The sequence below is a fragment of the Marmota flaviventris genome, chromosome 14, assembly GCF_047511675.1.
Source record: "Marmota flaviventris isolate mMarFla1 chromosome 14, mMarFla1.hap1, whole genome shotgun sequence".
Classification (NCBI taxonomy): domain Eukaryota; kingdom Metazoa; phylum Chordata; class Mammalia; order Rodentia; family Sciuridae; genus Marmota; species Marmota flaviventris.
In genome coordinates, this window is record NC_092511.1 from 84,839,120 (window position 1) to 84,950,943 (window position 111,824).

At 44.6% G+C, this 111,824-nt stretch overlaps 2 protein-coding genes and 2 long non-coding RNA genes across 5 annotated transcripts; 3 read left to right on the forward strand and 1 right to left on the reverse strand.

The window, feature by feature from the left end:
• Positions 1 to 401: 401 nt before the first annotated feature.
• On the forward strand, positions 402 to 50,287 carry Bub1 (BUB1 mitotic checkpoint serine/threonine kinase). Its single transcript, XM_027952068.2, has 25 exons — positions 402 to 484; positions 3,994 to 4,053; positions 4,157 to 4,295; positions 5,555 to 5,751; positions 6,651 to 6,694; positions 7,294 to 7,394; positions 8,051 to 8,103; positions 8,194 to 8,378; positions 9,568 to 9,719; positions 18,700 to 18,932; positions 20,311 to 20,369; positions 21,621 to 21,749; positions 21,843 to 21,953; positions 22,708 to 22,804; positions 23,709 to 23,790; positions 27,443 to 27,617; positions 28,699 to 28,786; positions 31,424 to 31,662; positions 32,604 to 32,747; positions 41,586 to 41,701; positions 41,955 to 42,116; positions 42,292 to 42,449; positions 42,545 to 42,719; positions 48,281 to 48,387; positions 50,011 to 50,287. Exons 1-25 carry the CDS (start codon positions 459 to 461, stop codon positions 50,204 to 50,206), a joined length of 3,228 nt encoding a protein of 1,075 aa, XP_027807869.1. The 5' UTR covers positions 402 to 458; the 3' UTR covers positions 50,207 to 50,287.
• A 7,493-nt stretch (positions 50,288 to 57,780) lies between these two features.
• Positions 57,781 to 69,608, forward strand: LOC139701336 (uncharacterized). Its single transcript, XM_071601263.1, has 9 exons — positions 57,781 to 57,842; positions 59,212 to 59,420; positions 59,657 to 59,862; positions 60,963 to 61,077; positions 62,445 to 62,560; positions 62,727 to 62,957; positions 63,430 to 63,544; positions 66,089 to 66,205; positions 69,236 to 69,608. Exons 1-9 carry the CDS (start codon positions 57,781 to 57,783, stop codon positions 69,439 to 69,441), a joined length of 1,377 nt encoding a protein of 458 aa, XP_071457364.1. The 3' UTR covers positions 69,442 to 69,608.
• An 8,869-nt stretch (positions 69,609 to 78,477) lies between these two features.
• LOC114105529 (uncharacterized) lies at positions 78,478 to 82,329 on the forward strand. Of its 2 annotated transcripts, none has more exons than XR_003585020.3 (3): positions 78,478 to 78,570; positions 78,789 to 78,953; positions 81,965 to 82,329. It is a non-coding gene; the product is annotated as an uncharacterized lncRNA (long non-coding RNA). The 2 variants fall into 2 exon arrangements; XR_003585021.3 differs by having other exon boundaries at positions 81,979 to 82,329.
• On the reverse strand, positions 80,974 to 89,314 carry LOC114105530 (uncharacterized). Its single transcript, XR_003585022.1, has 3 exons — positions 89,184 to 89,314; positions 82,578 to 82,708; positions 80,974 to 81,352 (listed from the first exon to the last, which is right to left on the reverse strand). It is a non-coding gene; the product is annotated as an uncharacterized lncRNA (long non-coding RNA).
• Between the last annotated feature and the right edge of the window lie 22,510 nt (positions 89,315 to 111,824).

Consider the following 111,824-nt stretch of genomic DNA (forward strand, 5'->3'; position numbering starts at 1 on the left):
CGTGACATTACGTAAACCAGTTCCAACTTTCCAACTTGGAGAGGTAGAAAGAAAGAAGAGAGAGAGAGAGAGAGAGAGAGAGAGAGAGAGAGAGAGAGGGAGGGAGGGAGGGAGGGAGGGAGGGAGGGAGGGAGAGAGGGAGAGAGAGAAAGAGAGAAAGAAAGAAAGAAATCCCTACAGGGGAGCCACACCGGCTTCCCCTGGCCGCCCAGCGGCCGCACACTCTCTTCTCGCCTCAGCCGGCCGGAAGTGGGAAGGGGCCACCAGCGCGCAAGGGGCGGGACTTGGTCTTCCGGCAACGGCCTCGGCGATTGGCCAGACCGTCTGCTGCCACAGCCAATGGCCAGGCGCCTTGCCAACGCTCGGCACCGCGACTGTGGCTGCGCGGGAGATTCAAATCGGCGGTGCTACTAGCTTTCGTTGTCTGTGGTCCTGCAGCCGGCCTGCGTCCTCTCGCCATGGATAACCCGGAAAATGTCTTTCAGTGAGTGTCCGGCTAGTGGGGTGTGGGCGCCGCGAGCGCATGATCCCCGACTCTGGGCCCCTGAGGGGGCTGGGACAGTTAGGGCTCTGGCCCTCCGCCCCTGGGCCCTTGGCACCGACCTGCCTGCGTTCCTGGTCTGGGCCCCCCCTCGCCTCAAGGCTGCGGGCCACTTCCGAGTCACCGAGTAGAGGGTGGTCCCACTGAGACCCTGGCGACTCGAGATCTGCGGCCACGCCGACCGTTTAGGGGCATTGCGGCAGCTTGGGAGGCCCTCGAAGGTCTTGCTGTTCCTTAAGGAAACCCATCCGTGGGCATGGGGCGCCGCTGTGGGAGGAGAGTGTCCAGTCCATCAAGACCCCCCCTTGCGTGTCTTAAGTCTCCCATTTAAAAGTTATACTACAGAGGGAGAGAATTTACAATAGCTCTCTTACTCATAATCCTACTGCTCTTTTAGTACACAGCACTTAAATGAAAAAAGTGCCTTGCTTATTGTCGACTCATCTATTCACATAGCCTGTGTGACTTGCCCAGCCTGTGATTAAAAAAACATTTGAAACGGTTAAATCATATGTGGCAGAAGTAAAACGGGTTAGTTTTACCAGATATTTGGGGATCACAAGAGAGGTTGTCAATATACTCAAAACAAAAATCCTTTAAGACTTTTTCTTTGGAAGTCCTATCCCTCTACCCCATTTTTAAAGGGAAATCTGTATTTCAGCCCTTATCTTGACTTTCTAAAGACTAATTTGCTCTAATGAACGGGTTGATTTATTATTAGTGTATTTAAGCCATTTTCCTGGAGAATGTGGTTGGTGTGAACATGAATTACTTTGGGCAAAGGTTATGTTTATTACACATTTTGGAGGAAAAGTTCTGGCATTATAGGGATTTGTTCCTCTGTTATGAGGCATGAGAAAGATTCAAATTTATAAGTAATCATTTTTAAGGTTTAAAAATAGATAATATATTTGTATGGTTTTAGAAAGATTTGGAAAGTATTCACTGACAATTCCTGTACCTGTCTACTCTCACCCTATCATATGTATCCTTTGTTTATTTATTTATTAGTTTTTTTTTCAAGTGATTCTTCTTAGACATAGAAATACTTAACGTTATTAAAGTGTATGTATATGTATGTATATGTATGTGTCTGTGTGTGTACATTTCCTGCCTTCATTTCACATGAAATGTAGCAGAGCAACTCCATTCTTTTTTTGTCTAAGATATCCTTGGAGATTTCTATCAATACACAGCACTCTTTTTTTTTTTTCATTTTTTTAGACAACTGTTTAATATTTCATATACCATAATTGATCCAAAGATCCTCAATGACAGACACTTGGGTTGTTGACAATATCTTGCTGTTACAAACAGTGTTGTAGTTAAAAAAAAATGTACATAATGGCAATGGTATTTTGCATATACCCAGATGTATCAGTTTTCTAGATTCCTGAAAGTGTTTTTCCTGGATGAAGAGCAAATCCATCTGGGATATTGGTAAGATACCTACAAGCAAGATTTGAGTGTGCCTGCTTCCATTGCTTACCTGTATACTTTTGTTGTGTTTAAAATTTTTTTTTGCAAAATCTATTGATTAAGTTGTATCTTATTGACAGTGAATTTCTCTTATGAGAGAGGTTTAACATCTTTTCAAATTTAAGAGCCATTTGTATTTCTTTGTGAAATGCTTTTTTATTCCTTTGCTCAATTCACAAATTGGGTTTATAACTTTGCTTCTCAATTTCTAGAAGTCCTTTTGTTTTTCCAGTTTATCATTTCTCTTTTGACTTGGAAAGTTTTAAAAAATTTCGTTTATTTGACATGTAGAAGCATTTCATTACTATATAGTTGAACTTTTCTGGCTTTTCCTATCATGGCTTCTGGATTTTTAGTCTTAAGACACAATGATTTCATTTGTCTGTGGAGGTGATAGCTAGAATAAAGTATAGTTTAAGATTCTCTACTTTCTGAGGATCCTTAATTGAGTGTGTGGAATAAATTGACAATAAATAGATTAATAAGAGAAAAGGTATACAGATTTTATCCTGTGCAAGACCCTGGGAGCATCAAAATAAAAAACAGAAGGGAAATGAGGAGTTAAGGTGGACTTAGAGAAAATCGATCTGTTTACCTTGCTAATATGAATTGATGCAAGTTTTTCTTAGAATAGTTTTTCAGAGCCATTTCTGTCTGCAGTTCTCTGACTATCCATCTTGAAATATGCCAAAGAAGTATTTTGAGGTGGGTGTTCTTGTCTCTTACCAAAGTATTGCTTTAAAATCCCTTTTTCAAAAAAAACTAATGATTTCTCAGATAGCAAACCTAGGAGTCCTTCTCATCTTGACTCATACCCAGAACACAGTCCCATCAGGAAGCCCTTTCCTTGCCCGAAGAGAGGTGCCAGACTCCCCACATGTAGTCCAACTCACCACCAGTCACTGGGGTGTTTCAGTAGCTTCCTATCCGATTCTCACTTTGTTCCCATCCCTACCATCTTCACAAGGAGAAAGGAAGACTTTTAAAATGCAAATTAGAACTTCCCCCGCTTATCACACTAAAGCCACACTGGCTCACTTTCTGTTCCTGGAAGAGGCTGGCTCCTGAAGTTCTCTCAGCCTTGACCATTTTCTCCCAAGATAGCTCTGTGGCTTTCTGGTGGTATCCCGTCAGTGCCCTCAGAGGCAGGCCTTCCCTGACCACCCTACCTGAAAATAGTAACTCTTACCCCTTCTATTTGGTTTGTTTTTTCTTCTTGGTACTTAATGTAACCTGACACTATTTAATTTCTTTTTGCTTGTTTGCCCCACTAGCACCTGAACTGCCACAAGAGTTTTGCTTTGCTTGGTTGATTTTTTTTTTTTTTTTTAAGATGTGTTTGGGTATTTGGAAGTCAGGGAAACAGTTCTATGGGAATTCTAGTGACTGATTCATGGAAACTGCCAATCACCTTTTCTTCCTCAGGAACTTTGTGTTACATTGGGGCCCAGGAAATGAACTCTATCTGGAGTGTCCAGTTGTGGAATCTTGTTTATCCACCTGCTGGCAAGCCCTTATTGGATCTTATTCTAACTCAGTCTCCGCTGTGCTCCTGGAAAGCAAGAGAAGGGATCTGAGCAGGGCCTACTTATATCCCACTGTTAGGAGAGGGGCAGCAAGTTTCCAGGCACTGACCCTCAGGGTGGTTAGCAACCCTGGGGACCAGGGACGGAAGCAGGAGACTCTGGGATAGAGCTAGGGATGAACTTTCCTCTGGAAAAATACTGTTTTGAGTTTTTTGACCACCTCTGAGAGCTCTTTTAAATTTTATATAGCTTTTAGGTTGGTATTTAAGGTTTCTATTTTAAGGTATATAAATCACATATATAATATATTATATAATATAATACAATATATAGATATATGATAAATATATAATAAACATAATATATGATTTAAATCATATATAATTAAATATTTTGCTCTTATAAATTATCCATAATATTTCATGTGCATTCTTTTCTTTGTTCTAGAATGTTTGAAGCCCATATGCAGAGCTACAAAGGAAATGACCCACTTGGTGAATGGGAAAGGTTAGCATTTGGATTTGAGGGGTAGGGGCATTGTTTTTGTTTTTTCCTTTAAACCAACTATATGTTGTACTATGGAAAATTAACATTATCCATATTTTTCTAGCTATATGCAGTGGGTAGAAGAGAATTTTCCTGATAATAAAGACTACTTGATAATGCTACTAGAACATTTAATGAAGGAATTTTTATTTAAGAAGAGATACCACAATGACCCAAGATTCATCAATTATTGTTTAAAATTTGTGAGTATACTTTCATATCGATAATCAAATCTGTAATCATGTTGAACTTTTGTTTTTTGACCTATATTTTAAGATCTTTTAAACTGCCTTTTATTTTAATTCCTTGTTTCCATTCATAAATTTTTAAAGGTTGGATTACTAGAGATGTGTATAGCCTTGGCTCTGTATAGTGGAATCATTGATTCAGTTTTTAAATTCTCCTTTATTTCAAGTTTGCACATGTTCCAACATGGAATAGAAACCAAAAAGTAAAAGAGGGTTTGTTGGGTAGGAAACGTGATGAGCAGGAAACTCCTAGGTGCCAGGGGAGCTCCAGGGAGTAAACAGTGGGGAGCATTCTGGCTCTCAGAAACTACACTTAGTACTAAGGGGAGAATGAAGGCTCAGGCCTGAAGATTGCATCTCTTCGACCTGGAAGTCAAAGGCTTGGAGATATAAAAAATCACGAGTGGAGTGGATAAGGCAAACATGAATTCGTTCACTGAATTACAGAGTACTTGTTGGAGGCCCCTATGGACCTTGAGCAAGCTCAGAGCAAGACACAAGTAATACTTCATGTGATGAGTTTTTATAGACTTACTGTCTAAGGAAATAGTTTGGGTAATTTTGGGGATATTGAATGTCAAGGAAAGGAATGATCCTAACTTAGGCTTGTGACCAGAGAACCATACACACCTTCGCCTACATAGTATATCCTCAAGCCTCCACAAGTACAGAAAGGTGGAGGGCCAGCTAGATTCTGGGCTGACCCAGATTAGCAGTTCTGTGTTTTATTTTTTTTGTTTTTAAATTTATTTTGGTATTTATATATTTTTAAAATTTTTAGTTGACACATAATAATTGTTCACATTTATGGGATACAGTATCCATCACCTCATATATTTATCATTTCTTTGTGTTGGGAACATTCATTCATAAATGCCAATTTGGCTCTGTCTCCTGCATGCACCCCTCTATTTTGAAATATTATTTGCCAACCATAATTACCCTACTATGCTCTAAAACATTAGAAATTATTCTTCTTATCCAACTGCACCCCTGTAGCTCTTAACATCTTTTTTTTAAAATATTTATTTTTTAGTTATTGGTGGACACAATGTCTTTATTTTACTTTATGTAGTGCTGAGGATGGAGCCCAGGGCCTCACACATGCTAGGCAAGCGCTCTACCTCTGAGTCACAGCCCCAGCCCAGCTCTTAACATCTTTCCTCCACCCTTGCCTCATTGTTCTTCTGTGCTTTTCTTCTGGGTTCCTGTAGGCTGAATACAACAGTGACCCACATCAGTTTTTTGAGTTTCTGTACAACCAGGGGATTGGAATCCAGTCATCTCCTCTGTACATTTCCTGGGCAGGGCATCTGGAAGCCCAAGGGGAGCTGCAGCAGGCCAGTGCTGTGTTTCGGAGAGGAATTCAAAACCAGGCTGAACCTCAAGAGCTCTTGCAACAGCAGTACAGGTAGCTTCTAAGTACAGCTCCTCCTGGCATTTCCTACTTGGAGAGGAAATGTTTGCTTTTACATTTATTGTTATCTATTTTATGGGGAAATCTTGTGGAAAATTTGGTCACTACAGAGTAAAGAAAAGAAACTGCTCAGAAATGTTACCGTTACCTACTTTCCATAATTATTACATTTGATCATGTTTTTTCTGTGCTGAGGACTTTTATAGGAGATTCGAAATAGCTAAATAGTTTATCCCAATTATTACTATAAGTTCTCCAAAAGATTATTTCTTACAGAATCTTAGTAGATAATCTCACCTATGAAATTAAAAGTAATTCTTCAGTATCACCTAATATTCAGTCTTTCCCCATCATGTAAAATGGTTTTGCTACCATTAGTTTGTTTGAATTAAGAGCAAAACAAGGTTTAGCATTTGGTTGTGGATCTCTTCTCTTTTTAGTATGCACTCTTGCTTGCATTACCCACCAATGTCAGGCTTAGGAATTGCATGTAATTCCACAGAGTTGATGTGTAAAATTGCTGTGAAGTGACCCGTTTGAGATGTCCTCACAGAGCATGGGCAGTAATGGATCTAGATACCTTTTGAATAAGTGGTCTAAGCTTTGTACTTTCACTTCTTTCTCCCAAATATTAATATTCATTTTGTTCCAAATTGGTAAAATAACCAAAGTAGGAGTCCAAACACTCTATTATAACATTTACAGACTTGAGGAATTTTTTTAATATATGTACATCAGATATGAAAATATTCCTAGCATTTTGTCTGACTATATTACTTCAACCTTGGTCTTTATTAACATATAGTAAGCTGTTACCTTTAATTTCTACTTTAATACAGTATATATTAGACTGTAAACTTAAAATCTATACCGATGCCTTTTCTATCATTTAGGTTATTTCAGACACGTCTCACTGAAACCCATTTGCCAGCTCAAGGTAAAATAATACTTTCTGTAGTGTCAGATTGTTGGTAATTTAGTTGCTAATTTTTGCTGATTTCTTTTCCCTTTAAAAAGCAAATCCTTCTAGTATTTAATGAAAACCAAACTATACTGTCTCAGGTAATGGGGAAGACACTTTGGTAATAATGCACTTTAAAGGAGACAAATCTACTTGATGATTTCACTCTATTTTGGGGATTTAAAAAACAAAATCAAAAAGAGATACTCTGAACTCCATCTGTTCTGAATTGAATCAAGTGTATTTGATGGCAACTTTAGGAAACATGGCAGGGCTTTATTTCCCTTAGAAATAAATACCACATTTCAGCAATTTTCATTGACTATCCTATCCTGATTAAATAACCAGTTTTACAGTTATTTGGGGTACTTCTTGAACATTTTGATTTGGTCCAAAATTGTCTCTAAAATACTTACTTACAAAATATTTTAGTTCCATTTTCTGAGGCAGTGTGATTGAATTGATTTATTTCTTGTGCTGCTTACTGAAAGATCAAGGGGATGTATTGTGTGATAATTTTGGTTACTATGATTTTTCTCTTATTTCTCCTTATTTTATCCTGTTTTCCCTTATAGCTAGGACCTCGGAACCTCTGCATAATGCTTCAATTTTAAACCAAATGGTACCATCAAAATCAAGTCAAGGAAAGGACTCAGCCTCCATCTCTAAGAATCAGGTAATGGTGACTATTGTAGGTTGTACAGAAACTAGGAGTGGTATTGAACCGTCCTCCTGGCTCCTTTCTGTATCCACCTTGGCATCTCTTTTCTTTAACCTTGTCTCCTGTGACTTAACATCCATGTCAGCTGCCTGTTCCCATGTCAGCTTTCTGGGCCCGTGGCCATCTAACCTAAATTTATACTCAACTCACAAATATAACTTGTTATGGGACCTAAGGGCCCTCTCCATACAACCTCCTGTTCACTTCCTCCCCAGCAGTTTTTCTCCTACCAAGACCCTCTTCCTCCTTGTTCTGCTTTCCTCTTTCATAGGCCCAGGATCCCTACCTTGATTCATACCCAACTGGAGCCAGTTTAAAAACCCAGAGCTTCAGCTATTGGCATCCACAACCTCAGTAATACCAGAAGAAATTTTTAATGGATTTTTTTTTTTAAAGGTTTATGGGCTCTTTTTGTTGCAAAAATTATACTACCAATGATGATGCAAACTAAAGCTTTAGCTATTAATTGAAATTTTACCAAGAACATGTAGAAATCTACTGGAGATTAAGAAGCCTTTCTACTCATATATTGTCATATTGATTTATGAGGTAATTTGTGTGAAGTTTTCTTTTCAGTAAATAAATGCTTCTGTTTGTTTTCTGTATTTTAGGGTTCAGAAGTGTCTGGAACAATACCTTCAGCTTGTGATAAAGAGTCAAATATGCAAGTACAATCATTGCATAGTTCTATTACTTAGTTTCCTTCCAGAATTATTTCCATACACTGTTGTAAGTGATGTGTTTTCCCCTGTAGGGAACAAAGGGTGATCATGATTTCTAAATCAGAGTACCCTGTGCCCTCGTCTTCAGCAGCCAGAGCTGATGTTCAACAGGTCGTTATGTATTGGAAGGAAAAGCTTATTCATGGAGAATCAGAATTTTCCTTTGAAGAACTGAGAGCCCAGAAATACAATCAACGGAGGAAGCATGAACAATGGGGTATTTGGTCTTATAGTCTTATATTTTGAGTTGTTTTTATGTCAATTAAAATAATGAGTAATTACATTTTTGGTCAAATAATTGACTATGCTGAAAGACTTTAAAAAATGTCTCCAGCTCGTCCTGTCAGAAGCCTAGCAGTCTCTGTTAAACACCAGCGTAGCAGCTATGTTTGTTCAAGACTTGTGTTCACGTATTGACAGCCGAGCCCATGGCTGAACCAGCCCTGAGCTAGATATTCATGCCAGTATCACCTTAGCCTTAGTGAAATAGTATTTTAAATGTTTTCAATATTATCTGTATGGAGTTGAACTTCTGTATATAGTTATTCTAAAGCTGTAAGTCATTTGTACTGTGAAAGGAACTGAAGTTCAGAAGAGATTTTCCAAGTTCTGCACCTACTACAAACAAAACATACTGAAGGAGACCCCTGATCAAAGTGTTGTCTTAGGGGTTAGGGTTAGGGTTAGTCATAGAGACTGCAGAGTAGACTGAGATTTGCTCCCTACAGGGAACAGGGTGTGCCTTAACACCAGCATTTGCACTTGGCTCTTGCTATAACCATGTGGAAGATGGAGCCTTGCTCCACTCGGGACTTTTATACTGTCTATAGTGTTGGACCATATGCACTCCGTGAGCCTTTTTTTTTTTTTTGCTCATTATTTTTCATATTTGGTCAACAACAAAAAGTCAGTCAGTATTCTTGGAGGATCCATTTTGAGTTATGCCTGGATAATTTTTTCCTTCACATGCCACAGCCTGAAAGTGTCCAGCCAGAGTCTACTTTGTCTCATGAGCCAGTTTTAGGCTGTGTGACTGACAGCATGCTTGATGCCCCAACTCTTTTATTTTTACTTCCTAGAGAATCATATCTTTTTTAAAAACTGAAATGATCAGTTATTTTCAAATGATTAGCACAATCCCAATTGTTTTATGAGAAGCATTTAATAAGATACTGTGCTATTACCAAATAGACTTGATCATCATAAATTTTTGCAACTTATACTCTGAATTTAATAGTTACTGTGCTAAGGGCATATAAAGATTGTAAATATGGAAAAGACTGAAAAATGTTCCCATCTTAAAATAGAACTTGCCATCTTAAAATTGGACTTTTTATCCATTTGTTGTGTATTCCTCTGATAAACTGAATTTAAACTTTGCATATAAACCTTTCTTTTTCCTTAAGTAAATGAAGACAGACATTATATGAAAAAGAAAGAAGCAAATGCTTTTGAAGAGCAGCTATTAAAGCAGAAAATGGATGAGCTTCATAAGAAGTTGCATCAAGTGGTGGAGCTGTCCCAGGAGGACCTGCCCAGTGTCCAGGAAAAGCCTAAGGTATAGACACGCTCTGACCTGGGCGTCCTGTGCCCAGCGGTGGGGATTGTTGGCTCTCTAGGCCCTGTTTCAGAGTTAATTCTAGCTAGTAACTTTCCAAAATTTAAAATTGTGTGATTCAGAAAGACATTCAAATGAAGAATGAGCAAAGGAATTTAGAGAATAGAGGGCTGATGTTTCATGTGTGTGTGTGTCCATGCTTATGTATTCACACATTAGCACTTAGCATCCTTTTTCTGGCTTTCATACAATGACTATAGACTTCCAATCATTTGTCATCTAGACATATTTATGTTTGCCATTGTCTTGTGTGGGAAGAAAAAATAGGGATGAATATTACAGCCACATATTTTCTTGAAATTATTTATGAATGGGAGAGATTGGGAATAATTTAAGCTATATTATGTTTGCTTAATCTTCCACATTGTATATGTCTGTCTATGACATAGGATACTTTAAAGGTAAAGCTTATTTAAATGCATGTTTTTAAAATGATAGAAAATTCATGACTGCAATGATTTTTTTTTAATATTGAATGAAAGGTGTGTGTAATATATATATACAAAATCTATGCCAGAACATTCACTAGATATAAGTATGTATACCCAACTATGGGGAGCCACTCTGAATGATTTGTACCTTCCATCCTAGAGCCGAGAGGCTTTGACCAGTCACTACATCTTATAGTGACCTGGACATTGCCCCGGTCCAGGAAGTTGAGGACGTGCCTTCAGATGTAGGTGTGTTGCTCCATGGCCCCTGGGTTGAATTACACTCACCTGTCCCTTGTAACCCTGCCCCTTCTGGCCTTTTTTGGATGGAACTTTCTAAGAATAAGGGTCCCCCCAATAAAAGCCTACTTCCGAATGTGCTTGCTCTCTCTCGCCAGCCTCTCGTGACTTTCTCTTGCTCACCCATTTGGGGAGCCTGAGGCCGAGGGCAGAAAAGTCGTCCTGAAGCTTGTTTAAAGGTAAAGCGTGTGTCTGTGTTTTATTTGATGTCCCTGGAAATTCACACAAGTGACCTTAATTTCAGCTGCCCACACGGGTCGGGGGAAGACTCAAACATACATGAATATCCACGAATGTTCTTATTCAGTGCTAATTGCTGAAGTTTATCTTTTTTCCAGATATATGCTATGCATGAACACACATAAATATGAACACAATTGAATTTTCCATATAAATAAGACTTATTTTCTGCTTTTTCTACAAACACATCTTATAGATCTTTCAATATCACTGCACAGAGACCCAGTTTACCCGCTGCAGCATGGTCTTCTGTCATACTTACAGCAGGGCAGGTACCAACATCATACAGAGACTGTTACAAACATGATACAAGATTGTTTCTCTAGAAAAGATGGAAGTACAACTGTTGCCTTTGAAGTTTGTGCACCTAAAATACTGTCCTCTAAAAAAATTTCATTTTACCTCATATCAATAGTATATAAAATTACTTGTTTCTCACATACATTTTGATAATGTTAGTTATCCTAAGTATTTTCAACTGTTTCTTTAATTACAGGTGGTACTGGACATTTTTAATTGATTTAGTGGCTTTTTGTCTTCTTTTTTCTTTAAATTGACCATAAAACCAGGTGTGGTGGTACACATCTAAAATCCCAGTGATTCCAGAGACAGAGACAGGAGGATCACAAGTTCAAGGCTGATCTCAGCAACTTAGGGAGACTCTGTCTCAAAATAAAAAGGGCCGGGGGTATGACTCAGTGGTTAAGCACCCATGGGTTCAATCCCTGGTACCAATCAAATAAATTGACTTTGATGGATTTGTCTATTTTTCTATTGGGTTTTTTCATTTTTAATGTTTATTTCAATTTTTATATAACTTGTGTTTTCCCTTGATAGATGTAAGCAGTTGTTAAAATAATTGTCTCATTGTTTTGTTTTTATGTATTTTCTTGCTACTTATCCCCCAATTCTGAAGAAACTTAAAATATTCATCAATCACATCCAATATATCAGATGCACTCCCATTCCCTTTTCTTGGCCAGATGTCTCCCAGAGCCTCTGAGGAGTGGTTCTTCCTGCTTCTCTCTGGTGGTATATCCCTGATTCACATGCCATTGCTTTTCCTTAAGGTCCCCATTTTAAAGGTATACAATCTCATAACTTTTTTAAAAAGCATGTGTGAGGGGTTAAGTTTTTGAGATCTCTTGCTTTTTTAATGGTGTCTTTGTTCTACCCTCACACTGGTTGATGATTTGACTAGAACTGTTCTAAAAGGAAATCATTTTCCCTCACGTCATTTTGGATTTTATGCAGTACTAGAGATTGAACCCAGGGTTACTTTACCACTGAGCTATATTCTCAGCGCATTTTCTGTTGGTTTGCTTTTGATCTTGGAACAGGGTCTGTTAAGTTGTCCAGGCTGGCCTTGACCTGGCAATCCTCTTGCCTCAGCCTCCCTTAGAGTTTTCAGAGGCATTGCCCGTTGCCTTTTGGCTTCTACCATTGGTATTGGAAAGTCCTGGATCATTCTGACTCTCGGTTTTACAAATGTAATCCCTGTTGTTCTTGGGAAACGTGTTGTAACAAAACAAATGTGATGCGCAGCTCTGTCCCTCCATCATACTCAGTACCCTAAGGGTCTGGTCCTCCAGGTCCTTTTATGGGATTTTCCTCTGTAGAGGTGGCATGAAGATGTACTTTCCAAAATGAATTGCCAGTTGTCCATAAATCATTTATTGACCAGCTCGGCCCCTTTATTCAAAATGTCTTTATCACATACTAAGTTTTTATATTACAAAATCCATTTCTAATATTTGTTTTAGTCACTATCTCTCTTCTTTATACATACATATATATATATATATATATATATATTTTACTCTTTTATTGATTTTATTTTTTTAAATACATGACTGTGGAATGCATTACAATTCTTATTACACATAGAGTACAATTTTTCTTGTCTTTGTATATAGAGTATGTTCACGCCAATTCATGCCTTTATATATGTACCTTTTTTTGCATTACAGTTCTTATTACACATATATACCACAGTTTTTCATATCTGTTCATATATATAAAGTATGTTGACACCCAATTCGTGTCTTCATACATGTACCTTGGATAATGATGTCCATCATATTCCACTGCCCTTGCTAATCCCTTGCCCACTCCCTTTCTCCAATCCCCATAAAAACAAATGAGGAGGCTGACTTATAGTGGGGTAGGGAGGGGGAGCATGGGAGGATTAGGTGAATTCTGGATAGAGAAGAGGAGTGAGAGTATATCTCTTCTTTATCTTTCCATATTGTATATATGCTATAGCTTTCCTATTTTGCTCTCTGGTAGAGAAAGTCTCTGATTATTCTTTTTAAAATATTTTCTTCAGAACTGAATATTGGTCAAGCATCTCTGAAATCTGGAAAGCTCCCAAATCTGAAACTTTTTCAGTGTCATGTTCTATTCTCAGAAAGTTGTGGATATGAGAGCTTTTCAGATTGCAAATCTTTGAATAAGGGATGCATGCTTAACTAGTCTATGAAAATATTCCCAAAATCTGAAAAATTTTGAAACCTGACACATTTCTAATTCCAAGCATTTTATATAAGCAATATGTAAGTAAACCTGTATTACATTTATTTTTTTCTGTTCTTTTATTTATTTATTTTTTATTTTTATTTTTTATTATTAGTTGTTCAAAACATTACATAGTTCTTGACATATCATATTTCATACATTTGATTCAATTGGGTTATGAACTCCCATTTTTACCCCGTATACAGATTGCAGAATCTCATCTGTGACACATCCACGTTTTTACATATTGCCATACTAGTGTCTGTTGTATTCTGCTGCCTTTCCTATTCTCTACTATCCCCCCTCCCCTCCCCTCCCCTCCCATCTTCTCTCTCTACCCCATCTACTGTCATTCATTTCTCTCTCTCGTTTTTTTTTTTACCCTTTCCCCTCACTTCCTCTTATATGTAATTTTGTATAACAATGAAGGTCTCCTTCCATTTCCATGCAATTTCCCTTCTCTCTCCCTTTCCCTCCTACCTCTCGTCCCTGTTTAATGTTAATCTTCTTCTTATGCTTTTCCTCCCTGCTCTGTTCTTAGTTGCTCTCCTTATATCAAAGAAGACATTTGGCATTTGTTTTTTAGGGATTGGCTAGCCTCACTTAGCATAATCTTCTCTAATGCCATCCATTTCCCTGCAAATGCCATGATTTTATCATTTTTTAGTGCAGAGTAATACTCCATTGTGTATAAATGCCACATTTTTTTAATCCATTCATCTATTGAAGGGCATCTAGGTTGGTTCCACAGTCTAGCTATTGTGAATTGTGCTGCTATGAACATCAATGTAGCAGTATCCCTATAATACGCTCTTTTAACGTCTTTAGGGAATAGTCCGAGCAGGGCAATAGCTGGGTCAAATGGTGGTTCCATTCCCAGCTTTCCAAGGAATGTCCATACTGCTTTCCAAATTGGCCACACCAATTTGCAGTCCCACCAGCAATGTACAAGTGTACCCTTTTCCCCACATCCTCGCCAGCACTTGTTGTTTGACTTCATAATGGCTGCCAATCTTACTGGAGTGAGATGGTATCTTAGGGTGGTTTTGATTTGCATTTCTCTGACTGCTAGAGATGGTGAGCATTTTTTCATGTACTTGTTGATTGATTGTATGTCCTCCTCTGAGAAGTGTCTGTTTAGGTCCTTGGCCCATTTGTTGATTGGGTTATTTGTTTTCTTATTGTTTAATTTTTTTTTTTTTTTTAAGAGAGAGAGAGAGAGAGAATTTTTGATATTTATTTATTTATTAGTTCTCAGCGGACACAACATCTTTGTTTGTATGTGGTGCTGAGGATCGAACCCGGGCCACACACATGCCAGGCGAGCGTGCTACCACTTGAGCCACATCCCCAGCCCCTATTGTTTAATTTTTTGAGTTCTTAGTATACTCTGGTTATTAGGGCTCTATCTGAAGTGTGAAGAGTAAAAATTTGTTCCCAGGATGTAGGCTCCCTATTTACCTCTCTTATTGTTTCTCTTGCTGAGAAAAAACTTTTTAGTTTGAGTAAGTCCCATTTGTTGATTCTTGTTTTTAACTCTTCTGCTATGGGTGTCCTATTAAGGAATTTGGAGCCTGACCCCACAATATGTAGATTGGAGCCAACTTTTTCTTCTATCAGACACAGAGTCTCTGATTTGATATCAAGCTCCTTGATCCCTTTTGAGTTAACTTTTGTGCATGGTGAGAGAAAGGGATTCAGTTTCATTTTGTTGCATATGGATTTCCAGTTTTCCCAACACCGTTTGTTGAAGATGCTATCCTTCCTCCATTGCATGCTTTTAGCCCCTTTGTCAAATATAAGATAGTTGTAATTTTGTAGATTGGTCTCTGTGTCCTCTATTCTGTACCATTGGTCCACCCGCCTGTTTTGGTACCAGTACCATGCTGTTTTTGTTACTATTGCTCTGTAGTATAGTTTGAAGTCTGGTATCGCTATACCGCCTGATTCACTCTTCCTGCTTGGAATTGCTTTTGCTATTCTGGGTCTTTTATTTTTTCATATGAATATCATGATTGCTTTATCTATTTCTACAAGAAATGCCATTGGGATTTTGATTGGCATTGCATTAAACCTATAGAGAACTTTTGGTAATATCGCCATTTTGATGATGTTAGTTCTGCTTATTCATGAACAGGGTATATTTTTCCATCTTCTAAGATCTTCTTCTATTTCTTTCTTTAGGGTTCTGTAGTTTTCATTGTATAAATCTTTCACCTCTTTTGTTAGGTTGATTCCCAAGTATTTTATTTTTTTTGAGGATATTGTGAATGGGGTGGTTGCCCTCATTTCCATTTCAGAAGATTTGTCACTGATATACAGGAATACCTTTGATTTATGTGTGTTGATTTTATATCCTGCCACTTTGCTGAATTCATTTATTAGCTCTAGTAGTTTCTTTGTAGATCCTTTTGGATCTGCTAGGTATAGAATCATGTTGTCCACAAATAGTGATAATTTAAGTTCTTCTTTTCCTATTTTTATGCCTTTAATTTCTTTTGTCTGTCTAATTGCTCTGGCCAGTGTTTCGAGAACTATGTTGAACAGAAGTGGTGAGAGAGGGCATCCCTGTCTTGTTCCAGATTTTAGAGGGAATGCCTTCAATTTTTCTCTGTTCAGAATGATGCTAGCCTGAGGCTTAGCATAGATAGCTTTTACAATATTGAGGTATGTTCCTGTTATCCCTAGTTTTTCTAGTGTTTTGAACATAAAGGGATGCTGTACTTTATCGAATGCTTTTTCTGCATCTATCGAGATGATCATATGGTTCTTATCTTTAAGTCTATTGATGTGGTGAAAAACATTTATTGATTTCCGTATATTGAACCAGCCTTGCATCCCAGGGATGAATCCTACTTGATCATGATGCACGATCTTTTTGATATGTTTCTGTGTCCGATTTGCCATAATTTTATTGAGGATTTTTGCATCTAGGTTCATTAGAGATATTGGTCTGTAGTTTTCTTTCTTTGAAGTGTCTTTATCTAGTTTAGGAATCAGGGTGATGTTTGCCTCATAGAATGAATTTGGAAGTTCTTCCTCTTTTTCTATTTCCTGAAATAGCTTGAAAATTATTGGTATTAGTTCTTCTTTAAAGGTTTTGTAAAACTCTGCTGTATACCCATCCGGTCCTGGGCTTTTCTTAGTTGGTAGTCTTTTGATGGCTTCTTCTGTTTCCTCACTTGATATTGGTCTGTTTAGGTTGTGTATATCCCCCGGACTCAATCTGGGCAGATCATATGACTTAAGAAATATATCGATGCCTTCACTGTGTTCTATTTTATTGGAGTATAAGGATTAAAAATAATTTCCAATTATCTTCTTTATTTCTGTACTGTCTGTTGTGATATTGCCTTTTTCATCCCGTATGCTAGTAATTTGAGTTCTCTCTCTTCTTCTCTTCGTTAGCATGGCTAAGGGTCTGTCGATCTTATTTATTTTTTCAAAGAACCAACTTTTAGTTTTGTCAATTTTTTCAATTGTTTCTTTTGTTTCAATTTCATTGATTTCAGCTCTGATTTTAATTATTTCTTGCCTTCTACTACTTTTGCTATTGTTTTGCTCTGCTTTTTCTAGGGTTTTGAGATGAAGTGCGAGATCATTTATTTGTTGGTTTTTTCTTTTTTTAAGGAATGAACTCCAAGCAATGAATTTTCCTCTTAGAACTGCTTTCATTGTGTCCCATGGATTCCAATATGTTGTATCTGTTGGGATAGGGGGAGTAAGAAGGAGAAAAACAAATAACAAGGAAAGAAAGAGAAAAAAGAGAGCGGGAAAAAGAAAATAAGAGAAAAAAGAAAAGAAATAAAAGGGGGGGAGGGAGGTGGGGCATATGCAATTCCTCCATATTATATTATTCTAGTGATTCAGTCGTTAAAGACCTTTTTCATGCACAATTCTTGGTTTCACATATGTTGAGGTTGCAAGGACCAGAGGGGGAAGGGTAGAGGAGACTGGATGAATGGATGAAAAGAGAGAGAGAAGAGAAAAAAATAAAGCAAAAAAAATGTCTCTCAGAACTCTGTTTTGTTTTCTTCCAGTTGGTGGCATTGTCAATTCCTAGCTTGAGTCTGGGTTCAGGGTGGTGGTGGTAGTCAGTGTGAGAGGACTTGAGCTTCCACCTGTGGCCTCTCTACTCTTATTCTCTGAGATGTAAACCAGGTGCCTGATCCGCTGCAGAACCCAACTGGTAGCCACGCCCACCGGTTGATGGGTTTTAAGGGATGGTGGGATTTTCCAAGATGAGTTCCATCAGTTTTTCTCATAAGGTGTTTGATGAGGTGGGGGTGTTGGGGAGACCTTATGTTTGTCCAGAGCTCGGTCAGGTGACCGCAGGGGCAGGCGGCTGGGCCCCTCCTCCAGTTGGGGTGGTCTGTCTACTGCGCCTGGGGGCGGTTGTGCCCCCTCTCCGGGCCGCGTGGTCTGCCTACTGTGCAGGCGGCGGCTGGGCCCCTCCTCCAGTTGGGGTGGTCTGCCTACTGCACAGGCGGGCGGGTGGGCCCCTACTCCATTTAGGGTGGTCTGTCTACCGGCGCAGGCGGGCGGCTGTGCCCCCTCTCTGGGCCGCGTGGTCTGCTTACCGTGCAGGCGGGAGGCTGGACCCCTCCTCCAGTTGGGGTGGTCTGTCTACTGTGCAGGCCGCCGCTAGGCCCCTTTTCCAGGTCGCGGGGTCTGCCTACCCCAGGCGGCGGCTAGGCCCCTCCTCTAGTTGAGGTGGTCTGTCTGCCTACCGTCAGGCGGGAGGCTGGGCTCCTCCTCCAGTTGGGGTGTACAATTATTTTTGATCTGTACTAATTTAGTAGGTAGGAAAATGGTGTAGGTCGTTTTAAGTTATATTCTTTGATAACTAGTGATATTGTTTAAAACAATATTCTAGACATTTGATGTTTTTCCTAACAATTTGTAAAATTACTTTTCGGGCAAGGAATTAACCCTTCTGTCTTTTAACTTGGTAACGTTAGTTCTAGTCTATGTACTTGTGAGTAGAAAAACAAAGACCTTTAGTCTAATCCTTCCCACCATGAACCCTGTTTCTGAGGCAGTTCATATACACATGTCCTATTCAGGAAGACGACGCTGCCTATCAAGGGTAGTTTAACAGAACACCATTGTGAGCTTTTGGTAACATTGATTTATTGGTTTTTTTCCCTCAGTTTAATAAAGAGAAACAAGACACTTCTTAAATACTGATATGACTGCTGAGGCTGGTTATTTTTCAATGGTTAGAAGTGTGAGTGGCAGTCACAGCCGGGGTTGGAAGCAACAAAGCATTCGTTATGTTTTAGAGTGGTCTTTTTTCGTTACTGTTGAAAACTTCCAGGTGTTTTAAAGCACCTGGAAGGATAAGGGTCACGTGCTTTGAAAGCTCTAATACATGATAATAACATTCTGGTCTTTGTGGTTTATTTTTGTTTCTTTTTTTGGCATAAAAGGTGGATTCAGCATGTGTGGGGCTAGGCACAGGTGCTCAGTGGGAACTTGGTGCTCGATGTCTTCCGTCACTCAATCAGCAAACCCCAAAGAACTTGGGCGAGAAGCCCAGAGAGGTGCCTCCTGTTGTTCCTCCTGCGGCAGATGCTGTTCCTCCTGCTTTGGTGTCCCCAGCAGTGTGCCAGAGCATAGCTCCTCCTACTCCTTTGACAGCCCAGCCAGTGACAGAGTCCAGGTAAGTCAAAGCCAGTCCTGGAGATGAGAGTGGTGTAAATGGCATCTGTCAGCTTCTTTTTTATGACCTGCAGTATCAAGAGCATTATGTAAGAGATGGGGTATCTCTATTAAAAAATGTTTTTCTTGCAGTACTGGAAATTGAACCTGAGGGTGCTTTATCGCTGAGCAACATCCTCATCTCTTTTTTGCTTTTGTTGTTCCTGAGAGTATGTACTAAGCTCTGAGGCTGGCCTCAAACTTGGGCTTCTCTTGGCTCAGCCTCTTGAGTAGCTGAGATTACAGGTGTGTGCCACCATACCCAGCTAAAATGATTTACATCAATATGTTGTTGAAAAAAATTATCAAAACATTGAGCCCCAAACTTTCAAACATGTATATTTTATATCTCTTTAGAGGGATCTATCCCTCTTCTAGATTTTAGATTTGTCTTCATACTTTTCTTCTGAATTATAAATTAAAATTTCCTGAAACTCAATTCGCTCTGTATTTGAAGAATAAACACCTATAGTTGGAATTGCCTTTTGCCTCCTGGCTGTGGCCAAGGCCTGCAGGGGTCATTACTCCAGGCAGTGGCTGGCATGCCCTCATACTCCTTTTGTCCTCCCACGGAGCAGTATGGGATCGATGTTTGTGACTCCGTGTCACAAGCCACCTCCACACTATTGTGAAAGTTTTTTCCCCAATTTTGAGAGTTTTCTGGGTTTCAGATATTAGAATTAATGTCACATCACTTGTGTTTGTTTTTATCTTCAGTCACTTTGACTGTCTTGTAACTTGTGATTTGATACAATATTGTTTAATTAAAAGTGTTTTGTGCTTTTTACTTCACATTTTAATGACATTCCTTAAGGGAATCCAAGGCAGTATGAGGCGAGGCCCCTGCCCCAAGTGGTTTTCATAGCTTTATTATCTTTGTTGGTAGCTATTGTTTTAAAATCTGGATGTTAGCCTGTGGCTGTGGGCTCATCAGAAAGGTATTTGCTCAGCTGAAGCACATCGGTGCCTCCACCTTGTTGGGCATCAGTGCCCAGTCAGCCCCTTTTGCTGTACAGCAAATGAGCCCATTGGAAGTAGGAAGCCATTGTCCTGTCCTGCCACAGGGAGGGCTGGTTGTTGTGGTGCCGAGACACAGAAGTGACACAACATACTAGTGTTCCATGCCTGGCCTTTATCTGTAAGAGTGTTTTCCTCAAAAAGAACTGAAGAGAAAAAACATTTCATTCATTTACACCGTGGATCTAAGCAGCTCCATCTGTGTTTCAGCAACAGGCTGTGATTGTTGACCAGCTTCTTTTACTATTATTTCTTGAGAGTTAATGAGAAACTCTCTTGTAAGGCATGTTGATTCTTGTGTGTCTCAGGGTTTTCTCTTCCAGATGTGTGAGTCAGAGTGCTCATGGATTCCAGCCACAGAGTGGAGCAGAAACCAAAGAAGGTGAGCTTCATGGGGGTCTCTTCATCCTGGCCTGCTGGGGCACTCCTTGGGCTGTACTGGGGCTATAGGACAGGAAGCCTTCTGACCTTACTAAACATAAGCATTAGCAATCCTCTTCTTAGAAGCCAGGGGTTATTTCAGCCCCAGACTATTGAAAACAATGGTATTAATTGTAAATATCTTATCAGTTCAGAGTTCCTTGAAAGATTAATTTATGCAAGTTTTTCTATTAACTTTCTTAGTACATTAATCTAAAATGAGTCATGTTAGTTGGGTCGAGTGAGAAAGGTGATTCAAAGTTTAACTATGAATACTGTTCTCCTGTCTGGCACCACACTGGAAGTGTGTGCATAGTTTATTAAATTACCTGGGACAGTGTGGGTGTTCACTTCCCCCTGCAGGTGGCTGTGGCATTCTTTCCATTGACTATTAATGAGGGTGGGGCCCTCTGAAACAGCTGGAGACTCATTCTATTCAACTGAGACTTGGTGAGTGCCTGCTGGATGCTGGGCACCAACCATTCTACATCGTTAGAGATGTAATCTTGACAAAACAATGAAAAACCCCCAGGAATGAAAGGGCTAATATTGAAGTAAGGGGTTAGATTTCAGAGAAGGTGAACAGGGAAGATGCTGGTGAGGGTGATGCCTGCATAGAGGAATAGGGAGGGAGCTACCCATACAGCCACCTCGGAGAACCAGTTTTCAAGCAGAGGAACTGCAGATGCAGAGCCCCCAGGCAGGACTATCCCTGGTGTTCTAAGCACAGTAAAGAGGCCAGAGCTTCAGGGCGAGCAGGGCAAAGAGGAATACACTGAAACCTGAGCAAGCAGGGCCCAGGCTGTGCGGGCCTTGTACACTACTGGCTCAAGCTGAGTGGGATGGAAAGTGGTCTAGGACTGACACTGGGGGGGGGGGGGGGGGGTTTTACACTCTGACCACAAGCAGATAGTACTTGAGACATGGTGGAGCTCAGGATGCTACCTGTGACAAAACTCTAACTGGTTTGATCTCAAGCCAAACACCCGGTGTCTTTGAGCCTTCGCTTTATTTTGTGTGAAACTATGATTCTTGCCTCACCTACTTCATGTATTCTTACAAAGATAAGTATGCGGGTCTGGAGTGATGATTATGGACAATTACAGTTACCACGGTAACCTGGTCTAATTGTAGTAAGTTATTGCAGTTGTGTGCCTTCTAACATGTTTTAAATGACCTGATGACCATGCACTTGGTCCTGTTCCTTTGCCAGTGTTTGAAACGCACAAGGTGGCCAGTGCAAGTTCTTTCCATGCGACTCCAAACACGTCACTGGGAGTGGTTCAGGCAACACCCTCCAGAGCCCAGCCCTCGCCCACGGTGCACACCAAGGAAGCACTGGGTAAAGCCTTTTGTTTGAATGTGTAGCACCTTAAACTATAAAAAATTTAAACTCTTTTGCAATCTGTTGATGGATATTCTTTCTGGTTTTTAGGTTTCATCATGAATATGTTCCAGGCTCCTACACTTCCTGATGTTTCTGATGACAAAGATGAATGGCCATCTCTAGACCAAAATGAAGATGCATTTGAAGCCCAGTTTCAAAGTAATAATTTATTTGAAAGCTAATTGGTGCATAGTACTGTGGGTGGAGCCCAGGCATTGTCAGGGATTACTTAAGATGTGGCCCTGCCTTGGTCATCACAGAAAGTGCATGAAATAGAAGTGTGGCAGAGTTGGACAAGGTTTCAATGCGTGTGGTAGAGTTGGGGTTTGCTGTTTGTTGGGTTGGTTAGGTGGATTGGGTTACTATAACAGTGATAACTAAAGGAGGATAAAATCCCCATGGGGAGGTACATCAGGAAGAGCTGAATAGTCCAGGAGTGATTTGAGGCCTTCTTGGTAGAAAAGTGGCCAGGTTGTGGTTGGAGGCCAGCAACTAGCCCTCTTACCTAGGGCCAGGGGATTCATGCTGGGAGCCAGAGATTGTAATAAAGATCAGTAGGATCCCTTTGGAGTTGGGAGAAGAAATTTTTCTTAAAGCAAATGAAAACTAAAACCACTGAGAGCTTTTATTGAATGACTCAGGTGATAATAGAAGTGTCATAGGAGACTGATGAGCTGTGTTCTTGATGTGTGGCAGTAATTTGGGACCTGAGGCTGCCCAGTGATCATAGTTAAATCACTTCATCCCACTACAAAGTGACTTGCCTTACTACCTAGTATTTAAAAACTGATGCCAGTTCTTTTCTATAAGCTTCTCCCCTCTACCTCCCACTTCATTTGTAGTTGAAGTTTTAGCGTAAAGGGCCATGTTTTTCCTAGAACAGTCATGAAATACTTTTTTTATTCTCTTGCAGAAAATGCAAATTCTTCTGGGGCTTGGGGAGTCAATAAAGTTGTCGCTTTGACATCTGCTTTTCCTATTTTTGAAGATGGAAACAAAGAAAATTATGGGTAAAGAAACATCAAGTTAATATATCACTGGGGGGACACATGTCATAGTGCCACAGGATGCCTGGAGGTGCCTGCAGGACTCAAGATGGTGAGGCAGTGGGGAGGGAATTTGGGCTGTCGGCCAGGATGGTCTGGTTCTGGCCCAGCTCTGCAATGACAAGCCTTTCCACCAACAGCTGGGAGCTTGTTGCCAGTGTTCTGCAGAGCCACAGTGCTGTGCATGAGTTCCAGGAGGGCAGAGCTCCAAGTTAAAGCACAGTAGAAAAAGGAAAGCATTAGAAGTTGCAAAGAACAGGATTTTCTGGTTTGAAATTGTTTCAGAATGTAGAGGAATCAGTGCAGGTGTCCGTACTGTGCTGTTTACATTTGCAGGATTGATAAGTGGGAAAGGAGGCGGCTTACACTGGGTAACGCTGCAGAGAGAATGTTTTAAGGCAGAGGCACATGATACTAGAGAGTGGAGTTAATAGTTTAAACTATGGAAAAAGAGATATCTGGGTGAATTACAAGTATCTTGGTATGGAGGAAGTTCACACCGAGGCAGAATGGAGAAAGCATGACCAGCATGCAGAGAGAAGTTCCCTATCTCAGCCAGGCATTGGGAAAAGAGCTAAGGTGTTGCAAGGCATCAAGGTATTTTATTGGCCATGCTCCTAATTGTTCTTTTGTTCCTAAAAAAAATTGAAACAATTTAAAAACTGTAACAAAAATTGCATTTTCTACCCTCTCTTTGGTAACTGTTAGTCAACTTGTATTTACATAGTCAATTCACTTTTTCTGGAAGTGCAAAAGTAAGAAACCCCTTACTAAATGAGGGGAGAATCTTTCTAACATTAGATCAAGTGGTAGCATTTATTTCATCACCATATTTTACTGTTTTTAATTTTATAAATCTTTTCCTTAGGTTACCACAGCCTAAAAATAAGCCCACAGGAGCCAGGACCTTTGGAGAACGCTCTAGCAGCAGACTTCCTTCAAAACCAAATGTAAGCCAATCTCTACTTTATCTGAAACAGATCTGCCAACCGCTCCGCTTAATTTTACCAAGTAATTATGGTATGATGTATATAAAACCAAAATATATTGTACGAAGTAGCATATTGTTATTCTACTTGTTAGAATACTTGTTATTGTTCTAATATTGCTAGAATATTGTTCGACAATTATTTGAATACCTGTGATGTGCCAGATATCTAATATGTATAGGAAATAAAAATGTATTTGATATGATCCTTGCCCTCAAAGAGCCTTCCCTCTAGTAAGAACAAGCCACCTGGGGATATTTGTTTTTCCTAGACGGAGGAAGTGAGGCCTACAGTGGAATATCAGTGAGAAACCCAGCAAATCTGAATCCAGCTGAGATGGACCATCTTCAGCACAGCTCAGCAGGCACCCTTCACTGCCCAGTAGCCCACCACATTCCACTACAGTGGCCTTTGTGTCTGTCCTCATTGACTTCCACCCTGGCCCTAAGTGTACCCCACAGTGTGCTCGATCCCCAGCCCCTGCCTGACCCCGTGGCAGTGAGGCACCATTGAGAGCCACTGGCTCACCAAGCACCTCACTAAGACACCGAGCCCTGGCTCCTATTTGTAGTCCCTTGGGGGATTGTTTGGATGAACTATTGCCTGGCTCCCTAATCCCTCTGATGATCTATTGAGCTTAAAATTTTCACAAATAATGAAGTGAATTGCAGACATAGTGCCATCACTTTAAAGGTACATTTTGCTGAACTATTCAACAATATGTACTTTTACCAAACCCACAATGCATTTTCCACATATCCTGATGCTAAACATAAGCCAGTACTTTATCTTGTATCACCTGAAGAAGCAATCTGCCAGTTTCGCCTCCATTGGAAGAGATAGTGGATTTTATGAAGACAATGCAGAAGATATAAAAATTATGTGTGAGAACCAAACCCACATAAGTACAGTTATCTCACACTAGATAAAGGCACCATAAGCATACATTGAAGAAAAGATAGCCTCTTAACAAATGGTGCTGGGAAAACTGGAAATTCATCTATAGCAGAATGAAATTGAACTCATATCGACTAGAAGAAAATGTAGGCCCAACTCTTCATCATGTTCACTTAGGAACCAACTAAAATGCATGAAGCAAAATCAAGAATCAATAAATGAGATGGTGCCAAACTAAGAAGTTTAGCAAAGGAAATAATTGAAAACATGGAGAGAGGGAGAATTTTCTCCCCTACAGAATGAGAGTAAATCTTCTTCACCTGCCACTGAAGTAGAGCATTTCTCCAGCATATGCAAAGAAAACCCAAAAAACATAACACCAAAAAATGAAATAACCCAATCAGTAAATGGTTAAAGGAACAGAACAGGCACTTCACTGAAGAAGAAATACGAAAGGTCAAATCATATATGGAAAAATGATCAACATCTGTAGCAATTAGAGAAATGCAAATTAAAGTGAGATTCCATCTCACTTTAGTCAGAATAGCAATTATCAAGAATACAAGTAACAGTAAATGTTGACAAGGATGTGAGGGAAAAGGTCTACATACATTCCTTATGGGACTGCAAATTGGTGCAACCACTCTGGAAAGCAATGTGGAGATCCCTTAGAAAACTTTGAATTAAACTACCATTTGGCCCAGTTATCCCATTCCTCAGTTTATACCCAAAGGACTTAAAAACAGTACTACAGTGACACAGCCACATCAGTTCACAATAGCTAAGCTATGGAACCAACCTAAGTGCCCTTCAACGGGTGAATGGATAAAAAAATGTGGTATATTTACACAATGGAACATTACTCAGATATAAAGAAGAATGAAATTATGGCATTTGCTGGTAAATGGATGGGACTGGAAACTATCATTTTAAGTGAAATAAGCCGATCCCAAAAACCAAGGCCAAATATTCTCTCTGATATGTGGATGTTAATACACAATAAAGGTGGGGGGTGGGGGCAAACAGAAGTTCATTGGATTAGACAAAGGAATGAAGGGAAGGGATGGAAATAGGGAAGACAACAGAATGAATCCGACATAACTTTTCTATGTTCATATATGAATACACAACCAGTATAACTCCACGTCATGTACAACCACAGGAATGGAATCCTACGTTATACACCATGTATGTATAATATGTCAAAATACGGTCTACTGTCGTGTATCTAAACAAATTAAAAAAATAAAAACCATGGGTGGCATTGTAAGGGCAACCAAAGAGGGTCATGAGCTATGGACCTGACTCAGCAATTTGTCTTTCCCTATAGACTCTAAAAAATTTGATCTGTAATTCTGTTCTTGGAGAAGTGCCTGATTCTAGGGGCTGGGGCAAGAAAAATACAAGATAAGTCTGGAGCATATTGTGCTAGAAAATTAAGGAAGAATTTTGGGTTTTGTTTTTTTCTATAAGAAAACCAAGAAAGATGTGGCATATCAAAAGAATATAGATGCCAACCTGAATGAGCCAATGGCTGAACCTAGAAAAATTTGAACAATAAGTAGAATAAAGTAATATTGAATTATAACCCAAGAAATAAAACAGATATTGATATAAATAAAAGGGAGCAAAAGATAATTCTTTCTTAGAGAAGAATTCCAAGTGATGTGGAAGGCATCATTAGAGTCCCAATAAAATAAATGCTATAGGCAAGATCCACTAAGGAACAGACATTGGTGAGTAAAACTTCAGGAAGAAACAGGTACTTCTGGAGCCTCCAAATATCTCACCACTGTTGATTCTGCGGTGGTTTAACATTTGTCCACAAATGCTTTAATGACATCCTAGAAGGTAGAGTTTAATTTACCTCCCTTGAGTGTGGGCAAGACATTTTTCCCATTCTCTAACAAATAGAGACTGGGAAAAATGGTTTCCCATGAGGAAACCTCACAGATGCCTTCTCAGTCATTGGGTTTAACCTCACCAGGAACAAGCCACATGGCTAGCTAGCATGCATCCCCACTGTGTAATGAGAAGGCCCTTTACCCCAAGTTTTCCCCAAAACCTATAATTCTAGTCTATGTGTGAGAAAACGAGCCCAAATTAGGGGGACATTCTGCACAGTTCCTGACTAGTGTTCACAAATTTCAGTGCAAGGAAAGAGTAGGAAGGACTGATAGATGGTCATAGACTAGAGGAGACAAAGTCAACAGGACAGTGGCACACACATGCCATCCTGGACTGGATCCGGGACAGCTAATGGATATTGGAGGGGACTTGTGAAATCCGGATAAGGACTGATAGCTACAAGTGGTGTTTAACTTTTTGAAATGTGCCAGGATCTAGAAGAAATCGACTTTGGTGGGAGCTTAATGAAGGTTATATGAGACTGTGCTACCTTTGTAATCTTTCTATAAACCTGGAATTTTTTTTTTCAAATTTAAAGAAAAATGTAGAATTAAAATAAAAAATGTGACCCTTGTGTTGTGGTTCCACTGAGATGTATTAAAGATGAGGGGTAAAATGTTTTTTGGAGACAAAATCTCGCTGTGGTGCTCAGGCTGGTCTCAAACTTCACGTGATCCTCTCATTTCAGCCTCCTGAGTGGCAGGGATACGTTCTGTACCACTGCACCCAGCTTGAAGTCTTAATGTCTTAAATTTCATAGACAAAACAAGAAGATTGCGATTATTTTTCAGCTCCTCCTTTGTTGTAGGAAGTGCCTCATTCTGAAGAGTTTTTGGATGATTCAACCGTCTGGGGTATTCGCTGCAACAGAACCCTGGCACCCAGTCCTAAGAGCACAGGGGACTTCACCTCTGCTGCCCAGCTTGCATCTACCCCCTTCCACAAGCTTCCAGCAGACGCAGTGAACAATCTGGAAGATAAAGGTATGCGACATACTTTTTCAGTGTCTGTCTTCTACAAACTCAGTTCGTTAGTATTATAGTGTTCTTGAAAATTCTAAGGGGGACGTTCGAAAACCATAAAGGGCTTGGAATCCATTAATTGTTTTTTTCTTTGGCATACTCTCTTCATAAAGTCCACATATTTTGAAAATTTAATAACAGATCATAGGTAGAAAGGGGGGAAACTTATAGAAGCATATAAAGGCAAATATACAAAGTCCAAACCATTTGTACAGGAGTATGATTATGTTTTTCAAAAGTCAAGAGGGGAGCACTACAGATAATTATTTGAATACTAAAAATACTAAACATGGTTTTTAATTGAATGAATAAAAAAATAGCCAATTTTGGTCCTTGATACATTTCTATAAATTTTTATTATTTCAGACATGCAGCCAAGGATACATTACACTTAAAATAATTTTGTTTTTTAGTGTTTTGCTTCAAGGGAATAATGACAAAACTCACAAATAGTCTTTTATTTCTACTGCATCCCAAATATAGCACCCTATATAAAAGAGATTTATATATCTGAATTGAACCCTGATATGTGGCATTACATTGAGCACAGATAATTATTAGTTTTTTATTACCAACCTACAGTATACATACTATGAGATCTGGGACTTCGGTACCATTTCAGTGACTACCAATTTACCAGCCAAACTCTGTCACTGCTGGTACTTCTTAAAAGCAATAATGAAATAACTGCCAAGGAATTTCACTTCACTAATCTCCTGAACCTGGCTGTGACCTGTCACCCATGCCAGTGACCAGCTGTGTGGTCATCCTGTCTGAAGTGGACTTGCTGCTGCTCTCTGGACTCTTTGTTCTTGAAGGATCATTATAGATCACATGTCAAAACTGAAGTGCTCCGCTGTACGAGAAGGTTGAGTGATCTTGATTTTCCGCATCTTATCGCACTTTGCCATGGAACACTATTTTGAAATTATAATGAAAGTCATCATATAAAGGAATTCTAGAATTGTAACCATGTCAAATGGTATGCGCGTGCATACACATGCATGTAATGTTTGTGTCTCTCGTTTTTTGTGTATTTCAGAAAACATGATAGCAACGCAGTGCACCCATGTGCCGTTGAGTTCTTGTGTTGAGAATGTGGTGGAGCCCTTGAGAGACAGAAAGTTCAGGTAACTTGCAGTTGTGCCCTTCTCTGCATTTCCACTTGAGCTTTCCTTTTCCAGATGTAAGAGAATGCCTAATCCCATCCTAAACAACTCATAAAGTGCTTATCGATTGGCAGCTTTTAGTCAGAAGGTCCTCTAAGCCCAGTAATGAGTCCCCCACTTGGTATCAGGACAGTGAGAGAAGCAGCTAGGGTGACAGAGTCTGCAATTGACTTGTACTCATTTGGGGATTAGAACTGGAAAGCCTTTTACCAAAAAGAGACCCTGCCATGTGAAGACTGTTGCAGAACTGAGCAAACACAGAATTGCTTTTCATACCCAGTAAAATTGAGAAAATCGATGACTTCCTTTTAAGAGAAGAGAGGGTACTTAAGCCTCCTAAGGAATAAGCAGTAAAGGCAGACTTGGCACCGTAAACCCCACCATGTCTGCGCAGGCTATAAACCTCAGAGATCCTAACCAAGGCTGCCACCTTCTGGGTAACTATTTTATTCTAGACACAGTACTTAACGCTTTTCCTGGACTCTGTCTTTCAGTTAGTCCTTATAATAACTGAGTTGTGGGGACTATTCTTTCTTTTTCCATTATAGATAAGGAAATTGGGTCTCAGATAAATTATTGATCTAAAGTCATAAGGCTTCAAATGTCTAGAATTGGAGTGTGGCTCTGTATTTGTCTGAGTGCTGACCCCTTCTTCTCACTGCCTCTTATCAGAAACCCACAAGGCACAAGTTCAATTAAAAAGCAAAAATCTATTGAATTTGCATTAATTTTATTATTGATGTTAATCACTTTCTATATGTTTATGTTCATTTATTTTTTTTCTTAAGTAATTTCTGTTCACATCTTTTATCCAATCATTTGTTTATTTGGGTCACAGTTGAATGAGGTTTTTGATAACAAGAGCCATCCGGAGTGGCTAAGCCCAGCCAGACCTTTGACTCACAATAATGCCATAAGCCATCCTTGATGTAAGATTAACTTAGAAATACATAGGGCAGAAATCCTAGTTGCTGGCTGGGTGCATCCTACCCAAGGAACTGTTGTCTTTGGCCCCGTGTGACAGTTCAGTTGCAAGGAAGCAAGGCTCACATGAACCAAGTGCAGGAGCCTCGCTTAAGAGCCTTATGCAACGCCTCTATCAAGTCCCAGGGTGCCCACGAGAAAATCTACTGGGCACAATTTCAATTAAAAACCAAAATTTATTGAATTTGCATTATTTTATTATTGGTGAGTTAACCATTTTCTACATGCTTATGCTACCATTTTTTTTCTGAAAAATGAATAACTGAAACTATGGGTTCCTAGCAGGTATTTGTAATTCTACTCCAGATACAGTTAACCTGTGAGGGTTATTTTTAACCATAACCAGTGGTGACAGAGTAAGTTTTTAGGGGAAAAGAGCTAGCAGTTAACAGACCCAGATTCTTATGGACAAGAGAGAAAGATTTTGTTGATCATTTATGCATTGACAGTAATTTGTATACCCATGTTACTAGTAGTGGTAGTATAAGGTATGGAAACAATTTTTCAATGTACAGGTAAGGTACCCCTAGTGTCTGTTTGAGAAGCCAAATATGTGGCCAGTACTATTTGAACTATCATGGTCTTGGGAAACTAGGGAACACTAAGAAATTGTCGTAGGTGAGAAAGGGACATATTTATTTGTGATATATATGTATAGATGTAAGGGTTAAATGTGGGTGTAGAGATATACACGATTGATTCTCATTGTTCCTTGTAGTGAATACTGGACACTTGTCCAGGGGAAATACAGGCTTATCCTGTGTGCCTCTGTTGCCATGTTTGTTTAAAGTCACTTTATTTAACACATATTACTCATGACTTACGTTGCACTCGTGCCTGGATGAGGCTTACCTGTTTTCTCTGTAAGGCATCTCAGAGCCTTCTTATGCTTAGGAACAATAGACACACTTCAGCAAAACACCTGAAATCCCAACAAAAAGCACAGAAATGCAAAAACCATGGCATTGGACTCCAAGCAGGGCAGTGAGGAGCATAAGCTGTAGGCTTCACCTTGCTCCACCTGGCCTGGGAATATGCACCCAGATTTTTCATTTCTCTAAAGTCTGCAAATGACTGAAAATTATATGAATGTTGATCTGGATGTTTAAGTAAATTTTAACACATAGGTGCATTCACAAATATGAAACCCATGAATAGGAATCAGCTGTGTATGCATGTATATACACACACCATATGTATGGAAATGTGTAGGATTTTGTTAGATTGTGGTTGACATTTTTTTGTTGTCTGAATGTTATAAAAGAAGTCATTTTTAGAAAGAAGTTAGATATCCAGTCTTGATCATAGCAGTGCTGCTGAGATACCCTTTCTCCTGACATTCCCTGCTAAATAATACCAAGCGTATCACCACTCCCATTTATCTAGTATATCATCATGTCTTTGATTTTTATTTCTATTAATATTGGACTAGCTTTGTATTTGCCTATAGTTGTGTAAGAAAATGATTTAATCAACTCAGGCTGTGCAGCAATTTTGAAGTGACATTCCTAGAATGAAAAGGAAACTCTGTTGCAGAACTTTTGTGTGATCAAGTCCAATAGGCTTCTAATAATAGGGTGTTTTTATTTTCTCTGTAATTTTCTCCACATCCAGTCCAATTCAAGAGAAGAGCCCAGAAGGCACATGCCCCAGAGACCTCTCTTTGGCATCCTTGCACCATCCCAGCTGGCCTGCCCCGGTTGCTGCACTCACCCAGGAAGCTGTACGGGGCCTTGAAGCTTGTAAACTCACAGACACTGACCGAGCCGTTGTGGAGGACCCGTCTGATGCCAGTGCCAGGCCCCAAGAAGACCTGATGCAGACGGGTCCCCATGGGGATGTCAGTGCTCCAGGTGTGCACAGAGGCTCAGGCTTAGTCATGCCATTAGGACTACAGCATAGGAAGAGCTGTTCTGTGGGAGAACTCAGAGGGGGACTGGTGTGCCACTGAGTAGAACCTACAGTCAGACACTTCTCACTGTACTGAAGTGCAGTCCAGCAGGAATGTACTTGAAGGGCAAATCAATCCATTTTAATTTTAGATTTCAAGTTAAGTACTGTTGGAAGAGGGAATTGGAATTCAAGGGCCTACTGTGTGCCAGGCATTTAATCTAATGCTGTTTTCCCCACTTTACAGAAAAGTCAACAGAGGGTCAAGATTAAAGAGATCCCTCCTACCACCCCTTGTCACCCAGACAGTCTCACCTACTGGTAGAGAATATGGACCAGAGATGGAGTGGCTAGGGGACAAGGCTAGGTTCTACCCTAGCAGTCCTTTCATAATTGCCACTAATAAGAATACGTCATTATTCTAAGTTGGAGAGAAACCTTCGTCTTCCCTTTAGAAATTGTTTTCTATCTTGGACCAAAGTACAACTCATATGTGTAAATTGTGTTTTGTGGGTGTAAGTGGGAAAGCAGTTAAAGACCGTGTATCTGTCTGAGCACATTTGAGGTCACTAACCCCATCTGTGCCTTAAATGTGCAGCCATAACTGCTAAAGGCAGGACCTAGCATTTTAGGTGAGCGGAGTGAGATGCAGCTGATGTCCCTTTGTCACCCTGAATGTTGATTTAAACTTTCAAATCCAAAATGGCAGACGGTCAACTGCACAACTCCCAGTTCTGACTTTTGGAAACAATTCTCTATTGCTTGAATCAATGCTCTATAAAGGATGAGACTTTTGAAAGCTTAATTAATGAATGAATGTCTCCACTAGCTTTATCTAAAATTTATTTAGTAAAATCTTTGAATACTGAACTCATGTTTCTTTTCTTGTTCCTATTCCTTTAAGACTTCACTATTGAAAATCCGTGGGATGATAAGTTGATTCTCAAACTTCTATCTGGGCTTCCTAAACCAGTGAGTTCCTATACAAATACTTTTGAGTGGCAGTGTAAACTTCCGGCCATCAAGCCCAAGACTGAATTTCAATTGGGTAAGAACTCTGTGGGTGATATAGCTTTGAAACGTTGATGGTGATTCATGTGTATGTGAGATTCTCCTCCTGTCCCCCAGCCCCAGTAAAGAGTTACAGCTACAGTATTGAGAAATCTTGTTAATCCATGGCTATGGGACCATGAGTGCTGTTGGACTAAAACACATTTAACTCAGAGATCTCTAAAAGTAAAAATGCACGGGCTTAGGCTGGGGCAGCTCAGCAGCAGAGCACTAACCTGGCATGTGTGAGGCTGCGCGTTTGATCTCCAGAACTGCAAAATTTTAAAAATGCAGTTAGACTATTTAAGAATTTCTTGCAGATTTTATAGTCAAAAACAGGCATTGATAACAAAATGAGGATTTTTTTTTTATTTGCCATTCTGACCACTTTTCAATATACTGAGGCACTAAGGACGTTGATAACAAGCACATGTGCAACTGTCACCACCATCTTATTATAAGTTTTTATCATCCAAATGGAAACTTGGTTATTTTTTTTTTTTTTAGTACTGGTGCTTGAACCCAGGACCTCACACATGCTAAGCAAGGACTCTACTACTGAGCTACATCCTTGGCCTTTTTTATTTTATCTTGAGACAACGTCTCCCTACATTGCTCAATCCAGTGTCAAACTTGTGATCCCCCTGCCTCAGCCTCCTAAGTAGCTGGGATTACAACACGCACCACCACACCTGGCAGAATGAGGAAACTAATTCTGTATGGACAGTGTGTGTTACATGTTTCTTAAGAAGAGGGATAGTATTATATACTCATATTTGATAATATTTCTGGAAAACTCTTGAAGAATACTCAAAACTAAAATGGTTGGCTTAGTGGGAGTGGGAAAGTGGGTGGGTGTGGATAACGCGAGAGCAAGGCTTTTCACACATAGAGCCGCCATAGGCCTTCAGAACAATTGAGGGGCCATCAGAGTTCCCCATGCCCACCTCCCTGCCCCTCAACCAGATCCTCTGTTAGCGTCTTGTATAAGTGTGCCTGCTGTTTGTGATAGTGATAAGCCAGTACCGGTACGTGGCCAAAGTCCACGATTTCCTTCGAGGTTCCCTGTACTGTGCGTTCTGGGGTTTGGAACGCTTGGCAGACCTCCTCGCTGCAGGGCACTTCAGAATACTTGGCCTGCCTTGAGTCTCCTGTGCTTCCCCCTTCTCCCCTTCCTCTGCACCCCAGAAGCCCTGGCAGACACTGACTGGGCCCTTTATTCCACAGTTGTCCTTTTCTAGAATGTCATGTGTTTGAAATTATAGTTTGTAGCCCATCAGGCCATTTCCTGTCACTTAGCGACAGAATTTAAGGGTCCTCTCTGCCTTTTCATGGCTTGCTAGCTTTTTTTGAATCACTGAATAGTCCCCACCGTCTGGATGGCCCTGTACCACTCAGCTCATTTACCCATTTACCTACTAAAGGCCACCTTGTTGCTTCCAACTTTTGGCAATTACGAATAAAGTTGCTTTAAACATTGTATGCAGGTTTTTCTATGGACGTATTTTTAACCCATTCAAGTAAATACCAAGGAGTGTGATTGTTGGATTGCGAGGCATGAATATACACTCATCCCTCAGGTCTGCACAGGCTAGCTCTAGGAACCCAATGGGTGCCAAAGTCCATGATGCTCAAGTTTCTCATATAAAATGGGTAGCCTTGCATATAACTTAATATATACTTTAAATAATTTTGAGGTTACTTACAATACTTTGTACAGAGTAAGTAGTTGATATGCTCTATTATTTAAGGAATAATGATTTTAAAATATCTGTACATATTCAATTTATAGTTGGTTAAGTTTATAGATTTGGGGGCTAGGGATGTGGCTCAAGTGGTAGCATGCTCACCTGGCATACCTGTGGCCCGGGTTCGATCCTCAGCACCACATACAAACAAAGATGTTGTGTCCGCCGAAAACTAAAAAATAAATATTAAAAAAATTTCTCTCTCACACACACACAATCTCTCTTAAAAAAAAAAAAAAAGTTTATAGATTTGGATCCTCAGATACAGAGGGCTGAGTGTTTGCTTATATGAGAAAGTGCCAAGCTCTGCTAGTGTGGCCATACCATCTGCGTCTTTATCAGCAGTGAGCAAGAACTCCCTGCTACACCCTCACAGCTTTTGCTGTTGTTTTTACCCTTCTGGTAGGTGTGCAATAGTGTCTCACTATTTCAGGGTGACAACAGTGATGTTCAACAGTGAGAGTGAACATTTTTTCATGTGTTTACTTGCTGTCTGCATACTTTTAATGAGCTATGTGTTCAGATCTTTTGCCCATTTTTAATTGTCATATTGTTAAATATCAAGAATTTCTCAAATAGTTTAGATAGCAGTTCTTTATTAGATACTTGTTTTGCAAAGATTTTCTCCCAGTCTGGTTTGTCTTTCTATTTTTTTTTAAATTGTGTCTTTTAAAGCACAGAAGTTTTAATATTAATGGAGTCCAGTTTATCCGTTTTTTTTCCCCCCACAGGTCATGCTTTTGGTGTTACATCTAAAAACTCATTGCACCAGTGGAAACTTGTCTTCTGTATTCTTTTCTAGAAGTTTTATAGTTTTATGTTTTCCGTTTCGGCCTATGATCCATTTTGAGTTAACCTTTGTGCAAGGTATAAGGTGTGTGTCTAGGTTCATTGTCACTTGTGCATGTCTGGATGCTTGGCACCACTTACTGAAGACACTGTTTCTCCACGAGTCATGTTTGATCCTTTGCCCAAGAGCAGTTCTAAGTCTGTGTGGTTCTGTTCTGGACCCCACTCTTTTCCATGGGTTTGCTTGTCTCTTGCCAGCACCACAGGGTTATGGTCAGTCTCAGAGTGGGATGAAGTCAGCCCTTTACTTCCTTCTTCCATCTCAATATTGTGTTGACTTTCTGGGTCTTTTGCCTTTCCATATAAACTTTAGAATCAGTTTGTTGATGTTCACAAAATAACTTCTAGATTTTTATTGAGATTGCATTTAGTCAAGTTGGGAAGAGATGACATCTTGACAAAATTGAGTCTTATCCCTGTTCGTGGAAATCTCTCCAATTAAATCTCCTTTGATTCTTTCATCAGAGTTTAGGTTTTCTTATATAGATCTGGTACATAATATATATTATTACCTAAGTATTCTTTGTTTTTTAATTTCTCATTCTAATTTGTGTATTTCAGGAACATAGGGAAGTAATTGTATTTTATATATCTGCTTTGTGTCCTATAAGCTTTCTGTATCCACTAATAGTTCCAGGAGATTTTGTTACTGTTGATTCTTTAGACAGTCCTGTCATCTATAAAGAAAGATAGTTTTATTTCTTCCTTTTCCAATCTGTATACTTATTTTTTTTAAATGTCTTATTGCTGGGCTGGGGATGTGGCTCAAGTGGTAGCGTGCTCACCTGGCATGCGTGCGGCCTGGGTTCTATCCTCAGCACCACATACAAACAAGGATATTGTGTCTGCCGAAAAACTTTAAAAAATAAATAAATAAATAAATATTAAAAATTCTCTCTGTCTCTCATTCTCACACTTTCTTTAAAAAAATAAAATAAAATAAATAAATGTCTTATTGCACTAGGTGGGAATTCTAGTACAATGCTGAATAGAAATGATAAGAGACAAGCATCCTCACCTCATTCCTGACCTTGGGGCTGAATCTGTGTAGTGTATCACCATCAGGTCTGATGCTGGCTATAGGTTTTGTACATGTTCTTTATCAAGTTGAAGTTTCTCTGTTGCTAGTTTGCTCAGAATTATTATGAACGGATGTTGAATTTTATCAAATGTTTTTCCTGCATATGTTAATATGATCATGTGATTATTCTTAGCCTGTTGGTATGATGGTTCAGGTTAACTGATTTTTAGATGTTGAACTATCCTTGTATTTCTTGGATAAATCCCACTCGATCATTGCTATGGTTTGAATGTCCCCTTCAGATGTCATGTTTAAATTTAATTGCCATTGTCACAGTTTAAGAGGTGGGATCTTTAAGAGTTGATTAAGCCATGAAGGCATACCCTTACGATTGAACTGAGGCCGTTGTTGCTGGGTGGGTTAGTTGTAATGGGGGTTCTGGCAGGCCATCTCCCGCCTCACCCTCACCATGTGATGTCTCCCACCATCTTAGGATGGACCATGAAGATCCTCACCAGCTCTAGCCCCTCAATCTTGGACTTGTCAGCTTTTGGAACTATAAGCCACATAAATCTCTTTTCTTTATAATTTATCCAGTTCATAATATTCTGTTATAGCAGCAGAAATCAGACTAAGACAGTCGTGGTATATAACTCACTGTATACATTGTTGGATTTTACTTGCTAATGTTTTGTTAAGATTTTTACATTCATGAGAAGTATTTGTCTATAGTGTTTCTTATAATATCTCCATCTGGTTTTGGTAACCTGGAAATGCTGACCTCATAGAATGAGTTAGGAAGTATACTCTACCACTATTTTCTCGTAGAGATTATAGAGAATTTCTATAATTTCTTCCTTACAGATTTGATAGAATCTGTCAGTGAGTGCATCTGAACCTGGTGCTTTCAGCTTTAGAAGGTTATTAGTTATTAATGCAATTTCCTTAATAGATGCAGGACTATTCCAATTATCTAGTTCTCTTTATGAGCTTTGATAGATTTTGTCTTTCAAGGAATTGGTTCATTTCATCTAGGTTTTTCTCATTTGTGAACATTATGTTCTGAATACTCTTTTATTATGTCTTTAGCGTCCATGAGCCTTTCATTTCTCATTATTAATCTTCTCAAAAACACAACTTTTGGGATTTGCTTATTTTTCTCTATTGATTTCTTTCATAATATTTTCTTTTGTTTATATTTAATTAGTTCTTTTTTCTAAGTTCCTAAGGTAGAACCTTAAATCATTAATTTTATATCTTTTCTTTTTGTTATTTTTATTCTTACTTTTTTGTAAACAATTCTTTTTTAAAATGTGTTATTTTTAGTTATATACTCTTTCTTCTTTTCTAAGTCCTTTATGAGACTTCTTCAATCCATGTGTTATTCAGAAGTGTGTTTAATCTCCCAAGATGTAGGGGCTTTCCAGCTGTCTGCGTTAATGGATCCCCAGTTTAATTCCACTGTGGTCTGAGGGCAGACATTATATGATTTCTATTCTTTTAAATTTGTGAGGGTGTATATTACAGCACAGAATGTGGTCTGTCTTGGTGAATGTTCCAAGTCGTGTGAGAATATCATATACTCTGTAAATGTCATTCAGATCCAATTTGCTGGTTTTCTGTTTAATGGTCCATTTCTTTTTTTTTTTAATATTTATTTTTTAGTTTTAGGTGGACACAATATATTTATTTTTTTATTTTTATGTGGTGCTGAGGATCGAACCCAGTGCCTCACGCATGCCAGGTGAGCCCTCTACCAGTTGAGCCACATCCCTAGCCCCTTAATGGTCCATTTCTGATGGAAGGATATAGGAGTCTCCAAGTGTAATAGTGAAGTCACCCATTTTACTTGCATTTCTATCAATGCATGCCTCATATATTTTCACATTCTTTCATGAGATGTATACACAGCATGTCCTGTTGGAGAATTAACCCCTTTTTCATTCTGTAATGCCCCCTTTTATGCCTGTTAATTTTCCTTGCTCTGAAATCTGCTGTATGGAATTAATATAGCTATTTCTGTTTTCTTGAGATAACTGTTAGCATCCTATATCTTATTAACTGTTAATCTGCATTTGTCGTTATACTTTCAGTGTGTGTGTTATCATTGGTGTTCTGAGTGATTATTGATATAGCTGAACTCGTGTCTCATATTTGTTAGTTTTCTAGTCATTACACTTGTTCTTTGTGGTTTTTTTTTTCCCACTCTCTGCCTTCTTTGGCTTTGAGTTATTTCATATTCTGTTGCGTCTCCTCTCTCAGCATATCAATAATATATCTTTTTCACATTTGTAAGTGGATTCTGTAGAGTGTGCAGTATATATACACTCAGAGCCAGTCCAAGTCCACTTTCCGATAGCACCTCACCCCCTCACAGCAGGGCCCACACCATGCAGCAGGGGTGTCATTCCCTCCCTCCTGCCCACCTCTTCTGTCATTGCTGCCGTTGGTTTCACTTATCCACTGGTATGCCACCGCTAGGTGGACACTATTGTTTTGAACAAATGGGTTTTTGTTAGATAATTTAGAATAAGAAACATCAAATATTTTACTTAACACTCTTTGAGTCTAAGTTTCTGGCCTATATTATCTTCCTTCTCTCTGAAGAACAGTGCACGTTTACCAGTGACAGATTCCCTCCATTTTTGTGTAAGAAAGTCTTTATCCTTCACTTTTGAAGGACAGCTTCATGAAGTAGAGCATTCTAGCTGGTGGTTTTTCTCTTTCAACCCTTTAAATGTTGTACTGCACACTCTTGCTTGTGTGGTTTCTAAGGAGAAATCTGACGTACTTATCCTTGTTCTTCCGGAAGTAAGCTCTTTTTATAGCTATTTCTATTTTGTAGCATTTTTCAAAATTTTGTCTTTGATTTTCTGCATTTTCTTTGTGATGAGCCTAGGTGTAGGTTTTTCTATCTGTCCTGCCTGGTATTCTCTGAGATTCCAAGATCTGTGGTTTGGTGTTGGTCTTGAATTTTTGAAAACTCACACTTTTTTTTCTTTTCTTTTTACATTTCAGTTTTCCTGATAATGTGTCCTGGAGCTCACTGATTCTTTCCCTGGCCGTGTACAGTCTACTAAAAGACAATCTTGGTTTCTGTCACCAAGTGGGTTTTTTATTTCTAGCATTTTTTTTTTTTTTTTTCGCTTCTTTCTGCTTATATGACCTATTTGTTCTTGTAAATTGTCTCCTTTTTCTGTTAGAATCCTTAACACATTGATAACAATTTTAAAAACTATCCTGGTCTGATAATGCTGAAATCTCTGCCTCCTCAAGCTGTGTTTTGTCTTTTAATATGCCTTGTAAATTTTGTTGCCGGCCAGACCTGATGTACTGTGTAAATGGAACTGAGATAGTTAGGCTTTGGTGTAACCTTTATCTGGCTAGAAGTTAAGCTGTGTTGTCTTCCCTGTTGCCTTTAAGGTTCCCTAGAGACTTTCTACTAGGGATTAAACTCAGGGGCATTTTATCACTGAGCACATCCCAGTCCTTTTTATTTTTTATTTTGAGACAGGGTCTCACTAAGTTGCCTCCTTAGTCGCTGAGATTACAGGCGTGCACCAAACACCCGAGAGTCATCTTCTTAGATAATCTGAGGAGTACTGTCCTTCCCATTGCTAATTCCAGCGTGGTGTCTGCTGTGTCTTCCTCTCCATCTTCCACTCCATCTCCCCACTTTGGGTGCAGCAGTTTTCCCCCTGATCTCAGTTTTTTAATAGTCCAAGAAGAGCTATTGAATTTCAGTTGTTCAGTTACTTTCTTGCCATAAAAGTGGAGTGACAGCTTTCAAGCTGCTTATGTGCTAGACTGGAAATCACAGATCTTTTTTTTTTTTTTTTTTTTTTAATATATATTTGATTTTGAATGGGAGGATTATTTTTAGAATTTTTAAGAATCAAATGCAACATCACCATGATCTTTTTCTCCAAAATCAATAACCCCAGTGTAACCACAAGGAAAATATAAACAAACCCAATTTGAAGGACATCTGACTAGTACTCTTTGGAACTATCAAGGTCAATTAAAAAAAAAAGAAAAGTCTGAGACATGTCACAGGCTAGGAGTAGCTATGGAGATAGAATGACTAAATATAATGTATCCTGAAACACAGAAAAACTAGTGAGTCTGCAAGTGTGGATTTCAGTCAGCAGCAGCACTCCTCGGTTGGTTCCTTGTCTGTGACATAAGAGCCATGTGGGCTACGTGCAGGGGAATGCAGAAACTCCGCTTTCTTGGCCACTTTTCTATCAATCAAAAACTATCTAAAATTAAAAGTTGAACTAAGTATTTTAAATTGTCTATTACAAATGTTGCTATAGTTTTACTTTGCCCTTTTTATTTTAATTATTTTGTTTTGTTTTAATAAAGTTTTATTTTTCCAAATGCACAGTTGCTTGGACCTGCTAGTGCATCTGCACAGCAACAGGGGCATCTCCATCTTGGTATTTCTGGTGTAAATTACTTGAGCTCTGTGCTTTGACACCAGTTTGAAAAGTCCTTTACTGAGGAGCTCCTGAAGGGCTGCCCTGGCCAAGGAACCGCAAGTCCTTATCCCTCGAAGACCCCAGCTGTGCTTAGAAGCTCGTAGTTGGGAACTTCCTTATAGAGTTTGTCATAAGTAGCTTTGTCAGACAAGACTAGATGTTGAGCTTGCCCTGATCTTTGCCTTCGGACCACTTCTTCTTTTCAGCGTTGCCCCAGATTTGTTCACTGGGCCCTTGCCTTTCTTGGCCGACCTTCCAGCATCTTTCTTCTTCTTGTCACCCTTGAGCAGCATTGCAAAGCCTGGAGAGCAGCAGCAGCTATTGGAGCCTCGTCAAGATGTCTTTTTTATTTTTATCCTATTGTAAAACGTGTTTATTTCAAAAAGCTTTATGTATCACTTCAGGGAGGATTTCTCCTGTCATCTGCCTGCAAGATGGGCAGCACAGGTACTGCTCATTTTAAAATGCGAGAACCTTGATGGGGAGGCACTGAGTGCCCAAACCCACGCACCTTAGTGACCCCTGCAGGCTACCATGAACTTGGTAAGGGGGCTCTTGTTGCAGGTATTTACTTCCTTTCATCTAAGCCTGTAAAACATTTCCCAAGCAACTGTGGACATTTTTATTTATGAAAGCAATTCAAGTACAAAGAAAATTTTACAAATTCTTCATTTGGATAAAGTCCTTAATATTTTGAGCCCATTTGTCATTTTGACACATTTATCTCTTCCCAGGTTCTTCACTGGTCTATGTCAATCACCTTGTTGGAGAAGGGGCCTTCGCCCAAGTCTATGAAGCTACCCAGGGAGATGTGAATGAGACCAAAAATAAACAGAAATGTGTCTTAAAGGTAAATGGTGCAAATACATGTTTGAACTGTAGAGAAATGATTTTTAGAACTTCAAGTTTGTCAGCCTCTTTTTTTTTTAAGACAGTGATGTTTTTATTGAGCAATTAAGAAATAAAACAATACTATGAGGATCTGGAATTGCTTTCTGCAGAACAAATCATAATGTCATTGCTTTCTCATGTCCCTTATTAGGATTCTATTTTCCAGAATGTGACTCTGGATATAAATAACACATACCTGATTTTGCTTGTAGGTCCAGAAGCCTGCCAACCTCTGGGAATTCTACATTGGTACCCAGCTGATGGAGAGACTAAAGCCAGCTGTGCGCCACATGTTTATCAAATTCTATTCTGCCCACTTATTCCAGAATGGGAGCATCTTGGTAGGAGATCTCTACAGCTATGGGACACTATTAGTAAGTGTTCTGTTTTTATAATATGGATATGAATTTAAGTGCATTTCTGGTTTGTGCCTTACCCATATATTTTCTGGTTAGAGCTTTAGTTGGGGTGCTAAACAGGGGCAAAGTCCTTGACTTGAAATTTCATTAATCCTCATCCAACTCAGGATACCATTTGCATTGTTTCTAGAATGCCATTAACCTCTACAAAAATACCCCCGAAAAAGTGATGCCCCAGGCTCTCGTCATCTCTTTCGCTATCAGGATGCTCTACATGATTGAACATGTCCACAGCTGTGAGATCATTCATGGAGACATTAAGCCAGACAATTTCATACTGGGAAACAGGCAAGTGTGGACCTCTGAACAGGGTTCTTTCCTGAACATCTAGCAGCCCTTTGTCATTTGTGCTCATTTCCTGCCCTGAATTGTATTTAATCTAGGTTTTTGGAACAGAACGATGAAGATGGCGATTTGTCTACTGGTTTGGCACTTATTGACCTGGGTCAGAGTATAGATATGAAACTTTTTCCAAAAGGAACTGCCTTTACAGCAAAATGTGAAACATCTGGCTTCCAGTGTACTGAGATGCTCAGTAACAAACCATGGAACTACCAGGTACGGACCCTAAAGTAAGAGGTTTGGAAAATTTTCCTCTGTTGTACCTACCAGATTTTCAAAATGAATTTGGAATCTCGTTAGTTTGAACTGGTCTCTTGGACACAGTTGAAGAAGAGATGGGGGCCAGGAATGTGGCTTAGAAGTAGAGCACTTGCCCAGTAAGCATGAGGTCCTGGGTTGACTCTGTAGCACTCAAAGAGAGAGAAGGTAGTAAAGGAGAGATGGGACTTAAGGCTCAGGGGAAGGGAGGGATGAAATTTTGTTCCTGAAGAGTACACTTTTCTTATTATTCACAAGAAGGAAAGCAGATATGTTCTGAGTTTGACCCTAGGAAAGGTATTTAATGATCTGTGAACCCTTCAGAACGAAAGTCTGCCACATGAAGCCAGCTTGGATTGGGAGATAAAAACAGAGCAAATGGTTTTCTTTATGGCCATGGTTAATAGAGAGACACACCCCACTGCCCCCAGGGGAATCAGCCGCAAGTCTTGCAAGTGGGCAGGTGGTTCTGACAGTGAGAGTGGCACAGAAACTCAGGTGCAGGACCTGATTCAAACAGTGTTAGAAATGGATCATTATTATCCTAAAAGGCTTCAGAAATTTCACCAAATTAGAATACAGATGACAAATATAAAGAATACTTAATAGGATAAATGTAAAGTTTTGAACCTGGATTAATAAAACCAGATGCCTGGTTACCAAGTGAGGACTGTGGCTTCCAGAAGCCCGTGATAGAGGGGAAAGGTCGGGAGTCAGGTCTAGTATATCAGACCACATGCTGTTCTGGCATCTCCTGGGGTGCAGGGGAAGGGGAGCACCATCCAAAGGTCTTACAGTATATTCAGAGAGTAGCCACGGACTCCCCATGGAAGGATTAGCACTTTTCTTTCCTTGATATGTCTTTATCTGGTTTTGGTATGAGTGTGATACTGGCTTTATAGAATGAATTTGGAAACGTTCTGTCCCTTTCTGTTTCATAGAATAATTTGAGGAGCATTGGCATTAGTTCTTTCAAGGTCTGGTAGAATTGAGCTGAGAATCTGTCTGGTCCTGGACTTTTGTTTGTTGAAAGACTTTATTACTGCTCTTTATCATCACAAGTTATTGGCAGGTCTAGGTTTTCTATATCCTCTTGATTCAGTTTTAGCAGATCATATTTGTCTAGAAATGTATCCATTTCTTCTAGGTTTTACAATTTATTGGAGGAGAAGTTTTCAAAATAGTCCCTAATGATCCACTGGATTTCTTGACATGTGTGGTGATTTCTCTTTTTTTATCTTTAATTTTGTGAATTTGTGTCCTCTCTCTTTTTTCTTTTGGTTCATTTGGCTAAGGGCTTATCAATCTTGTTTATCTTTTCAAAGAACCAAATTTTTGTTTCATGGATCCTTTCTAAATTTTTTTTTTTTTTAATTCTCAAGTTAATTGATTTGGCTCTGATTTTATTTGTTTTCTCCTACACGTTTTGGAATTGGTTCATTCTTATTTTTCAAGGGCTTTAAGATATATCATTAGGCTGGTTTTAAATTTTCCTCTTAAAACTGCCTTCATAGTATTCCACAGGTTGTTGTTTTATCACTATTCTTATTTAAGAATTTTTAAATTTTTTTTTTTTTTTTCTAAGAGATGCTTTGTGACCTAAAATATGATCTACTTTGGAGGAGGTTCCATGAACCATGGTCAAAAATATTCATCTGATGTTGGACAAAATACTCTATAGATCTCTGTTCAGTCCATTTGATTTATAGTATCTTTCAGGTCCTAAGAGTCTATACTGAGTCTATGTCTGGATGACCCATCTAATGGTGAGAGAATGTGTTGAGATCACCCAGTGTTACTGTACTGGGGTCTTACTAAGGCTTTGAGTAGTATCTCTTTTATGTAATTAGTTGCACCCAATTTGGAGCATAAATATTTGTTACTGTTATATCTTCTTGCTGAATTGTCCCTTTAACAATATGAACCTTCTTTGTCTCTTCTGATTAATTTTGGTTTGAAGTCTGCTTTGTTAGATATAGAGTAGCTACTCCTATTTATTTTCAGGCTCCATGCACATGGTATATCAATTTTGTTGTTTACTTTCAGCCTGTCTTTGCCTATAAGGTGTGTCTCTTCCAAACAACATATAATTGAGTCTTGCTTTTTAATCCATTCTGCCAGCTATGTCTTTTAATTGAAGAGTTAAGACCATTTACATTCAATATTATTATAAAGAGATGTTTATTAATTCCTGCCATTTTGATTTATTTATAATGTTTAATTTGATCCTGTTTCTCATTTGCTTAGCTACCCTTCCAATGAGATTTGTTTAATTGTGAGCTCTGGGGTTTGGTTATTCTGTGGAGTATTTGTATTACCGGTTTAGTAGTATTGAATTCTTCTAGTTTCTGCTTATCTTGGAAGGTTTTTATTTCTCTTTCAATTTTGAGGGATAGTATTGCTGGTTCTAACAATCTTGTTGACATTTAATTTCTTTCCGAACTTAGTCCACATCATTCCAAGACCTTATGGCTTTTAGAGTTTGTTAAAAAATTAGAAGTGATTCTGATTGGCTTACCTCTAAATATGACCTGATTTTTTTTTTCTTGAGACTTTTACAATTTTATCCTTGTTCTCTGTGTTAGTCATTTTAATTATATTATGGCATGGATAGGTTCTTTTTCAGTCATGTCTATTTGGGTTCTGAATGCCTCCTATATCTGGATGTCTATCTCATTCTCAAGGTTTGGAAATTTTTCTAATATAATAATTTCCCTGAAAAGATTATCCATCCTATTAGCCGGATTCTCACAACCGTCTTCAATTCCAGTGATTCTTAAATTTGGTCTCTTAATGTTGTCTATTCTGAATGTGAGTATGTATTTTCTTTAATACTATCTGAATGTTTAAGACTAGCCACTTTGTCTTCCAGCTCTAAGAGTCTATCCTTAGAATTTTCTACTCTGTTAGAGAGATTTTTAGCTGGACAGTTTATTTGATTTATTATGTATTTATTTCTAAGATTTCTGTTTAATTCTTTTTTATTATCTCTCTTTGTTGAATTTCTCATTCATATCCTGTACTAATTTCCTTAATTCATTCTGTTTTTTCTGTGTTCTCTTGGAAGTCATTGGTCATTTTTATAACCATTCTTTTGAATTCTTTATCTGATATTTCATCCACTTCAGTACCTTTGGAGTAAGTCGCTGGTGAATTATGAACTTTAGGATGTATCATGTTATGTTGTTTTTTCATTTTTCTTGTATTCCTGAGTTGGGTTTTTTACATCTGTTGGGGTGGATTTCTCTGCTACTCTTACATATAGGCCTTTTTAGGGCTCAGTCTTTACTTGCCAAAGTGTCCTCAAGTTATCTAGACTGAGACACCCTTGTAGATGTGGTATCCACAGACTCTGTGTTAATTCTCTTTTTTGGTATAGCAGTGGATATCTGTAGTGGGACATGAAGGACCACCCCTGGCCATTTCTATTCGGAGCCTGATCATTAGTTTGAGTTTTTATTTCTTCTGTTCTTTGTGTTAAAGTATAGCTGATGTTCGTCATGTGCATGGAGCAAGGTGTGCTGTCTTGTCGCCAAATTGAGTTCAGCAGCAGAATCTTGTAGTGCCTTGTAGATTCCCAGCATCTCTCAGAATAGGGTAAAACAAACAATAGTAACAACTGATGCAAACAACAGACAGCATTAAAGTAGATATCTGTTTCTGTTAAAATAAATATCTACTATGACATTTAATGTCAATTACCACAAAAAACAATGGTGTGGTCTATTGCCAAACAAATAAGTAGCCATGAACTATATCTGGCAATAAAACAAACAACAGGTGCCAATTATGCCATCCACAGCAGTAATCATTACAACAGCATTAATGGTGGGAAAGGAGTTATATAAACCAATTAGTGCTAAATTTGGTAAAATACAGTTAATTAAGAGAAAAGAAAACATGATAGGAAGGTCAAAGTGTTTATAATTCAAAAAAGTGAACACAGAAAGAAGAAGAGATGTAGCAGGTGATGGTTTTAAGGAAGGAAGAGAAAGAAAACAAGAGAATTTGACTGTCGGCAGAAGAGAGAAAGAAACCAATGAAAAGGAAACAAAACCAAAATATACGAACCCCAAGCCCTAATCCTCAAAAGGCAAGGAAAAATAACATTAAAAACATGCTGAAAATGAGAAGAAAACAGAAAGAAAGAAATATGTGTGTATGTCCATGAACCAATCAGCACATCAAGAACTCTCTCACACTCCCCAAAAAGAGAAAAGATTCTTAATTTAAAAAAAGAAGAAGAAGAAGAAGGAATCATCTCCACTGAGGTGATCAAAATAGTCAACAAAAATGTGTGGTCACTGCTGTGCCCACCCGTGTTTGTTTCTTCTTGGGCTATGACACAGAGGGCCAGCAGCTCCTGGGATTGTTAACTCCTTACACCTTTGGTGTTGCTCCTGAGCGGCTGGTTGGAGTGGCCTAGACTAAAGCTGGCTGAAGCCGTTCTCAGCTCCCTTCTCCCCAGCGGGAGGTAGGGTGCTGTCACCTGGAGTCTGTCTGCACAGGCCCGGTACTCTAGGGGTGCTACCGCAGAGTTCTATGAGGGGCCCAGTGGATTAGATCTAATAGGGCCTTGGGGACTTTGTTTGGTAGTGTTTGCTAATGCATGGCAGTTGCCCAGCTCTGTCAAGGGATCTGAATCTCAGGAGCCTCACAAAAATTCTACTCTTGAGGAAGGGGAGCCACCCCTCCTCCACACACACACCCCACATACACACCCACACACACACACACATTCTCTCTCTCTCTCTCTCTCTCTCTCTCTCTCTCTCTCTCTCTCTCTCGCCCGTGAACACGACTGCCCAGGCTTAATCCCTCGGCGTCTTCACATACACCCTTTCCGAGTCCCGACCCTCCTCAGCTGGTCATGTGAGCACCAGACACACAGAGAAGATGAGTTCGGCTCTCCTTCGCTTTTCTGATGTGGATCCCCCTGGGTACATTCCTGGTGTCCATTTCCCTCATGTTCTGCTAGGAAGACCCTAGATGGGCGCTCACCTGAGAGCGTGGCAGTGTTGGCGCTGCTCTCCCTGTTCAGCAGCAGGAACTGCAGCTGGAGGCTCAAGGCTCCCCGCCTCAGCTCCCCGTGGCTGTTTGAGAAACAGAGAGCACTTTCCATCACCTCCACATCAGCTCAGTGCAGGCTGCTTTTCTGATCTCAGGTTTTCTCACAGCACACCTCCCTGTTGTATTTCTCTGTGTTCTCCCTCCATCTGGTGAACCACCACCACTGCTGCAACCAGCTCAGCTCCAGTGCTGTCTCTCTGTTCAGTGTACCTGAATTTTTGAGTCTCTTAGTCACTAGGACTGTCTGGCATTGAATTTTAGTGAAATACCTCTTGCTCACCTCACTGAGAAGCAGCATTCCTGCTTCTTGAATCCCCAGCCACCAGAAATCAACTTCCAGAATTCTTCAAAGATAAACTCCTGTGACTTAGCTTGCTGCTTATGTTAGCACATGGTGATGGGATCACGTGTGCATCGCCATGAGTCATGGAATCTCGCTTTCTTGCCAGGTGGATTACTTTGGAGTGGCAGCCACCGTGTACTGCATGCTTCTGGGGACCTACATGAGGGTGAAGAACGAGGGAGGAGTCTGGAAGCCTGAAGGTCTTTTCAGAAGGTAGGTGTCGGCATCGGGCTACAGCGGGAAGAGAATAACTAGGGTAGTAACAGGTTCCATCTGGCAGAAGGGGATCCCTTAGGCAGTGTGGGCACAGCACAAGGCTGGCCCTGGGCAGGGAGTGGTCACAGGGCTTCCCACTTAGCCAGTAGTCCACAGAACCCCTGGGAGCTCCTGGGTGGTGACAGGCATCCCGCCCAGGCAGGTGTCCCAGAGCCTCAGGGCTGTGCTTGCTTGTTTTCTTGTGTGTGGAGATGCAAATAATACTCATCCTGCCTTCCTCAGATCTTTCCTGTAAGAAGCCAAGGAAATACGTAGGAAGTATTTGTTACATGCTTGTTCCTTGCCCAGTTACACTTTCTTCTCTTAACTTTTTTGATATATATTTAAAACATACAGAAAAGTGAACTCATCCTCTGTGCGCAGCCAAATGGAATCTTATGTGCATATATACCTTCTGGGAATAATTTCAACTGCGATTCCCCTGGCCTTCCCTACGCAGTTCCAAAACAGAAAAAGAAAATTGGCAGTAATTTTATAAAATGCCTGTGCCATACATAGTGAAGCTTAGGTTCAGTCCCTGGAGAAAACTTGGTAACTGCTATGTCTTATTCTGCATAATGAGGCATTATATCTGACAAGTGCTTTATGCTTCCTCTTGCTCATAATGGAAGAACCAGATGGTCATCCAGAAGGTCTCCACCTCTGGCCGCTAGTGTAAAGGAAAGCCTAAAGCCAGCCCTCTGCATGGCCCTGCTGCCATTTTTCTGTGCTCTGTAGCTCCTATAGTTGACTTTAACCACTAGAGTAGCCGGAGCTCTTCAGTCAGCTCTCTCCTGAGCAGGGCGGCCTGTCCACCTAGTCCTGGCACATGTGCAGTTGGGCTCCTTAGAACTATGTGTCCAGATCACAAGATGCTGACAGTATGGTAGACACAGGAGCCAAAAGCAAATGGATCTTTTTTTTTAATGAGGAAAGGTAGCACTATGTTACCCAGACCACCCTCTAACTCATGATCCTCTTGCTTTAGGCTTCCCAGCCCCTGGGATTCCATGCACACACAACACCCAGCACAGATAGATTTCCTTTAAAAAATAAAATAGATTTTTTTTCACTGAAGAGTTATTGCTAAGACTGCTTATCTTAAATCCTTTTTTGGGAGCCAGGTGTGTTAGAGTCTGTAAACAAGTCTGGATGGTGCCTGGCAAAATGCCAGAGGGAGTGGTTTGTGAAGTAACACCAGGGAGCCATTAAGTGTGGAGATTCCTTATTGGTTGACTGATGTATCTAGTTTATGCTAATTAGATAAGCTGTGTGGAATGTATAAATACTGCTCCTGTCCTGCAATAAACGGCTCCCACTCCTGCTGTATCAAGGTACACAAGTTGCTCGTCACACCACCCCCCCCCCCCGCCCCCGTTAGTTTGCTGCAGCCGGACTGCGGCACAGGTGTGTTGAGACAATTAATTGGAACTTTAATTTCTCTAATGTGGGATAGATTGGATGTGTCCACTCCTGATGGCCAAGTGCTATTAGGTGAGAGTTCTGTTTCACCACCCACCTGCGGCAGTCAGGGTCAGAGCAGGCTGCTTTCCATCCGTGGCCGGTTCTTTCTCTCTGCAGGCTTCCTCATCTGGACGTGTGGGATGAGTTTTTTCACACCATGTTGAATATCCCAGACTGCCATCACCTTCCACCTTTGGATTTGCTAAGGCAAAAGCTGAAGAGTCTGTTTCAACAGCACTATTCCAACAAAATCAAGACCCTGCGAAACAGGCTCATTGTGCTGCTCTTGGAATATAAGCGTTTGAGAAAATAAAATTAACTGTGGACACTTTCCCAGAAATCATTTTGTAAATACTATTCTCTTTCTTTGAACCTTGATGTTCTTCCAGATGTATTGTTGATATAAATGTTTGTTAAAAATAAAGTTCACGAAATACATCCATGTGACTTAATTTTTATTAAATTTTCCAGCAGAATAGAAAAAGTGGCAAGCCCTATGGGGCAGACCTGCCGGCCCTCTTGGCAGACAAACATTCATGTCCTTTATGGTGCATTTTTGTTTGCTATCTATGAATTATGCATTCTAATCCTATTATTTCAAAGTACCATCAATGGAAAAAATCTCAGATCTTGAAAAGAATTCTCATGAGCTGTATAGACCACTGGACCAACTTAGCCTTTCCTGGCCAGGACCTGGGAGGGCCTGTAACCCCCCTGGGCTTCCTCCACCCTCCCTTTGTGTTCTTAGCACCATGAAAAACAAATCTGAAGCGACACCATCCAGGAGCACAGGGGAATTGCTTCCTCCCACCCCTCTCAGCTCCCATGACCCCGACTCCGGAGGCAACCATGGCCCATTTTTTGTATGTGTGAATCTCTAAAATTGGTTCTATAAACTGCATTTTTTAAACAGAACTAGCATCATTTTGCTTTCTTTCACTTAATATCCGATCAGGAATGTAACTATAGAATGGCCTCATACTTTTTAGTGGCTGTGTGATATTTGATTGTGGCATATCTGTAGTATGCATTCCTAGAAGCAAAATTGCTGGGTCAAAGGTGAGTGCACTTAAAATTTTGAATCTGTGTCTGCTGGTAGCCCCCCAGGGTTTTCCCCAGACTGTGAATGTCCTTTTCCCACCTTCCCTGACAGCATAGATGGGGCTCTGGCCTTTGCCAGTTGGCAGGTGAGAGACCATACCTGCTGGCACTCTCCTTGGCATTTCTCTGATGGGTAGACCAAGTGCATGTACATGTGTTATAGCACGTGTGTGCTCTTCTGTGTTCTCTGTCTTCCACCCACTTTGCGCTCCGCTTGTTCGTTTATCTGAGTCCTTTGTATATGAGGCACACATATTTGTCCCAATGTGTCATCTCTCTGGACTAGTAAATATTTCTCCTGCTGTGAAGAATTTTTTAAAAAGTTTTGCTTTATACTCAGACTCATAGTCTTAAATGGCTTTTGACTTTGTCTTAAATGTTGTACTCAACTGAAAAACACAAAAATGTTCCTTTTTTTTTTTTTTTAATTAGTACTAATTTGAGCATTTGGGACTAAACTTTTCTGGTTACTATTTAAGTCATATCATTTTCCCCCTATTTTTTCCAATTGGTAATTTGAATATATGAAGCCTACTGATTTCTATAAACAGGATTTTCAATTAATTCTTTTGAAGTTTTCAAATAATCATCCTTATGAAAACAATTCTTATTTTATATTGTTCTAATTTTTGTTTGTGGTTTTCCTTGTCATTGATGATACCTTGAGAAAGAGGTTACTGGTGACACACAACATCCTTGTCCCCTGTTCTAGGGGCAGCTTTTCCAGTGCATATCCATTCACTTCATGATACTGGCTTGAGGTAAGATGCTTTTGAGGTGCTGAGTATCTATCTGTTCTTTTTGTAAGCAAATATGAAGTATATCATTACTTTACAGTTTTCTTGCCCATTTCCATCTTTATTGGCCCAGCTATACCTCATTCCCCTGCAGGAACGGGTTGTTATTTATTGAACCAATCTCCAATTTAGAGACACTTAGTTGGTTTCACAGTTTTTTACTACAAAACAATGAGTGTGAGTGCCACTATATCTGTAGGATAAATTGCTAGGTTAGGGACCCCAAAATGCCATTATATTTTGAAAATAAAGATTGTAACCTACATGACCAGTTACACACATACACATACCAAACTTGGAAACTGAAAATGACCCAGAGTCAGACCTCAGCAGGGAAACCAATACCAAACTTCCTCTTGAAGTGTCTAAACAACTGAGCATCCGTAAAGCCAGATTGACAGGATTTTGTTCCTTTTGAAAATGGCTGTTTTCAAAGGAAACCAAGACTGAACAGGCTAAGAGTGCAGTTCTGTCAGCTAGAAACTGCACGTGTTCATCTGTGGGAGGCAGCTGCAGGGGCCTTAGGCCCTGGATGGGGAGGACCACATGGCTTCAGCTTCCAGGCCCCGGTTGGCATGGCCAGTGTCATTGCCAGCCCATATTCTATTCCTGGCTCTTTAACTTGGATCACACTCAGAAACAGCCCCATGTGACACCAACAGCGTGTCTGCTGTTGCCTGTCTGGTCTGTGATCTAATCCAAGGGCTTCCTTTAAATTAAACTTCTCAATCTGATTTCCTAGCAACGGCTTGTCCCCAGGGTGGGACAAATCTCAACAGAGCTAGTCATTTTAATCATTTCAGTTAGTAGGTATTGTTTTGCTTTTTGTACATATGCCTGGTACAACAACAAAAAAAAACCTTCCTTTAGTTGTAATCAGTGGTCTGGATTTCATGTAGCTAATCAGCACCAGGAAAGAAGCCCTGAGTCCAGAGGGCACCTGAGAGGAAAGTGACAGGTCCATGCAGGGAGGGCACAGAGTTCTGGCTCACTCCATTGCAGGTATCCCAGCAGGACAGAGCTGGCTGGGGCGCGTTCACCTGAGTCTCGACCCCAGCTCCTCCTGAGGGTGCAAACCTTGGCTGGACCCAGCTCCTGGTCCAGAGTGAGACCTTTCTCAGGCCCAGGCATTTCCTAGTCATTCTTGAGCAGCTGCTCCACATTCGAGTTCCAGCTAAGAAACTAGACTCTTTACTCAGAGGATACAGAGACTCCTGCTTGAGTACCTTCCCGGCTGGCTTTAATCTGATCTAAGGCAATGGTCAACATTCATTCTCCCCAAAGAAAAGCCCAAGGGTGGCCTGTGACTCTCGAAAGTAGAGCTGCTGGATAGCCAGGCAAGGTTACACGACACGGCACACCTGGAAAGCCTCCGTGCAACCTTCTCTGTGCTGATCCAAGGAGCCGGCGTCCTTGGTCCTCCCGTCCTTCAAGTCCGTGCATCTCTCCCATTTGTTTCATTCTGGAATGTTCAGACTAACCCATCTCTGGGTTAGTTAGGCTATGGCAGGCTAAGCTGCTGTAACACAGGGAGCCCTGTGGGGACACTCACTTGATGAGGAGGATGACCACCACGACATGGAACAGGATGCAGTACAATTTCACCACCTGATGGGTCACCAGGGCAAAGCCACCTGCAATGAGCAGGCAGCTAAGGAAGCAGCGCTCGGAAACTGCAGATGCCCGAGCTCAGGGTGCCCTCCTGCACCCCAAGGTCACTAAGCAGGACACGCCGCCCCGGGGGCAGGCGCCCAGACCACCAGCTCCCCAGAAAGGCGATCGTGCCACTGGTTCACCACCGTGAGCTCCTCCAGCAGCATGGAGGAAGCGGCCAGATCACTGAAGCTGTTCTTGCAGTGCCTGTCCCAGCCAATGCCACCCCTTCAAGGGCGGGTCGCCACACAACAGTGCATCAGTGAAACTTGAGTCAAAGGACCGGATTCTGTCACAGAACAGTTCCATCCTGATGACAGCAAACGCATAGTAGACCACCTAGGGTGGGAGGCGCTGGACACCAGGGGGCGCCCAAAGTCGCAGAAGCAAGGGGCATGGAGCGCTAGACGCACCCAAGGTCCCACAGAAGGGCAGCGGTGTTCCCAAGGATGGTGGCCTCTCCAGCTCAGAGCCACGCAGCTTAGGGGAGTGAGTGGGAAGGGATCGCTGCTCGGCCGGTCCGCCAGAGAAGCCTGGGTAGTTGGTGGAGAGATTAAGGCACAGCCAGGTGGACCCCCCTGGACCTCCCAGGACATTTACCTAGTGAAGGAGAATTGAAGTTGGATCTTTACCTGTTCTTTACGCCAAAATTAACTGCAAAGGTACTAAAACAAACAAAAACCCATAAAGGTAACAAGGCAGAAAGTTGGGCAGGAAAAGGGCTTCCTAAGCATGATGTGAAACCTAGAAACTATAAAAAGATCAACAAGTCTGACTATATAATAAATTTAAACTTGTGTATAGCCGCACACCCCCCCCCCCAAAAAAAAAAAAGACTGGGGAGAGGGGAAAGTGACAGATAAGGAAAAGTCATTGTCTTATGCATACATTAACACAGACCTGTCTCCTTAATAGGCCAAAGAGTCCTACAAATCATATCAAAAGTAAAAGTACCAGCTGGGCATGCAGGCACACGACTAAAATCCCAGCAGCTCAGGAGGCTGAGGCAGGAGGATTCCAAGTGTAAAGCCACTCTCAGCAACTTAGTGAGGCCTGAGCAACTTAGCAAGACCCTGTCTCAAAATAAAATATGAAAAGGCTGAGGATGTGGCTCCATTATTAAGCACCCCTGGGATCTCTGGTACCAAAAACAATAACGCTAATAATAAAAGTGAAGGTAATAGAGAAATAGAACCACGGATGTTACTGGAAATATGCATAAATGGCCAAAATCACATGGAAAAGATGCTCAGCCTCATGAGCAACTAAAGCAATGCATGTCAAAATAGCATGGTGCTATTTTCTCATCTATCAGATCTAGGGAGAATGGAAACAGTGAATAAATCCATCTGTGAGCAGAGAAACAGATACATCACACATGTCATTTGGAATCCATACGAGAGCATGTTTGTGAGAGCAAGTTGTCACTATCAATCCAAATCATGAACCCATTTACCTTTGCTCACCTCTACGAGAGCACCCAACACTCACACTCGTGTGAGGACACAAAGATGCATGCCCAAGGATGGCCTTACCACAAGGTCTGTGAAGGTGAAAGGCAAGCCCACCCACTGGTCAGTGGTGTTCTAGAGTCTTCTATTTTGGGGACACGTCTCTGTCTCTCTCTCTCTCTCTCCTATATTTTTTTTTTTTTTTTTTTTTTGGTACTAGGGATTGAACCCAGGGGCACTTAACCACTGAGCATCTTAGAGACTGTCCTTTATGGAGCCTAATGATCCTCATTGTGGAATGAGGCCAGAGTCCTAACTGTGGTTAGTGTGAGGACACCGTGGGTTCAGCAGAGGGAAAGAAGGACAAGGGAAACTCAGAAGTCCCTTCTTGGCCCCTGGAGTTAGAGGACTTACCCCTTTGCACCTGGGATCAGGAGACCTCATTTCCTTGAGGACACGCACACTCAGGGGTAGGTCTTGAGTGGGGGTCCTTACTGGGGTCCAGAGCTGTTGTTAGCCACCAGGAATGACAGTGCTCTCCATGCTCAGTGGAGCCATTTTGCCAGGAAAGAGAGCCCATGGTCACGCCTTGTCCAAAGCATCCCACGCCAGGGGATCCCATCCCTAGCACTCCTGTCCTGAAAGGAAGCCCCTCAGAGGCAAGGTGGGTCCAACCACCTCCCATGTGTTCTCTCATCACTGTGTTCCAGCAGTCACCCCAGTTAACAGTCCTGATGGGACTGGATGTGGCTCAGAATGTCACCCTCATGAGCTCTACCCTGCTCCAGCTGCAGTTCTGCAGTGGGAGAAACACAAAACCTCAAAACACATGAACATGAATGAAAAGAGCAAGAGCCAGAGCCCAAACAGGCCAGGTGTGGCAAGGACAGCTGGAGTGGCTAGGTTGGGACTCAGAATTATGTCAGTGGGGTGGCATTGCTGCTGGCACCAGCATGATAACAGAGAGCCAGCCCTGCTCATTTTGGGGAGCAGTGTGTTGGGGAAGGCAGCAGAAATTGAGAGGCAGGATTGAGTTTGGCCCTAGGAGGAGGTTGGGTAAAAGGCCAGTGTGGGTTGGAGGGCCTGGGCAGATAGAGAGAGGCCAGGGCACACCCCAAAGCCTGGAGACTGCACTTGATGTCCAGGGTTGTGAGACACCACCTCCCCTCTTACTCACAACTGAGAGCAAGAGGCATTGATCAGTTCAGTTTGTGTGCGGCTGCATCCAAGGTGGCTCGGCTAGGCACCTCTGTTTCCTTGACTCAGGAGGCTGGGAGTCCAGGCTCCACTGAGGCTCGGCTGGGAGGATCAGAGTCTGAGTTTATGCCTGTTTTCCTGGTAATATCCATGTTGGCTGAGCCTCAGTGTTTTTGTAATGAGAGGATGGGTGACTGTCATGTCTTTATCACAGGACACACTTGCTAAATGGATTTGTTTGCTCTGAGGAGGAAAGAGAGAGAGGGAAGTGGTGCTGGAGACAGGGATGCAGACAGGGGTCATGGACTTGGCATAACTCAGTCTTGGAGATGATATCCCATCACCTATACCCACTTCAATTCCCATGAATCCAGAGGCTGAGCCCCCTTGAGGTGAGGGGTGAACTGGTTCTGGGCAGCAGGATGCTGTGGTACCTCGGAGTCTCTGTGAGACCCCAACACTCGAGGCACTTGGGCCCTTTGGAATTCTTAGGAGAAGCCTTGGGAAGTTGTAGGGCAGAGGGGAGCAGCCTCTGCATCTCAGTCACCTCCAACTTGCCATGGTGCAGAGTGGGAACTGCAGCCAGGATAGGACGGACATTGGCCACGTCCCTGTGTGGGACACAGGCCTGATTGAGTTGGGGTGCATTCTTTGTCTCTCCCCTTCTTGTGATTGTCCCATCTCTACGTTTGTGCTTTAGCCACCTGTGAGTCCCATCTCTGGTTTCAGAGAGAATAGAGGCTGTTATGGGCCAATAGACACAATAACCCCTAGAGATTAGATGCTACCCTGCTTTCCAGAAAAGACTGGGCACACCATGAGTTGCACAATGATGGGACCAGGGTCCAAAAGCTGCTGAGAGGGAAGGACTGGTTGTGAATGCATTTTTGAAGGCTCCAAGCTGGAACTCTAGTGGCACCAAGCAGGGCAGACGCTGGTGGGGGTATTTGGGTAGTTGTTGGTGAACACATGCGCACCATATATGGGTAGGCATGGAGGAGAAATCAGCAGCCCATAGGGCTTTTGAAAGTGGTCTTATGTGAAAAGAGGCTCAGGTATGGGCACAGGAAATGACATCATCGCCTTGACAACGGATCAAACAGAACATGGAACCCTGGTATCCAGGCACCCACTTCACTGACCAAGCCATCCGAGCTCATTTGGTTGGAGACACTGAAGTGAGAAGGATGTTCTCCTGTGGTTGCAAACAATGCCGAACCTCAGGCTCCCAGGAATCTCAGGGGGGCCCACTAGCCCTTTTGTGGATACACTGGGTGAGGCTTCATCTTAGACGCCAGAGCCTCTGGCGATTGTCGCAGAGGAGCTCAAGAGTAACAGTGAGTAGCACAGGGCAGGGGAGCCCAGCAGGCCCTCTAGTCTGATCCCTGATGAATGGCCCAGGACTCCTATTCTGACTGCGTGTGTGTGTGTGTGTGTGTGTGTGTGTGTTTGTACTGGTGGGAACTGTCCCATTGTGCTTTGACTCTAGTGTATTGGCACAAGGCATTTTTCTGTTTGTCACCATTTTCATTTTGAACCCACCATTCTTGGTCCCAACCCAGGGTGAAAATGATCAGAACACGGAGGAGCCCTTCAGGGTACAGAGCCTTGAATCTTACAGGCAGGACCAGCTTAGGAATGAGCTCCTGCCTGACATTTGTGGGAGGAACCTACATTTCCGCAGCAACATGGGGTTAATCTCCTGGGATTTCATCCCCACCCAGCAGGTGCTGGATCTCTTGTTCCCAACGTAAGCACCAGACCACCAAGCCCAAGTGTGTAGCCCCCTCATGCCTGGGTCTTGGGGCTGCCATGTACCTCTCAGGGACCCAAAGGTTTGTGATACCTAGTGAGATAGAGGACCACGCTCATAGTGGAATGTCAGCCCCGAGTGGGATGAGTCCTGGAGGTGCCTGCCACAGCCTTGCAAGGGGAGTGAACTTCCCTCTCAGGCAGAGAAACCATTCTGACTCCAGCTGATCCACAGAGGTCCGTGGAGCAGTCCCCACACACTGGGCACCACAGCTCAAAGGTATGCGCTGAGCTCATTCCCAGGTGGACTCAGTGAGGCCAGGTGGTCTTTCTGGTGTGATGTTGGCTTCGTGAAGAAAGTAGATCTGTGCCAGAGGCGTCTCAAAACTCGGGCCTTGGGCAAAGCACTTTTGGGTTAATAAAGACATGTTAGTTTCCATAGTGGGCCAGAGCTTCCTAGCTGGGACATAGCTGGACGGGGGCTTTGGAGATGGCAGCTCCCACAACCAGAGAGATATGTGGGAATCAGCAATTTGGGCTCATTTACTGATGAACAAGGAGAAAGCACCCACTGTATGAAGACACGTTTCCAGTCACATTTCATAATTCAGTGAAAAATGGGGTGCAAATGACTGCCATTGTGTCCCTTTTCATGGGGGTCAGCCTGAAACCGCAGGTGCCATGAGTACATATCCTACATGTGACAGCATCCCTGACTCCATGAGGCATAACTGCACGTTGTCCTCTTCAGTGAACATGGTGGACCCTGGACCAACTTCAACATGGAATGGGCTTGGGGTCAAGAGGGTGGGCCCCTGTTTCCAGAAGAGGAACCTGCAAGGTGATTTTACTTGGGAAGGTTGAGTAAAGACTGTTCTCCCCAATTCTGTTTCCTGCATGCGGTGTAAGCTGTGGGGCTTCAACAGTAGGAGGGGTAAGGCAGGGAGTTGTAGGTAGTCATGGTCCTCTGGGGAAGGCCCTGGGGCGATGGATCCCCCCACACTACACCTCCCAGTCCTCCCCCAGGGCCACAGAGATGTGCTCTGCACTCATGGGAAAAGAGAGGTCCATTGCTGCCCAGGGGGACTCAGTGAGAGCTCACAGAGAATGAGGTAGCATTGCAGCCCACGCCAGGGGGGAGGTGTCTCTGGAGCCCTGAGAAGAGTGGGCAGGAGGACAGACACTCCTGGAAGGTGCATTCCAGGTTGGAGAGCACGTAGCCTGTACAGCCACTGTGACTTGTCTGGGGTGGACTGGTGTGTTCAGAACCAGGGAAGGTTCAGGAGTGTAGCGACAGAGGTTTGCTCTGGAGGCCGTGGCGAAGGCAAGGCCAGGGTTTTGCTGACTCCCCTCCTGCCTCCCCACAGTGCCTCACCTTCCTTCCCGGGGACCTGGGTGGACTTCTACACCGAGGCTTCCCATCAGCCTCCAGGCTCTCTGAGTCTGCAGCTGCTGCTGCAATCCATGTGGCTCATTCTGGGTGGCTTGAACCTGGAGCAACAAGCACACCACCTGCTGGCCCAGACTGAAGATGGCAAATCAAGCCAGGCAGAGCCTGAGAGCCAGGCGGACTGGGGTGAGTACCTAAGGGTATATGAGGAAAGGTCCGACTGTTGTCCCACTGCGGGGAGTCTGTATGCCTGGTGTTGGGCTGGAAATGAGGATAAGCCTTTGTCCACTCAGGAAGTGACCCCAGTCTGCAAAGAGGTCCTGTGTGGGCTAAGGGCCTGAGTTCTTCCTGGCAGCAGGGGTATTGTCTGTCTGTGCGAAGGTCAGGGCAAGGCAGTCATGTTGGCATCTTTTCTCCTCTAGCTACAAGCTCAGTTCCTGTCACGGCTCCTAAGCCAACCCCAGAGCCAGAGCCTTCTCCCTGGGAAGGGGCAGAGCCAGAGTCCAGGACATCAGGGGTCTCCACTAGGAACTCCTCACGGCCCCAGTACAACAAGCGGGTGGGAGGCAGCTGCCTCATTCACGTCTACCTGGAAAACGAAAGGACAACAAAGTATAAGAGCATCCTGGTGAGTCTTCCAGCAGGGGAGCCTCCTGGGAGCCCACACTGGGGAAGACCGAGTCCACAGCAAACACCTTGGACTAGGCCTGTCTTCTTGAATTGGAGCTTCTGAAAGGTCAGGAAGGAGAGCAGAAAATGAGGAAGAGAGAGTTCGGTGTTAAGAGCTTGACCTGAGAGGCGGGGAGCAGCAGCATGCCAGGTCTGGGTGGGAGTGGGCCTGCGTGTTTTGGGGTGTGCAGGCCAGAAGTGCAGGAGCGAGTGCTGGGTTTAGTGGAGGTCAGACAAATATCGAGGGTACAGGCCGTCCTCTACTGACCTTGGTATTGAGGAGGAGTATATTGAACAGTGGAGGTTGAAGCAGAGGAGTTGGCAGTCATTTTCTTGTGTGTGGGAGGGGATATGTTGCTGGTTGAAGGGAAGGGAGCCATTGTGGGATGATTAGGGTGGGTAGGTGTGGGTCACAGACAACTGGGGGCCTTGGAGGGGTCCATTAGTGTCCTAGTTTGCATGTATGTGAATAGAGAGTTAGCGGCTCTCTCTGCAGAATTTTCCTGGGTGTGGAGTATCCATCATGAGACTCTGGTGTCCAGCTGCAGGGGAGCCATGTTGAACCACCTCACCTTCTGGGTCCATACCTCCTGACACCCCAGCAAGCACTGACACTCTTGAGGCCAGCAGCTTCCATGCCTATCATTAAAGAGTCCTGAGTGTGTGTTGTGCCCTGACTGTCAGGACCAAAGCACCTAGGGATTGTTCCTGATCTGCACACAAATGCTGCCGCATCCCAGACCAGAGCAGGGATATGGAAGCTCACTGGACCATACCTCCCATCTTGACGGGACTAGAGTGTGTCTGTGCAAAGCCTGTTTGGTCCTTGTTCCCTTCTCCCTGTAGGGCATAGCAGGTTCAAGCAAACTCTTGTACCAAGATTGGGCTAGAAGCACATAGGAAGACCCCACATGATCACATGAAGGCCTCAGGTAGCAGGGTAACAAGATGGTGCCCTTGTGTTGAGAGCTCACTTGTCTCTGATTGTCCTTGAGCACTGTCCTCTGGGTAGCTACTCCCCAATTCCCTCTCTGATGCGCTTTCTCCAACCCTGCTCAGGTGACCTGCCAGGACAGGGTTCCAGTCATTATCCGCAGGGCCCTAGATGCACACTTGCTCCAGCAGGAGGATCCAGAAAACTTTGAGCTTCTGCAAATTGTCTCAAACCATCAGAGTAAGTGGAACAATCAGAGGGTAGGGAGCAGTGAGTCACAGTGGGCTCAGGATAGCTGGGAGCCAAAACACAGTGTGCGTTGGCCCAATGCCCAGGAAGAGTATGGTGGGACTTGTGCGCGAAACAAAGTGTAATGATGGGGCATAAGTCTGCAGGTTCTTCATGTTCCCCAGGGGCTGTGGACCTGCCTACCATGTGTTCTTTCCTTGGTCTGAGGAGGCATTGCAAAGTTATTATCCATGAGGGGCCAAGAAGAGAGGCTCCTTTGTCTTGTGTCAAAGAAGACAGACAACCACAGGGTGCCTACTTTGGCAGCCTTTCCTGACTGAGATGAGTACATGAGAAAAGCAGTTCAATGAAGAATCATTTCTGGCTTCCAATCTTTCTATTCATTGCAAACTGAGTCCACTTAGGACCAGAGGCCATTTCTAGAGAGAAGTGTGTGGTAGAATAGAACACTTCACAGCTTGTAAACTCTTCTTGGAAAGAGAGAGAGAGAGAGAGAGAGAGAGAGAGAGAGAGAGAGAGAGAGAGAGAGAGAGAGAAAGAAGAAGAAGAAGGAGGAGGAGGAGGAGGAGGAGGAGGAGGAGGAGGAGGAGAAGGAGGGAGAGGAAGAAGAGGAGGAAGAGGAGGAGGAGAAGGAGGAATAGAAAAATGAAATGAAAATGAGTTGAAGGAGGAGACAATGAACAAGAAGGTCAAGATGACTATAAGAAGAAGCATGAGGAGAAAATGAAGAAGGACAAGAACAAGAAGGAGAAACACAAGCCAAACAACTAATATCACAATAAATCGATTAAAAATGTGAATGAGAATTATACTGATGAGGAGGAAATGCAGAAGTGGGGAACTCAAGAGAAACATATTTCTCTGTATGGCACAGCCCTGCTGTGGACATCCTCCACCCACGCCCAACACACCTCCAATCCATACCCCTCAAATTAGCATAGCCCTGTATGAGTGGATGAATCCACTGGCAAGGTGGAGGCACCCACCTTCAAGTGCTTTTCCCCAAACCCACCTGTGATCATTGCTGCAGTGGGGAGAAAACCTTCAACACATGAGTCTTTGGGGGCCAATCCAGATGCAAAGTCTAGCTGTTTCTCTTTAGCAGGTTAACGTGAACTGAGAGGTTCTGGGGTGCAAGGGGCTATTTCCTTGAAAGGTGTTCCTGTAGTGGACCTCCTGTGCACAGAGGGTCCTCAGGGAGGAATCAGTGGGGAGTCTTTGGTGGAACAGTAGCTGGATTTCCAGGCTCTCAGGTCTGTGTGTGAGACCTGAGCTGGCAGAGGCTCTCAGTTGTGGGGGATGTTGGGTAGTGTCTTCCTTGAGTGTCACCTACCATGCCTCTGCCCCTGCCTCTCCAGAGCTGAGGATCCCTGCTGATGGGAAAGTATATTATGCCCTGGACGGCAGAGTGGATTATAACTTTCTTCTTCGGGAAACAGCTGCCAGCAAGTGGTTCAAGGTCAAGCCAAAGGAGGTAAACAGCCACCTTCTTCAGTCTTTACTCCTGGTGCCACTCCACATCCTCCAAGGTGACAAGAATCTCAGGTTCTGGATGGATGTTGTAGAACGCCCATAGAGCCAACTGCCAGGCTGTGTGGGGTTCAGTTGGTAGGCTTTGCTGATGTTGTCATCCCCCACAGTTCTTGGAGCCTTCTATGGCAGTGGCATCCAGGATCCCAGCAGCTGTGAGCAGCAGCTCTGCAGTGGCTGCAGGACCATTGCCCCAGGCCACCCAAAGCAATGAGTGCTGCATGAGAAAAGTCACCAGTAGCAGCTCCTCACTGCTTCACTCCAGCGAGCAGGTGGAAGACAGCCGCTTGGTTCACGTCCTCCTAGAGGGACAGAGCCCGAGGGAGACAAAGCGCATCCTGGTAAGCCCGACAGCAGGGCTGCCTCCTGGGTGTCCACACAGTGGAAGGCAGGAGACACAGCCAACCCCGGGGCAGTCAGGACCAAAATTTTCAGTGTATCTCCCTCTTGCACCCACAAAGGCAGCCTGCATCCTAGAGCACACTTGGCACGCAGGTCCCTGGCCCATTGCTCTCATCTCAGTGAGATGAGAGTGTGTCTGTGCATAGGCAGTTTGGTCCTTTGACCTGAGTGGAATGTGACTCCCCAGGGGGAGGGGAGATGGCAGGTACAGGCGGACATTTGTACCAAGATTGTTCGAGTAGCACGTTGCAAGAACCCAGAGGGTATATGGAGGCCACACTCAGGTAGCAGGATAACAAGATTGTGCCCTTGTATATATAGCTGAGATTTCTCCTGAATGTTTGACCAGAATCTTCTGGGTAGCTCCTCTAAAACCCATTCTCTGATGACATTTGTCCCACCCTGATCCAGGTGACCTGTCAGGAGAGGGTGACGAGCCTCATCCGCAGGGCCTTGGACCAAAATTTGTTGCAGCATGAGGATGTGGACAACTTTGAGCTGCTGAGAATGATGTCTCTGCATGAGAGTAAGTAGGACAATCAGACAGTGGGGAGAAATGATCCACAGTGGGCTCAGGGTAACTCACAGCCAAGAGAAAGTGGGCCTTGGCCCCCAAATAGCCAGAGTGTGGTGGGCCTGGTGCAGGAAAGCAACTGCAATGATGGGCGTGTCCAATGTGGAGGTGCTCAATGAGGCCCCAGGGGGCTGCTGGACCTCCCTAAATGTGTTCTCCCCTGGACCTGGTCTGGCAATGCAAAGCTAATATCGATGAGGGGCAAGGAAGAGAGAGGCTCAATTGATCATCAGTTTGGTTTATGGCTCACTGATAAGGATGCCTTCAAATGAAGAGGAGGAGAACATGGGTCCTGATTGGATCAGCATTGCTATGGACGGAAGCAGCACAGGTCCCAATCCATAGCCAGGATATGAGAAGTCCTGCCTACTCACAAGAATGTCAGGATTGCAGCAACTGGGAACAGAACTCAGTGAAGAGGAAGTCAAGGCCAGGGGACACCTGTTTGGGTTCTTTTTGGAACAATTCCAAGTCCTCTGTGCCTGGGTTACCATCTCCTGAAGATATCAGAATGGCCAGGTTATTATTCCTTCCAGCAACTAAGAAGGGCATCTGAAGAACATAGGCCACAATGCTGAGCTGTCCACAATGCAGTGCTCTTTCCTTTCTTGTGAGCCAGACACTCCTAGCCTCCACCATCCCAGCCTGTCCACAATAGAACCCACCATCTGTCGGGCATGTAAGTGAGTTTTCTCATTTTCAAACACCACCTCATTTGGGTTGGCTCTGTCTTACACATGAGGAAGACTGAGGTGCAAGGAGCTAGCAAGGGGGCAGTGTCTGTGAATCTCAGGGACTTGGGAGGCTGTGCAGGAGGATGGGGATTTCCTAACAGCCTCAGAAACTTAGGGAGACCCTGTACCCAAGTCAAAAGGCCTGGGAATGGTCTCAGTGCTTAAGTGCCTCTGGTTTTATCCCTGGTACAAAAATAAGCCAGTCAATAAGGAATTACCCAACTGAGATTCTACGAAGGTGATTTCAGAAACACACTTTCAACCCAAGCATCAGTTGAGAGCAGCTCCAGACCAGGGGAGGTTTGTGTGTAACAGACATCAAAAGTGAGGACTACCGGGGGCCTGGAACCCACTAGGTGTGATGGCATCTATGCCTTATGGCAGGAGGGTGGCAGTGATGCTGGCCCTCTCCTAGATCTTGAAAACCTTGTTTTCATTGGGGAAGCTTTTTGGAGGTGGAATCTATTTTAGCAATCCTGGTCCAGATGAGGTGTTGACTACCACAGGTAGAAGCCTATCCAGAATGTGGTGTCTGTTATTCAGTCTTTCCTGACTGTGACAATGACAAAGAAAGGAAGTCACTTTTCTTTGGTCTTGGTTTCACTCCCGACCATTGATTGAGAACTGATTTCATCTTGGGGTTCTGAACCGAGGCTGCATCTGGGCAGAAGAGTGTGATAGATTTGAACTCCTCAGAGGACGCCCAACCATTGCCAGAGAAAGAAGGAGGAGGAGGAGGAGGAGAAAGAGGACATTCCTGAATGGGGAGAAGATCACACATTGAAGAGCAGGAGGAAGAAGAAGAAAAGGAAGGAGGTGAAACAGAAGGAAGGGTGGAGGGAGATACACAAGAAAAAGAACAAGAAGGAATCATGTAAGAACAAGAAAAAGACCCAGAAAGAACTACAAGAAGATGCAGGACAGAAAGAAGAGCCAGAAGTAGAACAAGAACCAGAATACAAGCACCAAGCAGACAGCTCATGATGAGAAACAATGGGAAGGAGAGCGAACCTAGAAAACTATAGAGTTCTCCAGGGATCACCCTGCTGAAGTCCTCCCATGTCCATGCCCAACACACCTCTGATGGATACCACCTCCCCTCCGCGTATTCATCCATAAGTGGATTCATCCAAGGATTCCCTGAATGCCCATGTCTGAGCATGGCTGCACTGTGGAGAAAGGCTTAAGCACAGGAGCCTTTGCCAATCCTGATACAAAGCCTAGCAGTGTCTCTTTGGCAGATCTGACCTGCACTGAAAAGTTCCGGGGCCCAAGGTGCTGTTTCCATTGTCAGGTGCTCTTTTGGTTTAGAATCCTGTACATCATCTTCTCCAGGGAAGAATCATTGAGGGAGTCTTTGGTGGCACTGTAGCTGGATTGGAGGGCTCTCAATTCTGGTGCAGGCCCGCCCTGGTGGAGACTCTCAGGGGTTGGTGGTGTTTTGTGGTATAATCCTTGAGTGCCACCTAACAATTCTCTCCACTTCTCTCTGCAGAAATCAAGGTCCCTGACCACTCACTCATGTATCTGTCCATGAATCCGCGAATAAAATATCATTTCATCGTGAAGAAACGCCCCCAGGTCAAGGGAAAGGAGGTAAACTCCTACCTTATTCAAGCTGTACTTGTGCTGCCATTCCACTTCCACCTGGGGAAATAAGAAGCTTCATGACCTAGACATATGTGCTAGAAGCCCATAGAGCCAACTGACAGGCTGGGTGGCTTTCTGTTTCTGAGCTTAGCTGATGTTCCATCCCCCACAGTTCTCAGAATCAACCTGCAAGTCCTCCAGGCCGCTTTCCCACAAGCTGGTGGGAGACACCTGCTTAATTCGTGTCCACTTAGAAACACAAAGTCCAAAGATGGCCAAGACTGTCCTGGTAAGCCTGGGAGCAGGGGTGTCCCCTGGTGCTTACACCTGGGTGGGGAACAGACACTGGCCCAAGACCATGGACTACTCATGCCCTCTTGAATTTGGAGCTTCTGGATGATCAGGAGGATAGATGGGAATCAAGAAGGGAGAGGTCAGTGTGAAGGGCCGGAGCTGAGATGAGGGAGAGCAGCAGCTTGTCCACCGCCACGTCTGAGGGAGTCTGTGTCGGGTGGAAGCATGCAGTCTGGAAGGGCAGGGGCAGGTATGGGTGACAGATGAGAATAGGACAGGACCTAGGTTGCAGGTTCCCCTGTATGGGATGCTGGCGTCCATGGAGGAGGACAGCAGTATGAGGTTCTGCATGTTCCTTGAACAAGGAGCTGAGAGGGTCTGTCTGCAGAGTCGATATGGATGTAGAGCAAGCACACTAAATGTCCAGGTAACCTGCAGGACAGGAGCCCTTTCCAATGACCACCCTTGCCGGATGAGGTGTCCTCCTACACCCCAGCCAGCACTGAGCCTCTGGAGGCCAGGAGCTCTCGTGGCTATCTTTCAGCACTCCTGTGTGTGGTCATGTTCCTGGGTCAATTTTGGGCCCTGGCAATCCAGACCAAAGCCTCTAGGTTTTGTGCCAGGGCAACCCCAAATGCCGCCTGCATCCTCAGGCAGACCTGGGATCTTGGAGGCCACTGTCCCATTCCTCCCAACTTGTGGGATGAGATTCCATGTGTATACAGGTAGTGGGGTCCTTTCACCTCGAGTGGAGTGTGGCTCCACAAAGAGCAATGGCAGGCCCAGGCAGTCCTATGTACAAGGATTGGCAAGTAGCTTATGGGAAGAGCCCACGCGATGAGCAGGAGGCCAGCCTCAGGTAGTAGGGTCATGGATGTTGCCTTTGTATTTAGAGTTGAGGTGCCTCCATAATGCCTCTGCCCACTGTTCTTGAGTAGTCACTTCAAGGCCCATTTCCTGAAGGCCTGTCTCCCATGCTGCTCCAGGTGACCTGCCATGATAGGGCTCCTGTCGTCATCCGCAGGGCCCTCGAGCTACACTTGCTTACTCAGGAGAAGCCGGAGGAATATGAGCTGGGCCAAATCATCTCTCACTGTCAGAGTAAGTGGGACAATCAGATGGCAGGGAGCAAGGGTCAGGATGTGGACTCAGATCAACTCTTAGCACCAAAGAGTAGTCTCTGACCCCCAAGAACACTCCAACATGGTGTGTTGGGGCTCGTGCATAAAGCCAACTTCACTTCTGCAGGTGTAAGGTCTCGAGGTTCTATGGTATACCCCAGTGGCTATTGCGGCCCCCCACCAGGTGCCCTCCTCTGGACATGAACAGGCATCCAAAGCTGACATCATTGAGGAGTGAGGAGGAAAGCCTCTTCCCAGGAGCCGTATGGCTCCGTGGTCTGGGATAGGAGTGGTTTTAGAGGGACATGGGAATGCATGGGCTAAAGATGGAACTGGCACTTTTGTGGACTGAAGCAGTACTATTGAAAGCCTTCTTTGTGACCAGAAAACCACTGCCTGGGCAGAGTAGTGCCAGGATTCTAGCAAGCAGTAACTGGATGAAATTGGAAAGAAAATACAGGCTGGGAGACAGCCTGAATCATCTGTTTTTGGATAAATTCCATGGTCTTCTGCACCTGAGTCCACTTGCCAAGGAGTGATCACCATAGCCAGGTTAAGAACCCTAACTAAAGTCACATGAGGGCTTCCTGAGCATGTCGGCCACAAAGCTCATCTGATAGTAATGCCAGAGCTTTTTGGTTGGTTGGTTGGTTGGTTTTTGTGAGCCAAACACCACAGCAGCCATGATCCCAGCCTATGTATGCTGAAGACCACCATCCCTATGAGTTCTAGGATCAATTTTCTCCTATCTTAACGTACTGTTAGGTCAGTAGAGCCTTTGGAAGAGGAAGTCTGTCTGAGGCCTTGGTAGCCTAAGAAATTCATAGCAGAGATCCCCGCATCCAACCCAGAAGGGATGGAGAACAGGCTGTAGGTTAGAGGAGGGTGGCAGGAAACAGGTGTCAGAGGAAGGAGAAGCTGGCTGTTGTATTCCCCCACTCGGGGTCATGGCACCACTGGGCCATACACCATGTTGGAGGGAAGCATTCCCTTTGCTGGTCTTTGGAACCATTGTTCTTAGTAGGGCAGCATTTGGGATGTGGCCTCCATTCTCGGAGGCTGGTCCACATGGAGGCAGGCTCCACCAACACAGAAGCATGGCTCTAATGTGGTATCTGTGCTGGTCAGCCTGTCCTCACTGTGGCCATACTTGAGGAAAATAACTCAGAAGAGGAAGCCTAGGCCTTTTCTCTGGGTTTCATAGCTTTCTCTTCGGTTGTGCCCTGAGGGTCTCCATAACGCTCTAGTGTGTGGCAGTGGAGAGCTCCTCAGCCCTTGCCAAACAGGCATAGAATGGGAGAGAGAATGAGGCTGGGAGAGAGGAAGAAGAGGGAAAGACAGAGAGGAGAAGGAGGACCTCTACTTGGAGGATGAGGATTCAGTGGAGCCAACAGGGCCAAGGTACTATTGCCCAGGGCGCAACCCTGTTGAGGTCTTCCTCCAACCTTACCCAACCTTTCTTCCAGTCCCTCCTACCTCCCAGTAGTATGTTCATCTTGAATGAGAATTTCATGATGACATCAGAGCACTCACCATCGAATGCTTCCCTCCAAAGCCACCTATGAAGATGGCCCATGTGGGGTCTGAATCTTTGGCACAGGAACCTTTTGTGGGAGATTTCAGATGCAAACCCTAGTGGTGTGCTTTGGCAGATGCAAGAGGACCTGGGATGTTCTGGAGTCCAAAGCCTTTGGTAGGAACAGACATTAGGTCTGTTGAAGTGCTCTGCCTAGTTTTTCCTCAGGGAGGACTGTGGAGGCTGTCTTTGTTGGTATTGGTGCTGAATTGGAGAGCTCTCAAGTGTGTGGCTCAGGTCATTTCTGGCACAGGCTCTCAGATGTTGGGGTGTCCTAGGGAGCACCTCCTGAGTGCCACCTTCTTTTTATACACCCCTCTCTCCCCAGAGCTGAGGATTCCAGCGCAGGCCAATGTATTTTATGCAAAGAACCCTCACACAGAATCCAACTTTGTGCTGAGGAAAAGGAGCCTCTCCCAAAAGAATGATGAATGGATCCAGCCTCAACCTCCCTCTCGTCCTGCAAAGAAGGCTCCAGCCCTCCTGAGGATGCTTGCAAAACCGTTCTACTGCTGTGTGCCTGGGCGGGGCTGAGGCAGCCCAGGAATATTTACATCGATTACTATTTGCTTCAAAGTTTGAACCTTTAGTTTGCCATTGTCCTTGACCTTGTTTAGTAAGACAGTTGTTACTCTATCCTGTATTTGCTGTTTCCATTAATATATTATTATTTTAAAATATATATATTTTTTGTTACCTGATCTACTCTGATGATTTGAGTATATTAATGTAGCAGTGATTCCTAAAGGACACATCCAAACCAACAGGAAGGAATGTTTCATTCTATCAGCAAGAACTTTAGTTTTTAGGAGTATGGCAGATGGCATTATCTGAGTCAATTTTCCAATGGGGGCAATGAAGTATTGGCTATCATGATAGAAAAACAAACAAAGACACACAAACACACACTAGAGCACACACACACACACACTAGAGCATACACACACACACACTAGAGCACACACACACACACACACACTAGAGCACACACACTCACTGAGAGATAGATAGACAGATGGAGTTGGTCTCTCCTGAAATACTTTGGAGACGTGGTTCTGATTTCTCCCATTTTAGAGTATTTTCAATTGCATAAGGTGTCCTGCAAATGAATCCCATGTCTGAAGAAGACATGCATGTGTACTTCACATGCCACTTTTCACATAACCAGAAGGTCATGTCATGTAATATTTTTCTTGCAGCTGTGTTTTGACTGTGAACCATCCCATGAGGTCAGCTGTAGAATTTTCCACTGGTAGCATCACAATGGGGATCCACTCTTTGGATTTGGGGATATTTCTGATTTTCTTGATTCAGATTGCAATGATATATATATGGTTTTTGATCAAAATTGTGCATTTGATGATAATGAATGCCATGCATCTAGGAATCTGTAGACTCTAGACAATGAATGAATGTCTACTGTTGCCTGGACTGGTCTGCAAAGTCCTGTAGCATTTGAGCATGTGTGAGGGCTTTATGGGGCTTGCAAAATGGTCAGATGGTCCTACATGAAGCTGAGCTCCTAGTGGTCTCCTCCACAGCATAAGGGCCAAGGAGAAACCAACTTCCACACAGAAGATGGGAAGCTACCTTATGAAGGTGATCGTAGGTGTGGGACACTCTTGTTAGGACCCTTTTTCTATTGGGCCAGAACTGTGCTCTGAATGTGCTTGCTGAGAAGAGCTTGGAATTTTCTAACTGAAGCAGTTCGTGCAAGCTGCTTCCACTTGCAGGAACAAAGTGTGTTCTCCTTGAGCACTTTGGGTTGTCCCTGGTTGAACTAGAGTGTGTCAGAAGCACTTGTAATGATTGGCATTCATGGTTTCACATTGAAGCCTCTGTGCCATCTGTCAACCACTGATGGCTGCAAGTGGGGCCCTGACATTCAATGAGTTTTCTGAAAAAGTAGGAGTTTTGGAGAACTGATCTTCTCAGCATTCCCCTTGCCTCCCCAAGTTGGGTGATGTCAATTATAAGGCTTCCTTGGGAGCACACATTTTATATTGGGCTGGAATTGGACTCTGGATGTGATTGCTGAAAATAGCTGGGGAGTGGGAGAATGGAAGCTATCTGCTGCAAGCAGTTTCAATTTGCTTTGTTGATTAACTTTGTTGTAAGTGGGCACATGCTATTTTTTTCTGTGTGACCTAGAAGAAATCAAAACTGCTTCTTACAGGTGACAGGCATGCTTTCACATTGAAGCCTCTGTGCCATTGATCAAAAACAGTTCACTCATGTGGCACCTGTACTTCAAGTGAATGTTGTAAACAAGTGTGACAAATGGCTCTCAATGAGACTTTGGAGAACTGATCTTCTCAGCTGGTCCTCTTTTCCCCTGCAAGTTGGTGATGCTAGATTCAAGAGATCTCTTTCTTGCACCCTTCGTATTTCATGCCTGAACTGTGCTCTGAAAGTTCTTGAGGAGAACAGCTTAGAAGTGCAGAAGTGAAGCTGTTTGTGGAAGCAGCTTCAAGTGGCACAAGCTAACTTGTTCTCAGTGAGCACATGGGGATTTTTCCCGGGTTGAAGCAGTGTGAATGAGAATGGCTTCTCAGAGCTGGTAGGCATGTTTGCATTTGGCAAACTTTGCCATCTGTCACCCAGAGTTCCTTGCATGAAACCTGCATTTCCAGTGTTTTCAGAAAGGTCTGATGAGTGGTTTCCATGGAATTTTGTGGAATTGATCTTTTCAGCAGTCCTCATTGCCTCCTCAAAATTGGTGATCCTGGTGCAAGGACTCTCTTGTCAGCCAATATTGTATTTTGGGCGTGACCTCGGCTCTGAATGCACTTGCTGTACTTCCCATCTTTCCTCTCTCTGGTCCATTCCTCAGATCCCATCCTCCTTTCAATAGGGCCTCATCCAGGAAGCCTGCCCATGTGCCTCCCACTTGATTTAAACTTCTCCAGTGCACTTGTTGTCAAAGCAGGGACTCCGAGGAGAGAGGGGCTCTCCATTCTCCACACTGATGTCTCTCAGCAGGGAGGACTCCTCCATGCTTGGATGGCAGGGCTGTGATCACCTGGAAGGTGGAAATAGGAGGCTTCCAGGGGGCTGGTGGTGTTCCTAGCCAGGGTGCTGGTCACTGCAGTGTATTTAATCTATGGACCTCAAGGAGCCTTATGCTGCAGATTTGTGTACTTCTGTATCTGTATGCACACAGTTTTTCATGTGGGGGAAAAAAAGGAATGTTTCCAAAGTTTGCTTTATATTATACTCAACTGGTAATTTACAAACCCCAGTGTCCCATCTTAGCCCAGAGATATTCCATCATCCCAGGGCCAGTGGGTGGTCCAGGGGTCAGTATTATGTACAGTTCCCAGGTGGTTCCAGTGTGCAGCTGAATTTGAGAGCCAGTGTACTGTAGGATTTTCCCCTTGAGGTAAGAACTCATTGACTTCCTCTTATGTCATTTGACTGGTTCAGGATATTCCTTGTCTCATTAACTATCTGTGAAATCTTCAAGTTAGCAATCTCTGGTCATTTCTACCCTCTGATGGCACCTGGTTCAACAGCTTGTTGTTGGGTGGGGTCGGTCATGGGCAGTCCTGGGTCACAGAGAGGGACAGGAAGACCATAATGTGAAATAGTGGTGTAGAGAGTAAGGGTGGGGCCAGAGCCCACACTGTGGTTAGGGTAGGGAAGGGATCTGAAGAGACTACCTTGAAAGTGAGATCTGGCTGCGTTAACCAGGAATCAGGGCCTGAAATTGGAAGCAATGACAGGGCTTCTGACTAGAAATGACACATCTTTCTGGGCTGAGATGGAGGTCCATCCAGGCAGAGGAAAACACAGCGGATGTAGGAGAGGGGGATGGTCTAGATCACAGAGCAGCTCCATCATCATATCATAGAGAGTGAATTTTTTTCTTCCAGTTGTTGGTAAATGCTAATTCATTCACGTGTTACATTCACATCCACCTCGTCCATCGGAAAGGCCGCTCAACCACCACAGGCAGTGATATCTTGGTGGATGTGTGCATTCTAAAAGGAGGTGAGGTTGGCGCCAATAGAGTGTGTGGGCACTCAGGCATTGGCAAGCTTGCTTTGGAGAGAGAATCCTCTAAATGTTATTGGGCTGGCTTTTGAAAGCTCGTGTGGTTTGGCTAGATGTAGAATTCTTCCACACAATTAAGCATGGTGTATATTTTAGAGAGCATGATCACTGAGGGGCATGTTGCGGGTGTGAAGCCGTGAGCGTTAACATCTATCATGTTTCTCACCTGGAGTTGGCTACCTACAACTGGTGACAGTGTTTTGCTACTGCTGAGCAATACTGAACAAGTCTCTGGCCCAGTAATCCATTGCTGAACTACATCACCAACAAAAAGACATTGAGTGAAATTGAGGATCAGAAGAGCCCGGGAACCACCTGACAGCTGCCTTAAAGTCCTGAGCTCTGGCACATCATATGCCAACTCAACTGGGTATCAACCTTGTCTTCCTGGGCTCATTAGAACTGTGTGCTTCAACTTTCAGAAGCAAATGCAGAATGATAGAATCTTCTCTGAGGATACTTTTCGAAGTCTTGTTTGCAGCACGTCTTCTAAGTCTTATTTGCAGCATGTCTTCATGGAATGAGTAGTCGTTTGGCATTCTGTTGTACTTAAAATTTCATGAGATTCTGCCCCTATTTGGTAGCTTGTGTGAAAGAGACTCGGCCTGAATGAATTTTACATGCCAAAATATGGCTTGTCTTTTCTCCTAAACCTATCAGGGCAGTCAGAGCAGCCAAGGAGTACTATCAATTCAGGCATAAAATGGCCAGATAGACTGGGATCACTGTACACCTTTCTAGAACCTTCTTGCATGCTCTGGCTTCCCTGAGGTAAAGTGTGGGGACCCTGCGATCCAGATTGGTTAGCAAGTAGTGTTCTTGGGAGGCGATGCTAGAAAACTCCAGGTGGAAACAGGAAGTGATTAGGAACTGGAAGACAGGGGTGTACCAGCCAGTTGTTGTCACTGAGTGACTAAGCACAGTCCTGATAAGGAATGCTGGAGGTCCATGTAGATCATGCTACTAATAGAAGTCCTCTTACAGGGTGAGAGAGCTGGGGTGTTCTCCACCCACTCCTTCCAGCCATGGCAGGAAGCTGCTGCTGGCCTGCACTGTAGGCAAATGGGCCATGGTGCTGGGGGCTGGAGGTCAGCTGGGATGTGAAGAAATGGCATAGTGCTGGACAATGTCATCCAGCTTTGAATCCCTGGGATCTTTAGCAGGGCAAGGTCAGAGACTGTGCTCAATGTAGCGTCTACTTCTCAGCATAGTGCCAGGCGCACAGCGGACCTTCATCAATACCCGTGGAATGCGCTGGCTGTCACCAAATAGTGATTCACTGCAGGGCCTTTCCCAAGTCCTCTTCTACCTCAGAGTGCCTGTGTCTCGCAGAGAGTTAACCAGCTTCCCAGGCCCCACTGGAGTTCCTGGTTTTGCCAATCTGGGGTGGGGTCTGAGAATGTGTGTTTGTAACAAGGTCCCAGGTGACCCTGAAGGTGATGGGTCTCAACACAAGTGACTTTCCCCCTCCCCTGGGGTCATTTGACAATGCCTGGAGACCTTTTGTGTTATCACAAGAGTGCTAGTGCACAACTCAGGTAGAGGCCATGGGTGCTGCTGAATGTCTACACTGCACGGGGAAGACCTCTGCAGACTAAGAAGGATCTGGCCTGATGGGCCAAGGGCGCCAAGGTGAGGAACCCAGTGTGGAGTACAAGCACATGAACTTGGGTGTGTGCAGGTATGGCCTTGGGGCTTGTTTCAAAGGTGGCTTCTGTCAGTGCAAAACTCCAGCACCTCTGAGTGGCAGCGTTTCTAACAAGCTCTGAGCAGGGATGTTGGTGCTGCTGACCAAGGGACCCCATTTTGAGTAGCCAAAGTGACGTGGAGTTCTTAGGACACCATGAACTTCCCAGAAACGCAAAGTGGACATCTCCTGCATTAGTTCAGAAGAAAAGAAACTCTGAGTTTGAATAATCCTCTTTGGACTCATCTAGTTGCAAGTTTGCCCTTAAAGCAGCGCTGAGACAGCGGGGCCAGGTTGGGGACAAAGCTCCACTCCTCTCCTAGCCGCAGGCAGAGGCCTGCTGAAAATGAGGAGGGTGCAGAGGTGGGTGAGAACTACCTTACTTCAGTCCCCAAGCATCCAGTCAAGTCTATTGTCACCTGGAATGGTGGCTTCTTTTCCAGGGGCCACGCTAGCCTTGGGGTTTGCATCTGCCTGCCTTTCAGTTCTGCGAATGGAAGGTGGGAACTGGCTGCTTGAGACACGGTTGCTCTCTTGGGAGAGGATATGGGAGAAATGACATGACGCCCAGCCCTCCAGAGCCCGCACCCCTGCCCCTGTGATAAATGGCAGAATTAACAAGGTTTGGTTGAGAGGGTCCCCACAGATTGGTGACTTCCCATGTCAGCCAGCAGATGTCACTATGGCTGGCAGAACAGAAGGCCTTTCAAGAGTGAGCTGGTGGGGAGGGGGAAGCAGAGAGGGGAAAATGGCATCAAATAGAAGGCAGAAGCCAAAACTACCCTTGGCCTAGCGGGCTATGGTCCATACTATCATTTTAGGAATGGGGGACATTCTCCAATAAACCCTCTATCTGGTCATGTCATTGAGGTCCTGCTTTTGAGATTTAGGCAGAAATTCTCCAGTGAAACACAAAGTTCCTGGCTTCTCTCAACTGAGAAAGCCTCCAGGTTTTGGCTCCTGGCCTATTTGTGTCATGAAACATTTTCTTGAAGGAAACAAACACTTTGCACTGAAAAAACATATATTTGATGTAACTTACCCACAGACATCATATTGACGGGTTTTAAAAATTGATTCATTTTACAAATTCAGCAGCGTATTCTGAAATTCCTTTGCTATACATATAATTTTACCCCTTTTGGACAATTATTTGATAGGTGTCATGGATGTTTTAATTGTTAGAATTTGTGTGTGTGTGTGTGTGTGTGTGTGTGTGTGTGTGTGTGTGGTTTGGAAACAGGGCATAAATTTGGCCTTCTTAATGGGCCATGTTAGTATACACAACTGCTCACACATGCTTAGCAGTAATTATAAGTTACATTTCCTTCCTTTAATCTTTTCCTGAAGATGTGCCTTTCATGTGTAAAGACAAGTGTTTTCAAAACTGACTCTCTGGACAGATCTTTGGGCTCAGATGGTCAGTGTTCCAAACTGTGCCAGAAAACACCAAACCTAATTTCACAGGCTGGGCTGTCCTTAGCTCTGGCCTCCAAATTCATTCCCCTTCCTGGCTGTACAACCCATGAGACTTGCCAGAAAGGAAGAGCCATGGAAGACTTTAAGGAGGACAGCCACAGGATCCTCTTTGCTCCTAGCCTCTTGAGAAAATAATAAAAACAATAACGTCAAGCAAACACATGGTCTAGAACCTTCTTCTGTAAATAATTAGTATTTACCATATTGATATGTGTGCCGAGGTCCAAATTTTATTTCTTTGAGAGAGAGAGAGTGTGTGTGTGTTTGTGCGTGTGTGTGTGTGTGTGTGTGTGTGTGTGTTTGATTCTTAAGAATCAAAGGCAGAGAACAGAGATAATTCTATTAGCTGCATCTGGATAGCACTTGGCCTCCTTTCCTAGCAGGGAAGGACCTGAAGTCAATGGCAGAGCTTGTTCGTGGTGGAGCCAAGTGTGTCTGCAGCATTTTCAATGCTAGAGCATCAGTTCTGAGAATTTTAGTATAGCACCTAATTTTTTTATCTTTTCAGCAACTTGCAAATGTAGGTGTTGAATGAGGGGTATCCATCAGAGGAGAAAAGCCATTGTTTTGGAGAAGCGGAATGTCTAAAGTCTTGTTAGAATAAGTGGAATGAGGTCACTTAAGACTTCAAGGAGAGACAGCAAAAGCAGGGGTGGGGGGTGTGGGTTATGGCTCAGAGTTAGAGCACTCGCCTCACATGTGCAAGGCCCTGGGTTGGATCCTCAGACCACATAAATAAATAAATAAATAAATAAATAAATAAATAAAGTTATTTAAAAAAAAGCAGGGGTGGGGTTGGATATACAACAAACCTCAGAGATGTTCCTTCCATGTCAGGAGGTAGCAGGACATTGGAGCAATGCCTGTGCATCCACTGCTCAGTTCCATCTTGGGGGCAGACCCAGCACAGCAAGCTGATGAGGGACAGGACATAGGAAAGCCATCTTTACTGCAGATGACACAACTGAGCCTCTGGGTCATCCCAGAGGATGAGGGGAGGCAGATGCAAGCCAGGATTGGAGGAACCCATGGAGTACCATCAGGTGACCAACAGCCCGTTCAAAACTCTATTGTTCCTTAGAAAACTTGGAATGGAACCACCATTGGGCCCAGCTACTCCACTCCTGGGTCTATACCCAAAGGACTTAATATCAGCATACTGTAGCAATGCAGCCACCCCAATGTTTATAGCAACTCAATTCACAATAGCTAAACTGTGGAAGCAATCTAGATGTTCTACTGTGGATACAAAAAAATTGTCCTATATAAACAAAATGGACTAATACTCAGCATTCAAAGAAAATATAATGATAGCATTTGCAGGTAAATGGATGGAGTTGGAGACTATCATGCTAAGTGAAGTAAGCCAATCCCATAAACCCAGAGGCTGAATGTTCTCTCTAAGAACTGGATGCTGATCCCAAATGGGAGGAATGTGAGAAATGGAGAAATTTTGACCAAATGGGAGGGAGGGGAGGGGAGGACGTATGGGGCAGGATAGATGGTGGAATGAGATGGACATTATTCCCCCAGGTACATGGATGAGTAACATAGGGTGCAATGCTCCATGGTGTCCAATTAGGGAAATGAAAAGTTTTCTTGCAGTAGTGTACAATGAATCCAAATGCATTCTGCTGTCACATATACTGAATTTAAACAACTAACAAAAAACTCCTATGGTAAGAGAGCTTCCAGTCCTGGAGCACAAAGAGTACCAGGGGCGTCTGGGATAAGAGACAGAAGCAAGACAGAACGACACATGCCTGTGACCTTAAGCTTGGGGAATGGAATACAGTCACATAATAGAGGTAGAAAAATGGTTGTGAGCGATATTTTCCTAATGACTATTAATGCAGATGGCAATTGGTTGTTGGTGTCCTGACCCACAGCAGTCATTTTACAAGCAATGCCCATCCAGCGCTCTGTCTGGGCCTTGCTCTGGGCCACCACTCTCCCTGCCTGGCCTATGTCACATGTCCCCTTGCAAGCAAGAGGAGTGGCAGGCGCCTTTTCAGGGGCTCTGTCCTTCTGGGCAGCAGGACCGTCCCCCTGGCTGAGGAGCCATTTCCCATGAGAAAGCCCAGCATCCAGGGCCGCGTCCACAGGGTCCCACAGCCACGAGGGGCAGCCGCAGGCCTCACACCTAGGAAGTTGGGGACAGGTGAGGAGGCTAGTTAGTTGGTGTCCCACCCTAGGTCACCAGCTGAGCTGACAGCCTGGCAGGCAGGATGCCCGGAGCCCTGCCCTCAGCACACAGAGTTGGTCATAGAAGCGGGGTGGGGCCGTCGCCAGGGAGACGGGGGCGGGGCCTGTGCCAGGGCGCGAACTTGGAGCCCCAGTCAGCGGAGCTTAGAGGAGGAGGAGCCCGGAAGTAACTCCTGGTGGCGGCGCCCTGGGTCCTGGGTGGAGGGTCCGGCTGGCGAGGTCAGTGACAGGAGAAGGTGAGCTGGCCGGGAGCGGCCCCGGTCTAGGCGCCCACACGAGGGTGGGACCCGGGAGGACTCTGCCGCCGCCTGGGAGCCTCGGTCCGGGCTGCCTGTGCCCTGGAGCCGCCAGGGCGGTCCCCACAGCGCCCACCGCCCGAGCCCGCTGTCCGGCTCTCACCTGAGGCTCTCCTCAGCGGAGCTGCTGTTCACAGCTGGGTGGGTTTGACTTGCAGGGTCCTGGTCAGGATGCGGGGGCCTCAGCAGAGTGGCCTGGGCCGCGGACCTCAGAGGAGAAGAGGTGGCCTGACCCGCAGGCCCCCTGGAGAGTGGGAGGGCGACGGAGGAGCCCAGTGTGACCTGGGGAGCAGGAGGCCCCTTTAAAAGACAGACCCGCCCAGGTATTTCAGGTCTCACTGACTCTGTGTCCTTTTGTTTTCCTGTGGCACCTGTGGATTTTGTTTTAAGTCCTCGCTTTAAAAACCCTTTCCTGATTCCTTCTGTGTAGGTGACCCATCATTTTAAACCATGTTCCAAGGTCACTTTTTGGTGTATGTGTGGTTCTGGGGGTTGATCCCGGGGCCCTGAGCCTGTTAGGCAAGTGACCTACCTGAGCCACACCCTCAGAGACCCCTGTAAACGTTTTTCCCCTTGGCCTCGGGGTCTAATTGCCAAGGCTGACCTCAACGGTTCCTCTTCCTCAGCCTCCCTGGTGGCTGGCGTGACAGGCATGCACCTGGGACTGTCACACTCTAGCCTGTGATGGGAACTCATGTGCATCTGTCCAGGGCTGAGCATGGTTATGCAGAGCTGTGCTCCAGGCTCCCTGCAGGGCTGTGGAGGCTTCTGGTGCCCAGCAGCCCTGGTGCCATGGCCAGGCTCCTCCCAGCCGAGGGCAGGCAGCTGCCCATTGCTGTAGGCGGACCTTATTTTCTTCTTTTTGTACATGTAACGTTATCTGCAGTATGTTGGATTGTTTGCCAATTACAAGTCTAACAGGTCCTCTAGAACCTTCAAACAATTAGTAAAATTCCTAAAGAGTAAGTGAGCATGCGCAGATTGGGCTAATGTTTTGGGAAGAACAGATGGTCTCATCTAAGCCCTTCACCATGCAGCACACAGCTCCATGCTTCCAGCCTACATCCTGCTTGACTATTCTTCATTTGTCCTGAACTAACCTAGTGTCAGAGGTAAAGACAGGGTCCAGAGACCCCTGTGTACTTTATTAACATCAGGTTTGCAAGCAAAAGATTAATGAGGAGCAAAAGAAGAACCCAGTGCATCTTGGGAAAATATAAGTAAAAGAAGAATAAATCAGTATCATCAAACAATGTGGATTCAGCCCCTTTGGTGGTGAGACACGCAGACCCAGGGAGAGCCCTCGAGGAGGGCTCAGCACAGCAGGAGAGACAGACAAGGACGTGCCACACAGCTGGAGGGGAGCAGCACCCACACAACCCTAAAGACCAGCCAAGCTTTGAAATGTCTCCCAGCCCCGCTCAAGAAGATGGCAGATGAGAAGGGAGGACAGGGAAGGGCTTTCCCACCAATTGGGGAAGCAGAGGGTCCCTGGGGGAGGTGGAAAGCAGCAGCAGCAAGTGACAAAGACCAATGGAAGGTGGCTCAAGGGCCAGGCTAGGAAGATAGCTCCTATGCCCAGAACCTGGGAACCCTGCAAGTCATCTCCCAAAAGGGCAACAGTGGGGGGACGAGGAATGAGGCCACTCTGTGCCAGAGGCAGGACAGCCTCACAGAATTCCTTACAAAGTGCCTCTGAGGTGTCAGAGAGCAGAGGGCTGTCCTGCAGGCCACACATCCAGTGGGAAGGACAGGGCTGGCCATGTTGCGCTGTGTGTGGGCGATCAGGACAGCACTGGGAAACCTAGCCAAGGCTGTGGCTGAGGGGGAGCCCCGGGGAGAGGGCCACACCATTCAGCAGGGCTGCAGGCCTGGCGGAAGCCACACAGGAATGGGAGGCAGGGGCTGAGCAGTGCCACCACCCAGGGAGGCCCCTCCACGGAGCAAGAGAGGGACAGGCAGGACAGCAGGAAGAGAGAATACACGTGTCCTCGGGTCCAGGACAATGGCTTTGGCTTTCTCTGCCAGCCCATGGAAAGCCCTGGGATGATCGGAAGCAGGGACCGCTGTGTGTTGACATAGGTGTTTACAGATGGGTGCCCGCTGCGTTCTACACACTGGGCTGGATCTGAGGACCCAGGGGGGACCTCAGCAGAGGGCATGGACGCTCCTCCTGCAGGGCACGGTGCAACACCAAGGGCAAGTTCCTTCCAAAATAACACACACACACACACACACACACACACACACACAGGATTTTCTTTCTTTCTTTCCTAACAGTTTTCTTTCCCGCCCATCCTCCCCACCCACCTGCACTGTTAGGGACTGAACCCAAAGTCATGGTCACAGGTACCTCCTCAGATGAAGAGTGTTCATGTTACTTTTTCATAATAGAAAATGAAGATGTTCCTAGGTATCGGGAAAGTACAGCTACTCCGCATGTTGTGAGGGCTCTGCCCACAAAGAGTGAAAGATGAGCCAATCTTTAGAGAAAGGGCGAGAAGAGGGCTTTCCAGGCACAGGAACCACCCTGTGCAGAGGACGAGTGGGGGTCCATGCGGGGCACAGAGGCATTTGGGCTGGCTGGGGTTGAAGACCACAGGTGGGAAGGGTGCAGACCCCAGGGGTCCCGGGCTCGGTCATCCGAGAGGCTCACAGACACTCTGCAGCAAGGGAGGGGAGGTCTGCAGCGGGCATCCAGGTGGGCGTCTGGTAGGAACATCTGAAACACACAGATCTGGGATCTGAAGTCGAGGTGACAGACAGGTGAGGGTGACAGGCCTGGACCACGTTGTGGCCGGGCGTATAGGAGAGGTGGAGGATGGGAGAGGAAGCCCCAGGTGCCCATGGCTGGGAGCTGCTTGGGAAGAGGAGGGGACGTTGATCCCACTGGACTTGAGCTGAACCCCTGATGTGGCCGTGACTAGCGAGCCAGGGCCATACAGTAAAGGAACCAGGGGACAGCAACAGCAGAGGCAGCACGCGTCCTATGCCCACCGGCAGTGTTCATGGTGACTCTGGATGACCCTGGGAGGACGGTGTCACACAGAAACAGCAGAGGGTGGGACTGAGCTCTGGATCCGCAGGCCCAGACACGCGGACCTGCTGATGAGGAGGCGTCCTTCCCAGTCACTCAGGAGCCCCTCTGCGTGACCGAGCATTTCAGAAGCATCACCCTGCCTGCCATATGCCCTTCCAGAGCTTTCTACGAATATACAACCTCCTTTCCTCTTCTCTTTAACCAGGGTGTGACCCACCTGCCCTTCAGGCCCGATGGCTAGCTCCCCCCGCCCCACCTCCCTCCCCCCACCCTGACAACACATGTCACCCTCAGCCCCACTTTCCCAGGCTGCATGCTGCACCGCATTCAACTTCACGTGCTCCTGTCCTGCCTACTCTCAGGAAACCGGGTCATCTCCAGTTTGTCACTATTATGACCAGCTCAGCCACCGCGGATTTGGTCACAGCGTCCTTCTTTGCTAAATTCCTGGAATGGGAGGCCAGGGTGTGAGCATGTGCACCTTGACGGATTCTGAAAGGAACTGCCAAGAACCTTCCTGCAGGAGGCTCCTCTCTCTCCAAGGGGCCCAGGACGGGGTCTTTCCTCTCAGCGCGGCTGCATGGCTTTATAGGCCGACCCCCGCTGTTATATTCTTGCTTTAATCCGTATTTTAATTAGATTAACCATCTTCTACATGAGCCATCTCATGATTTATCATTTTATGAGTCAGCCTCACCTAATTTCAGCCATTTTTCTGTAAGAGTATTGTTCTCTTTCCCCCTTTAATCTGGGACTGTGGAAGCGAAAATGCTGTCACATTTTGCCAGTTTGTTCTTAGTTTGCCCTTGGCCATGACAGAGCCGTGTCATTTTGGCAAAGCAAACCTCCAGAAGCTTCCTCTTCAGGGTTTCCACTGCTGGTTGCAGACACAGCAATGAACACTCACCGCGATGGTGACCATGATGCAGATGTTTTCGGTGTCCTTCCAGAAAACCTTCTGAGGAGTGACCTTGGCAAAAAATGGACCAGTCTCCCAAAGACCGCAGTCAGGCAGAGCACTTCTGTGATGGAGGTGGCCTACAGGGGGAAGACGGTGTGAGCTCAGTGCCCTGCCACCAGCAGGATGGGCTGCAGTCCCCGCATGTCCCCGACCCTACCTTTCCCAGCACCCTCCAAGAATTAGCCACGGCCCTGAATTTTACAGAAAGTTGTGCCCAGTTCCCTGCTGAGGGGAATGGTTGCTTCCAGAGGAAACCTGCCTCTGGGCACGTGACCCAGAGGGGCAGAGCTTCTGGGGGCTATAGCAGCAGCTGAAGACCCAGAACGTGTCCCTCAGGAAAGAAGAGGGTGTGGAGGACACAGGCAGGTGTCCCATGCCCTCACACTCCCATGTTCACACACAAGAGGCTTCTAGAAGTTCCTTTGCTCAAGCAGCAGGGCAACTCCTGGCTGTGATTTGGGTGTGTCCCCAGGAGTCCCGTGTTGGAGCCCTAAGTCCCAGAGTCTTATGTTCATGGTATTTGGAGCCAGGCCTTTGGAGGGGTCATGGTTAGAGGAGGTCTTGAGGGGTGGCATTATGGCTTTATGAGAGGAGAGGTCCTGAGGGAGTCCCAGCACCCTCGCTGTTTCCCACGTGCCACCTCTGCCATGCTCTGAAGCAGCACAAAGCCCTCACCAGATACCTGGACTGCCCAGTCCCCAGGGCCACGGATGAAAGAAACTTCTATTCTTTAGAAATGACCTGGTCTCAGGCACTTTGTCTTAGGAAACAGACTGAGACACTCCCAGAGATGTGATTGGAAATGGCGGTTCATTCCTTCAACATCACAGTCCTTCCGCCATGCTGCGTGGATTTGGCTCTTCAGAGAGGGGGCAGGCCATCGATGGGAAGTATGAAGTCCTGACCAGCGTCCCTCCAGGGGTCACAGGGCCCCAGCCCCTAACTTGCTGTACTTGGCTAGCCTTGTAGTGGCAGCCACGATGTGCCCCAGCTTGCTGTGACACAGTGACACTTCCATAGCAGGGCTCTCCCTCCACCAATGGGAGAAAAGAGCAGCAGAGTAGGAAGACAAGAGCAAAGGGCAGCCTGGCATAGGCCAGGTGGAGGGCAAGGCTGGGACCATAAGGGACAGGAAGAGAGGGGTCGGCTCTGGGCCTGAAAGCAGAGGGACACAGTCATCTCCCCTGCCTCTTTGCGCAGAGGTGTCCTGGGCTTACCAGGCCCTTGAGCCCTCAGGGCTGAGCTGGATGACAGAAGGTTTTTCAGAGGATACAGCCCAGTCCTGACCAAATCTGGGCTTGAGTGATCATGCTGGAAGGGGCCAAGGTCCCAAACACACATGGCCTCTAGACAGTGCAATGCTGGCTGGAGGGACACTCTGAAACCCAGGTGGCCACCCTGGAGCTGCACAGGACCAATGGCACAAAGAGGGGTGAGGACTCGGGAGAAGAGGCAAGGGCCAAGAGGGACACTTGTGAATTGTCACCTGGGTCAGGCGGGGCCAGCACCAGGGAGGGACGAAAGACACCCTGCCCGGCCTGGGAGTGCTCATCTCTGCCCCCACAGAGCTTGTGTTCATATGGACAGTCACAGGTCTAAAAGGCTTCCGTCCAGAGAGTCCGTGAATTACAGAATCTTCAGCTTATGGAAGTGTGGGGAATGTTGCTTTGGGGCCTCCCAAACCATACTTCTGATTTTTACTCCTTTGTGTCACAAAATATTAATCTCCCACTACCAGAGCCTGGCTGGCACCTGAGCGACAGGAAGGTAGTTCTCACAGTTCCGGAGGCTGAAAGTCCAAAATCAAGGTGCTGGCAGGTTTGGTTTTCATGGACAGCCTTTTTCTTAGCAGGGGCCAGGGAGCTCCCTAGGGCATCTTTTATTAGGGCATTAGTTGCACTCATGAGGATGTCACCCCATGACCTAGTCACCCCCAAAATACTGCCGAATACTGTCAGACTGTGGACTGGGTTTCAACAGATACATTTCTTGGCAGGGAATGCAGACCTTCTGTTGGCAGCATATTCTTGCACACAAGCTGTACAAAAACAGGCAGCCACCAAATGTGACCCACAGCCCACAGTGTCCTGACCCTGTTTTAAATGTTTGAGTTTGGGGGTAATTTATTACACAGCAAGAGCTAACTGAAGTACAGAAGAATAAATAACCCTGTGATCATTAGAAAGCAACAGCCTTGAAGTTGGACAACCTGGTTCCGGGCCCAGCTCCCCATTTGTGGCTAAGCAACCTTGGGCAAGTTAGACAACCCTCCTAAGGCTCAGCTTCCTCGTGGGTGAGTAGGAGGTGGTGAGGGCTTTGCCCATCTCATGGGGATCAGCAAGGCTAAGGAGAACACAGACCACGCAGAGAGCTCCGGTGGACAGAGCACTCAGCACATGACAGCCATTGTGACAGGTGGGAGCAGTGATGAGTCAGATATCAGCCTGAGCAGGTCATCAGTTTATCATTCAGACTCTCCTGGGATGTATCATTCAAAATCCCCTGTGACCAGGCACCGAGCACTAAAAAATACTCCTGCCATTTATGACCACCACAAAAGCTGAACCTGTGGCAGATGTGCATCCCTCACTGCACCACACAATGACTTTGTCTCCTCAGCATTAAACAAACTTTTAAAACATCCTTCCTACCATCTCCATCTGATTTCCCCTTCAGTCAACAGAAGACCGGAAACTTCCATTGCCTTCAAAATCCCTTATGATTGGCACATTAGCCAACAAGCAGTCAGAATTCTCTGAAGCCCCAGCAAGAAAAAAATAAAGTCAAATTCCTATTTGTTGACATTTGAGGAAAACAAGGGAGAAGCCAGGGGCCCCACTCATCGGTGACAAAGTCTTGTTGACCATCTTTTTTTCTAATGCTGACCAAGAACAGCAGTGGAAACAGCACCGGTTCCTCAAACAGGGCAAGAGAGAGGTTGACAGAGATGAAGAAGTACATGGCCATCCGCATGGCCCAGTGGTTATAAAAATAGTAAAGTCTGGAGAGGAAAAACAGTAAAGATGGTTATAACCACTGAGCAGGAGTTATATAGCACTCAAACTTCTCTGCAAAGATGAACAGGGGCCAGGGGTGAGGCAGTAGCTCAGTGGTAGAGCAGTACCCAGCGCGCACCAGGTCCTGGGTTCCATCCCCAGCACTGCCAAACAAACAGGTAAATAAACAAATAAATAAATAAGACTCGTCATGGGTCACATGCCCTTCAGGTTCTCAGGAGCAGGGGCGGTATTTACTTGAGCTCAAACTATAAAACACTAACAGAAAACATCAAGACGATGATCATATCTCAAAGCACACTTGGTGGACAGTCTCGAGCCAGCTTTAGCACCTTGTGACAGTAATAAGAGAACACTCCTGAACCAGAGACTGACAAAGTGAACCCTCAGTTAAAGTGACCTAATGCCATGTGGGCGTAGCCGAGTCCGATGTGAAAATGTGCACAGCCCGTCTCAACGCGGTATACTTGGGATAGATGTGGCTGCCACACGCCAGATCCCCGAAGGGAGGGACAGTCCCCCCACTCCTGCTTGGCAGCCTGGGCACACGAGGTGTTTGTTGCTTTTAGAGACACTGACACCGAGCGCTGATGTAAGAGAGGGATTTTCCTTACTCTAGCCGAGTGCTTGGTCTTAGTTGAAGCTTTAGGGGGAGATAGAAAAGGCTGGATTCCCAGGAAGGGAGTGAATGTGTGGGTAGCATTAGGAGGTGACAGAAGGGAAAAGAGAAGCCCTCCCTTGCACTCCAGGTGACACTGGCTAGGAAGAAAGGTGGCCTTGTGCGTCCAGCTTGGACACTCCATCTCCTGGCCCTGGTGGTGTCCATTACGCCCCCCCGATCTGCTCTTAACTGACCGGATGCTCCCTGCATGTGGGACACTGTGCTCTTAGAACTTAACCCAAACCACCAGGCCCGGGGGCTGGGCTGCAGCTCCGTGGTAGAGCACTTGTCTAGCACAGGCCTGTCTCTGGGTCAGCTCCCAGCACCACAGAACAAAATGCTCTTGGGTTTTACCCAAATGTATGTGCCGTACCTAGACCCCTCTGAAAAGTTTCTGTGGAAAGAATGCCTACAAGTTTGGCCCAACCTCTAGAACTTCAGGTGGACAAGTGGGACAGCTGGGTGCTTTAATTAGCTGATAGCCCGAGGGGACGTTTGGAACAGAACGTTCCTGTTCTACTGGGCATCAGAAACATGGGCAGCTGCCAGGAGAAGGTTCTGGAAGGGAGAAAACGTCAGACAGGAACTAGACTGCTTTTTCCTTGTGGGAATGCATCAGGCACAGAGGGGAGCCCTGCCCCTCCACCTCCAGCCCGGCTCCCTGGAGGCTGCCACCATCAGCAGAGCCATAGGTGCCCTTCCTGGTGTGTCCCCTGGGACCAAGGATCCTGCAGCAGAGCTGGCCACATGCACACTGCATTTTCTAGAACTCAATTACAGGTTCTCATTTGAGGAAGGAAAATAAGAAAGCACTGAACAGAATATATACATGGCTTACATGGCATATTTACGCATAAATAGAGGTTCTGTCAGTCCAAATATACATATGAGTATATGCACACAAACCCAAGTATATAAACCCAAAATTATATTTAAGCCACTTGGTGGGTGGTTGAAGGGATTTTTGAGGGGAAATCTGACAAGTGAATTATTGATGTCTTCCAAATCTACTTAAGGTAGAACTCTATACATACATGGAACTGAAAACCAGTCACAAGGCTTTCATGTAACTCATGGTGGACACTTTTCATCCAATATATTCTGGACTTTATCCCCCTGACAGGACACAGAGTTGTATTCTTTTTAACAAGCAACTTATCATTCTGATAGTACTCATTTTTTCTATTCAAACATAATTGCATTACATATTCTTATGGGGGTGGGAACGGGGACGGAACTCAGGGAGCTTAACCACTCAGCAACGTCCCCAGTCCCCCGTCCCACTTGAGACAGGGGCTTGCTAAGTTGCTGAGGCTGGCTTTGAACTTGCAATCCTCCTACCCCAGCCTCCAAGTGCTGGGATTACAGGCATGTGTCACTGTGCTCAGCTCAACATTCTTTTGTACATTATACACACACACACACAAGAATATCACACATGCACACATAAATATCTTGGGGCCCTATGAGTGTTTTTGTAGGATTAAAAAAGTACATTACTTCTTGATGAAAGAAGACATAGATATCCCACAGGCCTCCAAATGGTATGGGAAAGAAGACATGTGCAGGTAAGCATGCGCGTGTGCGTGCGCACAAACACATACACACACGCGCGTGCACGTTCTCCTGCTTGTCACTAAGGGTGATGTGATTTTAAACAGTTGCTAATACCGACCAGCCAAAGGGGTTTCTAGAGACTTTGTTTGCCTTTCCTTAGGACCAGGACTGCTGCCTCCCTGTGTGATGATTCACATTTCTGATTCTGCATCGATGAGATAAGAACATACACACACTGACCAGCTGTTTAGCCCTTTCCATATACTTCAGAAAGAAAAATAGTCTGATAAGCTAATTGACTGCCTGAGCTATCCACTGTAAACAGAAGCCATCTTCCTGCCTGTTTTGAATGGGTGTCTCTTACTGGTCAGGCAAGTTAATCTTAAAAATGCATCACGTATTCATAGGGTCAAAAGATTCCAAACTGTATGCAGATGGTCAATCATAGTTCAATAAAGCTGTTAAAAATTATCCAAACAGAAAAAGAAATGCTTGAATTAAAAGTTGATGCAGAATGATATTCTTAGAGATGGATTCACTGCTGTAAGAATGAATCGCTTTTGGAGTCACACGCATTCCAGGGCAGGAGGACACTTCCCCAGGGCACATGACCAAAACCTAAGATGCACTATATATGTTTTTGACACATTATACATTTTCTTTAACATATCTAATAAAATATTAATAGAAAAACTATTAATATCAATTATTTTTCCATCAAGCATCTTTAATATTGAGAAAGAGTTTCCCACGATGCTCTTAGAATTCTGTTTTAGGTAAAAAACATCTTGTATCAATAAGAGTTGATTTGTTTCTAGCTTTTTTCAGTGCATGCACATCAACTTTAAGAAAATTCCTTAGCTTATATAAATGTTAAAATAGATTCTACTGACTTTTATGCCTAAAAAAGAAAAAGAAAAAAAAATATATGTTTAAAAAAGAGAAAGTCCTATTAAACCTCAGAAAGATCACACTGGGACAGCAGAGAATTCTGACTTTTTACAAAAGTATTTACAGCAATATCTTTTTAAAGTTGCTGCTGTTCCTGGTTTGAGAAGATGACGCAGGGCTTGGTGTAGAGTGTGTGCCCACCATGTACAAGGCCTGGATTTGATTGACACCCAGGAAAAGAAATTTAAAAAATGAAGCTAATAACATCCTTATGACTGGACCCGGAGACAGGAGCCCTTTGACACTCACAAGCTTGAGGTAGACCGTCCACCCACCCTCCAGAGGGAGGATGGGAAAACCACTCCCACCATCCCCAAGAGCCAGGCCAGGGGGTTATCTCTGTGAGACATCACCCAGACCACAGACCTGAATGAGACCAGCACAGGTTTCCCTCCAGTGCCCCTGGCCATCTGGACACCCCTGGGTTGTCAAGATCTGCTCAGGCTCTGTAACACCAAGCCTGCTCCAGGAACAGCCCACAGAAGTGCTCTCGAGGCTTTCCCTGCCTTAACAGGAGGCACATTTCTGACATCTGTCTCCACTTGCAATCTTATCTACTCTGCCTTCTGGGCCTACTTCCCTCCTTCCCGTTACTGTGCAACTTCTTTCTCCTGCCCATTTAACTTGGGAAATGTTGTTCTCAGCAGATGAACTGTAATAAGCACGCTTACTTGTACTAAAGCCTTTTGTGTCTTCCCAGAAAACAAATTCTTTTCATCCAACCCAAGAATGTGACCTATCTTAGACACCCCATTCCAACACTTTATACTTTTCAAGTTCATATGGTGTGTTAGTTGGCTTTCTGCCACTGTATGAAAAGACCTGAGGTCACTCATCTTATAAAGAGAAAAAAGTTTATTTGGCTCACAGTTTCCGAGTATCCAGTTCACATTTGATTGACCCTTTTGCTTTAGACCAGTAGTGAGGCAGCACAATATGGCAGGCAGTGCATGGTAGAGCTACCCACTCACCTCACAGCAGCTGGGAAGCAGAAAGAGAAAGCCAGGAAGGGACCAGGGTCCCAATGTGCCCTTCAAAGGCACACCCTTAATGACCTAAGATCCCCCACTGGACCCCACCTCTTAAACGTTCCACCACCTCCCAAGAGAGTCACAGGCTGAGGATGGAGTCTTTAATACATGGGACTTTGGGGAACATTCTAGATCCAAATGATAGCCCATGGGAACCACTGTCCGTATCTACCATGGAAATGGCAACCGCCAAATACAGATGCTCCCCTGGAGGCACCTCATACATGCTGCACCAGCCCACAGAGGGCCCTGGTGGACACAGGGGTTCTCAGTCCCCACGGCAGGGGTCAACTCCCTGGGGAGCTTTCAAAGACCCTGGTGCCAAGAACACCCCACACCAGCCGTGTCAGAATCTCCAGGAGGTGGGACCTGGGATCCGCTTTTTAAAGTTCAAAAGTGACTTGAGGGTCAGTGAGAGTGGGAAGCAGGGTCTACACTGGCCCTTCCCTGCGGCTTCCCTCCTGCCGTCAGTTCTCAGGGCGCCATGAGGGATGCACCTCCCCAACTCCCTTGTCTCCTCTTCTCATAGCTGTGAGATTTCCTCTTCTCCTCGAGATTTAAAACTGGATTTTAAATGGCTGTGTTTCCTCCCTCCCCTCCTGACCCAACTTTGTAAGCCTTAGAAGGGAGGGGAGAGCACAGAAAGGAGGCACAGATGATTCCAGAGGTTCTCAGGGGAGAGCAAGGACGTTCCTTCCAAATGCCCAGCAGACACCCTCTTCAGTCTCCCCTGCCGTAGGAGTGACCACCACGAGCCCCAGAGACCGTCAGGCAGGCAGGCGACAGGAGCCGGGAATCTGAAGCTGCTGATGGAAGTGCTTTGAAAACACACTAACATGTCTTGTTCATAGAGATAAGAAAATCAGCACAACTAGCCGTATCTCAAGGTCAAGAGATGTCCCCACACGTCTTAACTTACATTCTTCCACTCGGGTTTTTCCTCCCAATGCCAACACTCCGTCTGTCACTACAAACAGTCTTGGCCCCGTCGTGCCTACCTCTGTTCCTGCCATAAACTCATCCTGCACGTGGATAAACAGAGCAGGCCCCTGTTTCCCAGGGCGCCCTGTGCAAAAGCTGCCAGTGACTTCTCTTCCCTTAGAGCTACTCTCCTTGGCCCAGATAACCAAGTGGGAAATCCTTGGCTTGGCCTTTAGGGGCCGCACAATCCCCTCTCTCCAACTTTCTCTCCCTGGCTTTCCCTCCAGGAACAACGTTCTCTGGACAAAACAGATGGGATTCCTTGTCCACTGCCCACCGCGGGCCCCACCCCCACGCCTGATCTCATGCTTAGGCGCTGCCCTCCCACTGTCCTTCCTTGGACTCCATCTCACACTGCACTCTCTCCAGGAGGACGAGCGATCCCACATTTCCACATGGAAAGACCACCCGGAGAAGCTGGGGCAGTGCCCATACAGCAGGCATCCCGTACAGATAGCAGCCAAGGGTGGAGGGCACCGGCCATTCTGGCAAGAAGGATGAGTGAATGAGTGACCACAAACAGGCATTAGGACAAATACCTCGTGTCCCTCAGCATAGCCACTTGCAAACCAACAACCCACAGGCCAAGTACAGTCTAAAGGTATGTTTTTTTGGGCCTGTAGAATGTGTTTAGGATGTTGGCTACTAATTCAAATTTTTTCAAAACTGGAACTTACACAAAAATTTGAACTTATGGTTCCTATTTAAAAGATGGATAACATCTGGCAAGGTGGGGCTGTTACAGTTAGTTTTTGCTGCTTGCCCTGATACTTCATCACCTGAACAAACACTTAATATTTTCCCATGTTCTGCAGGTCAGCTGGGCAGCCCTTTTAGAGCCAACTTAGCTGATCCTGAAGGTCATGAGCACTGGGTGTTCTAGGAGGGTCTTGCCCACATCTCTTGGCCATGTGCGTCCAGAGCATCGAGAGAGCAAGCACCAACTCTCATAGGCTTCGCACACCTCTGCTTGTGGACATCTGCTAATGTCCCATTGGCCAAAGCAAGTCCCATGGCCAACTGCAGGTTCAAGGGCTGCAGAAATGCACCCTAACTGTATGGAAAGGAATTGCAAAGTCATCTTGCAAAAGTGCCTGCAGTCAAGGATCAGAAGACTTGGTGAGCATTTTTGCAATCTATGATCGACCCCATGACACAGCTGGAGGTGGGTGACTGTGCTTTTCTTAGGGCAAGGGACATGCCCTCCAGGTCATCACAAGCCCTGTCCCCTCTGTCACTGAATCATTCCCACCTAGCTGGCTGGTTTTATGTTGCTCTTGAGGGTACTGCAGATGAAACCAACACTGCTCTCTCGTGCTCCCAGGGAGCCCTGGCCAGTCCTCTGCAGGCTTCTGGTAACTGCCATCTTCCCCTCACAAGAACTTCTCTGCAAATGGCTATAAGGTAACCCCAGGGACCCAAGAGCTTGAAGACAAGAGTAATCACAGACCTGCATGAAAAAGTTGAAGAGTGAGAACATTCAAATAGAAGCACACAAAATATCAAGAGGTGACCACAGAGGACAGCTGACAAGAAACAGCATGGGGCACAGGCTCTCAGCCCTGGCTGCACCTGTGAATCCCCAGCAGCCTTAAAGTTACTGGTGGCATGAGCCACATCCTCACCAGTAAAATCAGAATCTCAGGGGCAAAGCTGAACAAAGTACCTTCCTAAAATCTTCCCAATGAGTCTGACCAACAGTGAGGTTGGGAATCGCTAGCATTGGGATATTTCTATTTCAACTCTGAAAGTGAGGGATGCTGATGCATTTTTCAGGGACTATGCAGTTTCCTGTTCTGTGACCCAAAGCTAACTTACAAAAGATTAAACAGTCAACTGGCCACCCACCTCCCCAGATCTAGATGTTCTGCCGCCTCAGAAAATATGGGGCTCTGCTGAGGACTGTCTGTTGGTACCAGGTGCATTACCCTTAGTGCCTGCTCCCTGGAGGAGGTCTCTGAAAGACCTGGAGTCGCAAAATCTCTGGCTCCTGTAGACATGCATTAAACAAAACGGCTCACACTGGAGTCAGCCAGCACTCTGACTTATTTTCTGTTCTTCTTCTATTTGCTAAGTTGCTTAGGGCCTCACTAAGTTGCTGAGGCTGGCTTTGAACTTGAGATCCTCCTGCCTCAGCCTCCCCAGCCACTGTGATTACAGGCCAGTGCCACCATGCCCAGCTGTATTTCTTGATCTCTCAAATTATTAGTCATTTGCATGTGTCTCTTATTTAGACAAAGAAATATGAAACACACAGAGGAAGGGCATCGAGCATCTCTGGCTAAAATGATTTTCTCTCCACTGAAGGCTCTCATGATCACAACGAAGCCTGTCATTTTGTAGTTGTTGGGACCAAGGGCAAGACTGGGAACCAAGAAACCATCTCCTCCTCCTGTCCTTTGCCTGCTCACTCATTCATTCACCCACTCACTCACAGAGAGGACTTAGTAGAATCCACCTGTTGGAAGTGGCCTGACTTCTGTGGGAGAACAGCAGGCCAGATGGGAAGCCCAGTGTTCCACCCCACACATAACGGCCCTGTGGACTCTCTCCAGCAGGCTACATAGTCCCCTGGGGAGCAAAGGAGCAGGGGATACCATTCAGCCCAGAGTTGAATGACAGGGCCAGCCCAGCAAAGATGGGAAGCAGGACTAAAACACTCTGACCTCCTACACACTTGCATGGCCTGAAGGAAATGCCCAGCGTCACTGTGTGCCAGACACTGAGCTGGACCTAACCTGTGTGGTCATCCACCAAGGTGACTGTGATTTACCAATCCCACCTTACAGAGAGGCTCAAGGAGAACAGCCCGTGATCTGGAAACTGCTCCATCAGAACAGGGGTTCTTGCCTCTCTCTCCACCCTCTGTTTCTTATCCCTCCAAAGGGCGCAGCCCTGTAGCAGCTGCTTGGAAGCTCCAAGTCATCCAGGGGAGCCTGTCTGTCACAGCAAACACACAGAGCCTACTGTGGAGCTGGGTCCCACAGGCCCAGAAAGAGCCAGGGCTGCAATCCCCATCCTGCGCTGGGACCCTCGGTTGTTTTCCTGCAGGTACAGAGCGCAGTGCGTGGCTCCGGAGCCAGGCCAGCAAGACCTGGAATCAGGTCTCCATGCAATCCGGCTCAGTCCCCGCGGATGGGAGGCCTCTCCTGTGGCACAGGCTTGACAGCTCCCAAGTGACCCTCAATGCGCAGGGCTGCGCTCCAGCGGACTGTGCGCTTCCTGGCTGTGCGCTCTCCAGAGCACCTGGGGCTCTCCAGGTGCAGAGGACAGAGAAAGTTCCCCAAGCAGACGGGCTCCCCGCCCCACGTCCCCACAGGGCCCCTCGTTCGCAGCAGCAGCCGGTGCTGGCTTTTAGCGGGTTGGTTTTCTCCCTGGGGCTTTTCTCTGGGGAGGCGTCTGGCTCGGAGAGGACGACCGGACGCGCTGCGATCCGGGCGCCCTCGGGCACGGGGGGGGGGGGGGGGCGTCCCTTACCTTTTGGGCGAGAGGCTCATCGCGGGGCTCCGGGCGCAAGCGACGCACCCCCGCGGCTGGGCCGGTCCTGGGCATCGCGGCTGCGGTGCGCCAGAAAGGGATGCTCCAGCATCGGGGCCGCGCCGGCGGACTCTGCCCCCAGTAGACCCGCGGGAGGCCCCGGTTGCGCTGGGCCCTCCACGTGACACAGCGGGTCGGCCCCGGGGCGAAGGACCTGCTCCGGCCAGCGGCGAGAGCCCCGGAGGCCCTTTCCAAGCCGCGCTGGCTGGGGCGGGGAGGGGCGGACCGCGTGCGGTGCCGCGGGGACCGCGAGGGTGGCCTGGTCAGCAGCCGCTGGCCCAGCGCGCAGACTGTGCGCCCCAGGGAGGCACTGTGTGTACCCTGCTTTCCGATCAGCGGAATAGGAAGGGAACCTTTCTCCAGAGCTTCTTTGGAGAATTAAATGAGCTAATATATGCGCAGGGGCTGCTGCTGCTGGGCGCTGGTAAATATTGGTTCCGTCCTTCCCTGGTGGAGTCCCCCAGAGATGGGGTGCGGACTTTAACGCGGCCTCCTGTGGCGGATACCCCCAAGGAAAGAGATGTGGGTCCTCCTTTCTTCTCCTGGGGCTTCCCAGTACCAGCCTGACCTGGAACTCAGGGTTGCCAGAAATGCTAAATTTTCGAGAGAAAATGGAAATGTGAATTTATTTATTTATTTATTTATTTATTTATTGTGTACTAGGGATTGAACTCAGGGACACTCAGCCACTGAGCCACATCCCCAGCCCTGTTTTGTATTTTATTTAGAGGCAGGGTCTCACTGAGTTGCTTAGAGCTTGCGATTCTCCTGCCTCAGCCTCCGAAGCTGCTGGGATTATAGGCATGTGCCACCAAGACCAGCGGAAATCTGAATTTTCATGATCCTGTTCCTGAGTTTTTTTCTTTTAATGTTGGCTATGAATTTTAAATAATGATAAATCCTTCCATTCCACCAAGGTCCAGCAAGGGCAAGAGTTTCTGGGCACCGGTATTAACCAAATCCCTGGTCACCTCCAACAGAAGGGCAAGGCCTGGAGAGGCTGTGACTGGCTCTGTCACCTGTACGCACATACTGTCCTTCTGGATGGTTCAGCAGGAATCTGCTAGGTCCTGATGGCTGGCAAGGTCAAGGTCAGAGAGAGAAAGATGGGTAGAATTACAGCACCAAGGATTCTATCCCTTATCCCTGGAAGGGTATAATCTATTTCTTTTCAGACAAATGAGAAGTTTACAGATGTAATTCAGGTTCCTAATCAAGGGACTTTAAAAACAGGGAGGTCATCCTAGATGACCTGGGTTGGCCCCATGGAATCACAAGGGCTCTCAACGTCAGAAGAGGACGGAAGGGGAGGTGAACGTTCCAAGCCCAACAAGGACCCTGGGCAGGTTGGAAAGCTGTTACCTCCACCTGCAGGGGCAGCCCCAGAGCCTCTAGGAAGGAGCAAGGCTCAGCCTGTGCGTTTATGGGCGCCTGTGAGACCCCACTCAGAGGATGTGGCCTCGCCTCACGGACCTCTGGCAATACAGGCTGTGTGAGAAAGTATTTCAGTCTCCTCAGTTTGTTAAGGTGGAAACCTGACAGAACGCTGGCCTGCACCTCAGTGCTCACATCATGCTCCAGTCACAAGGGTGGCCTGCATGCCAACTGTGTGGCCTCAGCTCCTTGGGGCAGCCAAACCCCACATCTGCAGCCCCACCTTTGATTGTTCCCACCCAGGCCACTCCTCACATCCCCTCTGAGCCCTTCCTCAACTTCTCAAGGCCAGTGGATCACTTTCTCTCTGGTCCTGACTCTTCATGAAGACAGCCACGTGGCACTTTGCAGATGTAGTCCCCCCCACCCCTCAGGCCACAGCATCTGTCAGAGGAAGAAGACAGGAAGGCTCTATCTTTGAATTCCCAGCACCTGACCTAGAATGGTAAAGAAAATTCACACTGGCTGCTGGCCATGGAGCTGTCTACAGGATGTATCAAAGACTCACCTTCGCAACTCTTGATTGAATGGATTATATAAAACTGCCTGCCTGCTCTTGAGAAAGGCCAAATATTCCACTTCTATCCGTAAGTGACAACTTATAGAATGGTTGTTTTATGGTAGTGTCTTTTAAAATGGCTTTTTTTTTTTTTTTTTTTTTGTAAATGTGTTCAGTGTGAAGAGTTAAAACAACTAATCAAAGATCGCGGCCACTGTGAGCACATTTTGATGGACGGCCTTCCCTACAGCTCCTTATCTGCACGTACACAAGCAGGCACACATGCTTCTGTAAAACTAATATCCTACCCTGCACCCACTGTGGATGGCCTTCCACCCTGCATCCCAGGCTCAGGTCAGACTTTCACCCCTCTGTCCATAGGAGGTTCCTCCTTGATCTTGGTTAGACTTCACAGGGAACTTTCTATAAGGCAAGTACATGACTGAAGTTAGCTCAGACTGACTAAAAAGAAGCAGCGGGTTTATGGGGAGAGATGTCCTTCTCTCTTCCTCTCTTGTGCCTTTGAAAGTATACTTTAAAAGCATGTGTTCCTGGCTGGGTGCAGTGGTGCACGCCTGTAATCCCAGTGGCTCAGGAGCCTGAGGCAGGAGGATCATGGGTCAAGGCCAGCCTCAGCAGTTTAGCAAAGTCCTAAGCAACTCAGCAAGACCCTGCCTCAAGGAAGTTTACCCAAGGCTTCAGTGCCCAGAGGTTTTCTTGGGACTTGGTCACAGCCTGCGTGGCTAACCCGTAGACTGCCGCCTATCTCTGGGCTAATACATTTGGTTTGGTTCCTCTAGAGGTTGGAACTAATACTCCATAGCCCAGAGCCCCCAGGCAAACTCAATGTTTCTGCCCAGCAGGATGTTCCCAGTCCAGAGGATCTCCCGGTGACTGAGGGCAGAGGCTAGATCTCTCTTTGGTCAGGGTTAGTTCTTCACTACATACTTGTACTTATAATTGTTTTCTTTTTGCAAATTCTCTTCTTTTACTATTTATACACAAAAGGATAAAACAATCTAAGTATTCACTAAGAGGGGACTAGTAGAATAAGCCAGCTAGAAAAGAAAAAAATGGAGGATATACCTATAGACCATGAGGCGATGGCCAGTGTGTTACTCAGCTGTCCATCACTATAATAAAATACATGAGATAATTAAGTCATAAAGAGAAAAGTGTTATTGGGGCTCAGTTTTGGAGGATCTAGTTCATGTTTGGAAGGCCCAGTATATTTAGGCTTCTTACTGGGATTGCTGCGTAGCAATGATGGGGAGCATGTGGCCGAGCAAAATTGCTCACCTCGTGTCCAAGAAGCAAAAGAGAAGATGAGGGGCATGGTTCCCAAATCCCCTCCAAGTGTGTGCCCCCAGAGACCCCAAGACCTCTATTAATTCTCCCTCTAAAATCCTCTACCACATCCCAATAGTGCTACCCTGAGGACCAAACCTTGAATACACAGGTTGCTGGGACACTTAGCCAAACTGCTGAAAGGAACTATTTAGTGAAAAGAGAAAGTTGGAAAAGACCTGGAGGGGCTTGAATATGTAAACAGTCACTCATAATAAAGACACGAAGGAAGGTTATACTAGAAACCTTTTTAAAGGTCATCTGGGGGGAAAAGAATAAGGTCATCTTGGGGAATAAGAGAATGAGGCATCTCTCATGTGCAGATGCAGTTTTTAAATAGTCCGTATTACTAAAAGGAGAAATGGCTTATTCCAGAGAAGGAAATACTCTGCTCCTTGACTTGCAATGGGGTCATAGCCTAATAAATCCATCATAAGTGGAAAATGTGGGGCTGGGGTACGACTCAGTGATACAGCACTCACACCGCATACATGAGGCCCTGGGTTTGTTCCACACACACACACACTCACACATTTTTAAGCCAAAAGTGCATTTAATAACCTCACCTATGGAATATCATAGCCTAGCCTTGCCTACCTTAAGCATGTTCAGAGAACTTACATTAGTCTACAGCTGGGCAAAGTAATCTAATGTGAAGTCTGTTTTACAATGAAGTGTCAGGTATGTCACATAATTTATTGAATACTGTACAGAAAATGAAAAGCAGAGTGGCTGTATGGGTACACACTCACACCATCCCACAGTCAAAAGATTGTTAGCCTGGAGTGGTGACACGCCTGTAATCCCAGCAGCTACGGAGGCCGAGGCAGGAGGATTGCAAAGTCAAGGCCAGCCAGACTCAGCAACTTAATGAGGCCCTAAGCAACTTAATGAGACCCTGTCTCAAAATTAAACATTTTTTTTAAAAAGGGCTGGGTGTATTGCTCAGTGGTTAAGCTGAGAAAAAAAAAAAATTGTTAATTCACACCATCATTAAGTCAGGGACCCACCGTACACAAATGAGCCTGGGACATCTTGTCATGTCAGAGAGCAAGGGGGCAGACTGAGAGGACTGGTCATGTATGGAAGGACTCAGGGACCAGCTTCACTGGCCAGAGATGACATCATTGGAGCACCAACAAGGTAATCATAGCAACAGGCTGAAACATTAAGTAAGCTGAACTCTGTGAGTTCCTAATGACATAAAGAGTTCAGCCAGAGGAGGCCTGGAAACCATTTCATTATTTGGAGAAGTGGTGAATGAGGAGAAGACCCAACATCGACCCCAACTTTAATTTCATTTAATCAAACTATATTCAGGATACCACTGGGTGGACGGCCGGAAGTTTCTCCTTACTGCTGTATTCCAGGTGAGAAGTGAAGAAGAAATGTAGCATTAGAGCATGACCACGTGCAGTTCCTGCTGAGCTCATGGGTGAGGGCCAGGGCCACTGCGACTCCTGACATCATTGGGAAGAAGAAATCTCGTGCCGCTGCCTCCCCGCAGCACCTCCCAGGCCGAAACTGAACTTGACAAGGTCTCTACACCTAAACAATCACTGTGAAGAGAGAAAGAAAAAAAGAAAGTGAGGGAGGGTGGGAAGGAGATGGAGTGAGAGAAGGAAGGAAAAGTGGGAAGGAGGGAAACAGAAGGAAAAGAAGAGGAAAGCCAGGTGCAGTGGCACAGACCTGTAACCCCAGCAGCTTGGGAGGCTGAGGCAGGAGGATCACGAGTTCAAAGCCAGCCTCAGCTACAGTAAGGCGCTAAGCAACTCTGTGAGACCTTGTCTCTAAATAAAATACAAAATAGGGCTGGGGATGTGGTTCAGGGGTTGAGTGCCCCTGAGTTCAATCCCCAGTAATAAAACAAAAAAGGCGTGAAAAAGTCCTCTAGGCATGGATTTTATTATTACACGCAGGTGTGTGGAGTGGTGATCTGCTGCAGTCTGGCTGGGCACAAATCACGAGACACTCAAGCAGGAACAAACTTTATTTCCGAACTCCCCTGAATGCCACACACTCGGCCTTCTCCCGGGACACACCACACCCCAACTGGAAATCCCTCCTCCGGAAATCCCTCCTCTGGCACTTCCTCAACCAACAGAACTCCCCAGGAATCCCCCCCCCCCAGAGCTCCAAAGTAGCAGGCCAGGTGGACAGCAAGGGTCTAATATACAATTGAATACACAGCTTAACATAACCATCATCATCTCAATGGCTTGCTGGCGTCACCTCTCAACCACTCCATTCTGGCAAAAATGCCATGGTCATCCCAACTCGGTTGTGGCCCTCAACAGTGATCACACACACACCACGTACAACTTGATTGGCAACGCCCTCCCCTTAAACATTCACCATTTCTTAGTGTCAGGAAGCTCTAATCTCCTCTCTTCTAGTTCCTTATAAATTTGTGATACGCTGTTGTAAACCAGGATCGCCCCACTGTGATCTAACTGCACTTGAAACCATTATTCTCCCCAGAATGTAGATTTTAAGAAGAGTTTTGATTCTCAAAAAGTTGGAGTACTGTTGATGCTTGGTATTCTTGTCCTAAAGTCCCTGACCACTGAATTAGCCATGTTGACTGCTGCCCCTCAGGGTAGGTTCCTATGGGCTATGGTCACATTTTCATCCACCGGTCAGGCTGCAGCCCTGTTCAGTGTGCACTTCTGTTTCCCTCACTTAACTCACAGCTGACAGCACTATATCTCATGCCCCAGTGAAGCTTATCTAGCATATTTTCCCCACAGGTAAGTCCCAGATCTTGCTCTTAGGAACACTACACAGCACTTCAGTGCTTGCATGGGGCCACTTGAAACAGCAAAATCTCCAAGAAAAAAAAATGCAAATATGTAAAAAAAAATCGTGGACTCAATAGAAAAGGACACTTGTTTGTAGCAAGTGAGAACTGAAGCAAAAAGTCAGAGTACCACTTTGAATGACCTCAGCTGGGGGTGTGCATGTGAAAGGACCCAAGGCTTGGCAGTTCTGCAGATGTCTGCAAATTCCTGCAAAAGCGCTATGAGAATTGAGTACTGCAGGTATTGGTTTTGGAGTTGCACATACATTTTAGCAGGTTGTCAAATTCACAGAATCTGGAAGAATGAGGAGTAATTGTATTTCACAGATCCAGGATTGTAGCTAGGTGAACGGACTTGCTCCAGGTAGGCCATTTTTGAAAGAGCCATGGTGGTTTTCCAGTGATAAAGACCTTTGATGCAGCCATAAGAAGTTTGTGCAAGCTTCTCTGCCCACCCAAGAATCTTCCTCCATAGTGTGGAACAACCCCCGCCCCAGTGCTGTCTCTGGACAGTGGATGGTCCTGTAGCCATAGGGTTAGTGTTGCCCACCTGGTCCACAGGTCCCACACAGTACCCAGATCCATCTATACCTGGTTGCCTTACTCTTTCCCAGCCACTTATTTGTCTGTCAGTGTCCTGGATGTGTCTTGGGTGCTCAGAAAAGGTGTGTCAACTGACAGACACCAGGCTCTAAGCTGGACCGCTGAACTCGAAGTGAAATACAGGAGAAAGACCAGGTGTTTGGGGATGGAGGTGGAAGGACGTCTCACTCTGGGCCGGTAGGGGAAAAGTGAACAATTAAACTAGGAGGATCTGAGGCGGGTTCAATTAAAGGATTACTTATAAAAGGATAGGGGCTCTAGAATGATCTTTAGAGCTAGCCAGGCTGAGCTGGCACCATCCTCAGCCCCCTCCCCAGGCCAAAGGGAGAGGGAGACGCAGCTGCTTCCACGAGGAGGAGCAGGGAGGATGGAGACATGTCCGCCTTCAGAGGGGCCAGAGCAGAGTAAGAAGGCAAAGCCCTCTGCCAAAAGGCACAGTCACCTGAGAGGTATTAAAGTGTCTTCAGGGGGTCCTCCTCTTTTCCCTCTTCCTCTCTCGTGTTTTCCGTTCTCCTTCTCTCTCTCTGTCATGTTGCTTTTCATTGACTATTTAGTGTCGCACTTCCTCCAAAGAGGTTACAGACCCTCGCAGGCATCTGCTCTGGATCTTAGCAGACCCTTCCACCCCACTGCAGGATTCAGCTGCCTCCAGCCACAGGACTGGGTGGACGTGTCACGCCCCAGCAGGAGGCGAGCAAGTGGAGCCAGGCATCCTCCATTCCCAAGAGGTGCCACCCCAGCCAACATGGCAGGAAAAGCAACCCCCCAGGAATTAGAACCTTCACCCCAGGATGCACCAGGCACCCGCATGAGCTGGGGAAAAGGCTCAACCCTTCAAGAGGTGCCTGTGGAAATGGCCAGGGTGCTGCCGACTTGTGGGATGATGGAGGATGGCCTCAGCCATGCCCCAGGTGTGGGCACCCTGCCCTAACCCCCCATGCACCCACACCTTACCTGGGGGGTAGCATGGCAGCAGTTGCTGCACCAGGGGAGAAGGGAAGGCTATGTGAGGCCAGGGCACTCAGCGGGAAAGCAGGTGGCTGAGAGCCCACCTTGGGAGATGGGCCTCTCCTGAGGCAAGGCTCCAGGTCCTGGCACATGCTCTACTGTCCCAATTGAACTTCCCTTTTTTTAAATTTTTATTTATTTTTTTAGTCATACATGACAGTAGAATGCATTTTGACATATAATACATACATGGAATGTACATACATCAATCATATTGTCTGTTCTGCTGCCCTTCCTATCCTCCCTACTCCTCCCCTCCTCCCCCATCCTTTCTCTCTATCCAATCTAATATGACACACTTTTTTTCTTTTTCTCATCACAACATCATATATGTATTCTGTATAACAATGAGGTTCTCCTTCCATCTTCTGTGCAACTCTCCTTCTCCCTCTTTTTCCCTCCCACCTCTCTTCCCTATTTAGTGGTAGTCTTCTTCTCATGCTCTTCCTCCCTATCCCATTTTGAGTCACCCCCCTTATATCAGAGAAGACATTTGGCATTTGTTTTTTAGGGATTGGCTAACTTCACTTAGCATAATCTGCTCTAATGCCATCCATTTGCCTGCAAATGCCATGATTTTATTATTTTTTAGTGCTGAGTAATATTCCATTGTGTATAAATGCCACATTTTTTTAATCCATTCATCTATTGAAGGGCATCTAGGTTGGTTCCACATTCTAGCTATTATGAATTGTGCTGCTATAAACATTGATGTGGCTGTGTCCCTGTAGTATGCTCTTCTTAGGTCTTTTGGGTATAGTCCGAGAAGGGGAATAGCTGGGTCAAATGGTGGTTCCATTCCCAGCTTTCCAAGGAATCTCCATACTGCTTTCCAAATCGGCTGCACCAATTTGCAGTCCCACCAGCATTGTATGAGTGTACCTTTTTCCCCTGCATCCTCGCCAGCACTTATTGTTGTTTGACTTCATAATGGCTGCCATTTTTATTGGAGCGAGATGGTATCTTAGAGTAGTTTTAATTTGCATTTCTCTGACTGCTAGAGATGGTGAGCATTTTTTCATGTATTTGTTGATTGATTGTATATCCTCTTCTGAGAAGTTTCTGTTCAAGTCCTTGGCCATTTGTTGATTGGGTTATTTGCTTTTTTGTTGTTTAACTTTTTGAGTTTTTTGTATACTCTAGAGATTAGAGCTCTATCTGATGTTTGAGGGGTAAAAATTTGTTCCCAGGATGTAGGCTCCCTATTCACCTCACATATTATTTCTCTTGCGGAGAAAAAACTTTTTAGTTTGAATTCGTCCAATTTGTTGATTCTTGGTTTTAACTCTTGTGCTATCTATAGGTGTCTTATTAAGAAATTTGGGGCCTGCCCCCACGTGATGAAGATTAGGGCCAACTTTATCTTCTAGTAGACGCAGAGTCTCTGGTCTGATTCCTAGCTCCTTGATCCATTTTGAGTTGACTTTTGTGCATGGTGAGAGAAAGGGATTCAATTTCATTTTGTTGCATATGGATTTCCAGTTCTCCCAGCACCATTTGTTGAAGATGCTATCCTTTCTCCATTGCATGGTTTTAGCACCTTTGACTAATATAAGGTAGTTGTAATTTTGTGGATTTGTCTCTGTGTTCTCTATTTTGTACCATTGGTCTACCAGCCTGTTTTGGTGCCAGTACCATGCTGTTTTTGTTACTATTGCTCTATAGTATAGTTTAAAATCTGGAATCGTGGTACCACCAATTTCACTCTTCCTGCTTAGAATTACTTTAGCTATTCTGGGTCTCTTGTTTTTCCAGATGAATTTCATGATTGCTTTTTCTATTTCTGCAAGGAATGTCATTGGGATTTTGATGGGAATTGCATTGAATCTGTAAAGTGCTTTTGGTAGTATGGCCATCTTAATAATATTAATTCTACCAATCCATGAGCAAGGTAAATCCTTCCATCTTCTAAGGTCTTCTTCTATTTCTTTCTTCAGGGTTCTGTAGTTTTCATTGTATAGCTCTTTCACCTCTTTTGTTAAGTTGATTCCCAGGTTTTTTTTTTTTTTTGAGGATATTGTGAATGGAGTAGTTGTCCTCATTTCCATTTCAGAGAATTTGTCACTGATATACAGGAATGCCTTTGATTTATTGGTATTGATTTTATATCCTGCCACTTTGCTGAATTCATTTACTAGTTCTAGAAGTTTCTTGGTTGAATTTTTTGGGTCTGCTAGGTATAGGATCATGTCATTGGCAAATAGTGCTAATTTAAGTTCTTCTTTTCTTATATTTATGCCTTTAATTTCTTTCGTCTGTCTAATTGCTCTGGCTAGTGTTTCAAGAACTATGTTGAATAGAAGTGGTGAGAGAGGGCATCCCTGTCTTGTTCCAGATTTTAAAGGGAATGCCTTCAATTTTTCTCCACTTAGAATGATGCTGGCCTGAGGCTTAGCATATATAGCTTTTAACATGTTGAGGTAATTTCCTGTTATCCCTATTTTTTCTAGAGTTTTGAACATAAGGGATGCTGTAATTTGTCGAATGCTTTTTCTGCATCTATTGAGATGATCATATGGTTCTTTTCTTTAAGTCTATTGATGTGGTGAATTACATTTATTGATTTCCATATATTGAACCAGCCTTGCATCCCAGGGATGAATCCCACTTGGTCATGGTGCATGATCTTTTTGATATGTTTTTGTATCCGATTTGCCAGAATTTTATTGAGGATTTTTGCATCTATATTCATTAGGGATATTGGTCTGTAGTTTTCTTTCTTTGAAGTGTCTTTATCTGGTTGGGAATTAGGGTGATATTGGCCTCATAAAATGAATTTGGAAGTTCTCCCTCTTTTTCTATTTCCTGAAATAGATTGTAGAGTATTGGTATTAGTTCTTCTTTAAAGTTCTTGTAAAACTCTGCTGTATATCCATCCGGTCCTGGGCTTTTCTTGGTTGATAGTCTTTTGATGGCTTCTTCTATTTCCTCACTTGATATTGGTCTGTTTAGGTTGTTTATATCATCCTGACTCAATCTGGGTAGCTCATATGTCTTAAGGAATTTATCAATGCCTTCACTGTCTTCTATTTTATTAGAGTATAGGGTTTCAAAATAATTTCTAATTATCTTCTGTATTTCCGAAGTGTCTGTTGTGATGTTGCCTTTTTCATCCCGTAAGCTAGTAATTTGGGTTCTCTCTCTTGTTCTCTTTGTTAGCGTGGCTAGTGGTCTATCAATCTTATTTATGTTTTCAAAGAACCAACTTTTAGTTTTGTCAATTTTTTCGATTGTTTCTTTTGTTTCGATTTCATTGATTTCAGCTCTGATTTTAATTATTTCTTGCCTTCTACTGTATTTGCTGCTGATTTGTTCTTCTTTTTCTAAGGTTTCCAGGTGTAGTGTGAGGTCATTTATTTGTTGGCTTTTCCTTCTTTTAAGGAATGAACTCCATGAAATGAATTTTCCTCTTAGTACTGCTTTCATAGTGTCCCAGAGATTTCGATATGTTGTGTCTGAGTTTTCATTTACCTCTAAGAATTTTTAAATTTCCTCTTTGATGTCTTCTGTAACCCTTTGTTCATTCAGTAGCATATTGTTTAATCTCCATGTGATGTAGGATTTTTTCTTTCTTATTTTATTATTGATTTCCAATTTCATTCCATTATGATCAGATAAAATGCATGGTAGTATCTCTACTCCTTTGTAATTGCTAAGATTTGCCCTGCGACATAATATATGGTCTATTTTTGAGAAGGATCCATGTGCTGCTGAGAAGAAAGTGTATCTGCTTGATGTTGGGTGGTATATTCTGTATATATCAATTAAGTCTAAGTTATTAATTGTATTATTGAGCTCTATGGTTTCTTTATTCAACTTTTGTTTGGAAGATCTGTCCAGTGGTGAGAGAGGTGTGTTAAAATCTCCCATGATTATTGTGTTGTGGTCTATTTGACTCTTGAACTTGAGAAGAGTTTGTTTGATGAACGTAGCTGCACCATTGTTTGGGGCATATATATTAATGATCGTCAAGTCTTGTTGGTGTATGGTTCCCTTGAGCAGTATGTAGTGTCCTTTTTTATCCCTTTTGATTAACTTTGGCTTGAAGTCTATTTTATTTGATACAAGTATGGACACCCCTGCTTGCTTCCGGGGTCCATATGAGTAGTATGACTTTTCCCAACCTTTCACCTTCAGTCTGTGTATGTCTTTTCCTATCAGATGAGTCTCCTGTAGGCAGCATATTGTTGGATCTTTTTTTTTAATCCATTCTACTAGCCTATGTCTTTTGATTGGTGCATTTAAGCCATTAACATTTAGGGTTACTATTGAGATATGGTTTGTACTTCCAGCCATATTTGATTATGTATGTTACTTAACATGGTTTGTTTTTCCTCTATGATTAGTTTTTCCTTTACTGTCCTACCTCCTGCTGTTGGTTTTCATTGTTATTTTTCATTTCCTCTTCCTGTAATGTTTTGCCAAGGATGTTTTGAAGAGCTGGTTTTCTAGCTGCAAATTCTTTTAACTTTTGTTTATCGTGGAAGATTTTTATTTCATCCTCAATCCTGAAGCTTAATTTCGCTGGATACATGATTCTTGGTTGGAACCCTTTTTCTTTCAGCGTTTGAAATATGTTGCCGATTGAACTTCCCTTTTTAAAACACAAATTCAAAGCAAATTATTAAGAATTTCAAGATGGCCACTGCAGAGCCAGGGCCACTCTGAATGTGGAACTCTGTGTAGCTGTGCCAGTCCTACACCTATGAAGCCATCCCTGAGAGGAGAGGGACAAGACCAACTGGAGATGACACCATAGAAAGGCAGTCAGGGAATAAGACCCCAACCTCGCTTTCCTCCCCATTTCTAGGTGGGTCTCTTCAATGGGAGGACCCACATACCAGCCAGAAGGCAAGATTGCCAGTGGAACAGAATCCACAGAGGTCAGCCTCCTGGGGCAGATGGAAGGACAGAAAGAAGGTGTGGAGAGTCTAATCCCACCCAGTCTGCACCTTCGTCCCTCAGGATTCACTCTTTAATATGGGTGGGAAAGAGCTACCATATCACTGGAAGCTAATGTCAGCTTGGTCATTGGTATGGTCTGAGTGCTTGTGTCCCCAAGATTCATGTGTGGATCCCTAACCCCCCATATGATGGTCTTAAGAGGTGAAGCCTCAGCGACATGTGGTTGGGGCTTTCAGGAATGCAATTGGTGTCCTTATAAAGAGGCCCCAGAGAATTTCTCTCATCCTTTCCACCATGTGAGGATAGAGCTCCATATCTGCCATGCTGCCATCTTGGATTTCCCAGCCTCTAGAACTGTAAGAAATAAATTTCCATTGTTTATAAGCTACCCTACCTATGGTAGTTTGTTACAGTCACACTCCCACCTGAAACAGAAAGGGAGCCACCAGCGACATCCTCTATATAAAGTAGTGGGACAGCAGGCAACAATGAAGTAACATCAGCATGACTGCAGAAACCCTGCTTCTGTAGCTGGTCCCAGGACCTATGGGGTAATGACATCCCTGCACCTGCTCCAAGATCCCCTCAGCCTTTGCTAAACAGGGATCATTAGCTGGCAGAGTGATCCCACCTTCCTCTCCTAAGGGAACCCCACTGGCAGTCCCATCTTACTTGGGTTGCTATATTTTTTTTCCATAAACTTGTACAGTGGGATGTGGAAATATAATAAGAGATGTCCAATGCACCTCCAAGACTCCAGACCTGGCTCTCCCTGCCCCACTGTAGAGCAGATCTTCCCTTGGCCATTGGGACTATTAGCATAGGCAACATAGCACCCCTCCCTGTGCATGTTGTTTGGCAGCACGAGGAGCCCAGAATAGGCAGGGATATTCCACTTGCAGTACTTTGGTACCTGGTAGAGAGAGTCTCCCTTAAGTACCAACACTGCTTTGGTTTGGAAGAGTGTATCCCACAGGTCCATGAGTTGGAAGCTGGGTCTGCAGGGTGATGCTATGGGAAAGTCCTATGGGCCTTTGGGAAGAAGGGCCTAGGTCACTGAGGGAGCACCCCAAGGGACATTCTGGGACCTCATGCCCATCCTCTCTTTTTCTTTGCTTCCTAGCTCATGATGTCAGCAGTTTGTTCCATTGTGCACTCCTGACATGTTATGCTGCCTTTGCCAAAGCCCCAAAGTAGTGGGGGAGTCACAAGGTCTAGGGATGGATCCCCCAGAACCATGAGCCCAAATAAATCTTTGGGCTATTACCTTCTATCCCCGGGTACATGACCACCTTGCATATGAACCTATTTTGAGCAAGGGCCAGGGAGGCAAGGGAATGGACGTCTGGCACCCACAGGAAGGGCCATCTTGCTACCTGGCTTGTTGAGCATCTTCTCTGTGTCAGGTGTCCCCTGGTGGTCATCCAAAGCAGGTCCATTCATGAACCAGGAATGGGATGTTTCCAGAAAATTCTCCCGGTCCTCCTGAGCATGCAAGTGCAGGCTGAGAGAGAGGCAGGGAGCTGGAGGAGAGGCCGAGGAAATTTTGAACCGGTTGCTCACACAGTCTCCCTGGGCCCTTCAACAGGCCCAGGCCCAGTCTCCCACTTATTATTCTCTCTTAAAAATGGGGCACTGCTGTATATACCCAGTTATCAGCCATCAGGCAATATTCTTTTCACAGCAGTCCACTCAGGCTCCAGAGTCCTTGAGATCCCACAGGTAGGAGTGTAGCTTCTACCTGGGTTGACCAGCAACACAGGAAGTGCTGTACTAAGAGCATTTGCCACAGAGGAAGACGGGAGGTCTCCCTTGCAACGCTCTACGTGGGGCTCAGCAGAAGCTCCACACCTCATCCTCTTCGCTGCCACAGATACTCCCAGTGCCAGAGTTGGCTCCATGATAACAACCAGGGGCAGAGCAGCTCGCCACTCAGTCTCACGAGCTGCCTGGCTAGAGCAGCACCCCAACCCCCAGACCCAAAGAGACCGGCCACTAGATGTATTGCCAAGTGCAGCTACTTCCCATTCACTTTAGAAGGGATATCCTGACCTTCCCAGACCACTGGACACCTGGACACTCACCATGCAGCTTGACCCTGAACTTAGCTGTCTCTATGACCTTCGGGCTTGTACCTGTCCTACAAAGGCACCCACAGTTCCTACTATTTCCTGTTACCAGCCCATTGCCATGAATGGACCAGCATGCTATTTTGCAGGATTTCAAGATTGTCAAGGTTCCTCTGAACAAATGGACAGAACTCTGAAGCAAGACAGTGAAGATACGAGGCTGTCCCTGCAATAGAAATGCAAATTGCTTTTGACTTCTCCTCTGACGGGAATGGGAAAGAGAGCCTTTATCAGGTCAATCAAACACTATGGTGAATGCCAAAAATCCATGTGCAGAGCTGCAAACTTCAGACTTCAAACTACAGTCCGACCACTCCAACATTACTGTAGCATTGTCTAACTTGAAGACATACATATTTTACTATATAAGTATATTTTGCCATTTGTCTATGCTTAGTAACAAATTTGCATTTTTTATTTGATATAACAAAGGCTTTGATGTAATTTCTTAGATTTTGCATTTTTTCATTATTATTATGCTTAACCTCAAACATTATTGATTCTTATATCATTGCATTAGTATTATGAATAATCACATGAAATGTTGTGAATATAATTATAGGGCTTTTTTTTTCATTTAGTAGGAACCTTTCCATCATTGTGGAAAACTAAGAAAATTTCTTCCCGCTGTATAATCTGGCATTTGTAGCTTAAAGTTTATTTTTCTGTGAATAAAATGTACTCAATAAATGCTTATATAATTATATCAAAATGGATTCTGCTGTCATGTATGACTAAAAAGAACCAATAAATTAAAAATATATTCAAAAATGCAAATAAAAAGATGAAAAAAACTATGGTGTTTAGAAATGAAATATTTGGGAGGTGATTAGGATTAAATAAATTCACCTCAGTGAAGTCCCCGTGATTGGATACAGGTGACTTTATAAAGGGAGGGGGAGGGGAGATCTCGGAGGATACCCATCCTTACAAGCGTGGTTCTCACCACGTGATGCTCTGCCCTGGCTTGGGACTCTGCCAGCAAGAAGACCATCCTCAGCTGCTGCCCTTGCTCCTGATGTAGACCTGCGAAACAAACCTCTCCTCTTTATACTCCTCCACTCTGGTACTGTGTTATTAGCAACAGTGACTGGATTAATAGAAGGCGAATGCTCTGTTTTAATCAGATCACAGATTCATCTTTTATGGGCACATTCAAGTATAAAGTGACCACTTTATTGCTTAGGGCCTGGGAGTTGCAGAGGAAGGTAACGTCATTTATATATTTTAAATGAATTTACATAAGCAGCAAAGGTTCAGTATGGTACATGATAATGTCTTTTCCCTTGGTAAGTGCTTGGAACAGCAAACTCAACAGCAGCAATTAATGTATCCTTCAAAAGACTCTCTGTAATCAATTAACTCATGACATTTGACTATTCAGTTTATTATTAAACCAAATTTAATATTCACCTCAAAACTGGTTTACCATTATCAAATCCACTAAAATGTCCTACTGAAACAATTTTCCAAGGTGAAAAAAAAATACAAAGATTCAAGCTGGGGACATGTTGGCTTCTTAAGAGGGATTTTAAGATTGTAGATCTTTGTCTCTTCCCAGCAGCTCTCTGAATATGACCCCAGTTTCCTCATGTTAAAATAAGGGCATTGCACAGTCTGGCTGGCTCTGTGGGGCTAAGGTTCCGGTGTCCAGGATCTGCCTATTTTTAGCCCAAGGCATCTTAGGGATGAGGCCAGAATTCCAAATGAGGTTCAAATTTGCAACAACACTAGTGGCCCAGGTACACAGTCTCAGAAAAAGACTCCAAAATGACTTAAAATTAACACATCATACCAAACTTTTTGTTTTATAAGTGAGAAAACTTAATTAAGGAGAAATTTCATGTTTTCTCCTGATTAACCTACTTATCTTTCAAAATTCAGTTCTGAGCTAGAGGTACATAGCTCAGTGGCAGAATTCGTGCCTAGTAAGTGGGAGGTCCTGGGTTCCATGCCCAGCACTGCAGAGAGGAAGAAGAGGAAGAGGAAGAGGGAAGGAAGAGGAGGACATTGGGGGGGGGGGGAAGAGAGAGAGAACCTGAGAGACTGATTTAATTTAGCCATTCACCCAGAAGATACAGCTGACCACTCCCTACTGTCATCAACATCAAATATTCACTTTTGTCAGTTATCTGCCAGTCCCTGTTCTAAGCACTTAGAATTCATGGTGCACAATGGAGACGAAAATCCTTGCTCTCAAGTGGCTTATATTCTAGGTGGTGGGGGGAGGGCAGGAGGCACTGCACTGTAAATGTAATAAGTAAATCATGCTGTATGTGGAAGGGAGCCAGTACTAGAGGGGGACAGAAAAGGATCATGGAGATCAGGAGCACCAAGAGTGGGGATGGCTGAGTTTGTGTTTGACTTATTTATTTATTTAGTTAGTTTTGAGTTTGAGATTTTTACATAGTGTGATAGCCTCATAATGAGGTGAAAGTTGATTTAAAAAAAAAAAAAAACACTTATAGGAGATGGGGAAACGAGACAGGGAGTATCTGGAAGAAGAACGGCAGGGTCCCACCCTGTGAACGTTCTCCACCAGTTCAGGTCACAGTGAGCAGGCTCTTGAGAGATAAGGCTAGGGAAGCTGGTCACACAGAGCCCTCGGGGCCACCACAGAGGCTTTTACACTCCAGGGTTTGAGTAGAGCAGTGACATGATCCAACTTCTTCCCTGCAGGCCCACCTGCTCTGGTTGCTGTGTGGGGAATAGAACATGGTGGACAGGAAGAGA

Bases quoted from the DNA above. Each gene is read 5' to 3' on its own strand.
- Bub1 (XM_027952068.2), top strand. From the start codon at position 459: ATGGATAACCCGGAAAATGTCTTTCA. The intron at 485-3,993 runs GTGAGTGTCCGG...TCTTTGTTCTAG, and splicing joins AACCCGGAAAATGTCTTTCA to AATGTTTGAAGCCCATATGC. The intron at 6,695-7,293 runs GTAAAATAATAC...TTTCCCTTATAG, and splicing joins AACCCATTTGCCAGCTCAAG to CTAGGACCTCGGAACCTCTG.
- LOC139701336 (XM_071601263.1), top strand. From the start codon at position 57,781: ATGGGGTTAATCTCCTGGGATTTCATCCCCACCCAGCAGGTGCTGGAT. The intron at 59,863-60,962 runs GTGAGTCTTCCA...AACCCTGCTCAG, and splicing joins CAAAGTATAAGAGCATCCTG to GTGACCTGCCAGGACAGGGT. The intron at 63,545-66,088 runs GTAAGTAGGACA...CATCCCCCACAG, and splicing joins AATGATGTCTCTGCATGAGA to TTCTCAGAATCAACCTGCAA.